This window comes from Hoplias malabaricus, chromosome 1, assembly GCF_029633855.1.
Source record: "Hoplias malabaricus isolate fHopMal1 chromosome 1, fHopMal1.hap1, whole genome shotgun sequence".
Lineage (NCBI taxonomy): Eukaryota > Metazoa > Chordata > Actinopteri > Characiformes > Erythrinidae > Hoplias > Hoplias malabaricus.
In genome coordinates, this window is record NC_089800.1 from 41,419,442 (window position 1) to 41,563,620 (window position 144,179).

At 39.3% G+C, this 144,179-nt stretch overlaps 6 protein-coding genes across 12 annotated transcripts; 5 read left to right on the forward strand and 1 right to left on the reverse strand.

The window, feature by feature from the left end:
- Window positions 1–3,509: 3,509 nt before the first annotated feature.
- Window positions 3,510–6,904, forward strand: pih1d2 (PIH1 domain containing 2). Of its 2 annotated transcripts, none has more exons than XM_066678101.1 (5): window positions 3,510–3,878; window positions 4,499–4,622; window positions 4,982–5,230; window positions 5,607–5,875; window positions 6,753–6,904. In XM_066678101.1, the coding sequence occupies exons 1-5, from the start codon at window positions 3,696–3,698 to the stop codon at window positions 6,885–6,887; spliced, it is 960 nt and encodes a 319-aa protein (XP_066534198.1). In that variant the 5' UTR covers window positions 3,510–3,695; the 3' UTR covers window positions 6,888–6,904. The 2 variants fall into 2 exon arrangements, with proteins under 2 accessions (XP_066534198.1, XP_066534199.1); XM_066678102.1 differs by having other exon boundaries at window positions 4,502–4,622.
- An 855-nt stretch (window positions 6,905–7,759) lies between these two features.
- Window positions 7,760–18,541, reverse strand: dixdc1a (DIX domain containing 1a). Its single transcript, XM_066678100.1, has 15 exons — window positions 17,976–18,541; window positions 13,895–14,007; window positions 13,638–13,792; window positions 12,192–12,278; window positions 12,024–12,077; window positions 11,883–11,933; window positions 11,338–11,442; window positions 10,366–10,419; window positions 10,168–10,260; window positions 9,496–9,567; window positions 9,028–9,189; window positions 8,863–8,929; window positions 8,662–8,770; window positions 8,471–8,579; window positions 7,760–7,892 (listed from the first exon to the last, which is right to left on the reverse strand). Exons 1-15 carry the CDS (start codon window positions 17,996–17,998, stop codon window positions 7,809–7,811), a joined length of 1,338 nt encoding a protein of 445 aa, XP_066534197.1. The 5' UTR covers window positions 17,999–18,541; the 3' UTR covers window positions 7,760–7,808.
- Window positions 18,542–21,021: 2,480 nt separating this feature from the next.
- On the forward strand, window positions 21,022–24,202 carry LOC136708199 (alpha-crystallin B chain-like). Of its 2 annotated transcripts, XM_066682559.1 has the most exons (4): window positions 21,022–22,003; window positions 22,172–22,294; window positions 22,717–22,749; window positions 23,120–24,202. In XM_066682559.1, the coding sequence occupies exons 1-4, from the start codon at window positions 21,623–21,625 to the stop codon at window positions 23,309–23,311; spliced, it is 729 nt and encodes a 242-aa protein (XP_066538656.1). In that variant the 5' UTR covers window positions 21,022–21,622; the 3' UTR covers window positions 23,312–24,202. The 2 variants fall into 2 exon arrangements, with proteins under 2 accessions (XP_066538656.1, XP_066538666.1); XM_066682569.1 differs by lacking the exon at window positions 22,717–22,749.
- Window positions 24,203–25,897: 1,695 nt separating this feature from the next.
- On the forward strand, window positions 25,898–32,941 carry arcn1b (archain 1b). The gene is made up of 10 exons (XM_066662610.1): window positions 25,898–26,291; window positions 27,832–28,095; window positions 28,201–28,380; window positions 28,483–28,688; window positions 28,784–28,948; window positions 29,088–29,253; window positions 29,534–29,681; window positions 29,777–29,885; window positions 29,969–30,173; window positions 31,631–32,941. The coding sequence occupies exons 1-10, from the start codon at window positions 26,289–26,291 to the stop codon at window positions 31,718–31,720; spliced, it is 1,536 nt and encodes a 511-aa protein (XP_066518707.1). The 5' UTR covers window positions 25,898–26,288; the 3' UTR covers window positions 31,721–32,941.
- A 1,993-nt stretch (window positions 32,942–34,934) lies between these two features.
- On the forward strand, window positions 34,935–56,266 carry gkup (glucuronokinase with putative uridyl pyrophosphorylase). 3 transcript variants are annotated; one of them, XM_066662664.1, is made up of 24 exons: window positions 34,935–35,057; window positions 36,078–36,184; window positions 36,552–36,596; window positions 37,765–37,918; window positions 38,289–38,360; window positions 38,844–38,932; window positions 46,683–46,839; window positions 47,014–47,091; window positions 47,845–47,936; window positions 48,070–48,175; window positions 48,376–48,455; window positions 48,555–48,623; window positions 49,194–49,254; window positions 49,380–49,396; window positions 50,235–50,292; window positions 50,374–50,466; window positions 50,619–50,679; window positions 51,745–51,858; window positions 51,941–51,998; window positions 53,014–53,082; window positions 53,181–53,244; window positions 53,390–53,461; window positions 54,002–54,079; window positions 56,195–56,266. In XM_066662664.1, the coding sequence occupies exons 1-24, from the start codon at window positions 35,001–35,003 to the stop codon at window positions 56,198–56,200; spliced, it is 1,857 nt and encodes a 618-aa protein (XP_066518761.1). In that variant the 5' UTR covers window positions 34,935–35,000; the 3' UTR covers window positions 56,201–56,266. The 3 variants fall into 3 exon arrangements, with proteins under 3 accessions (XP_066518761.1, XP_066518747.1, XP_066518755.1); XM_066662650.1 differs by lacking the exon at window positions 56,195–56,266 and having other exon boundaries at window positions 54,002–56,100; XM_066662658.1 differs by lacking the exon at window positions 56,195–56,266 and having other exon boundaries at window positions 37,765–37,915; window positions 54,002–56,100.
- Window positions 56,197–91,180, forward strand: ubash3bb (ubiquitin associated and SH3 domain containing Bb). Of its 3 annotated transcripts, XM_066662631.1 has the most exons (15): window positions 56,197–56,265; window positions 58,280–58,477; window positions 79,580–79,633; window positions 80,512–80,698; window positions 80,829–81,027; window positions 82,215–82,384; window positions 82,812–83,020; window positions 83,690–83,834; window positions 84,609–84,729; window positions 86,124–86,246; window positions 86,341–86,433; window positions 87,326–87,470; window positions 88,912–89,018; window positions 89,157–89,266; window positions 89,835–91,180. In XM_066662631.1, exons 2-15 carry the CDS (start codon window positions 58,344–58,346, stop codon window positions 89,967–89,969), a joined length of 1,932 nt encoding a protein of 643 aa, XP_066518728.1. In that variant the 5' UTR covers window positions 56,197–56,265; window positions 58,280–58,343; the 3' UTR covers window positions 89,970–91,180. The 3 variants fall into 3 exon arrangements, 2 of the variants coding, with proteins under 2 accessions (XP_066518728.1, XP_066518719.1); XM_066662622.1 differs by lacking the exon at window positions 56,197–56,265 and having other exon boundaries at window positions 58,221–58,477; XR_010801749.1 differs by lacking the exons at window positions 56,197–56,265; window positions 89,835–91,180 and having other exon boundaries at window positions 58,221–58,477; window positions 88,737–89,018; window positions 89,157–89,195.
- The last annotated feature ends 52,999 nt before the right edge of the window (window positions 91,181–144,179 follow it).

Below are 144,179 nucleotides of genomic sequence, written 5' to 3' on the forward strand. Positions count from 1 at the left end.
TGCTGTACATTTAAATAAGAACACTATGCAAATATATGCAATTTATTTAAATTCTTTATTATACTGAAAATAGTGCTAAGACAAAAAAAATTAAATTTCAGTCATGTTAAAAAACAGGGGCATCAAATGTCAATTGTGTTACAAAAAGACATGGGCATGTTTACCACAGTGTTCCACCACCTCTTCTTTTACCAACAGTAAAAGTGTTTGGGAGCTGAGAATACCAACTGCTGTAGTTTTAAAAATAAATATTTTCCCATTCTGGCTTGATAGCTTTGGGTTTCAAATGATGTGACTGTGAATACCTATTACTCATAAACACACAACCCAAACAACTATTGGTTTAATTTGGTGTTTAATAAGTTTGTTTTTTTCAGAAATATTAAGTTCTCATTTAAATGTTAAAATAAAAAAATACAATTTACCTGACTATTTATCGGTGTTGTTTGAAAACAGAGGCCTATTTCACCCTATAGTGTATATGGTGTAGGAAGGGATTTGAGATTCAGCCTCTGTTTCACTGTGGTGTGGAAATGTCACTGATCAATCTGTGTTTGTCTGTGTTGGAGAATGTAGGTGTGGATCAGCCACAGTCTTAATGCCTTAATACACTGAGCATCGGGGATATTTCTTTATTTGGGGCTTCTCTGAAGTTTAAATAAAGATAATAATTGAAAACATTATAAAAACATTTTTTTTTTCTTTTGTATTTGTTTTGTCCTTCAGGGATTGGAGAGTGAGTATAAGGTAACATTTGCAAAATGTAGTGTGATTTGGCTTATGTTTTACTACATTAAATGTATTTAATTTACAGATTTACAGGTCAACGTTTTTAGATTAAATTCACTTTATTAACACATACACACACTTTGCACTAGCTTTAGCTTTAATCTTCCTAGAACATTAGTTTCTCTTAAGGAGAGAGGGCCATGGATCATGTGAGCTGTTCCACACAGCCCTGCTTCCTTCCTGCTTGTGCCTGGTTCTAGCCACTTGCAAAATCTCCTAGCTACAGTAGCAATCACATTGTTTTATATGACTCACAACAGCAACTTGTTAAATTACACTGTGGTGTTTCGAAGAGGTTGAAGTGCTCCTTGGATCAGTGGCTAACGAAAAACTCCAGTGAGAGCCGAACAGAGCAACAGGGAATGGGAAAACTCTACTGATCTGTCTGAAGTGTTACGCAGAGCTGTGTTCCGTCCCAAACTATAACAACACAAATACACAATAATGTTAATATTACAGCCACCACTGTAACAGATATTGAATTAATAAAAGAATAAATGAATGTCAATGAGCTATAACTATTCAAGCACGTCTCTGGCCACAACAGGCAGCAATCCAATGGAGCTGGTATCAAGCTAGGCACTGAAGTGTATGTCCAAACTAATGCAGGTGAAGCACAGGTTTACTGACAGTCTAGTCTTACCACCACAAACTCCAGGAGGCAATATTTACTCCACGAGTGCCCTCCCTTCTTGCAAAGAAAGTAAAGAAGGCAATGTACCCTTGTCCACCTACAGCTCTACATGGTTCTTCTTCTTCTGCTTCTTCGGTCATGTAGCATGAAGCCCTTTGTGTTTGCATTCAAAAGAAACTAAATTTGATGAGCAATGGTGGAATTCTGCCTCTCTTCACTAAAAATGATTAGCCTAATTAACTGACAGTATACTACAAAAATACTGTTGATGCTGTGGTCCAATAGCAACAGCAAAGAAAATGTTTGTGTTGTTTATTGTTGTTATTTTTTGTTATCAATTCGCTTAGCTTATATTTTTGGTATATTCGGCCTGGCTGAATACATGTGTATATGACAGGATACACACAAATGCGTGTGCATGTGTCAGCAGATGTTGCAGATGTTCCTTGACTAGCTGGCAGAAAAACACAGCAAGCTCACTCCTGTGATAGCAGCACTCCAGTGGTGGTTTAGCCAATCTCGATGTCGAAGGAAATGCGACATAGAAAAATAGATCAGATGGGACTTTCAAAAAACTTTTTGTGACCCACATAGACATGTATTTCAGTTGCAATCTATTAAAATTGAAATTAAAATTGTTTCTACAAAGTGTACAGGCGGCATGAATTCCACTCCCTGAATTCTTCAGGGACACCATCCAGTATGAGTCTGAATATGCATATAACTCAAATAGTATATTTGAACAGATATAAATTATCAATAAAATATTATTAAATATCAGATCATATAACATATATTTGTTTATTATTACTTAAAGAGCTGGTACTGCTCTTCAATGTCTCCTTTCACAATAGATTTATCCAAATATTTAGGCATTTATAAAGAGGTTTTATGTGCAACTTGGTCCATCTGCTTCATGTTTGTAGATATGTATTATGAAAACTTCCTTTTTTAGCCACAGTTTCCCGTAAAATACAGAATCGTCCTGTATCTGGACACTAAAACATGCGTTCCGTTTTGAACCGCTACGGGATGTGTGTTGTTTTTTGAGGTCACACCGTTACAACGAGGTTTTCAGACAGAAACACACAGCTCTCTCTCAGCATGAGCAAGAGGAAGATTCTCCACGGCTCCTAAATAGAGAACGTGCTTTTCATTGGCCGTCACCTTTATTTAGCCAATCAGTGGCCAGAGTAATCAGTCTATCATTCGGTTCTGCAGCCATTGGAGTCACAGTCTCTCCCAGGGGGTTTCACCAGGTTAGTGCTGAAAAATTGAGAACAGCTCTGCTTTCAGACAGAACTAATAATGTTAGCACCAGGTCCTGGAGAAACTACATTTCATTGTCCCTTAACACATCACAGATGATTTTTTTTTAAATCAAAGTAAAAAATTATATATAAAAAATCACATTACATAATTTCATATAGATCAACAATTACATTAACAAACGATTGTTAGACTGTACAACAAATATTAGTCCTAAATAACATTCTGTAACATTTTGATTGGACATATGATAATGTAACGAGGACGAGACTGTCTTTTAGACCCATAAACCAGTAAGATTCTTTCACTTCAGATCTTATTGTGATTAATGAACCATTTAAAATAATACACGTATTTTTAAACTTGTTTTACAGTATGTGTTAAATACATGGACGTATTTTGCTTTGCCGTTGCTTTGCCGTCTGACAACAAACATGTTTTATCTGATTGACTACAGTCGAAAAGGATTTACCAGTATGTACTGGTTCATCGGGCCCTGCGTTTCAAATTTTGATTTCAGAAGGCAACCCTATGTGCGGCTGCAAACGAGAATCTCCCATTTTGTTAGTCTGTGTTTGACTCTGGAAATTATACGAGCTGTTTGTATGCAACTGAACCTCTGTGTCAATAAGAGAAGTGGAATTCATTCATTCATTATCAAGCACCTTTTGAAAATGCTTTCGCTAACAGACGGCGCAGAGCTCAGTTTTAAACAGAGATTTTTCATATCTGTGGGATATTTTGAAACTGCCTCCATCTTGTGGACAGTTTTAACCATTACATTTGTTTATGGACTCGTTTCTATAGTAACATGGTCTCGTGAATGGAGGTTTGTTGTGTTTGTGCGCGCTGTTTTAGTGTGAGAAACTGTATTTGTGCAAATTGCATACGTAAATTTAAATATATTTTTCGAGATTTATATTTAAACCTGTAAACGTTTATCTTTTAGCTCGGCGTTTTCCGCCACTGTTTAATTAAAAATAACGTTAAGTCTCTTGATAAAATGGTGACTCCTGTAAGTCAGAGGGACGTCCTACAGCGGGTCGACCAGTTCTGGTCTCTTTTAGATGAAATGTCACAGAATAGTCCTGGAGCTTATAAGACGTTTATAGAGCGGCAATTACAACAGGGAGTTGAGCATTTTTCACCGCCGAAACCACACTGCTGCCTACGCACCACTATACAGGTATGCTAAATACGTGCGAATATATTTAATAAACTTTAATAAATAATAAATTAAGGCGACTTGATAAAGCATGGTAGTGCCAACTTTTTGAAATGGTTTCGCACCCCTTAATTTGAATATGACGATGTATTATCAGCTGGGCTCCGTAGATCTGTATGGCTCAAATTCTTCCTTACACCCGATACAATGTGTAGTCTATTTATGGCCATAAATACGGTAGAATAATGATATTTACGGTTGTGTAAGTTTATGAGGGGTTATGGGAACCGTTAGTGATTTAGGGGCCTAGCAATCCAAATGAGCTCAGCGTCTGTGTTGTTACTTGATTCAGCCATTTCAGTCAAATTAAATTGCTTTTACAAAAAATACAAGAAATTATTTGAGTGGAAGTCCTTTATTTATTTGTTTAAAAAAATAGATATATATATTGCTTAGTTTTGCCTCCAGAGTCATTCTCCAGAGTGATTCCTCAGCTCCCAAACTTAAATTAGTACTATTTAAAGAGATATGGTATCAATGAAAAATAATCAGGAAAATGAAAATCCACAAGTTTTACTGCCAACCTTACATGATTTCGTTTTGTTTTTGTGCTTCATTAATATTTGTGCGGTCTTTTCCAGAAGCCAAATGAGGGATTATTGTATGTAAATGTTTGCGGATGGAAAAGAGTGCCAGCACCCACCTCTCACATAGAGCCTGTTCCTTTGTGTGGTGGAAGACTTGAAACAATTGATGAAAAAAACGGTACTTTACCTTTATCTTTACATTATCAGATTGAATAAGTCTGGATTTCATACAATAAATACACAATCACTTGATCACAATACATTTTCAGTAGCAGTTATATTTTGTTGCATGCTCAAAAAATGTGAACAGGATTTGTTTCTGTTTGTGGATGGAGGCTTATACAGTTAAATAAAAATGCAGGAACTATTTATTGAGACATTTTGTGTCTTAGACCACAGAAGTGAGAACTGTGATTTACTCTCAACACGTGTCTTTAGTTAGGAGCTTAGCTTAGTTGGGTCTTTAATAAAGAAACACAAAGGCTAATCATCCAGCTTGACCACTTAACTGTGACAAACAAATATTTTTTTCCCCAGAAAATTACTATATAGTGGACGTGGCCTTTAACCCTGAGGTTCTTCAGAGGGCAGAGGGGGACACACAGGAGAAGGAACAGATACATCTTCTGGCCCTGTGCTTCATACAGCAGCAGCACAGACTGAATCTGTCACAACACTTCACTATTCCTAAAGCCAAACTAAAGGGCAGTGAACTGGATATGAAATGTCGGTTGATGGCACTACACCAATCAAATTCTAGTAATCCTAAACCAAAACCAGAACCTGGTGAGTGACAGCAGTATGGAATTGGAACAGTATAGGATATGCAGATTGTTTACAGATAAAAAACATGTTGGCATTTCATAACAGGACGAAACTTGTCTCTGCAAACCTTTCACTTTATGGTAGAGAATAAATCTTTTTAGCTTTCAGTACAATTATTGAATACTCCTTATTGGTCCATTCACATTCATTTTTTTTATTGCAGTGTAAATTAAAGCTATTTTCAAAATTTGTATAAATGAATAAATGAATATATAAATAAATGCATAAAAATAAATACAAAAAAGGATATACATGCATTGTTCTCACAACAGTGAATATCCTAATGCAACTCCAATGTGGGAAATGTAACACTGAGTGCTTTTACTTACGTCAACAGCCCCCTCACTTCTTCAGCAGATCTCCTCACTGCGAATGGAAGAGACTAAAGAGGACTCCACTATTCAGCTGAGTGTGAGGCAGAAGGAAGCCAAGGCTAGACCTGGTCTGATTGAGGTGATCTCCTGCACAGAGTCAGCCCAACCCCAGCAACCCAAACACCACATCACGGTGTACTCAGATAGCACCGACACCAGCCGGAAATTAAAGCTGCGTGTGGAGCTGCCTGGAGTACAATCTGTCTCCCAGTGCAGGCTCAGCATCACCCAGGTCAGTGCCACTATTTATCTTTTACTGCAAGAGGGACATTTATAGTATGTAAAGTTTCAAAGAAGTTGTCCCAAGCTGTTTCAGCTCACACAGACATATTGCCACATAACTTCTAATTGATATAAAATATAAATCCCTAAATGATTAATTATATATGTGGAATAATAAATGTGATGTATATTTTTGGTTCTTCTGTCCTTTTGTGCACTCATATTAGATATATATTGACAAGAAATTTGTTCTAATCAATATGTCTAGTCAATTGTATGTTTAATTATAAACCCAAAGAAGTGTAGTTTTTAATAATTAAATAAATGTGGAAAAACACTACACATCATACGCTTCTTGACACATCTGTGAGTCCAATACAACACATTATTTGTGTAATGTTTAACATAAATATAATTTTATCTTATTTCAAATATCAGTATGAGCTTAAGAGTTCACTCTTTGACTTTTGGCTTCAGTTCGTTTTAGAAGACATATGTTTTTCAAATAAATATGCAGAGATTTCTATACATTTCTGTCTTAGACATTAAGGCATACTTCTCAAGGTTTAAGTGATCCATATACAGAATAAACTATGTAATGATAGTGATACATTTGGGATTTAATTTTTTTCTCTGAGGACAGAGCCATTACTCACTGGCTCCAAGACTGGCAGGGTGCAGTAGTTGTGTACAATAAACACTGGTAGATTTGATATTGTTCTTACTTTTGGAGATTTTTGTGTAATGTACTGTTAAATATAAATTTACTGCCTTTGTCCTAACTGTTTTCTGGGAGGTCTCTAAACTCTGCACAATACTGTATATTGGTTGAGATTGCTTTATATCTTCTTAGGAGATTCTGATGCAGTATATTTCTCTGTATATAGGATGACATTCTGCTGGAGGTGGAGGAAATGTATTATCTCCATCTTAGATTCCCAGAGGCTGTCAATGAGGAGACGTGTCATGCATTATACAACAAAAAGAAGCACTTGTTGACTGTAATAACATCGATACTGTAAATTCAACAAGACGAGAAATCAGCAAACCACTTTCAACTGCATATATTTCTCTTCAGTTCCATGGTAAACTCACAACATATGGCATCATCTAGGGAGTTAATTCAGCTAAAACTGGTCACCACATGTAAAGGTTATAGTTTTTGTAAGAATACATAACCTGCTTTGCTCATATTAATACATCAATAAATGAACAACGTCATGAAGACACAGAACGTGGTGGACTGATGTTGTTTGTTCATGGAACGGGTTTATTAAAAAAGTGGATGTATGTGATTTCGTCACAGTTACTTAACAGTATGAACACGCAGACAATACAGAAAAGTGCAGTATTCCCAACAAGTGCACTGTGTATCCAGATAAAACAAATTTTTAAAAAATATAGTGGTCCCATCTCTCCCAGCTTCTGATTTCAGATTATATAATTATTTCAGTGGGCTCACTTGCAACAGTTTTGGATGTAAAATCTGGCACCATAACCACAGTTATCAAGATAATCCAGCAAGACTTTGTGAGATATGACCTGAAACATACATGACCACACTTTGCGTGTGACATGTTCAACACATGTAGTTTGGAAACTAATATAATTTTATTTCTTAACTCTATACAACAGGTATCTATTATCACATTCTTAAATTTACAGTGTGAGTGGAGTTTTATTAAATTACTTGTTTTCTAAACAACATAAAGCTTTCTTAATGAAAGAAATGCAGATCATAGCACTAATACAGTCAATGAAAAGTCAATCAAGTTGTTCAAACAGACACAAAAATGAAACATATTATAAACTTGCTTTGAAATGATATGGCAATTTTACCTGGTGCAGAAAAAGGGGAGAGGTTCTGAGGTATAAACATGTACAAAATGGACATTCTGATTTAATTAGTCACCAAATCAACATAGTTGTACATCAGGCTTCAGTTACCTGCCCTCACCATTATCTTCTTCTACCCAGGCAACTATCTTCCCTTCCCATCCAGGTATAATAGCATCATCATGAAACACCTGAAAAACACAAGATTTTGAATGTTTACCATATGTGGACATGGTTTCAACATTGGCACATTTTACCCATATCACCCATTCCTCTTATATTTTACAATATCCACTTTATTAAAAACACCTTTGGACATTCTGTAATTTCCTTTGGGTTCAATAAAATGGTGTGCCGTACATTCTCCCACTGGATACTTACTGTGATTCATCTAACTTACACCTTCACTTAAATGTTGGACAGAGTACATTGAAATTAATTAATTAAGTAATTAATGCAAATTACTTATGCTATGTTTCACCATTTGAACAAAATATATATGGCTGCTTGACTGGCTGTTTGTGAGTTATATCTGGCCGTTAACAAAACATTTCCTAAATTGTAATTTTGTATGTTTTTTTATTGATTGTTGAAGTTCATAAGCACTGGGTGCACGCACACACATACACTTTTAAGTAATTATATTAATTCGGATGAAGGCATGCTTGTTTGTGACACTGAGAGTTCCATTGAGGTTCCTCAAATGGAACCCTGTTTGTTTCTAATAAAATTGCTAGTATATATCCAGTGTACGTAAAATTCAGCTTACCTCTTCTTTTACTGTTCCAAATTCTGGATCAAGAGATTTGAAATGATATCTGAAATTGCCATGTCTATCCACAGCTGCCTTGAAATCCTGAAGTGTGACCTCTCCGAGTCTGCCAAGAGATAAGTTATTCAGAAAAGTGCACAGAGTCTGTCCACTCATGTTTCTCAATAGAATGTGTCTCAAACTGATACCTTTTAGGGATGTTTACTAAGAAGGGTGTTAGAGAGCGGTCTGTGAAGTAAAGTACTTTGGTTGCAGCTGACGCGCTGAGCACAGGGCTGCTGTGAGAGTGGGCTATTTCTGAAAGGAAGAATACAATAAAAACATCTGCCTATAGTTCCCATGTATTCTCAATTTCTCCATCAGTATTTAATAAATTTAAATTAACTCACTGGACGTAGGTGGCCACGATTCTCGATCTGTGTGATCAGCTCGTCGCCCTGGAGATTTGGTTGAGCCCTGTGTTAAAACAAGACAAGATTTCGTAGCACACAAGTAAACACATCCTGTTTAAGCTGATTACAGAAAATAGTTAATATCAGAGTATTTTCACATGCCTTTATGTCCTGCCTCTTCTTTGAGTCAGTGGTGCAGAGGCGGTCCATCAGGCTGGCCACACCTTGCTCTAGTGTGTCCAGTGTGTGGTGCTGAGGGTCATGACCACTGAAGCTGTTCCTCAGACTGCGCAGAGCATCTCGAACAAGCTGCATTTCATCACTCTGACACACAAACATATACATGTATAGGGGTGGTATTTCTTTTTCCCAGAAGTGGACCTTTTAATTACAGTCACCAGATATTTAATTCACTTGGTGAAACTGATAAGATGGGTTGGCAAACAAATTTCTTTTCTCTTTTTTTCTTCTCTTTACAAGGACAGGTGAAATGACCATCCAGTCCCCCCGCTGGTTCTGCCCCTAATATAAAAAACCCATCAGGTTGACAAATTCCACTTCTGTGATGGAGCAGATTCAAAAACATTTAATTACAACTAGCTGTCAAAACCAGCAGAATTGTTCACTCACAATTCCATGTGGAAAAGGTGCAGAAGGTGTCTCCAACATGTGACTGTAGCCATTGTTCTCACAAGTAGACAGCTACAGCAGAAGAGATGAATGTTAAAAAGTGATTTTATATACTTATCAGAAAGTTTAGAGTTGTAGAGTGCTAATGAATATTAAACATATTTTACTGGTTTTACTATATGCTGCATGATTTGTTTAAAATAAAAATAGTTTCATTAAAATATTTAATTTTATTAATATAATTTAAGTCTGAATGTTCGTATTGCTCAGATGTATGTTTACGTTTTGTTTGCTAAATTCACCAGAAATCTGTGGAAGTATATCAGTCTAAAATTCTAATATAAATATATGTTTACAGATTTATGTAGACAGGGCACCTCAGTACTACACAAAATCAGTGTTTATCCGATATGTTTCCTTTAAAAAGTAATAAGCCTTAAACTGAGCTTTGTCACACATAGAAATCTAAGATCATATTTAAAAAAAGGCTATGATGCTTAAAAACTCTCATATTGCTTATAATTTCTGCTACCCCACAGAACAAAATACATGGTTAATAAATGACATCACAGACTGTACATGTGCACTATTTCAGGAATCCTGGTGGGTCTGTACACTAGTGAATCCCATGGGAATAAACAATAAATGTTGTTGATTTGCTGTGTGCTTTACCCTATTGTGGCTGCTTTCTCTCAGTTTGCGCTGTGCCTCATCCAGTTTAGCCTGCTGCTGTTGAAGTTGCCTGTCTTTCTGTGCTATTTCTTTCTGTGAGAGTAAAAATTTCATCAGCTTTGATAATTTGTTCTTTTTATTCTAAACAAGAATGTAACTTAATGTAATGGTATAAATCACAAAGATGGAATCACCTACTTTATATTCGCTCAGCAATTTATCTCGATCGCTCAGCTTCCTTTGCAGTTCCACCTGGAAACATAGTCTGCTTATATAATCTTTGCATACATTTGCATATTATTGCTTTGGGCTCGTATTTATGGAAGCTAGTTCCTGCTGCTTTTTTTTTCATTTTTTAAAAATAAATAAATATAACCACAGTATAAGTCATATATAGTCATTATAAGTTATTCTTTTTTATTATGACTTAGGATATTATAAAGATGACATAGCATCTAAAGCGGCACGGTGGTGCAGCAGGTAGTGTCGCAGTCACACAGCTCCAGGGGCCTGGAGGTTGTGGGTTCGATTCCCACTCCGGGTGACTGTCTGTGAGGAGTTGGTGTGTTCTCCCCGTGTCTGCGTGGGTTTCCTCCGGGTGCTCCGGTTTCCTCCCACAGTCCAAAAAACACACGTTGGTAGGTGGATTGGTGACTCCAAAGTGTGAATGTGTCTGTGTTGCCCTGTGAAGGACTGGCGTCCCCTCCAGGGTGTATTCCCGCCTTGCGCCCGATGATTCCAGGTAGGCTCTGGACCCCCCGCGACCCTGAACTGGATAAGCGGTTACAGATGATGGATGGATGGACATAGCATCTAATAATTTTGACTTAGCATCTCATAATAATGAGAAGAGATATGTAAGTGATTATTAAGGAATAGCCAGTAATAATGAGATGCTAAATTATTATTATGAAAAGTAAAGTCATTATTGCAGTATGTCAGCAATATCACAAAGATTTTTTTATTAATAAAAAATATATATTATTTTAATATTTTTTATATTCTCTAATAAGAATATATATATATATATATATATCTTAAATCTTAAATCTTATCTTAGAAACAGGCTTCTGTTAAAAAAAAGCTATGTAACAACATTAAGTTGAAAACTCCTATTAATGCATATAATTATCTAGGTGTATGATGCTCAATATAAAGGTATTTTCTTACATTCTGTCCTGCTAGCTCCTCCCTGGCCATACTTGACCGAAGCAACTCCTGTTTGAGCTGCAGCACTGAGTCCTCTTGTACAGACATGCGCTGCTGCAGGGAATCCTGAGTAGAAGTTGGATGGACATAAGGAAAAAGAGTGAGTTAAACTTTATCAGACTATACACCTGCTGTACTGCCAAGCTGCACTTTATTTATCCACCAGGGGCAGAACACACTGGGCTCATAGATATTAAAAAACAAAGGACAACAAATAAAGACAAAACATTAAGTACCATTAAAATTACTGATTGTTTGAGACGGCATAGTCTTTCAGACAGTACACTTAACATTCCCAGCTTAGGCAAACATGCCTAAAATGTGTTCTTGGGCAAAAATCCTAACAGTACATTCTTCTTTCTTATATAAGATGATTAATTTGTTACTCATTCTGGATAAGAGCTTCTGCTTTAAGTGCTGTAAGTATTTAATAAGTCCATGGTATTAGCATATAAGCATTCATGGATTTTGTCCAAAATAATGAGGTTTAATCTGGCCTGCCTTACCTTAACAGCCTGAAGGTTACGTGCTTCCTGCTTGTACCTGAGCAACTCTCTCTGAAAGACATTTCAAACCTCTTGATTTTAGTATTTTTTTCTGCAAATGAGCTGCTACCAAAAGCTAAGTATCTCTCTATTTACACTCACCTTCAGATCCAAAGACTCCTCCATGCTCTGGTCAAGGCGACTGCGGATTAATATCTGAAGTGGAAACAGGGTAAACCATCATGTTGAACAGGAATTTATATACAAACTATTTATTTATCATAGTTATGTCAAGCACACCAAATAAAATAAATGAAATGGGTGAATTACCAGTTGCTGTTCTGCACTGGCCGCATTGTCTCCAAACAGCGGTGTTACTTGCTCGTCTTCAGGCAAAGACCCATGAAGCAGCAAAGCCTAAAATATAAAGCAAAAGCCCGGGTTCCGTTGAAATTCAGTATGGCAGGGAGAGGCCAAAAGTCATGCTGTGCCCGTATGCTGTTGGACCAACATGGACGCCCTAACAGCAGCTATGATGTGATTATCCTTGGACTCGATTTGGAGATTAGGCTTATCTGCTTCCTTCCTTTAAGTCGTATATCCCATTTTTGACCCTATTATCTCCTTCATTAACATCTCTTCTAACACTCTTTCTTGCAGAGCAGATAAACTCTAAGAAATCTGTTTAGAAGTGTCACTCATTTTGATTTCAAATTCAAATGCTTCTAAAACTTGGCCCAATAAAATTGTGCACAATGTTTGCTGATCTTAAAATTATTATTTGTTACGCTGACATTGCTTTTATATTAGGAATCTCAAAAAGACCCAGAGACAGATAAATTAATATTCTAAACGTCTACACAAATCTCCTCTTAATTAAAGAAGCCCACAAATCACATATTTCTCTTTAGTGTTCATATAGTAGAAGCAATTGACCATGCTAGTTAATGTCACACCACGGCAATACATGACATACCACGCCACACCTATGGTTTTGCTGTGCTAAATCCAAAATATTTTGTATTACTTTAAATTATATTACTTAGTATGAAGGTTTTTGGGTTGATCTTCTAATTTTATGAAATAATATGTCCAAATTAAGTACTCAAGTATCCGTGAATCTATGACTTTTGAGCTTTTGAGAAATGTACGTAGGCATCATGAGTAGGTACTGCTAAGAAGGAAATGTGGTAGTAATTTGTCAGTAACTTATTACCGAGAGGTAATTACAGATAATGTAATTTCATAACAGTAACAGGTACAGTAGAAACAACACTATAGAAATAACAACACTATATAGAAATAAGCAATGCTTATTAATATAACATTTGACATGGAGCTGTTTAGTGCAACTCAGCAAAGTTCAGTCAGAATAGGACTAGTAGTGTCCCTACAGTAAGGAGATTCTTTGTAGGGTCTAACTGCAGTAGGAAGGAAAATATCTGTAACGTTGTACAACTTTTCTTGAATCCATGTTCTAACATCCAAGTTCTCAGAGGTTAATGTAGGTTTTTATCAGTTGTTATGACAAGCTTATGTATGTCAAATAGCATTATGAATACTGCCCTATAATAAGATATTATGATATTAGATATAAGGCACAATATGGAAATGGCTTTTAAACCACTCAGGTACATATTCACACATTCACCACTCAGCCACATTTGGTATCAGCTCTTCAAGTGGTTGCTATTCAGTGCTTCGTTTCAGAGACACTTTTTGTTCTTGTGATTTTGGCTAGCTTTCCGGTATTTGAACCCTGATGACCAAGCTTACCTGAAGTCTAGAAACCATTTTCCTGGTCTCCTGCATCTCCTTCTCCAGCTGCTCCTGCTGAGCACACAGCTGCTCCTCCCAGGAGCTTCCGTCCCCCGTCCCAGCATGTTCTGGGCCTGGAGTCGGCTCATTTACTGAGGACTTCACTGCATCCTCTGGAACGATAGTGAGAGAAATGGGCCATGCAGCAGGAGTGGATGAAACAGGCCAGCAGCAGAACCAAGGTTATTAATCATCTACCCTCATATTTATTTTACCTTTGATGCTCTGTGGTTGCTCTGTGTGGTTTCTTACAGTCTCTGCCTGCTCTTCACACTGGGCTATGATGTACTCCTCTTTGGGCGTGTGTGTGGGGCTGGATGAGCTCAGACTGAAGAGGAATCAGAGTAAGGAGATTCAACCAATTCCTGATTTAGCTGGAGACGGTTATGTCATATATTCATAAGTTAATCATGAGTTAATGAGTGTATTGATTAGTATTAGTATTAGAATTCAGCTACTAAAGTCAGTTATGCAAGTTGTATAAATATCCATAGATAAACATTTATAAAACAGTATGGCCTGGGGCAAGTGGACATGAGTGTAAGTTCTTGAAAGATTGGTATAAAGCCCACCAACACTAGGCTGTGGAATGGAGCACTAGGAACTGGAGCGGGGTTTGTGCTGTAGAACTATGCATCTAACATTAGAATTGGACCTCACTGATGTTCTTGTGGCTAAGTGAAATCAAATTCTCATAGCAGTGCCCTAACATAGCGTAAAGACAAAGTGTTGCTAGGGCAATGTATGTGCAAAAAAATACATTGTAATATAATTAATTTCCACTATTGGGCCATACATTGTATGTTATGATGTACTCAATATTGTGTTGCTCTATGCTTTCTCAGCATTAATAAGTCTGTAACCAGTGCTCTTACAAAACATGAACTCTATTCCCATGCGGGTTTTGTCTTTCAAACCACAGTGGTATGTGCTGCCAAAGCATTCCACAGAAATATCCACTCATAAGCTTTCAATAGAGGTGAAATCGGAGGACCCTTCAAACACCCCTAAAACACCTCATGCTAAGACTTGGTAATGTGATCTTATGAGACCACATTGTCAAAATGACTTTTATATTAACACACAAGCACACTGTGGTTTGGAGAATTGGAGAGAAATGGTAAATCATCATAAATCTTGTCACCAGAATTCTAATAGTCAGTATATATGTAAACTTATAAGGAAGTTTAGAATGGATTGTATAACAGCAAAAGCGCTGATATTACACTGATTGTTATGGCAAATAGTTTACGGACACATGTTCATCCAGGGCGGCACGGTGGCGCAGCAGGTAGTGTCGCAGTCACACAGCTCCAGGGGCCTGGAGGTTGGGGGTTCGATTCCCGCTCCGGGTGACTGTCTGTGAGGAGTTGGTGTGTTCTCCCCGTGTCCGCGTGGGTTTCCTCCGGGTGCTCCGGTTTCCTCCCACAGTCCAAAAACACACGTTGCAGGTGGATTGGCGACTCGAAAGTGTCCGTAGGTATGAGTGTGTGAGTGAATGTGTGTGTGTCTGTGTTGCCCTGTGAAGGACTGGCGTCCCCTCCAGGGTGTATTCCCGCCTTGCGCCCAATGATTCCAGGTAGGCTCTGGACCCCCCGCGACCCTAAATTGGATAAGCGGTACGGATAATGGATGGATGGATGTTCATCCAAAAGTTCTTCTGTAATTAAGGTTATTAATAGGTAGGTAGTTTTCTCCCTTTTGCAGCATCGACAGCTTGAGGGTTTGATATGACAGGTAATGATGTAGAAACTGCAGGTACTGATGTTGGATAATTAGTTTTAGTTTTACGAACCCCACTCCAACTCATTCCAAACATAATTAAATGATGGTGCACTATGCACATACACCTTTCCTAACCCTAGCCCACATTGCTAGGAGGCTTTGTTGCACTCTAACAAACACTTAGCACGTGACATGTTGTTATGCTCGTATACAGCTGCTCCAGATCATCACATTTCATTTCATGGTTTTCTTTAGAGATTTTCCAAGCTCTCTGCTAACAACCGTGGTTAAACTTTAAAGTAGCTGAATTCTGTAATTATGAGGGATATATACAACCCTTGGAACATATAGAATCTATTTCCATACATATAGTGAATTACTACTATAGGAAGTACCAGATCATATGACTGAACTTCTTCTTATTAGAAAGGACATTACCAGAGCATGTAAGGTAATGTCATCCTACATAAGAGATAGATAGATTTCAGGAAAACATATTTTCCTGAAAAGCTTTGTATTCTCTGAATAATTCTGAAATACTTTATATGAGCGTTGAAGTCATCTACGTCTTTATCATTGTTGCTAAGAAACACTGACATCTGGCCTGACATCATGAGATCACAGAAGTAGACAAGCTGCAAATAGACAGCATGCTCACTTATTGTCAGCTGACATGACTAACAGTGGCAAGCTTGCTATCAAAACAAACTAGGTTAACCCTACACAATCCCTGGGATTATTTGGACATCCTAATTTAACCATTGGTAAAATTAGCTTAATGTTCTTGAGGTTTATTAATAAACCTGGACAAAATATAATTTCTTTCAAAGAAAAGCACTTTTAGCTTAACATCAAAGTGATTGTCAGATTGTGTGGTGAAAACATTGTATAAACAATTTTTAAAAAATAATAAAACATTAATTAATTTCCTTTAATAAAACTTTCAACACATACATAACACAAGAGACCAAAAAAACACAACAAAAATCAGTGCCTGCACTGACTGGGGCAGTAGCCAATTACCAGTGGTCCAGGTCATCAACAAAATGAACTTTATTAAAATATGAGAGGTCTTACCCAGAAACTGTTCCCAATTATCACAGAAGAAATGTATTTTAGAAAGTTAGAAAGGGCAATAGTGCCTTTTTTTCTAATACTGAAAGTGTCAGAGAACTTACTGAAAATGTGAAGTTAAAGAATAAGCTCAGATCTGAGAATGTGAATTTTGTCATTTCAAATGCTAAGGTAAACCACGTTATCATTAATGCATAAAAAAGACACTGTCTGTGGTTAATTGATTAAACTCGGTGGATAAATGTTTAAACTTCTTAACAAATATGTGCTGAAGCAGAGCTTAATGTCAACTGATGGGGAAGACAAAGTAAGGTCGGTATCTGGCAAGATGTGAGGTTTAGCAGTGTAGATAGATGATGGTTCACTAATTGGCAAATATCTGGTTACTGTCGCCCTTTCTGTCTGTGTTAAATTACTATTAGTGCATTAACAACATATTTAATAACCATTGATAAACAGATTTAAAATCACTTTTTAGCCTATACAAGTGTAGTCTTATTCTACAAATATTTCATTCTCTCACAGAATGTATCAGGATTTGGAACACTGAGCAAAAAGCATAATGGATTCACCCTAAAACGTATGAATTTTTTAAGAATATTTAATTTGCTTTATTTTAACACCATACATTTTTAAGTATGGCACAAATCTCCCAATTATCTTTGAGACTTTGAGAATTTTTTTATTAATTTACATTGAAACTAATGATTGAAATAAAGGCCTGGCTCATAGACCATGTTCCAGGGATGAGCTCTGTCAAAGCTTGTCATGTCCACATTAGTGTAATTCTATGTTTTGAGACAAGTCCAAGTTGCCAGCAGCCGGTGGCCTATTTTATCAGGCAACTAATGTATCTGCTGTCAGAATCGTTTGGATGATAAAAAGGAATGTTCTTCCTCTGCGCTTCATGGACACGTGAAGAAAATGAATCACATGACCTGTCAATGCAGTCTACCCTTCACCAATTATGAGCTGCTCACATGGAGCACTGTACTGGAAAGTAGTAGTCGTGTCACTCAAGTGTCATTTTTCAATCATACCTACAGTATTTATGACCACTGGGTTTGAGATTTGACACCTAATTCAAAAACAAAAACAGATGGATGGGTAGCACTGACCATTCTAGATACAATGGTTAGCAGTTGCTAGGCAATTTTACTTGGGCAGAAACACCCACCGCCCTCATAGAGGCTGAATCTGAAGCACACAGCCCATCCTTATGTACGATCTTAAGCCTGTTTCACACCTGACAAAGCCTAGCATGGCCAATGGATTAACACAATGCCCCAAACCCCAAAGTGGACAGCAATATTGCCATAAGGTTTGCAGATGAAGAATGGGCACTACACAATGGGGACTGGAGTCTGTTTGCTGTATTGTCTGGAACAGAACCTGAGGAGTGAAGATGGGAGCCACAGAGAGAAAGAAAGAGAAAACAAGAGAAGCATATGAAGTGTTAATAATTCAAGAAGCAAAAGTGAGGAATGTCATTCATACCATTTCATTTGTTTGGCTCCCATACTGCTAGCTGCTCTTCTAACCTCCCATGCTGTTCCTCCTCTCCAGTTTGTGGCGTATACCGGAGCAATGGGGCTGGACCATCGCAAAGACAGCGGCCACGTTCAAAAGGGCGTGCACACAACAACAAAAGCAACCTGCACGGGGCAATCAGCTCTGGTCCAGTGGTGATGGGAAACCAACCCTTGGCTTTAGCATCTCAATCATCTAAAATCCAAATCCAAATCTCTGCTTGGTTGGCAAGTTCTCCCAGCCACTGGCGCCTAAAGACCCCAGCTAAATCCTCTTTAGCATGTCCAGGCACAGATAGAGTCCAAAACCCTGGTCAGTGGTTGCATGTGTGTCCCAGGATAAGAAGCATGAATCAATCCCATTTTCACTTCCAAGCCATAACATCAGAGAAGAGAGTAACAGGGTGGTATGTCTTCTGTTCTTCAAGAACCCTGTCTGCAGAACTGTATAACTCAAGTGCCTCTAGCAAATTTGTTTTTCTCTGAGGTTAGTCAGAGATATTATTTTTCTCAAAACCTCCCCGTGTCTCTCCCTCTCCCGCTTTCTCCCTCCTTGGTCATCCCCCTCCCTTGTTGCTGTTTGAGCACAGACAGCTCAGCTCTGGTGTGTTTACCCTCCCCCCTCCCGCCTCCGTCTCCTCTTTCTCACCCCTCCCTCACCCGCCAAGCAGCTCCCAATGAGGGGCAGAGGAGGGGGTTGTGAGAGGGTGGAGCGGCGGCAAAAGCTCCACCATGCTGGAGGGCTGGGTGTAAGCACTGAACAGCTCCTGTTCCTTTAAAACAGTTGAAAACATCCTGAATTATCTGTAGGAGATTAAGTGAATCAGTGAAGTGATGCACAGATTAATCATTGTATTTGAAAATGTATACTTGGAAGAAGAAAAAGTGAATATAGGGGTAAATATAGCAAACAACATTAGTTTTAGAAAGGAATGAAATCAGGAAGACAGTCAAATAAAAAATAGACCTGACGTTCACACAGAAGGAATAACACAGATTAATAGAATATGACAGAGCTCCATTCTGTAGACCCTCAAAGAGCAATGACTGTACTAGCTACTAGCAGATTGGCTAACTATATTGAAGTACTTTCAAGGGCCAACATTAAATGTGTATTTTTACTCTTAAAGCAACAGCACAGTATGTAAAATAATACAAGAATGGGCTGTTGTATCCTCTCTCTGCTTCTATTCATACAGTTGAGTCTCTGGTTCCCCTTGGCACCTTTTACACCGAGCATTGTTGTTTCCCCCTGGGCAGAGGGTCTCTGAATGCACCTCGTAATGCCACATGCATTTTGAGGAAACTTTACCACTCCCATACCACATTACTAAGCCGTTGTCAGTGATGTTATATGTAGCGATTGCTAGTTCATTATACAGAAAAATAGCAGTGTGAGGAACTGTGCAGTGATAAATGGGCTATTATAAACCTACAATTATTTAAATACTAGCACAAAATTAAGAACAAACAATTAACTGTGGTTGTATATCTGTCTGGGTGTTTAAATAGATCTTCAGCTGATCAATACTACATTAATTTTATTCTTCTAAACAAGATATGAATATCAGCAACAATGTTATATCCAGAACTAAGGCATAAGGTGTCCATATATTTCCATAATGATGGAAATACCCAGTTGCATTTCCTTGTTCCTTTACCGCAAGAGCTTGTTTCATTTCACAGTAACATACTTAAGGAAATATTATATAGTGTTTTTACTGGCACAGGCAACACCTATTGCCAGGATAAATATGTCTATATCGATGTTACAGTAAGTTTGCTGTGGAAAATTTGAATGTCGCATTTTTATTCACTGAATTTCCCTGACAGAAATTTAATGAATGAATGACCTTATTTGTGGATACAGCAGAAATTGTCCTCATATAGTGCTTCAACCAAGAACATGACAGAACTGTAAAAAATGTTGGAGCGAACCCTCGCTTTCTATGCAGAGGAGATCAGCTTGCTCTCTTGAATACTTTCTCGTTTTACACATCACTCTCACTCAGCCGGTACAAAGTCAGGTTTGTTTCCATGGTAACCCTGGAAGATAAATGGTTTGCTGGAATTACAGAGGAAATGCACCATTTTTTACTATTTTCAGCCTTTTCCATACCTCCACCTATGCTGTACGCATACACTTCTGAGCACATTGCTCCAAACAATACTTTAATTTAAAAAAAGAGCCATTAAGTACAGTGTCAGAAAAAATGGTACTATACATTTAGTACACTAAACCTGAAAAAAGTTTAAATGCACCCTCAAAGGTACAACAGTCGTCTAAAGGACCAGTTGTGTTCACTAAAGTTAAATTGCATTCTCACAGAAGGAAAAGTTAATATTTTTCATAAACAAATATCTTAAAAAGAAAAACTAAATAAAATATTGGAGTTACATTAAAATATACAATACAAATTTTAAACAAATCAGAATTTTGTTATTTTGTTCTCTAATTACAGGTATTAAGTGTTTCTGAGAATGTACAGGCTTTCACAAGTTATCCCTACTCCATCTTCAGGAAAATGTTTAAAATGTTTATTTAACAAAACAATTAAACAGAAGCCTCACTATATATAATTTCACATTTTCAACATTTATTCATTTTGTTAGCAAATTTTCATAGAAATGTATAGGAAATTTTTTCCATGTCTTCAGAACTGAGTCTTCATTTGGAGATGCTGCATCTTCTGCTTCACATAAGTCAACTCAAATCAACACACATTTAATGCTGAGGAGAGGTGGGCTGTCTGGTGACCAGTTTAATGTTTTGAGAACAACAGCATCTTCTTTGTTGGACCCTTTCAGGCCTTTATTGTTGCATATTTAAAACGGAGTCTTCTCACAGTGGAAAAATTAACAAATGTTGGTGGATTTAGTTACATGAATATACAATTTTGGTGATATATGGTTTTTAGAAGTATTATTTTGTTTCTTTTTCAATAACATTTTGATCTCTAAGTTTGAATTCTTACCTAATTTTCTCCAAAATTAATTCATATATTCATTGTCTGTGATCGCTTATCCAGTTCAGAGTCGTGGTGGATCCGGAGCCTACACAGAATCACTAGGCACAAGGTGGGAACACACCCTATAGAGGGCTTTTTCCAAAATGTCTTAATACTGGAAATGACCACAGTGAGGTGTGGCCTTCTACTGTATATGTTTGTTTAGACCTTCCACAGCCTGTGGATACTGGTGGGTAGGATGGGTGTGCTACTGCCAGCCTGGAAGGCCTTTTTATCCTGGCTGATTCAGAGTGGATCACACATCTTGCTGAGGGCTGCAGTCCCACCCATTTTTGGGGGCTGCATATTATCTTTCTGCCTGAGTTCTCCATTGATGTAGGGCCGAGTGGAAGCATATTGCATCCGGCTGTGTCCTGGGCCATTGCATGGGGTCTGGAATCCCCTGGCACGCTCCTCCGCTGGGGCTCCAGCCAAGTTCACGGAAGGCTTCGGCCGAAAGCGGACCAAATGTGGCCAGACAAAAATCTTTGCAAGCTTGTGAGCAGAGGGGCATCAGCAGTATTCAAATCCCTAAAAGTAATCCGGGGTTCTGTGTGTGAATGACCTCAGGGTAGCTACGTCCCCATGGGGTGATGCATGAGTTTGCATGAGGGCAAGTCTGGGGGACAGAGGGAAAAAGAGCAGCACAAACATTTTACCTCATCATTGGATGCAGATCAGCAGGTGGGTGTGTAGTTGGCATGAGCTGGGTGATCCGGGCATAAATATGTGCCTGTCCAGGGGCACGAGCTTCACATCCCCAAGAGCAATCAACGTAAGTCCACTGGGAGGAGATATAATGGACATAGCAATCCAGAACCCCTGGTTCCGTCGGCCTTTCTTTCCAGGTTTTTTCCCATTCCGGATTTTTGACCAGCACTTTGGGGATCAGTGGGACAGTGAATTTTTTGCACCATTCTACACCATGTTCTACTATCGGCCTTATTTCTGGCGCTATCCAAACTGGTGGGAAAGTGGCATATCAGAGGTAAGACCTGTGTAGTAGCATTTTACCAGGTGAGATCTAATGCGTTTAGAATTTTCATTCTCATTCTCAATGTAAATTACTCTTAAAGGTATGTATAGATTTAAATCTGCTTGATTGTTTACTATTTTATTGTACAATATGCTGGGGATTTTATTATATTACATGCAGATTAGAATGGATAAGGACCGCTTTGTAATCAACCTGGATGTGAAGCACTTCTCTCCTGAAGAACTATCCGTCAAAGTCAATGATGAGTATGTCGAGATTCACGGCAAACATGAGGAACGACAGGTAATAAACCATACAGAAGACACGACCTAATACCCAGCATAAGTATGTCCTAATACAGCCATGAAATGTACATTCTATTCAGTTGACTTAGATGCCTATTAAAAGCAGAAAAGACAAAGAAAAAACAAACAGACTGGTCATTGGTACTCAAGAGTACACTGCCAGTTATTGGAGTGTCAGGAATAACAGAGAGGTAGTTTTACCTGTCTGTCCCTGAAATGTTGAGAGATAATGTTTTGACTTTTTCTGTAAGTCTGCATGTTAAAACTAAACCAGAAAAACTATTGTTGATGGATATGTTATGGATATATTTGTTGAGATTAAGTATAACGTATGACATGTCATAACTTCTTCTCAATTCTTCTCAAACCTCTATCTACCTCCACTAATTGATCTTTCTTTTCCTTGCATGGTCTTTTCAGTGTGTTCAACTGTCCTTTGGCTCGTCATCAATGGTCAGTTTTTGACCACAGGACCACTGTGGGCTGGATATTTGTGTTTGAATCTTTATTTAATATAGAATACATTTTTCATATTTCAGAAATATGTTATTGTTTTTTATTAGGACTTTTAATGGACTACACAGCATTCAGATTAGAAATTTTCATTGAAAGGACAATGTATTCCAAGACTAGACCTAATCCCTGATCCTTAAGGTCAGTTTCCCAGACAGTAATTAAGCCTATTCCGGGACTAAATCTCTGAATGGACAATCCCTGATTGGGAAACCGAACTTTAGGGCTTGGGAGGATAAAAAAAAATATTGCCAGTGAAACTGATCCTGCCATCTGCCTAAAATTATATTCCCCACCATTCTTTAAACAGGATGAGCATGGCTATGTGGCAAGGGAGTTCTTTAGGAAGTATAAGGTGCCATCCGGAGTGGACCCTGGGGCCTTCACCTCCTGCCTGTCCTTCGACGGTGTGTTGAGTGTCTCAGCTCCCCGTAACCAGCAGGACATCCCTGAACGCAGCATCCCCATTACCTGCGAGGACAAGGCCACTGCACCAAAGTAACATGACCATGTGACCCGTGTGAAAGCTGCACCCCTCCTTGCCTCCACCCTCACATCTCCTTAACCCATCTCCCTATAGTATCAAGCTACTGCCTCTGAGACCATGAGTTACGGAAAGGGCACTGACCGTAGTTTCATTACAGTGGTCTTTAAATATGAAATGTAATTGAGTCGAAACAAAACAACATTTAAAACTGTGTGCACTTTAGATTAATGTAATGTCCTGCAGCTTTAATATTTATACTCTTCAACCTGAGGCTGCCTTTATGTGGTCAATGTAGTAGTGGATGGTCATAACTGTGGCCTGGAGAGAAGGCTGTAAATGAAAAGGGGAAACCACAGAGCATTTGAAGCTGTCTGTAATTGCTGATGTCACAAAGTTGATAAACTGTGCAATAAGATCATCTTTGGCAAGTTCCCTGTTCTATTTGACTGTACAAGACATATTTTCCTCTATTTTTTTCTAAACATGAATGGGGTGCTTGGGACCTAATATATGTACATTCTGTCATTTACTGTACTGACATAAGTAGTGTGGAATACTATACGAGATAATATTCAGTCATTTGTAATGTTTAAGTTCATCTTAAACTTACATCTGTAAGTTGTGTTCTAAAACTAATCCAGATAAATAATGGTCAGGGCTACAAGTAACTCTCCAATACGAGCTAGGTCTTCAGAAGAGGCAAAACAGTAGATCATTTAACACCAATATATCTATGGGCTTGATGGGTTTGGACTATTAGAAGGCAAGGGAGTGGCCATCTATTTTTTTCCTCCACTGTCATACATGATCTGTATTCTCTAAATACTTTATATTCTTTATTTTCCTTACCTGTCATTAGCATCAGTGGCAGTGGCTAACCATAGCATGTCTGTTATTAAAGGAACTGAAAGCTGCAAATGTCTGTTTTGCTCACATACTACACCCTCTTATGTTTTGTAACTTTTGCAGTGTAACTTTGTTCTCTGGAGTGATGAAGCTCCATCCAATACCTTTGGAAAGAACTTTGGACCAGAAGCAATCGTCATCATCTTTGTCAGAGTTGGAATATGGCTACATTCCATTAAAACATTGTTCCAACGTCTATTAAGGACAATAGGACAGAAATTGAGTAATTGTAGGGCCAGTTGCAGAACCCACAGAAGGGCTGTTGTGGGAGCTAAGACAGCTAAAAGCATTAAATCTGTCTCAGCCCTCATTCTGTGCTTGTGCTGACCAAATATTTTGTTTTAAGATAGCAAAACCTGTCTCCAACAAATCCACAGCTTGATTTTGCAATGCAAATCAGTCGGACAACTTGCAGTAAGGATAACAGACTACACATTGTTATAAATCATTTGTATTTTATAAATATTTAAGCTAGTTGACTGTTACCCTTCATTGATCAAGAATTGATAAGCAGGTTTGAACAAAACTAGAATTATCAATAATTTACGACGGACCACGGCGTTGAAAAAAAATACACCGTTTCAACCAGCAGAGGGCCTTTTACATTTATTTACTCTTCTCATGTCTGTTCAGTTCATTGCACCTGGAAAAGTCTATTGCTAGAAACATTTGAATCCTGAGTTTTATTAAATTACAAATTTATCTTATCCCTATAAATATACCTCTGCTTCAGCTTCAGCTACTTCTGTGACTTCTGGAAAGGGACATTTATGACTTCCAGAGGAAATGTAAAGGCACAACTTTAAAATAAGCCTATACTTATAAAGGTCATTATCATTTTTACTCATTTCATGTGCCAAGGAACACCACATTATAATATATGTCTAAAAAGACATTCTGTCGGAGGTTAATTGATTAAACATGCTTGTTGAAGGGTTAAAATGATTAACAAAAAATGTTGACTGGTGAAGGAGATAAAGCAAAGTAAGTATCAAGAAATCTGAGATCTAACAGTGTAGATGGAGGTGGGTTCACTATTTGGCAAACAGCAGGTCACTTGCACTTTCTATCTGTGTTATAAATGATTATTAATTACATTAAATGCATTTACAATAGAATTATTAACAATTAACTAACAGATTACAAACAATGTATACACCTTTATAAGTGTATTTTTATTTTAAAGTTGTATAGTGTAAGGTGCGCTACTATAAAAGTAAAAGGGAAAAAAAGCATCATTATAGAAGAGTTAAATCAGTTATCAGCAAAGCAAAGGACTTCTGTTTGGAAATCTAAATTCTACCTCTCCTTGTAAGAACTTCACATATCAAAGGAACATTAAAAAGAACATTAAATCAATGTTGGGGACTGGGACAACACACCAAATTCTTCTCAGACAGTCATCCGGAGCAGGGCTCAAACCCACAAACCCAGGACCCTGGAGCTGTATTTATATAGGCCGCATAAGACTGAAGATAAGAAAACCGGCTGAAATACTATTATAATCCATATATTGATTATTTCCTCTAATGATACCCTAATCATTCCAATGTGTTGATATCAATGATTTATCTCTGGACATACTTGATATGAACTCAACATTTTCTACATTCACTGTTCCATTTTTCAGCTCTACTGACCACACGGGTTTATAGTTCTCGAGTTAGACTGAAGTCTCTGTATATTTATCGGCCAACTTTCTCCCTGAGAGTTGAGCTGGCCTGTTTCTGTTATACTGAGAGGAGTTCGGTTGAGATGAACTGTGTTGTATTCTATTGAGTTTGGGGGACAGATTAGTTGTGTTGAACTGAGCTATGCTCTGACTTTAACTGTAAAGAGGCGTGTTGTGTTGAACTGAGCTGTGCTGAACTGAAGTGCAGTGAAAGGTGTCAAGTGTGTGGCGCTGTGTATGTTTGAACTTTTTCCGGTTGGAGACGTGGCTCTGCTCTTTTTTTTTCACTCAGCTCTCTCTAACTCCTCCTGTATGCGTCCCACATTGAAAACATCTCCATTCTGGCGTTGTCTCTGTCTGTAAACGGCGATACGAGCGCGGCTGTGGATTTGGGCTCATTGGGACGGAGAGAAAATGGTAGAGTCACATTTATCTGAGCTATAAATCGACTCAGTTAGCCAGTTGCTAACTCGCTAATGTAGCTGTAAGTTACGAAGCTAACGGTTAGCTCGGTTAGCTAAAGGAATATAGTGAATGACAGTAGAAAGTGTGTGTAACATTAGTTAACTAAATTTCTGTCAGAAACGGAAGAGGTCTCCGAAAAGCATTTGTTCGACATGTGTTGTTCACCAATATTACGGGGAGTTATCGCAGCTAAGTCTGCTAGCCAACTGTTAGCGTTACGTGGCTTAGCTGTAAGTGGATAAAAGTGTAGCAACCTACCTACGGAGCTTAATCAGCGCTATGTCTCAGCTCAGTTCTTGATTTGGTATAAACTGTTTTTTTTTCTTATCCGTGACTGGAGTGTAACTTGTATCGCTAACGTTATCATATGTTCTGACTCTTGATTAATTGTGTCTTAGCTGGACAGGTAACACAATAAAACCTGTCACTAGCTTTCATAACGCGTAACAGCTGTAACGTAGCTATCACTAGCCTAACTGTCCTTTTCTGAAAGTCCTTTTCTGAAAGTTAGATGTGCAGAGTAGCAGTCCATTTAATAGAATACGTATGAAAGTCCTAGGTCTAAATGTATTATCATAAATATCATAAATGTTAATGGGCTCCTTGCCTGCCACTCCAATTAAATACTTCATTTTTTTGGTTCTCAGTACTTTTTTCGAGTACCGTTTTTTTTTCAAAACATTTTAAGGAGCGGATGATTAATTCAGACACTCTTCAGTATCATCATATTTGCTTACAAATATTGTAATTGAAAATACTTTAAGCTTTAACCAGCATTTAAAACTTATATTTAGCCTAATGTTGTATTTCAGAAGAGCTGAATGTTGAGGCAAATCCTGCCGAATTTTGGTAGTTAACCATATAAAATTAAAAAGTTTATTTTTTTAAAGGAACACTATGCTTATTTTTCTTTAAAACTACAGCCTCAAAATAATTAAGCTCTGCAGAAACTGCACTATGTAACTTTTGGAGGAGCAAACAAAAAACATTTTGTTCCTTTAAATCAAATTCAACTTTATCTAGACTTGGTTTCTACATTTTATACATTTTTATATATCAGCATTTGTATTGGCAGTTGTAGATATGTGCATGAGAAAAATCAGATATTGGCATCCGCCAACAATTATTATATCAGGGCATGTCTAGTTTTGTGGTGTACCTGAATGGTCTAATGATTGATCTACCTGATTCTACAAATCAGTTGTGAATGGAGGGTCAAAGAAATGTTCAGTGGCCTATAATTTTGAAACAGAAAAGTAGTTCATGAGGGATACTGACTAGATTAACAGATTGGCCATATTTTTGTAAAATTTCACCACCACTCTTTCAAATATCTGAACAATTACTGTTATGTAAGGACCTACAGATGAGAAAAAGTCATATCACCCTGTGATTCCTGTATCTCTGACTAAAATTTGATTCTCTCTTAGCAGGAAGAAGCTGGAAAATTTGTTTGGCTGTTTGTTTATGTCATTTTCAAAATCTTGTTTAGGTGCTCTTGGCTGCAGCAGTGTGCACCAAGGCTGGAAAAGCCATAGTGTCACGGCAGTTTGTAGAGATGACACGCACTCGAATTGAGGGTCTCCTGGCTGCCTTCCCTAAATTGATGAGTACTGGGAAGCAGCACACTTTTGTTGAGACAGACAGCGTACGCTATGTCTACCAACCCTTAGAGAAACTCTACATGGTTCTGGTCACTACAAAGAACAGCAACATTCTGGAGGACTTGGAGACATTAAGGCTCTTTTCCCGTGTGGTAAATCTTTTGTTCTTGTTTACTTTGCATATATAAATATCTCAGTTCGTCTCTTTCAGTGTATAAAGCAGCCTTAGTAATGAATGTATTTGTGTCACTTTCCAGATTCCTGAATATTGCCGTGTATTGGAGGAAGGGGAGATCTCAGAGCACTGTTTTGATCTCATATTTGCCTTTGATGAAATAGTTGCACTGGGCTATAGGGAAAATGTCAATCTGGCCCAGATCCGTACATTTACTGAGATGGACTCACATGAGGAGAAGGTCTTCCGTGCCGTCAGAGAGGTGAAGTAAAAATTTCTTCTTGCTGAAATGTCTAAGTGACAAACATCCTCTGTAAAACTGTTGAGTTTTCATAAATAATTTATTTGTTGTTCACTTTGCCAGACCCAAGAGCGAGAGGCAAATGCAGAGATGAGACGGAAGGCCAAGGAGTTGCAGCAGGCAAGACGGGATGCTGAGCGTGCAGGGAAAAAAGCACCAGGCTTTGGAGGCTTTGGAAGTTCAGGAATGAGTGGTGTCAGTCCAGCCACCCTCATCACAGACTCCATGGTGGAACCAGAGAAGCCAAAAATGGCTCCAGCCCCTGTTAGGTGTGTCCCCCACTGATAGAGTACATAGCAGTGCATTTTGAATGGCTTGTCCCTATATATAAGCAGAAACTAATGCAAAGCTCTGTGTTCTGCAGGCCAAGTGGTTCCAATAAAGCTCTAAAACTGGGTGTTAAAGGTAAAGAAGTTGATAACTTTGTAGACAAACTGAAGTCTGAGGGCGAGAATATCATCATGCCCAGTGCAGGAAAGAAAGCATCAGAAGTGTCTAAAGTTCTTCAGCCTCCAGTCAACACCGAAAGGTATTTTAACTGTTTTATTGTTGACCTGTCTACATGTAATTTGATCAGAAGTGTTGTGGAAATAACATATATTTTAGCTCTGAAACATACTGTCCATTCCACTACAATCTGTGCTTCATCTGCTATTCCTATGGCTCAGTGTGCATCTGAGGATAGAGGAGAAGATATCACTCACCTGTGGGCGGGATGGTGGACTACAAAACATGGAGCTCTTGGGCATTATAACACTGAGGGTGTCTGATGACAAAAATGGCCGTATCCGTTTGCACATAAACAACAACGATAAAAGAGGAGTGCAGCTGCAGGTGCTTTGGTTTCCTAGTATTTTGAGATTGCATGATCTGAATAATGTACAGTTAAATGATAGTATAGGCAGTTTTATTGAACTTGGCGTAACAGATAGGGCTTGGATATTGTAATTTCATTATTATTATTTTTTTAATCCCAGAAATTACAAAAAGGAAGTATGATATGCTCTGCACATTTTAGCCTAGGCCTCTTGTGATATTTGCTGCGATATCCATCAAGTCAAATTATACCCATAAATCTGAAATGCCACAGTAAATGTTTCATTTTTTCCTGTAGACCCATCCCAATGTAGATAAGAAGATGTTCACTTCAGAGTCCTTGATTGGTCTTAAAAACCCAGAGAAGTCTTTTCCCCTGAACAGTGATGTGGGTGTACTGAAGTGGCGGGTACAAAGCACAGATGAATCACTCATCCCTTTAACCAGTACGTTAGAGCTGCACCCTAAAAATATTTACTATTTCCGTGTAAACGGCATTAACTTATTTCATATAAACTTTTATATATTTTTTGATCTGTAGTAAACTGCTGGCCCTCAGAAAGTGGTAGTAGCTGTGATGTCAACATTGAATATGAGCTCCAGGAGGAAGGTCTTGAACTCAATGATGTTACCATTATCATCCCTGTGCCGTAAGTACTTAATGAATCAAATCTGTCCAGAAGGCAGCTTTGAATTTGATGCTTGTGGTTCAGTTAAGCTTTCTGCTTTACAGGTCTGGAGTTGGTGCCCCTGTCATTGGAGATCTTGATGGGGAATATCGCCATGACAGCAGAAAAAACATCCTTGAATGGAGCCTGCCTGTCATAGATGAAAATAACAAAAGTGGAAGTCTGGAGTTCAGCATAGCTGGGAAACCTAACGACTTCTTCCCAGTAAACGTCTCCTTTGTGTCCAGACGCAATTACTGTGACATTCAGGTCAGTTGAATTAGATTTCTAGGTTTCAATATATTTATAAAAAAAAAAAAAAAAAAAAATCCACACTACTTGTTCCAACTAAATTTTAAGAGGTGGTTTCTCAAACTGGGATTAAGCCTAGTCCTGGACTACACAGTGCTTGAACTGTTTTTTTTTTTTTTTTTTTTTTTTTTAATGATTTATTTATTTATTTTTATTAATTTAATTTTTTAAAAAGATTAAATGTTTTTTCTCCCATTGAAAGGAGAATATAGTCCAGGATTGTCTTAATCCCTGTCTGGGAAAGCAGCCATAAAATGTATTAAATGTTATGCTGTGAATATATATTTAAGGAATGAAAATGATTTATGAATCTGGGACAGGCACATGTGAAGGTGGCACAAGCATTTATCCGGCACAGAATGATGCTATTACAAAAAGAGGTCGGTTTAGTCTGAATACATGTTCAATAGGTGTGGTAAGGTGTGCCACTTCAATATCCTAATGGGTAAACTGCTCAAATTTATTTATTTATTTTTTTAAACCAAATGTCAGTGACAGTGCAGGAGCAGCACCCAAATTGTATATATTAATAGTCATGTAAATATTACTTTTATTCTTGTGAAAGAGAATAATAATAATAATTTGTGGTATATATTAACGTGTTTAATAACATGTTAACTGGTAACATTTTAATATGTTCATTTTTAAACTCAACGCATTGTAGTAGTTACTCACGGTGAAACATGCATGGAGCTAAAATGTAGTAAGAGTATAGAACCAAAAGAGCACAAAATACTGTGTTAAATTATGTAGTAATGTGTAAACTTGAGTGGTACATAATTGAAAGATTTTTTGTGTCTTTTCTCAGATATTATCCTGTTACAATGAACTGTAACTGGACTAAATTGTCTTTAAATCATTTAGTTTTGTTTCACACTTCTTGGGTAGAAAGTAACAGTAACTCGTGTTACTGTAATTTAATATTAATATTTAAATTGTAATATAACTATTTAAACACATTGATATAATAGTAGTATAATAATAATCCCTACTTTAATAATAATTTGTAATAATTATAAAATAAATTAACAAAGTTAATTGGTGTGAATACAATTTATGTACATAATTGTGATATAAGTAATTATTGAAATTATAGGGCTTTAATGTCCCGGCGTTAAGGAAAAAAAAAATCCAAAAATTCTGAAATACAAGGTGACTGGATAAAAATATTAGTAATTAATCAGAAGAGAAGGGGATGTTACCACAAATAGTACTTTGACTGATGTGGTTTCTAAATATCTTCTTATTTATTTGTTTGTTTGTTTTGCTGTACATTTTGTTTTTTTATTAATAGAATGGACCCCCTTGCCTAAATTTTCATGTATGTTCTTGGAAATTCAGTCTCCTGCGAATGTTTAAACTACTAATCTGAGCAATTATTAACAACGTGTCCTCCTCTGCCTTGTTACCCACAGGTTGTTAAAGTGACCCAGGTAGAAGGAGACAGCCCAGTGAAATTCTCCACTGAATCTTCATTTGTCGTTGACAAGTATGAGATTCTCTAAAGACTTTCTGAAAGAAATATTTTTCTAGCCTGCCTGCCTACTTGTGTAACAGTTTGGAAACAGTACACCAGACTTTCAAAATCCAGTCCAGTGGCTTGCAGTATTGGTGTATTTATATGTTTGTATGGCAAAAGAAAGTATATATGTTTATACGAAACTGGGAGGTAAAAGAGCAGCATCTGTCACGAAGGCAGATGGGCCTGGAGCTTTATGACTTGAGCCGCTGAGAAATCATCCTGCAGTATTCTCGGAGACCTGGATTTGTTATAGTCTTTATGACACTTCAAATAAATGAGGAGACTGACAGTTGCCTGTTGTGAAATGTATTACATTTTTTCAGAGTTTGTAATTGAAGAGAGCCAGTAATTCTCGTGTATTATATTTAAATTCAGATGTTTATCTAAAATTGATGAAATACGAACATTCATGTTTTGATTTTGCCTTCAATCATTAAGGAAGTAATTCTGAGGCTGCCATTGGGCTATAAATAGCTGTTGCTTGTCGTTAACCAGAAACTGTGTTTTTTGTTTGGCAATAAGAAATGTAATAACCTGTGCTGGAAGCATACTGCTTTGATACAAAATTACACCTCAGAGCGGCAAGTTTTTTTATTTTACTTGTAAACATAACAGGTTTTTCCACATTAATGCATCAATCACATCAGTGCATATCAATCAAAGATTATGGAAACATTCCAGAGGTATTTGCTTCTTCATTACCTGCCCTTTACATCTGTTATGAATTGCTAGACAAGAGTACTGTCAAGGTCTACAACATACTCAGAGGAGAACACTAATTTTTTAAACCACATAATAATATGCCCATAAGAGAGAGATGCCCTTCTTAAAGAGAGGCTGGCTGTGTTCTCAGCTGTGACTTTCAGCCACGCTCTGTATGGAATTATAAACTCATAAGGCTCCTTGCTAATCCTGCCATCGGCTTTCACGTCTGTGCTGTCATTTAATCCAAGCAGTTGTAAATCATGCTTAAATATTTCTATTTTATTAATAATAGAAGACACAAGCATTCACAAATATCTAATGTACTTTGCTCAGCTTTATTTGAAAATACTATCACAATGGATTGCTTTTTTTTCCTTTCTCTTTTTTGTGCATTTCCCAAATCTAGCTGGACAATAACCTACATTTTCAGGAGTTGTTTAAATAATCAACAAAGATGTGGAAATATCTACATTCCAGCTTATAATAACAGTTTTGATATTAAAGCATATTGCTTGAATTTGAATGAAAAATGTGTGTTTCATGACTCACCCTTTCCTCATATGGGCATCTAGCTTTAACTCCTGCACTATTAAGCATTAAGTTTTATTGCAAAAACTACAAACTTTGAATTAAAATAAATGAAAGGTTGGGGGGCTACACTTTTAACAAAAAATATGAAAGAAAAAATTCTGTAAATTATGCAAATGGATATAATAATATATAGTGAGAGAAAGAGAATATATAGTGTATGTGCTTTATTTTCAGCAATATAAAACACATGTTTGGTGGATGAGGTGTGTCACATTTGTAAATGTGTGTGCGCAATACCCTGTGATGGTCTGGCACCCTATCCAGGGTGTTTTCTGCCCTGTTCTGGGCCCTTGTGGGCTTCTGACCCACCACAGCTCTGGTCCAGATGAAACATTTACCAAATATGGATAAATAAATGAATATGAGCTGAACTGATGAATGGTCAACACATGATACTTTCATATTACTCTTAGAGTATCTAATGTATAATACAACCCATTAACACAGGAAACACTCAAACTGTGAACGGGTGTAAGTGTGATAAAATGTAAGGTGTGGATGCCGATGGTTGCCACATAACAAATGCTGAGCACTTCAGGTAAGTTCCAGTTCATATATATTATTGTTCATATGCAGAAAATGAAAGGGAGAAATAACAAAAACAGGGCTGTACCCTGGTAGGCGTGGGACAAAATTTCAATACAGCAATATGTTCTGTTGCTTTCTTTTACAAAACGTGATCGATACACTGGTGCCAAATATCTATATTCTTATTGAAAAACGCAGACACTCTAAACAGACTCCACTTCCAATATGACTTACCAGAGTCTCTACATTATGACTCCACATGGTAACGATAATCAAATGAATAGGGTAAACCTGTGCTGAAGGAAAGAAACAGGCAGACACTGTCCTCTTCCAAGTCAGAATTCTGGGGCACTTTGGCTTTTATAAGAATAAAAGCACAAACAAAACGTACAAAGATAATGTTATTTGCAAGAACTGTTTTGTTTAAATGACCTATACAGGCAACACAACTGTTATGCTTTCTGGCAGTTGGTTATTTTACATTGGAATAGTGACCCACATAAACATGGACAAATTGCAAGAATGCAACAGTATCATGATATCATTATCATGGGCAATATATCATGACAGTATATTGTGGGCTGTGACCAATGATTCCCATCGCTTTTGACTGGTTCTAGTCAATCAGTCAATAAGTTTTTTTTCTGACTTTAAAAATAAATTCTGCAGCCATGAGTCAATCTGCATCATGTAAGTCAGGACCCCATACAGGCCTCCCACCTGTCCATTCTAATGTCCCACTTTTAAACGTATAGATTTTTCTCTCCCACAGGCTCAACATCGGACTACACCCACCCACCCCTTTAGTTAAGCGAGGGTCCTTCGGCTACTATAAAAAAGAGAAGCTTGTTGAACTGCCATTCCTAAAGAAACACAACCAGTGGAGAAAGCAGTAAATATGTAAGAAAATAGTAGTAAAAAGTAGTAAGAAAAGCAGTAAATATGTAGGAAAATAGTCAACCAATTTGTCCACTATTTTATCTTAAGTTGGGTGGGTGAGGGGGAGCTTTTCGTTGGTGGTGAACACTGTAAATACGTCCCGGCCCAGTAGGGGGTGCTCACTCCTTTAAAAACTTCACAAACTTTAAAATTTTCACAATTTTCAGCGACACCTATATTTAAAGTTCTCTCTCTCTCTCTCTCTCTCTCTCTCTGCATATGCTCTCCTGTAGCTGAAAAAAAGTTAAATGGTGGTTGGTGGTTTTAATGTTAACATGATTACAATTTAATGCGGTTGCTATATTAATTTAAAACATAGATTAAACTAAGTTTTAAACATAGATACCTAAGTGTTGGCGATTACTGTGTGTGTGTGTGTGTGTGTGTGTGTGTCTTTAAGGACTGAAGACACGCCCACATCCCTGCTTGGGTCTGAACTGTGGACCCTGTGTTTAAAGTAGTTCTGTAGACACTGAGCGAAACTGAGCAGAGATTTAATAATGATTTGTATTCTTCTGGTCGCGGGTCACGGCACTGTTCTGGAGACGCAGATAAAGGTACATACCTACGGTTCTAGTTTAATCTCGAGCCTGTGTTGTGCTGAATGTATTCTATCTAATCCACATTTCTGATGATACTCTGACTGTAAATCACTGAGTTGTACGGGGGCTGACCTCAGATCAGAATTTGGATGCTCAGTTTATAATGTGGACTTGTCACAAAACTGACTCTAGTCCTGCTCGTAGTGGTTTAAGGAAACAGCCCAAGACAACAGGCGCGTCTCAAATCTCTCCTTATTCACTTCATAGTGCACTACACAAGTCTTCAAACTGTGGCTTATTTGTTTCCAATTTTACACTGATTTCACAAAAATCAGTCGTATTATTGAATATAAACACACAATATAATGCAGTATTTGGGTGTATAAAAGTCGTTATTTACAAACGTATGTAGAGCAATAGGGAGCAGGGACTCATTTGAGATTCAGCCACAGTGAACGTTAAAGCAGAAAGGAGTCAGAACAGAACTCATTAGCACACATTTAACGGTTAAATCCACCGTTGAACAGCCATTAAGCCCTTATTACTCTTCAAATTTAAACGTTACTTTTGATTAACATTTAACATCTAATTAGACGGCTTATTTCCTGACATTAGTTTCACTGAGGAACACTGCTTAGAAAAAAATGCCTTATCTTCTGGAGTGTAACCTCCTTGTCAGAGTTTTCATGACCAAATAGCATATTTGTAGTTCTGTCCTGACAGAGTCACAGTGCCATTGGCTCTCCCAGCACACAAGACACTTTCCTTTTTACTGTAGAATTTCTTTTTAAGTGCAGAATTATAAAGTGCACCTATATATTCAATGGAGCTGATTAGTGAGTGTAGAAACAGAAGTCTTTTTATTGTTTTGGTTGATTTGGTTGTTGTATTGGTTTGGTCTGGCCAGACAAACATAATCTGTAAAGTATAGTGTGATATGTAAAAGATGCACGTGATGAGAATGGTATATGTAAGCATTTTATACTGTAATGCATTATTGAATGTCACGGATATTTGCTTTGTCCTTTCTGGAAGAATGATGTTACAGGTTTGTATGCTCATCTGGCTGGAGTGCCCAAAGCCTTACTCCCTGGTGTTGGGGGTAAGAAAATACTTGACTTCTGGTGGGAAACAGTCAACACGTGAGTTACAGTTTAATGTTCATAGTATATTGGAACATTTTTTCACTGTCCAAATTAAAACATGTATCTCAAAAGTAGTAACTGCATAAGAGAACGGAAAACAGGGAGAAGGTAAAAACCTTATTAACTTTCAGTGAAAGTCAGTGTAGCAAGAATTTCTTCCAAGTAATTTACGAGCATTTCTATTGGATTAATTATCCAATAGAATCATGATATTTGCACATAACGTGAAGCACAGCTGCTGTGTTCACATGATGTATTAATCTAAAACTGCACAGAATTGGAGATGCATGTTTTGCTTTGGAAAGCAATGACATTTTTGATCAGACCCACTTCATTTAATCCTCTTTTATCTTATGTTCCACAGTCGGCAACTATTCAGTGAAGTCTATCTGGTCACTAATGCAGATAAGTGAGTTGTGATTTATTAACAATATTTATCATGCACTGTAAAATTTTTGAGGTATTTTAACTCCATAAAATAAGCTTACAGGAATGTTGTTTGTTGTCAAATTTGATTAAATCATTAATTAATTCATTCATTCATTATCTGTAATCGCTTATCCAGTTCAGGGTCGCGGTATCCTGGAATCATTGGGCGCAAGGCGGGAATACACCCTGGAGGGGGCGCCAGTCCTTCACAGGGCAACACACACTCACACACACATTCACTCACACCTACGAACAATTTTGAGTCGCCAATCCACCTACCAACGTGTGTTTTTGGACTGTGGGAGGAAACCGGAGCACCCGGAGGAAACCCACGCGGACACGGGGAGAACACACCAACTCCTCACAGACAGTCACCCGGAGCAGGAATGGAACCCACAACCTCCAGGCCCCAGGAGCTGTGTGACTGCGACACCACCGTGCCGCCCTTGATTAAATCAGTTTACAATAAATTATAAAAGGGTTGCCCTCTTTATATACCTAAAATGCATTTATGCAGTGAATTATTAGTCATCTCCAGTTCCACCCCATATGATATTAGCTTATCAAAACTCACCATGTCACCAGTAAAGGGAGGGTAAATACATGCTTTCTCCAAGACACACATCAGCCCATTGCACTGGAGGAGAGCACTGACTGCCCAAGTCTGTCATACTAAAATTAATATCAGGCGATATTAAATGCGATGTTCATGATAAAAAAAAAAATTACCTTTTTATAACATTCAGAGGATGTTTCTCCCAATATTTGCTGCTCTCCAGTCTGTTTGCCTGTTTGAAACTTGTTTATGAAGTTTTACGACCAAGGGTCTGTTTAAGGGGGGGGGGGGGGGGAGCTAGGTTTTCTCTCAGTGCTCACAGCACTGTAACAGCGAAGAGCTCTGCAAAGTTTGAAAACCATGAAAAAAAGTGGATTGCTCTATTCCTTCTACATATGACATAATCTAACGAGAGAACAGCAGTTCCCCAGAATTGTCAACGTTCCCTTTAACTTCAACTCTAAGCGTCTGTTAAGAGTCAGTGTTTCAGCAGAAGATCCTAAATCATTAGATCATCTGTAATTAATTGAGACAATCCAAATAAATGATATCTATTTATATATGAGGACATTAAGTGTGGTAATCTTTGTAGATACAAACATTATGAGAGGTGGGCAACTGCTAATGACTTCCCTGTGGAGAATGTGGTGAATGATGGCAGCACTACTCTGGATGACCGCCTTGGAGCTGTGGCTGACCTAGAGCTGGCCATCCGAAGCCGTCAACTTCAAGACGACATCATGGTGGTAAAGCAGAATGCGCTATATTGTCTAATGTTTGTAGACATTTCCTCATTCAGAATTTCTTTTGAGTTACAGATAATTCCTAGGGTGTTTGTTCCACCTTGATGGAGTAATAGTGCTGTGGAGATTTGATTGAATTTAGCCACAAGCCCAAGTGAGGTGTTGAATGTTTAAGCCACTCCATTCCATTTCTATTACAATACGTTTCTATGGAGATTAAACAAGCTGTATGTGCATGCAAGAAAACTTGTGTTATCAATGGATGAAGTGTCCATGTGCATTTGAAAATCATTACACAAATTTTGACTTTTACTTTGGGTGACCTCTGTTAAACAGTTATTACAAATAATGTGTTCTTCTACCATTCCTGTAGATTGCAGGAGACATGCTTTGTTCTGATCAGAACTTCGACATAGCTCAAGTTATTCGCTTCTTCAGGTCCAAGGTAAGACCAATTCCTAAGTGAGTTTAAAGGCTTTCATGCTGAAATAACACTATTCATAACACATAGGTTCATCTTATTCACAAGCAGCTTCAACCTAAGACTGAAAAATCAATACAGAATCAATTAGCCTTTATCATTTTCTGATTAATGGCAATGTTATAAGCCTACATTGTTACTGGAGCGTTCTGTCTGACATTCAGCTATATTACAGTGATCAAGTAGCATAATAAATGAAGAAATAAACCAAAAAAATATATTGTATCATAACTCCACAATCAAAGTAAAAATTATCTCAGACTGTTCTTTGTTAATGATAGAAATCCCCTCAGCCAGCAAGGACAGATTAAAACAGCAAACAAATACATGATTCAGTGGAATATAAAATGATAAAAGAAAATTCTTACCATACACACACACACACACACACACACACACACACACACACAAACATGTTAATTACACTTAGTGTGTTTTGTTCTTCAGTCTGGAGAGCTGGCTATATATTATGAGCTGGAGGAAGGAGAGAAGTGCTGTTCCAGAGGAATAGTGGAAGTGTGTCCAGAATCTCATAGGTAAGGGTGCATTTGTAAAAAAATAAAATAAAAAAAGTTGTAACAGTTGTAAGTTCTGAAACAAATTCAGAGACATTTTCCTCATGTTTACTATTGTATTTATATTGTGACGCTCTAAACGGTGGCGAGGGACCACAGGAGAACATAAGTCAGAGTTCAGCACTCAGCCATTACTTTTAATGCTCACAACATAAAGGGTTAACGAAAATCTCAGGCGTTCAAAAGGAACCACGTGCAACGAGCGTCGGCGCCAGTCAATACGCCCGGGCTTCTCCTTCTCTAGGACAGCGGGGCGGCGTCCAGGGCGGCGGCCGGCTGCGCGTCCGCGCCAGATCAGTCTGCTCCAGAGAAGAGAAAACAGAATAACAACAGGTGGGAAGAGGGAGAAAGACCAGAGCGAAATGATTAGTCGAATCAGCAAAAAGTCAGTTTCGCGTGTCGACCAGCGATTACCCCCTTTCTCTCTCTCCCCCCCGGAGATCCCTCGGCGGTCTTTTATGTCGTCGCTTCCTCCCTGGGAAGTAGGAGGAGCTGGGCCCCGTAACTGCCAGGCGCGGGTGGTTTCTCACCCCGCCCTGAGGGGCCGATGGCTGGCGTGGCATGGAGCTGCTGGATTGGTGAGACGGCCCCCGGCCACATTCACCCCCCTTAGAGACACGTCAGAAAGAGGGCCTCTGGACGCCCAGCAGACCGGCAGGCGGGAGAGGGCATCTGCGTTGCCGTGTAGGACCCCTGCCCTATGCTGTACCCGGAACGAGAAGTCCTGTAAGGAGAGGAACCAACGGGTGACCCGAGGGTTGGAATCCTTGGCCCGGGCCAGCCACTGCAGAGGGGCATGGTCCGTGACTAGAATAAAGGGTCTACCCGTAAGGTAAAACCGGAGCTCCTCTATTGCCCACTTGATGGCCAGGGCCTCTCGCTCCAGGGCAGCATAGCGTTGCTCGGGGGGAGTTAACTTACGGCTTATGTACAACACAGGATGCTCCTCTCCGTTGAAATCCTGCACCAGGACCGCCCCGAGCCCCCGCTCCGAAGCGTCTGTCTGGACCCGGAATGGTCGGTTGAAATCCGGGCTCCTTAGGACGGGTTCGGAGGTTAGGCATGCCTTCAGTTGCTCAAAGGCGGCCTCGGCCTCGGGCGTCCACTTAACAGTCTCCGGCTGGCCCTTCCTAGTAAGGTCAGAAAGAGGGGAGGCAATAGAGGAGAAGTTAGATATGAACCGCCGGTAGTAGCCAGCCAACCCCAAAAAGGCACGTACCTGTTTCTTGGACCGGGGTTTTGGGCAGTTAAGGATGGCCTCAACCTTCCTTACCTGGGGCCTCAGTAGCCCTCGACCAATCCGATAACCGAGGTAGTGGGCCTCTGTGAGCCCCAGGTGGCACTTTCGGGGGTTGGCGGTGAGTCCAGCCTCACGGAGTCGACTCAATACCCTCCTCAGGTGGTCGACATGTTCAGACCAAGTCTCAGAGTGGATGATGACGTCGTCCAGATAGGCTGCCGCAAAAGGCAAAAGTGGCCTTAGGACCACATCCATGAGACGCTGGAAGGTGGCTGGGGCCCCATGGAGGCCGAACGGGAGAACGCGATACTGCCAGTGGCCTGCAGGGGTGGAAAAGGCCGTCTTGGGACGGGCCTCTGGAGTGAGAGCCACCTGCCAGTATCCCTTGGTGAGGTCTAAGGTGGAAATGAAACGGGCCTTACCTAGCCGATCGATCAAGTCATCCACCCTGGGAAGAGGGTAGGAGTCGAACTGCGAGACTTCATTTAGTTTCCTGAAGTCGTTGCAGAATCTCCATGAACCGTCCGGTTTGGGAACCAGGACAATGGGGCTGGACCATGGACTGTTAGACGGCTCGATGATACCGGCGGACAACATACGCTCAACTTCCTCCTCTATGGCTGTCCGGCGGGCCTCGGGGACACGGTAAGGCCGCTGTCGAACTGTCACCCCGACAGGGGTTCGGATATCATGTTGAACAACCTGGGTCCGCCCCGGGGTGACAGAGAATACGTCCCGGAACCGCTCCACCAACTCTACAAGCTCCTGGCGTTGGGCGGGGCTGAGGTCGTCGCCCCACTGAATCTCCGCCCGAGCTGAACTCTCAGTGGAGGCAAACCCAGAGACCTGAGGGATCGGCTCCACCCACTTTTTAAGCAGGTTCACATGATAAACCTGCTGGGTTTTTCTCCGACCAGGCTGGTTAAGGCGATAATTCACGGGGCCGACTCTTTCATGGATGGTGTAGGGTCCCTGCCAAGTAGCCAGGAACTTGCAGGTGGTCGTGGGGACTAAAACCAGGACACGGTCCCCCACCTGGAACTCTCTGGGCTGGGCAGGGCGGTTGTAGATGCGCTGTTGGGCCCGCTGGGCTTCCTCCATATGCTCCTGTACGATCGGAGCTACCGCATCCACCCGCTGTTGCATTTCCTGCACATATTCAATGATGGAACGGTACGGAGACGGCTGCTGCTCCCACGCTTCCCTCACCACATCGAGAAGTCCTCTGGGCCTACGAGAGTACAATAACTCAAAGGGGGAAAAGCCTGTCGAAGCCTGGGGGACCTCCCGGACTGCAAAGAGAACATAGGGCACCAACAGGTCCCAGTCCCGTCCGTCTTGAGCAACCACTTTTTTTAGCATCCGCTTCAGAGTTTGATTGAACCGTTCCACTAACCCGTCTGTCTGGGGGTGGTAGACCGAGGTGGGGAGGTGTTTTATCCTCAGGAGCTTACAGAGGTCAGCCACCAGCCGGGATACGAAGGGGGTGCCCTGGTCAGTAATAATGTCTTTGGGAATCCCCACTCGGGAGCATAGCAGGAACAATTCCTGGGCAATCGCCTTGGAGGTGGCCTTCCGGAGGGGGACAGCCTCCGGATACCTAGTGGCATAATCTACCATCACCAGGATGTACTCATGACCGCGGCCAGACTTCGGCAATGGCCCGACGATGTCCATCCCGATCCGCTCAAAAGGAACTCCGATGATTGGGAGCGGGATGAGAGGGGCTGGCGGTGGTTTCTTGGGTGAAGTTAATTGGCACCTCGCACAACGCTGGCAGTAGTTCTTGACTTCTGCCTGGATGGAAGGCCAGTAGAAACGGGGCAGGATACGGGCCAAGGTATTTTGCCAGGCTAGATGTCCCCCCAGCGGGTGGTGGTGAGCCAGATGCATAACCGCGTCAATGCGGGACCTGGGGAGGACGAGAGCCTCCTGAGGCCCCTCTGGGAGTTGGCGTACCCGGTAGAGGAGATTTTTATGGACAGCGAAATGTGGGTCAGGAAGCGGACCCGTAACGTGGGGAACCCCATCCAGAACCGCCACGTTCTCCCAGGCCCGCTTCAACCGATCATCCTCCCTCTGCTCTCGGGCGAACCCTCCCTCTGCTTGTATCTGCTGACAAAGAGAGGAGAGAGGATTAATGGTACCCTGGCACTCACCTTCACCGCTGGCTTCTGCGCTATCCCCCTGGGGCCGGGCCAACAAAGCCGACCGGGCCCTGGACCGGCACTTGCGATGGTGACGTCGTTGCCGAGAGGGGAACTGGTTGTGGCCTTGGGCGAACCCAGGAAAATCCCGTCCCACGAGCAAAGGGACAGGGAGATCGGGAACAAGGCCCACGGTGAGGGGCCATTGACGTCCTTGCTCGCCCAACAGGACGCGGGCAGTGGGGAACTGCCGCACCTCCCCATGCACGCAGGTGACGGGTAGGGTTTCGAGGGAGGCCTGGAGCCAGGGAAATTCAGCCGGGCGGAGGAGGGTGACGGTACTCCCCGAGTCCATGAACGCCCGGACGGGCCGGCCATCTACATGCAGCAGGCGGTGGGAGCCGTCCTTCTGAAAATTCCCATGCACACCACACCCAGCAAGCCAGGTCTTCGCCGGCCGCGGAAGAGGGCCTAACTCGGGCTCTGTAGGCATCGGCTCCTCGTGCGGATTTGGAGGAGTGGGGAGGCGCGAGGGCCGAGGCCCTCGAGCCCCTTCTAGTTCCTTCGGTGGAGTCCGTCGTATGAGGAACCGATCGCGGCGCGCTAGAGAAGCTGCTTCCGGCCTATCAGCCCGCATGAGCCCGAGCATGCGCTCGGCTGCCTCCGTGGCCTCCACCATGGCCCGGGGATTGACTGAATCCCGCATGGCAACCGCCCTACGCAGGTCCGTTGGTAAGGTCCTCAGGAACCGCTCCATGGCTACATGCTCTGCCACCTCTTCTGAGCTCCGGAGCTCAGGGCGTAGCCAGCGGCGGGTGGTCCGTAGTAGCTGCAGCATCTGTTGCCGGGGGGTTTGGCCAGGCTGATAGGTCCACCGGTGGTATTCCATAGCGGCGGCCGCCGGGCTAAGACCCACTCGTGCGAGGATCTCCCGCTTTAGCTGGTCGTAGTCGTGGGCATGATCTGGTGCTAGAGAATAATACGCAAGCTGAGCCTCACCCGACAGAAAAGGTGCAAGTATTTCGACCCAGAGCTCTCTATCCCAAACTTCCCGTTCGGCCACTATCTCAAACGTATGAAGGTAAGCCTCCACATCATCTTCCGGTGCTAGTTTCATGAGGAGGTGGTGTGCAGCTTGTTTGGGGCTAGGCAGTGTAGGGACGGGAGGGGCCAGGCGGGTCGCAAGCAGGTCCTCGGCGAGAGCTCGTACGCCCCTCGCGAGCTCCTGTGTGGCTGCCTGGTGTTGAAGGCTGGCCTCCAAGAGGTGTTGGATAACTGGATCCATGTCGTAGATTGGGTTAAGAGAAGGAAAAAGAAAACAAATGAGGAAAAAAAAACCTTTTTTTTTTTTTTTTTTTTTTTTTTTTTCGTGATCCCTTAGGCGACCGCAGATGCCCGCATTCTCCACCACTGTGACGCTCTAAACGGTGGCGAGGGACCACAGGAGAACATAAGTCAGAGTTCAGCACTCAGCCATTACTTTTAATGCTCACAACATAAAGGGTTAACGAAAATCTCAGGCGTTCAAAAGGAACCACGTGCAACGAGCGTCGGCGCCAGTCAATACGCCCGGGCTTCTCCTTCTCTAGGACAGCGGGGCGGCGTCCAGGGCGGCGGCCGGCTGCGCGTCCGCGCCAGATCAGTCTGCTCCAGAGAAGAGAAAACAGAATAACAACAGGTGGGAAGAGGGAGAAAGACCAGAGCGAAATGATTAGTCGAATCAGCAAAAAGTCAGTTTCGCGTGTCGACCAGCGATTACCCCCTTTCTCTCTCTCCCCCCCGGAGATCCCTCGGCGGTCTTTTATGTCGTCGCTTCCTCCCTGGGAAGTAGGAGGAGCTGGGCCCCGTAACTGCCAGGCGCGGGTGGTTTCTCACCCCGCCCTGAGGGGCCGATGGCTGGCGTGGCATGGAGCTGCTGGATTGGTGAGACGGCCCCCGGCCACAATATTTTTTAACATAAGCAGTTGGCTACAAAATTTGCAAGCACCCCTTGTGTAGGTCAGCTAAAGTTAGCCACTTAAAGGAACACTAGGTAAGATATGGATTTTTTGCTCCTGGAGCTCCACCTAGTGTAATTACTTTTGATAGGACTGTACTGAAATCAGTGGGAAGGGGTGGTTTTCTACCCTACTCCAAAAGTTACATAGTGCTGAGTACATCTCATCTCATGGCGGCACTGTGGCTTAGTGGTTAGTGGTTGGCTTAGTGGTGGCTTAGCACGTTCGCCTCCCAGCGCTGGGATCTTGGGTTCAAGTCCCATCTGGGTGGAGTTTCCATGTTCTCCCCGTGTCTGCGTGGGTTTCCTCCGGGGGCTCCGGTTTCCTCCCACAGTCCAAAAACATGGAGGGTAGGTGAATTGGCTTCTCTAATAACTGTCCTGGTGTGTGAATGAATGTCTGTATGTGTGAGCCCAGATATGGATTGGCGCTCTATCCTGGGTTAAACCCTAGTGCCCGATGCAGTCCTCCAGGTGGACGGTCGTTCCTGGTTGAGAGTACGCTGTGCGCGTTTAGCTGCCGCTTCTCACCAGTGTGTGTGGATTGAGCGTTCTGAGCAGTGTGGATTGTAAAGCGTCCTTGGGTGTCTAGAAAGGCGCTATATAAGTGTAAAGATACATACATACATACATACATCTGCAGTGCTGAGCCCATAGTAGCGACAACAGAAGCACTATTCTCTATATTACAGATCAGTGAGTGGTCACAGTGATTTTGAAGATGTACATTTTATATATAAATATTATGCAGTGTTTCTTTAAGGTGTACCCCTTAACGTCAACTTTGCTAATACTTGTTTATCGCACTCCAACTGGAAAGCAATTTGTGTTAGTATTCTTCTTAACAAAATGGTAGTTTAATGTAATATGTTATAGATTATTAGAATTCAAAATGTAGACGTCCCTTGTAATTAGTGAATTTAGTTACTTTATTTGTTTGCACAATTTATAAAAAATATGAATTGTGTAATATTGTAAAATAAGAACATAAATATTAAACCTAAATTTAAAAGGAAACGTATTTATGTCTACCCCTTGCCTGCCAAAAGCTACAGTAATTTATTTGCATATGTGTGGTGTGATGCTGGGGATACCTAGGTGCCCTGGAGGCATAAGTCTTAGATTAAAATGGCTTTAACTTTTTGAAAAATATACATTAACTCAGGTGTGTCCAAATAAGTATCTCAAACGTGTATACACATTCACTCCCATGTGAAATAATAGATCAAGCCCAAGATGGTAAACCTTGTGTTGTTAATGGTATAAAAAACATAAATAAAAGGACATAACAGAGATTCTTGCATTCAACTATTAAAAGCAGTAACCAGATAATGGTCACTAAGAGTATTGAGAATCATCAGGCTTTGGATTAGTCCGGGTCAGATTCCAAATGCAGATTTAGAGAATATTTGGTCCAACATTATCACAAACCCGCTTGGAAATGTTTTTAATGACTCAACTGTTAGATTTTTTTTCTTAAGGATTTAAAGAAATCAAAGGAAGCCTTTTTTAAACGAAGCTACTATATACATCACTGTGCAAAAGTTTTAGGCAGCCTATTTTTTGAGTACAAATTCTGTTATAGATAATTATTTTTTGAGTTCTGCATTATTGAGTCAGTACAAAAACATTTTAAATTAATTTTACCAATACTACTAATAATAATGTTACAAAACTGATAATCATATGTATGTAAAGAAATCATTCATTCATTCATTCATTCATTATCTGTAAGCGCTTATCCAGTTCAGAGTCGTGGTGGGTCCAGAGCCTACCTAGAATCATTGGGCGCAAGGCGGGAATACACCCTGGAGGGGGCGCTAGTCCTTGTAAAGAAAGCAACTTATTAAAAAGAGGTTATGTTAAAAAATAAATAAATAAACATAATGAAGGCTCCTGAGTTTTTACATGAAAAAAAGAAGTGTGACAATCCAACTTCTCAAAAGAGCTGTGGCAGATTCTCCAAGACATTCAGTAAAACCGCCATCTAATTTCTTTATAAAACTGTATGAACTGTACATTGGACTAATATTTAAGGGGAAAAAAAGCAAATGGTCATCACTTATAATACTGACTTTCTTTCATTTATTAATGTTTACTGCACATTGTTGTCTTTTTATTTCAAGCAATAAATAATTAATTATATTATTTTTGAAGTCATCTTTACTTTCCAACATTTTTTGCATGTGCCTAAATCTTTTGCACAGTACTGTATGCGTTTAATATTTACACTTTCTTGCTTATTAAATGCTTAACGCTTTTCATTTTCAGCTCTGCAAGATTGTATGTGCTTTGACGATTGGAAAAAAATTCTCTGCTGTGTTTTAGGATCACACGTTTCCTTGAGAAGCCACAGGAGGGAGTTACTGCATCTCGTCTGGCCAGTGTGGTTTTCTACTGCCTCCGCAAAGAGACGCTATCTTACCTTTCAGACTTCCTGCTCCAGCAGCCAAATGTAGAGGACAAGACGTTTGGCAGATTCTGGGTCAGTGCTCTGCCTGTTTCCGCTCCTTCTTAACAAACAGTACTGAGAACCAGAGTAATCTGATGTTTGCGAAAGTGGATTGGTTATTATTCTAAATGGTCCCTGACTATTGGAGGTTTTAGCTCCTCAGCCTTTAGGTGATCTTTGTTGTTCTGTTTATGCATCCCTTCCTAGGAATGGCTCATAAATAAAGAAAAGTTGCCAGTTCATGGTATGAAGCTGCCCACAGGGTTCCAACTTATTGGACAAGTGGTAGGTACCTGGAATACAAGTAAAGCAATGACATTAGTTTATACTTCATGATCCTAGTTCTTACACGCTTACAATGAATAAATTGAGGGATATTAAATTGCACCCATGATGGTCAAATTATTCATCTGTGCACTAAGGTTTTGTATAGTCTCATTCAAAAACATTGGCAAATACAAATGAGAGGTTCTGGAAAAGTTTTACTTGAACACAAACACCTTTTTTAAACACCTTTTGGATGAGCTGAGGTAGTGTTTGTGATTCAGAACACATCATTCAACAACTGTGCTTGACCTCATTATTGCTCTTGTTGCTGAATGTCAGTAAATGTTCAATGCAATATTCCAACATCCAACAGTTTTTTCCGCAAATGAGTAACAAACTCCATATTAAACTCCTTTAATTTCAAACAAAATGTTGGATGAGCATGAACGTTTGAATGAATGTCTGAATTCTGCTTCTTTATATTTGCCCTGATTTGACAAGTTAAATTTTATTGTAAGAGCAATGGCAATAGGAATCTTGACTAGTGTTGTATAACTTACAAGCTATGGAAAGTTTACGATTTAGCTTTGTGGAAAGCATCTTAATCATCACACACTAGCCTCAGACCACACTGAGTAATCATAAAGAAATATGCTTATATGGTTTCTAGAACATGTTATTTATAAAAATACACAAACTATGTTAAATGGTTTAAAAACTGTAGGAGCAGCCATCTTGAAGCCTGTGTTTTGTCTTACTGCACTATTCTAGGGTCTGTCTGACTACACAAAATGGCTTGCACATTACTCAACCAAGCAGCAAGAAGCTCCAGCCAAACCCATCACGTGTCGTTCATATGCCAGGTGAGGAACTAGCGCATTACCCACCCACCAACATAACTGATATTCAGTTGTATTCATTTTGTGGCTTTTTTTTTTTCTTTTCTCTTTTTCTCTCTGTCTCTGTCTGCCCCCCGCTCTCTTGGCCCGTCTGCAGGGTGGGACTGATGGGGAATCCTTCAGATGGCTTTAATGGGAAAACCATTGCAATGACCATTTCTAACTTCTGGGCTGAAGTGACATTAGTGGAGAGCCAGACACTGGTACATAATATCAGCCAACATAATTACATTATGTTGTAATTAGTGTATAATAAATCTCTCTCTCTCTCTCTCTCTCTCTCTATATATATATATATATATATATATATATATATATATATATATATAATTTTATTTTCTTTTATTTTTTATTTATTTATTTATTTATTTTTTATTATTATTATATTCCTCTCTGTGTTCAGGTCCTGCTGCCACATCCTCTTAATGACCCCACGGAGTTTGGCAGTCTGCAGGATCTGTTTCGCATCAGTCGCAAAGAGGGGTTTGTTCTTTTTCTCAGCAATACTTCCTGTCTCTTTGTGCAAAGAGTGTTGCATATGATATTACTGTGAAATAGCACTTCTTGTTTTTTACTTCTCAGGTATTTGGGAGGTCTGAGGCTGCTACAGGCCACCTGTAAGAAGTTTTACCAATTCTGCTCAAAGCAAGGGTCAGTCATTGTACAATCCATAATCAAATGATCGTACTATATTTAATATTTTGTTACAACTCAAGTTTATTTCCAAATCCACCTCCTCAAGCCATTCAGCTCAAATTTCTAACGTGTACTTGTATTAAAAACTGACTTCATATAAAATCTCACTTACACTAGATTTAGTCAAAGGAAGATATATTGAAACATATCTACAAACTAAATTTAAGCTTAAAATGAGCAACTAATGATGAATTTTCACTGCATGAATAGATCACAATATGTCATGCAGTGTCATAAGCCATAGAAATGCATTTAAGATTACTCAGTATTTCATCATGGTTTGAGACAAGCGAGTGATTGTTTAGGTATGCAGTTTGCATGATGCCTCATAAGCTTCCAGTTAGTACGTGTGAGATAAGATAAAAGTTGCATACATTTCATTTGTCGTTGAAGTCTCTTCTTTTAAAGCTTTAGTGAAAATCTGGCCCAAAACTCTAATAAATAAAATATAAAATATTGACATATAGGTTTGTTTTTGTATCATTATGCACTACTCAATACAGTGGGCTCCCTTTGTATCAGCAGCATTGCTCTCACAAAGCAGAACTTCACTCTGAAGTATGACACTAACATTCCACGGCAGGTGGTAAGTTTAATTAGCCCCGAGATGTTCTCTGCTGTTATTTCAGCACTTGAATTAGGCTACAGATTTGTTATATAAAGATTACATTGCTGTACATTTATGCAGTTTATTTCTCTGGTCATTTTTAGGGCCTAGCCGGCAGTAGGTGAGTGTTACTGAATAAACATATTAGCAGTACATTAGTTTTTGTACACTGGTTCAGCAAACAATTTCTGAGATCATATAAATGTGAGATCACTGTAAATGTACTTCTGTAAAATATTGAAGATAAAATAATTATAAAGAAATAAAGCACATAATCTATTTGGAGTGTTTTGTAATAAACCCATAACTAAATGTTATGGCAAACAGTTAAAACTTTAAAATGTAAAATTTTTGTATACGTTTTAAAATAATTTTAAAATAATATTTTATTATTATTATTATTATTATTATTATATAATTATATGATATTTATAAAATGTATACATTCATTAACATTAAAGGGTACATTTAAAATGATATTTGCCAAGATGTGATATTTTGTAACACAGCATTGTGTCTCTCAGCCTTTATTCTTGTGTTTTTTCATCTCAGTATTCTTTAACTACTGTAACCAGCATACATTTCACTAATACATCATACAACAATTGCCATTCCCCTCAACAGTGGCAAAAATGCTTTGATGTAGAGCCTAAATAAAGACTATTGAATATTGAACTTATTAATGGAAACATTTGCTATCTGCCTTCCGTTTTTACCTCAAAGCTCCTGAATCACCCTCATATATCTACATCAAAGCACTAGCAGGTTTTTCTTTGTTAACATTTCCTTCCATCTTCACATTACAGTAGAGTTTTTCCAAGTCTATAAACAAAAAAAATCTGTAGAAAGGGAGAAATCATATTTATGTCAAATAAAGATGTTTTTGATTCCCCTATGATATTTCAAAAATGAGTATTTGTTAGATCACATTTGTTGTTGACATTGTGTTTCATGTGAAGTGCAATCGTGTCTGCTACCCTGAAGTGCCTCATGAAGTTTTACAACCTCACAGAAGATGTATGTTTAATCTTCTTTTTTTAAACACAAGATTTGAAACAACCATTCATTGATGAAACTGAAGTTTGATATTTTTGTCAGGACCTTCCTAAGCCAATCAGAGCAAACTTTATCTTGAATGTAGAGACGGATGAGCTCTTCATCACGGCTGGTTTACAAGACAGAGTGGTGCAGGTCAGCATGATTCAGCACATTCCATTAGTGGTACTTAGTCTTCAGTGACTTGGCAGATTCTCTGAGGCCTGAACATGATGTTTTCTACCTTTCCATGATATTTTATTTTGATTTTGGTTTTTTTTTTTGTTTTGTTTTTTATGCTTTTGCAGGTCTATGAGGGTTTGGTTTACATGGACTTCAGTAAGCAGCTAATGGACCAGCAAGGTTATGGTACTGGTTTTAAAATCTACTTTTTATTACTATAACATTTATATTGTTAATACATAGTTTGTTACCTCTGTGTATTATTGAGTGGCTTGCTGTGACTTTGCTGCTGTATCACTGTACTTCCCCGTTGTGGGACTGTGGGGAAAGAATATCTTATCTTTAAATTCATTTTCCATTGATTCACTCACTTTGATGCACATGGGTGGGAGATCACACAAGACAGTGCAGTAAATTAGGTCTGTGAAGTGTTTCGTAATTAGTTTTGCTTACTGGGGAAAAAAAAATCATACACAGCACTGTATAGAATTCAGTGGATACCCAGTCACCCCAGTCCAGCCCAGTCAAAATGAATGTCTCATTAATATGAAGTATCAATAGTTCTAATAGTCACTTTTTGAGAATCAGTAAGGGGAGCATTTGTAAATAATGTGTTATAACATTGTAGATAAAAGTAGCTCTGTGTTTTTAAAATGTGGGTTGCAGGGTGAGTCGAGTGAGCCACAAAAATCTGCATCAACTGCGTCATTGAGTATATGCTTATTTTTTTCTTCAAAATCAGCTCTAAATAAATCACATATCAGCATTTTGCATCTGTTGTGGAAACCACACTGTGTCTCTGGTTATGTGCCTTTAATATACATTTACAGAGTACAGAAATGTCTTCTTTTGCCTTTAAATGCGGTGACCCCAAACGATTACTGCTTTTTCTGAGATCATATTTCATGGAAAGAATTTAATCTGAAATATAGGCAGAAACACAATAAAACATACTATGCATATATTGTGTGTATATCGTGTAATATATGGGTTCGATACTTTTTTTGTGTGGAAAAAAACAAAAATGTAGTGTTTGACAATATTTTCCTTTCAATTCTTCATCTTAGACATGAGTTTTTGTCTCTGTATGTGTGATGTTACTGACAATTCTTGCACATTCTGACAGTTATGTTACAAGATGCGGTGATGCAGTGAAGCAGTGTGTGTGTGTGTTTTGTTCATGGTCCCCACAAGTGTAACGTGTGTTTATGTGAATAGCTATACATTAATGCTTTCTTTCTGGTTGTTTAGGTGAGTATATCCCCCTGGATATGAGCAGTCTGCCCATATTTTGGTTGGCGTATCTGGGGGATCCCAGTGATTCTGGGCGCATTCACAGCAATGTGAGACAGCGCTGGTTAAACGGTACACAGTAAGAATACACCTTGTTTTTCTAATTAAACTGCTTTTCTGTCTCATCTCTAATGAGCATACTGTACTTCTCCAGGTGATGCGGATGTGGTTGAAGCCATGAAACGTTTTGCTGAACTCACAGACCAGGCCAGGTTTGTTCAAGACACAGCACATTTCTTATCTACACTCTTCTGCAAATATAGGTCAAGGCCAAAATATCAAAACACAGAGCTAGAGCTTTTAATTTGATTAATTAGAAACAAACAGGTTAAAGAGTGTAGTATGAGATACATTTTCCTTCAGGTTCTTTCATTTTTGAAGCATTGCTGAAAGAAGAGTCAAATATGTTTCACTCTGCATTAATGGCTTCTGACTGTTGATGAGTTACAAAAACATTTCCATGAAAGTTTATCCTTAATGTGAGAACAGATCTGAATCACAACAAAATCTGAGACTGAAAGACTTCTCAAAACACTTTTTGGTGGTCTATGCAATGTGTTGTTGAAAAATTACGGCAGATCGTTACTTTTCAGGAAACAGCTTTTTAATGAGAGGTATCAAGAAATTCTGCAATATTCTCCTGTGCTCTAAAGCCTAACTGCAATATTCTACTCGGATTTATTGTTAATGACATAAAAATGCTTAATGCTTAATGTTTTACCATGTTTCCTGGCATGAAAATGGTCAGATACAATCAAGTAACTATCACTGACTCTTGTAATAAGTGTGCTTTCGGTCAACATATTTTTTCGTGAGAAATTTTAAGCAGCATAAAGTGGTGAGAGTTGAAAATATATATTTAAGTGACATACACTGTGTTTACTTTGTTCATTTAACCTAAATTAACCATATGAAAATAAGGTGAGCAGAAACCAGAATATGAGTTTGTGTATCAGAGATATGTCTATAAACCTTTAAAGACACCCTCTTGTCATTGATTAAACCCCTAAGAAGCCATCTCTGTTCATCAAATTTATATATGAAGAATTTATTTCCAGGAAAAGCAAAAGCCCCCAATGCCTTATCACTTTCTCTGGAATCTGATGAGCTTATTGTTGTTGATATAAGAACATAGGAAGGTAGCTATTACATAATTAAAGTCCCTTTTATTTACTAGTGAGGGAACTAACTGCTGTGATTCAAGTCGTTTTTGCTTTCTTAATGTAGGGCTGCCTTCCAGTCTAAAGACTGGCCCAGACTAGCTCAGCTCATGGATGAAAATTTTGAGCTGAGACGGTAAGATCCCTTGCAGTTCTGTCTACATTTTCTAACTGATGATGCATTGATGTCTGTCAGGAAATGCATAGTTTATCAAACCTTCCTTTGTCCTCCAGGTCTGTTTACACTGATGAAAGTTTGGGCCCAGGAAATCTCAGAATGGTGCAGCTGGCGAGACAGGTAAATAATAGATAAAGAGAAAGAGAGAGAGAGACACATCAAGAATGATAGTGAATGAGTTTTCATCATTACAGTGATTTCCTATTGGCTTTGGATCTCCAGCAAAATCTCTTAACATTATTGCTGTTTTTGTATGTGCACACAGTTTGGTTCTGCTGTGAAATTGCCTGGCAGCGGCGGTGCTGTTGTGGGCTTGTGTATGGATTCTGACAGACTGGTAAAACAGATTTGGTCATATATATATCATGTATGCAAATGTATGCAGACACCTGTCCTGATGATTGATTTTAGATCCTTTAAAGTGTACACACTACGGACACAGATGTTCAACTTGCATGCACAGCTTGTATATGCTATAAATGACAAGGGAGGCTCTTGAGAGGCACATGAGATTAAGGTCACCATGCCCAATAGCGCTGAGCTGTGGAGCAGTGGAACTGTGTTTTGTTTTGTTTTTTTTGTTTTTTTTGGAGGGATGAACCTCCATACAATACCTTTGGGATGAGTTGGAGTGGCTTCTGTGGTCCAAAACTGACCCAACATCAGTACCTGACCTCACTAATGGCTGTATAGAGGCAGTTTCTGCAGCAATGGGGGATAAACTCCCTATTATTATCCTTCATTTGAGAACTGTTGCATGAGCAGGTGTCACAAACCTTTGGCCATACAGCTCAATGGGCAATAGCACTTTGATAATATTAAATGTAATGTTATTTATTAGTATATTTTATTAATTGGTTGCTTGTTGTCCCACTAGATGGAGATGAAGAGAGCCTACCAGGAAGCTGGCTGCGTGTTCTGCCTTATTGTGCCTTACATGCCGTCTGACTCTGGGGTACAAAGCTCAAAATAATGTTTTCATTGACAGCGCATAATAAATTAGGTGACATCATCTATGCTTACAAAAGATGATGCTCCCTAGGCTTGGCATTTCAACTTTTGTTGTCATGGAGCACAAAAGGTCATTATTACTGGCCACTTTGTTGATCCTGACATGTGCTACAGTGTATTTGTAGGAGTGGACGCAGATGTGAATCACTGAAGCTCTGTTGCTGTGTGTCTCAAGCAGCAGAAACAATTGACCAGTTAAAGTGCTATCAATGCCAGCATTGTACACCCTTCCTGTCCCTGTGTTTCAAGACAATAATAGCACTAGACTAAGAACCGGAATGTTTATTAGAATGGGTGTGATTTATTCTAAAATAGTCTTGTGCATTTTAGAAAAGGATTTAGGGGGAGAAACACTACAGTGTAGTTATATATGTTAAGTTGTAATCTTTTATAGTACTTATATGAATTCATATCAACGTATGCCATCTACAATATACAGGGTAAGTCAAAAATTGCAGGACACCCTTTTATTTCAGTAACTAAAGGGAAAATTACATATCTGAATACTCCGGCAGTAATGGGTGAGGGGTCCTATCTTTTAGGCCAGGGATAATTAATTAAAATTTACTATGATCCTGTTAGAGAAAAGTTTCTTAAGCCAATGTCAGGAACATAATGTATAACCTGATTTATGATCAGTGCCATATCCTGCATTGAAGTAGCCTCTTGCTAACATTTTATGTAGTTAACAATGGAATTTCATATCAAATTACCCTTTAAATTACATTTCAATATATTTCATCAAGACGTATATCTATTATACATAACAAGTACTCTAAATAAAATTTAATCTTTTGTCATTTCAAGTAAAATGTACAAATAAAACAATGATCTTGAAAAAAACAATGCATATGTAAATAAAGTCCCTAATGACTTGTCGTTTGCAGTTGACTTCTATACATAACCAGCAATCTGATTGGTTCTTATTGCTGGAGAGCATGACTTTATCCGTTAGTTGCAAGCTGATTGGCTCTTTATGCTGAAGGACGGGAACCCATGTTCAGTGTTATGAGAATTTCAACCTGTAAAGTTTCTAGTTTAAACTCACACAACACTGTTGTCCTGAAAGTGTCGCAAAAGAGCTTTTAGCTCGTCCTTTGGATTATTTTTACTGGCCCCAGGACAGTGGTGTCTGGAGCCCTGCCCTGTGTGTGTCATGTGTGATATGCAGAAAAGCATGTGATTAGTCTGGTCATTTTCTGGAGCACTTAACCTGGAACACAATTTAAAACACTGTTACAAATTAAATAGCTCTTAAAAGTTTATCAGTTACAGGTCCAGGTCACCCTCTGGGTCTGGACCTAGTTGTGACCCCTGTTTTAGGCTATGTCTGGAAGAAGGCCAGCCATTTTGAATAAACCATATTCGATCAGGGGCAAGTTTTTCCAAGATGGTCATGATGCATATCAAAGAAGCCCATAATTGTCAGAAATCAATTGCTGCAATCAGATTTGCAATATATTTTGTGGTTCAAATTTATCAACACAGAAATTGTAATACTATTGTTATTGGTTACAGGTTTGTTACAGGCTCGTTACAGGCTTGACCAGGCCCTAATTGCTCTGCGCTACCTGACAATGCTACAAGAAACAGTGTTCCTGTCGAGCCTGTACCAAACAACAAAATGTTGCTGATTGCAGCAATTAATTTCTTAGACAATTCTGGTCTTCTTTAATATGCTTAATGGCCACCTTCCCACTGGAAAACTAGATCCCTTGATTCAAGGTGGCAGCCATGTTCCAGACATAGCCTAAAAGATAGGACCCCTCACCCATTACTTGCTGGGTTCTTTAGATATGTAATTTTCCCTTTCATTTCTGAAATAAAATAGTGTCCTGTGACATTTGACTCACCCTGTATACCTCAAACATTCTATACAGTGTCATATGAAATGTTTCTGATTTTCACTTTCTGTTGTGGCATCTACAAAGTGAAAAACTATCAAAATGATGAAAATAAAGGTTTCCAGACGTTTTCCGAAAATTATGAGAAATATTGCATTTTGTATTTTTTTGGCCTGGGCATGTGCATGTGTGTGGATGTGTGAATGGGTATATAGGTGTGAATTAGGGTGTCCCTATATTCTGAGAACCTAGAGGCCAAAAGGACCGAACAGATACAACTAAAGAAGTAGGTATATTTAATGTTAATTTTCACATTTCAATACAATATTATTTTTAATGATTTTTATAAAATTGTGTTTAAATATCAGTAAAGAAACTACACATACCAGCCCCATTTCCAGTAAAGTTGGGATGCTCTACAAAATGTGAATGAATCAAAATACAATGATGTGCAATTTTTTCAAACTTATATATAAATAAAAAAAACCCTACATTAAGTAAATTCAGTAACATGACTTTAAGAAGAGCAGAAAGGCTGGGTTTTTAAAAGTAACAATGGGGAGGGATTCATCATTCTGTGAAAGACTGCAAAGGCAAATAGTGAAACAATTCACAAATCACATTTCAAAATAGAAAAGAACTTGGAGATTTCATAATCTACAGCACATAATATCATTAATAGATTCAGGGCATCCACACCTCTATGTTGGCTGGCTGCAGTTCATTGCCGTATCCACAAATGCACAATGCAATGAAGAAGTCACATAAACTTAACACAAAAAGTAAGGAAATTTGGGTTGAGTAGATTATTTTCCATGGCCACAACACACGTAATCAGTTCTACTGCTGATCCCACAAATGCTTGCTCCTTACAAATGTGGCACCATTTAAAAGGGAAATTAACTGGCTTTCCAACACACACACATATATATATATATATGTGTGTGTGTGTGTGCGTGTGTGTGCGCATTACAACAGCATGGCTTCTTAGTAAAACACCCAGGAGCTAAACTTGTCCAGATCTGTCACCACTGAAAATAATTAGTGCATTATTATTAGACAAACACTATAATGGAGATCCTAAAATGTGGAGCTACTGAAATTCTTTGAGAAATAAGAATCAAAACAGTTCACTTTCAAAATTACAGCACTTGGTCTTCTCACCCCAAAATGTACAAGGTGCAGCATAGTGGCAAATGTCCTTCTGTCCTGATTTTTATGGAACATGCTCCATAAAATATAGCTTAAATGATTTGCGCATCAATGCATTTTGTTTTTAATTACACAATAAGTTGCCCAGAACCACAATGAGCAAACTGTCTTCCATTCTAAGCCCATACTTCCATTAACATTGTGTTTCATGTCTGAGCAGAACAATAAGGTCCCCATATTCCAGGATGGCAGCTGTAGAGTGTTTGTAAAAAAAGACCCCAAGTAAAAGAACAGCACTGTAGAAACTTCAGGTGCTGTGCTGATAGCTGCTGAACATATACAAAGAAGTTCCACTACAGTTGTCAGTTGCTCTGTGCTTAGGAAGCACTTAATTACTTAAAAAAAGTAATTTGATTAAATGTTTACTCTAGTGACAATATTTTAAATGAAGTATGGAAACAGGATGCTCTACCCACCACTGATCATTTGTATCATTTGTATGTACAAATGACCCAGTAGTTTATATGATTGATACAAGTAGATCAGACACATCAGTCGAGTCTGAGTTTTTAAACATCCTAGTGTCACAGGACTTAAAATAGTCCACCAACCTAAAATGTCCAGCCAAACTGTGTTTGAATACTCCAGCAGCACTGCTCTGTCTGATCCACATGGAGTGCTGTGACTGACAAAGCCGTCAATCAAATAATACCTGCTCAGAGGTGTTCCTGAAAACTGAGGAACGGTGTGAAATGTATGCAGAGCAACAGATGGGCTAAAGCCTGTAGTTGTAGATGTACAAGGTGCACGTATATTGTCAAAAGAGGTAATAAATGGACAGAATATATAAATATTTTGGCGGATTACACAGTTTAGATGTGTGTATACTGTATAGTAATATTGTTTCAGTGCTATGTGAGTTCCCTCTCTCTCTCTCTCTCTCTCTCTCTCTCACACACACACACACACACACACACACACACACAAACAATCCTTTCCTGTGTGTGTAGCGCTGTCATTGTAGCGGTTTGTGTCAAGAGGAGGAGGAGAGATGTGTTCTTGGTCACATGCAGCTGAAACACTCTGATACCTCTCATGTCTGTGTGTGTATGTGTGTGTGTGTGTGCGCGCGCGTTTCTCACCGAGAGGACGGTAGGCTGTGTGTTCAGTTCTGGGAGAAGCTGAGTTATACTGACTCATTTTTTAAGTTAAATGGCCGCGAAGGAGGAGATCTACTCGCGGATTCTTCCCCGCAGACTCCGGCTGAACCGCGGCGGCAACGGCGCGGAGAAACACGGCTCCAGCCTGGACGTGCTGCTGTCCATGGGCTTCCCTCACAACCGAGCGTGAGTACACACAGACACGCAGGGACTGACCTTACAGAGTCGGACACACGCGGTCTGTACTGAGGGACAGACTAAAAAATACTGGCCTGGGAAACATGACTTCACAACTTAACAACAATAATACCTCCACTCCCATTACATCCATTTAACAATCAAGACCAAAACTGCACTTAGCCAAATGTTTAGCCGCGGACTCAACTCACTTCAACTGAAGTTCAGCATCTTCTGTGCTTTGTAAAATATTTTTTTAAAACCTCCAGTCAGATTATTACTATATTTGAAAGTTATTTGTAGTTTCCCCACCATTCACTACGCAGGCAGGCAGGATTTTTTTTTTCAGTTTATGACATCAGAAACCCTGGATGTCTGATGTCTTTGGAACGCTGCATTTTCAAAGTGGGAATGTTGAGTGGTGACAGTCTGTTTCACACATAATTTGTCTTCTAGCATATGAACAACAAGATAAATACTCAGTTTCATGCAGTTCATTGGTTAAGCTATAACTAGGGATAGTGTCTTTGTTAACTATGTTTATGTCTTACATCTTACCTGGGATGAGTTTTCTCCTATTGCTCTTATATTATTCAAACCATAACGTTTTATCTACTCAGAGTAGATAAAACGTTATGGTTTGAATAATATAAGAGCAATAGGAGAAAACTCATATTTTCAGGAGAAAAACATATATATATATGAAATATTAATAAATGCTGAGGTTCTTAACAGCTGTATTTGAAAAAGAGGAATGGGCGATTTTGACTTATGGCTTTTGTTGATGCAGCGGATGCAGAGGAAAACTCGGTCACAATTCCTCTTTGTTAAGAGTGAAATGAAAAGGAATTGTTTGTATTTTTATTATTATTGTAAAGATCATTTACTGAGATATTTTAAACATCCTATCAAAAAGTCTGGTGTGGAATCAGTAAAAGTTATTCACTGCGGTGTTGATAGGAAACAGACATCAAAACATTTAATGCTTCTAAATGTGTTCCCAAAGAGAAACCTTGCTCAAAATAGTTGCAAGTGCACAACAAAAATTTTGAGATCACATTCAGGACTAAAATATATCCATTCAGTGTGGAGAGGAACATGCAGGGTGGGCATTGTAGGGTAAAATTATTCCCAAAGAAAACCTACTGGATTTAGCACTGTTTAACAATTATGAACATCACAAACACAGAAGACAAATATGGGCTGCTCATTGTTTTGGAGAGTAAATAAAATGGCTATATTTGTGACAATATAAACAAATCCATGTACATTTCCTAGCAGACTGCTCCAAATTTCCTTTTTAATGTGCCTCATACTCTACTCTACACTACCCTGCTGTTACATGCCCCAGACTAGAGGTTTTTACCTGCTGAATTGGTTGTCTCACCCAGTCTGGATTAGTCTGACCTCTGAGTGCCCTTAGGCCCTTACTCCAAAGAAGCGGAATATGGCCTCATTGCTCTGGGAGAAGCTACAAACTGTTTTGTGTTAGACGGCCTGTGGCGTCTGAGTGTTAACACAGAGTTTTATTAATTCCCTTTTACACAGTGTGACTCTCAGTAGTATTGACCCATTTTATTTTTTACACTGATTGAAAGGGAAATGCCCTGATTTCCCTTTTCGGGAAAGGGTCCTTTTCAGAGCTATGTTGCTTACTCAGATCTGAGACAAATAAGATAACCCTTCAGTGTGATGAAAGACACCCAGAGGAACGTCATTGACTCTGTTTAATCTGGAATCCATGCTGTATTAAGGAAATGGACCCATAGTAGATGGTGAAACAGAAAGACAGAGACAGAGAGCATCTGTACTCATCACAGCGTGACTGATCTGCAAGTCACAAGGTGCTGTCTTTCATTCTCCTTTTGGTTCAGGAACGTTTGCCGTGGGAGGGAACCTAAGGCTGTGCAGCTGGTTTTAAAATGCATCACATCCAGGTTCCCTTTGTTTTAGGCAGAAGGGACCGTGCCTCGAGGGTGAAGACACTATTTATTTATTTGTTTTTATATTTGTGGTTGAACCTGCCAGCAGAAGTTCAATGTAAAAGGGAGATACAAAGCTGCCTTTATGATTCAGCAGCATAGTTACTGCTTTGGTGTAGTTCTTGCTTTGTAAATGCTGTAGTTCAAAAGCTTTAATGCCGTGAGGCCGTGAAACTTGGTAAAGATGAAAGATTTTGGTGGGATGGAGAGGTCCTGTTATTTTACAGCATTGGTTGCTGACACTTGGTAGCGGTGAATGAAAATGATTCAGAAGTTGTTTTGTGGTATGTCAGGTTTTGTGGTAAAAATTGTGATTAAAAGAAAAAACCCAAGACAAAATTTTCCAAAAGAGAAAATTTGCACTCACTCTAGCTTTGCTTATATAATTTGTTAAAGAATAATAGTTAATAATAAAGTAATATAACTATAGAATAAGGGCGGCACGGTGGTGCAGCAGGTAGTGTCACACAGCTCCAGGGGCCTGGAGGTTGTGGGTTCGATTCCCGCTCTGGGTGACTGTCTGTGTGGAGTTGGTATGTTCTCCCCTATCCGTGTGGGTTTCCTCTGGTTTCCTCCCACGGTCCAAAAACACACGTTGCAGGTGGATTGGTGACTCCAAAGTGTCTGTAGATGTGAGTGTATGAGTGAATGTGTGTGTGTCTCTGTTGCCCTGTGAGGGACTGGCGCCCCCTCCAGGGTGTATCCCCTGCCTTGCGCCCAGTGATTCTGGGTGGGCTCTGGACCCACCGCAACCCTGAATTGGATAAGTGGTTACAGTTAATTAATGAATGAAATATATAATAGTCAAACTTTACCTTTATTGTAATATAGGCCCACTTATTTGCCATTTAAATAGGTACACTGCTTTTTGTCCTTCAGACAGGACCTAAGGTATTTCAGCAATGAAACCTTGTTATTCATAACAGACACTAAATGCAAGCTTTATAAGTGTAGCAATGCAGTAATGTCTGCCCATGATGCAGGAAAACTGACATGGGAAATGGCCTTAATTCGTAAAGGGCAGAGGTTGTAAATATGTTTTGTTTGTTTTTTTGTTTTTTCTGTAGTTGACATTGCCCAAGTTGTACATCCCATGTCCTAATTGATTTCATCAACATGATATTTGAGTAAAAGTTAAGTGCATGTCAGGTCTGAATCACTCACTCAACTCCCCATTTCTGGTAGTTGTAGTAATGTTATTCTACTACTATTATTACTAATAGATCTGTAAAATGTTGACCGGGATGGAACACTTTTACATCCCTAGGTCTCAGTACTGCATGAGGTAACATCGATCAGTTAGGGGACAACACACATTGTGCAGCTTCAACATCCAGAAATCAAGAGATTTGCAAATTTTCAAGTGTACGGATAGGTTTTAAAGCATTTTTATGCAATGAATAATCATTATTAAAAATTCAAACATTTCCTGGTAAATGTCAATTGTCATTTAAAAAAACAAAAAAGTTTTTCACGGAAACATTATATTCAGTACCGCTAACATCAAAATCACCATTTTTAATTTGTCTAAACCAAAACTCACTCTTTCCCAAGAACAGAACCAATTGATGCACATGCTTTTGCCTTGACGTAGCTTGTAACTAATGCAGTCTTTTGCCTTTTTCAAAACTACTTCATTCATTCATTGATTGTCTGTAAACCTGGAGGGTGCACCAGTCCTTTACGAAGACACAGGGAGAACACACCAAACTCCTCACAGTCACCCGGAACATGACTCGAACCCACAGCCTCCAGGTCCCTGGAGCTGTGTAGCTGCGACACTACCTGCTGCGCCATCGTGCTGCTCCTTCAAACTAGTTAACTTTTAGGGTTTTTTTTTTGTTGTTGTTGTTTTTAATAAAATGACCATTGTTATACTACACAAGAAAAAAATGATGTCCTGTTATGGAATGGAGTCCCATTCAGTGTGTGCTCCCAGTGATGAAGCAGTTAAAGAAAATGAATGAATGAATGTCACTTCAAGGTGAAGAGTTTTTTGTTTATATGACTCTGATTACTCTGTTTAGAGATATTTAGCTGAATGAGTGTTGAATTGCATACAAATAGCTCACAATGGCCTCCACATGGAACGGTTTCTGTTTCATTTTACTTGGATCAATATAATGTCAATAAAACCCAGTGCTTGTTACTTATATATAATGCCTCAACAGCTGACTGCCATAAGATACAGTTTTGTAGTTTTGAAAATGGACCGGCATTGCAATAATGCTGTTTCATTGTGGTTTTGCACAGTGGTGTTTGGTAAATGTTACTGGCTTCCTTCATGAAATGAGACATGCACACCACTTTAGCTGGCCTGCTGTACACTGGACTTGTGTTACACTGAGAGACCAGTCTATTGATGTCTTTCTCAGGCTCCAAGGGTTTTAGAGCCCTTTCGAATGTTCCTTTCTGGGCCCATGAACGTTCATTGCTTCTTGTTTTCAGATGGCTGTAGGTTTGCCCCAGTTGCTGTTGTACTTGCAGGTGGTGTGTTGTGTGGTTTCAGATGGACAGCTGTGCACCTCCTGTCCCCTTGGTCAATCCCTGATTCAGACCCATGTGTGTCAGACACAGCAGCTGTTGTTTTGAGGGCTGCACTTGAGCCCGTGGAGACACGCAGACTTTGTGAGTGCACTTATACTACTCCCTCTGAGTACCATAGAGAGCCACTGCCGCGCTTCAAAAGCATTTACTATTAGAAAGCCACAGGGACAGGATGCAGCACTCTGCTCTGGCTCTGTGGGCTTTTTCCACACTTCCTATTATTAACTGAACTCTGTATTATTAATGTTCCGTGTAAGAGTGGGGATATGACATTGCGATATTATCAGGTAAATTTACTCACAGTAGTAGGTTTTACTTTGCATTGGTATGAATATCTTCAGTACACCAAGCAGTATTGTTTGATATGTTTAGATAAGACACATAGTTCATTAAGCACTGATTTTACAGAAATTTTCAGAAATTGTGGAACTGAATAAGGGTTCGGCCAGTGTTTAGAGGATGATTAGTTAAAAAAAACCTGTGATGTCAGGAGTCTATAAGAACAAAACTGGAATTGTGAATGACATGTCACTCTCCAAAACTCCATGCATTTCTATTAGTCCATTCATCTTGAAATTTTCACACAGTGTGTAGTGCAACTACTGACCTCAAATAATGTCGTAAATTCAAATCAACAAAAATAAAGATATGTGTTTTTATATATAAGCATATACAAACATTTTATTTAATTTCACTATCCCACTGACCTGTAGAATATTTTTTGTAAATGAGAGTGAAGAAACATGTTAAAGAGCTCCACAGAAATGTTTTCCAAGATCCATATGTTCAAGCCAAGAATAATTTAGCAACCTTTATTTGTATGTAGTGTGCTCAGTGTTATTTGCTTTGTTAAACTAGCACCAAGCATATTGCTAGCCGAGTCTCTCTCTGCAATGATGAACAACACACTCATGATACATCATCAAGCCTCCGCTCTGCTAAAAGCATCCAGCCTGGCCTTTCTTCCCTGAGCTCCTCCACCATCAGAGTGGAGCTTCTATCAGTGTGTGGTGGTGTGTGCATTGGAGAGTTTGTGTGTGCATTCTCTCAGTAGTGAGTCCACCATCTGTGTCTATTGTGCCCTTGCCAGATCGCGAGCCAGTCATCCAAGTGAGAGTGTCCTTCCAGCCCGCTGCTGCTGCATTGCCTCAGACTGGAGCTGTGGGAGACGCAGCGGGACGCAGCTCCGCACTCCAGCCAACCTGCTGGACAGTGTTTTGGAATAAGCGTTAGGGCTTGTGGACTTTTAATTATGGCTCCTATGTAGTTTTATGTTGACAACACATTAGCGATGTTGTTGATTTTTAACTGAACGGCTAATAATGTTGCCTGACAGTAGAGCAGATTGTATTCCTTCCTGTCATCAGCAGAGGTGTTGTTTTTTCATTCTGTAAGAAGGCATGTGGCCTATTTGGTTTCTGTTGTTCTTGATCTCCTTCCCCATTATAAGTCCTTTTAGCTTTCCAGGATTATTTAACATTAACTAAATTCCCCACCCTTATTTACATTGGCATGCCAATTTATTTGAAACACCTACCTAATATCTACACTGACCAGCCATTATGTCAGAAACACCTACCATGTAGGAGTACTTTGCATATTTACCAGAATGTTTACTGGACTGTAGCCCATTTGTTGCCGTCTCCAAATGTGGAAAGGGAATGAGATTAAATGAACAAACCATTATTAGAGCAAAAATATTGTTGCTGCAAATGTATCAGTATATACCAACCAATGGTTGCTGCATCTCCCTATATTCAAATCCAGAATGCCCTAGTAATTATCTAATACCAGAAAACTTACCATAGAACTGATAAATGAATTTAAAAAGCTAAACAACTGTTAAAAATTATTGTTTATTTGTAAATGTCAGATGGTTTTTTTTTTCATTAATTCTCCTGTGCAATCTTTAGACCTCTCTTAGTTATTGCAACACATCCTTATTCGGGTTACCGTTTGGATCCAACATACACAAAAAACATAATAGTACTGAAAGTGAAGCTGATCCAAGCTTACAGTTCCTCTCACAGGGGCCGATATGGAGGAAGCCCCATAGGCACAATTTGGCTTTTGTTTGCTCTTGATGGAACTGTTCAGCCACAGAATCTCCAGCATAATAACGGCTGTGTTCAGGGATGGAAGCGAGGGAGCTCCCGGTTTTGAAAATCTCACTCTGCTCTAATGGCCAAATGTAATTAGTGCAGAGAGACACTTTTGTTCGTACTTCACCATTCAGGATGCACAGTTAATTTAGCAAAATATCTACCACTTGAACTAGGTTCTGAGAGAATCATTGTGATGGACTCAGAGCACAGTGAGGAGATTGTGTCTAAAACAAAGTTCTAGAGTAACCTGAAAGAAAATAAGTTTATTCAAAAATCTACCATCTTAACAAGAAGTATATTGATGTCACACTGCAATATCAATTCTACCTTTACCATGGATAAATATTTTTAGTCAGTTTCTTTTAAATATTGTAACACTGTACAATAGTTTTCAGTTGAAAGAGGAAAAATTATCTAAAATATATCACATATTAGGTAAACTTGAATAATGGTTTCTTCCCTTCATTCCTTTTACTTCTTTAAATACTGTGGGAGTGGCAGAGTGGTGCAACAGGTAGTGTCATGGCCAGAAACTTCGTCAGGTTACTGCCTATGAGGTGTTTGGTGTGCTCACCCCATGTCTGTGTGGGTTTTCTCTAGGATACTCTGCCCCCCACAGTCCAAAACCGATCAGCTGTGTGAAACTCTGACTGGCACATTGTCCGTGTGTTTCTGTCTTGTGCCCAATGATTCAAGGTAAGCTCCGGGACCCCCAAGGCAACCCTGAACAATACGAAAATGAGTGAATGAATGATACAGCATTTGTATCCGTATTACACAGAACTACCCTGCTATAAATGAAAAACCAGACCGTTCTTAACCCTATTCCTATTCATTAACCTTCAGAGTATAGAATGAGTTTTATCGGACAGGCCACTGTACAGAAATTACTTGTGATGCCTCACCAGACTGCAAACGGCCATTCTTTCAAACTACATCAAAAGCCCTCAAAGTAATGTGTGCAGCAAAGGCTGTATGAAAATCCTCTGAAGTCAGCAGAATATCTCTACTGGAAGGCAGCATCGTTCCTTCTTTTCTCCTGGCGAAAGAGCATGAAAAAACCTTGACAGAAGCAAGATTATATCTTTCATTATACAGTTGCTTTCCCGCCTGCATGAAATACTACATATATATAAATGCATGACTGGTGTTTTGAAATGCATATTATTTTCCTATATATGTAAGTGTGATATACATAACAGGAGCAATGTGGTCACAGTGTGATTATAAATATCACTGCTGTTATTCTTTCATTTATCGCAGAGCAACACAGAGGCTCGGTCTGTAAACAGGAAGCATAAGGATGCAGGGGTGGAAGCCAAGGGATTTCCCTGAAGTGCAGCAGGGAGAAGGTGTGTGTGTAGACAGCTGTGAGGGGGTGGAGAGACAGGAACGGAGGGCGATGGTCAGTCATCTCTAATGGGACACTGGTCATGTACAAAGACAATGGATTAGAAGTGCTTCATCTTAAAGGGATAGTTCAAGCAGATACTAACAGGTCATGATGTATATGTTTATATCGTTAAGTATCTTCTTTTGGTTTGTTGAATTATTTCTCACTTGTAGAACTTTGATGTAAACAAATGTCTGTTAAAACTATTGAGTCCTCAGATCACAATATAAAATATTTCAAAGTGATTTTTAAGCTTATTCTCAATTTTTCAATATACATCATTTACAGGATAAAAATTTTGTTAAAAATATTTAAAATTTTGTTATAAAATATTAACATTCACAAAGCCAAGAGGTTTAAGTTTGATTGAGATGTCATGCTTTTTGTTTGTTCTTGGCAGTTGTTTTTATATTGCTCATATCACTAACAGAATTATGTCATATCAACCAGAATTAATAAATATATTGTGATATTAATTTTGGCCATATCATCCAGCTCTAAGCAAGAGTAAAAAATAGGGCTGTGCCATATCGTATCGTATGCAATAATATCGCAAACCTTTTTAAATTAATCTGACTTATTTATGTAATGACGTCATGCAGTTAATATGCCATACATTCATTACATGAGTCATTTAGACAATGTAATGTTTACAAAATAAGCAAATGCTGACACATTTATTTGTTGTTTCTTCTGAATGTTTGAAATGGTTAGATTTTACTAAAATAAAATGTAATTAAATACAATTTGAAAAAGTAATTAGATATATTATTAATTTAATATAATTAATATTAATATAACATTTATTTTGTTTCAATAATGTGTTCTTGAAATTAATTTCAAATATTGTGATATTATTTTAGGGCCATATCACACACCTCTAGTACAAAGAACTATTACTATGATCTGGAGCTGATGAAAATATATTAATATATGTTTCAAAAATAAAACAATAGCCTGTCTCTGTTTTACTTAATATTATTTTAGTTTTTAAGCTTGACTTTAACACTAATAAATCAAAACTTTTGATTCAGAATTCCCAAAATGTTGAGGTAAATACTGTTAATATACAGTATTATACTGTACAGCATTTTACAGTCATTCACTGTAGGTGGCGTTACAGTAATGTACAGTGACCTCTATCAGAGACTGAGATCCAGTTCACAGCAGCAACACAGACCCAGCTTCAGCATCACTCTGTACTAATTGTAGTTATAGCTCCACCCACCCATTATAACAACCACCTATTCCAATGGCTATACACCATCGGAGACACATTTATCTACTACACCCTGAAGCTCCTGTAGATAGTAACTCCAACCATTACTCCAACCTGCTGACTCACAGACTCCATTTCTTATATTAACACCATCAGAGACACACTTATCTACTTGACTCTATAAGTACTGCAACTGTAGCGTCACATAAAACAACTATGTACTGACATAAAAAGGTTTATGTGGCTGATTGCCATCAAATCCTCTGTTGCTGCAGCAAAGTGGGGGCATTTTTTTCTTTTCTTTACATCCCTCTATAGATAATGTAACTGAAGTTCCACTCACAAAAAAAACCTACTCCAGTTCTCATATAAACCATCAGAGACATTGTTCTGCTTCACTGTATAGATACTGTATTTATAGCTCCACCCACAACAACAATGTTCTGATAAGTTTGTAAAATCCTAACAGAAATGCCCATTTGTCCATTCTGATTTCCATATTTTAAGTCACATTTAGTGACCAGTCATCTATAGGCATTATGGCAAAATATATGGTTTAAATAGATAAGGTTACAGATGCATTAAACAATCAGAATTTACTTATTTTTTTGACTTAATTTGAAAGACACAGGCAGCAATTACATAAACACAGCCACTGCATTATGGGTGATTTATAGTCTAAAGGACGTAGGCATATGGAGATAAATAGTCTTGCTACATGTTAGAACAGCATGTTGTCCATCTGTATAGTGAGGTAATAATGAGGCTTGCATGTGGAGGCAAATCGTCTTGATGGACACAGAGTGGGCCTCCATCTGTACACTCTGGCAATCCTGGAATACCCCCTTTTCTACTCAGCTCTCCATATAAACCTGCCCACATATAAGCAACGTGTAAAGTGTGATGAAGACATGTTTTGGTACATTCATAAGGACCAAGATCATCCATTCGCCTGTCATGTCACAGCCATGCAAGGCCAGGAGTTTGACAGAATATAATTATCCTTGCTCTATCTGGGTGGATAGGATGTAAGATACTAGCCAAGCATCTGTTATCTAACATAAGTCAATAGCACAGTTAGTGTCCTCCTCCAAGTGTGTTAAGCTGTCCGGAGGCACTTTGAAAATATGTGTTGGTTGGTTTCACATGTCTTGCAGGAAGCATGTGCAGGCCCTCACCTGTCTAGAGCCACTTTACACTGACAATTTGTCTTGGTCAGTTGCCGTGGTCTTAAAATATTTTCATGTCTCCCATAGCCAACATATCAGTACTGAATGGTCTAAAATATGCAAGACCTTGGCATGTGCCTACGTCGTAATATTTCTGGTTTATTGCTCTATGTTGGCATATCATCAGTGATACAGTTTGTATAGAACAGGCAGCAGGGTCTGGTAAGAGATAAGGCCACACTGTATTAGATTAATGTATTATGGCTTCACACTTCCTGTTGGCAAAACCATGCTGCACAAGTTTTCTCAAACCAAGCTCTACTGAACATGCTTTAATTTGAAGTGATGGTTTTACATGTATTTGTGACCGTTCTGCTCTACAGTATTGTAGGATGTTTAATGCATTTTCCATGCAATACATACTTTTAATGTATATGACTATTTTTTCGTAAATTTATCCTGGTGGTCCTATTAATCTAGCTCACCTGATCAATCAGAATGTCCTTCTTATATGAATACAGTCCAGCTCATTCATCTTTATGAAGTCCTGGGACTTTGAATGCACTGCTATTTATGAACATTAGTCTGAGTGCAGGCTTTAAGTCATTTCCAGGCTTCCATTTGGGACAACTTGCAGGAGTTTTTGTGGAAAAGTTTTATCCAGGTTCTCTAGAGAGACATTCAAGCATTGGCTTGAATTGACTTGATATCAGAATATCAGTCCAGTGCCTTTAAGGAATAGTCCCTTTTTCATCTTTTGTTGGCATCTTTTAACAGACATTGAATAAAACAGCCAAATTACTTTTAGAAACTCTGAAATGCCCCTAATGAGGTGAAGGATTACTCTTAGGAATGTATGGTATTATTTGTACTGCATACCTATTTGAATATATTGAGTAGTGATCACTTGGTTTTAGCTAACACGATTGAAAAGGAAATTACTATTTCTGATAATTACGCTATATATAATTAACAATAAATATAATAAATAATAATTCCTAATTCACACAAATGGCCAGAGATATGACTGCAGTGAGCTTTTTTAAGCTTCTCTTTGCAGTTTCAGAACCTGATTTTGAGCTAACATGATGTAGACCTAAACCAAAAAGAAAGATGTGCCATAACAATGACAAAGATTGGAATCGGTGTTTCAACATTTTAAAAACCAATCTAATTGAGGACTACTGAAGAAGACTATTCAAATATATTAATTCTGCCTGTCTTTTTATGAAGAAGCCAGAATAATGAACAGAGCTGTAGAAGATTCTGTAATAACAGAGGAAGCTCTATAGCACTTAAAATAATGTTACAATAAAAATAAGTGTCAAATAAAGTCTCAAGCTGGATAACCTGACAGAAATAGAATGTAAAAAGTTTACTATGCTATTTATGACTTGAGAACTTGAGTTAGGAATTTGAAAACAGTGACAAAATTGTAACAGGAACAAACAAATGTTAAGGCTCCAATTTTCACTAGCCCTCTACAGGGTGTGTTATTGCTTTGCACCCACTGATTCCGGGTAGGCTCTGGACCCACCACGACCCTGAACCAGATAAGCGGTTACAGACAGTGAATGAATGAATGAATTAAACCTGATTTTAATGAATAAAATAAAATTCAAACTGATCACTTTCCTTTTCCGCTCTGTTTTTCATTCTTCTTCATTCTCGGCTTAAAAGCTATTTCTTCAGAATAGCCTCAGAAGTCTCAGAGTAGTGGAAACAAAATTCTGGGAAGGATTTTTACTTCCTGGACCAGAGTTGGTCACCACTGCATTTGATGTGTGACTGTATCTGAAACCGTGAGTGATGGTGACTGATGTGTGAACTGATGTTGCATTACACTTGTTGAAGTATTGAAGAGCCTCTTAGAGCATTATCTGTAATGACAGAAAGTAAAGTCCTGTTTCAGTGGAGGGTAAATATGGAATGTAGTTTTAATTGGGTGTGTTGTTCTTCATAACGTCTAGAAGCTTCTACCTTCATTTGTAAATAAAATTGTGGCATGTGACTCATCAGTCCAATGTCATGTTTTATTCCATATTAGTAGACAGAAATAATTTTTATTTTTAGGAGAGACGTTGATGATCAAAGCTTTTCTTAATGTCAGTAATACATCGGAAATTCATAGTTTGATCGTAAGCTGTTTGTGGCTTCACCTCTCCGCTCTAACCTCAGAAGCCCACATTTATGGAAAATGTTTAGTTGAAGGTAAGAGTGAAATTTGCTTCAGTATAATGAAAGATATTTTGTTCAGATATGGCAAACTATCTGAGCAAACTTACTGCAAAAGACCCCATTTCCCTTTTCTTATCTTTAATGCACAGCTGGCTGAAAAGTTTATTTCTTGAGGTTTAGGCGTTTTTAAAATAAAAGCCTTCTTTTCCCTCTTTGTAATTTTTCAAGGCACCCTTATAATATCTTATATTAAGCTGCTTAATGGTGCACCCATCACGGACCATTTAAATTTATGAAATTAAAATGGGTACTCTGGACAAGCTGCATATGAAGCCAAGGTCACTGTGCCCAATGCCAAATATGAGCTAGAAAGGTATAAATCTCCAAGCATTGGGCTGTGAAGCAGTGTTACTGTGGTCTCTGGTGTGATGGAGTTCCATTCAGTACTTTTAAAATGAGTTGTAGTAGATTTTATGATCCAACATTGGGACATATAGTCTATCAGCAGCCTGCAGGAGAAACATCAGCACTTGTGAGCCTGCCCAGTTACAGTCCTAAAAATAAAAGTGTCAGGAAGTTTTTTTCCTCCTATTTTCTTCTTTTTTCTTTTTCTTTTTTTTGTTGGGTGTGTGTGTGTGTGTGTGTGTGTGGGGGGGGGGGGGGGGGGGGGTTGGGGGTGATTGACCCACACAATTAAAATAAAAAAATAAATTATAAAATATATAAAGAAAATTAATAAATACAAAAATAGTCCATAACTGCAAAAACACTGTTTTTCATGTTTTCAAAAACATGCACTTATCCCTTAACCTAAGCTGTATTGTAAACATGAAACTCTATTGTATTGCAATAGGCACACTAGGGTTAAACTGACCATTTAGCACTTAGCAGCATTCAGCATTGTGATGGCTGATGGCTGGTTCCTTAATCTGTTAGCTTTAGTCTGCATGGATCTGAAATGTCTGCCAGAAGGCAGGCGTTCAAACAGTACAGGTCCTGGGTGTGATGGGTCCTGAAGAACAGGAACTGTGCAGTTCTTCTAGTGAGGGGAGAGGACAGCCAACTATCTGCTGGGTGACCTTAATGACCCTGTGGAGCTCTTTCTTCTGAGCTACTGTGCAGCTGGAGAACCATGCACAGAGACAGAAGACCAGGATACTCTCTACTGTGCAGCGGTAGGACACCCGCAATTTCTCAGGGATGTTGTTATTCCTGAGAACCCTAAGGAAGTAGAGTCGCTTTTGGAGCTTCTTCACTACCTCTGCACACTTACTAATTCTAATTCTAAATAGTATTTGAGTATGTTGTATGAAGTATAGATGTTAGTGTCAAAGTCAAGTATACTAAGAAACTCACAATGCATACTTAGTACCTGTCGGTTTTTGAGTATTATAATAATGGACATTATAGTCCCATAATCCAATGAGCTCCTCCTGTCTGGAAAATTTTGATTCTGTCCCAAATAATGCTCTACTCCCTAAATAGGGCACTTCACAGATTATTGATTTAAAACTTCTACATCCAGAGAGTGCACTGAATGTTAAATGGGGAATGTGAAGCTTATATTCATTCATTATCTGTAACCACTTATCCAATTCAGGGTCACGCTGGGTCCAGAGCCTACCTGGAATCATTGGGCGCAAGGCAGGAAAACACCCTGGAGGGGGCACCAGTCCTTCACAGGGCAACACAGACACACATTCACTCACGCCTACGGACACTTTTTGAGTCGCCAATCCACCTGCAACGTGTGTTTTTGGACTGTGGGAGGAAACCGGAGCACCCGGAGGAAACCCATGCGGACACGGGGAGGACACACCAACTCCTCACAGACAGTCACCCAGAGCGGGAATCCAACCCACAACCTCCAGGCCCCTGGAGCTGTGTGACTGCGACACTACCTGCTGCGCCACCGTGCCACCCTGTGAAGCTTATAGCCCAATGCAAATTATTTTATTATCCAACATTCAGGGCATTACATTTAGTGCAGAAAGCCTTATTTTATGACCTAGGCTGTGCATTATGCCGTGTGGAGGGATACATTTGAATTTCAACCTTTTGGAAAATAATTTATACAGCCTCAAACATAATTATTTTGTAATAGAATAGTTTTAAATAATTGAAAAATATTCCATTGTATTTTATAAGGTTTAGTTTGAATTGCCTGGTTTGGTGTCAGATTAGTTTCTCTGTTTAACCTTTCTTTATGTTCTCAGGGTTAACAGGAAAGGGTGGTCTCTGTGTCACTGTCCTATGGTCAGGTCAGCACTGTGGTGTATTTATTTATAGAAAGAGGAAATAACTCATATATAGATCTCAGAATGATGAAAGTGAATGTCTTGACTAAGGGCAATAACCTGACTTTTTGGTACATACGTATGCACCGACTAGTTAGGTTACTATTTCCCTTATTTACTTCTTAGTACACTGCTGAGTTTGAACTCAGAACTTCAGATGGGGAACTGATGATTCAGAGTTCATCTTCGCAGTTATTTTGCTTATTTCGCTTGTTTAATCCAGATCCTCATGAACCGTGCTTCCAGCTGTGAACACATCCCATATCAACTCATATCTGGCTCTCTTCACTGTGGAAGACTTGGACGTTTTCCAAGCTGTTATGTCAAAATCTCTTAATTTCTACATTTCCTCAAGAGTCATTTGAGAAACTAATCTCAGACTTTGTTAGATATTTTTGAATGATGTATGAATTTGTTGCTATCTGAACCAAAACTTTCTGTGAGGAGTTTGGTGTGTTCTCCCCATGTATGTGTGGGTTTCCTCCGGGTGCTCTGGTTTACTCCCACAGTCCAAAAACACACGTTGGCAGGTTAATTGGCGACTCAGAAAGTGTCTGTGAGTGTGTGCCGCCTTGTGAAGGACTGGTGCCTTGCACCCTGTGACTCCAGGTAGGCTCCAGACCCACCAATACCCTGAACTGGAAACGTTTACAGACAATGAATGAATGAATTAATGAATAAACAAAACCTTATATCTCAGAAATGTAACTTTACAGGACCATTATTAAGAATTGTCCTAAAATTAAATGACCTTTAAGCTCATCATCAGCATTATGTGCTGTTGCATGAATCACTTTTTCCTATTGTATAAGTGAAATGGAGAATTCTGATTCAAAGTCGCCTCTGATCTGACTGTTGCTTGTAGAGGAACCAAAAAACTTTAGTTCAGGCCTTTGATTCAGAGATATTAGTAGAGTTGAGAGGGAAGTCCTAGTAAACTCTGGAGTTTCACTTCACCAGTATTGGTTAATAAATGCGCTGTGAATGAGACCTGCCACCTCTGAAAACTGCATCCTTAATGCACTGACACCACAGTTTAAACTGAAACACTTAAAGGTCAGATGTAACTTGCTTCCGGTGTATTTTAGATAATAGTTTGCCATTCTATACTAGACACCATTGCATAGGCACCAATAACCATAAAACATAATTTACATAGTTGTTTCTTTAAACCCAAAACTCAAAGTATTTTTGTGCCTGAAGTTTGCTTTGAATGTTACTTTTACACTGGAGTTAAGTAAAGTAACAAGACTCAAAGTAATTATTATAATATATGCTTAAATCATCACCCACTGATACAATGCAGGGGTGGACAAACTATTTCTGGTTGGAAACTATCTGAAGTGTGTGTGTGTGTGTGTGTGTGTGTGTGTTGGGTTGTAATAGCCCAGTTTGTCATTACAACACGAGCCTGTTTCTTCCTGGTTCTTTAAAAAGTATTTCATTTTCATGGAAGTCATCACCATTTTTGCCATTAATGCCAATGTACTATTTTTGTCATTTACTTAATTAGAAATATAGATACAATTTTTGGAGTTTTGTTTCAAAACTAAAGAGCGCTTGCATGACTTTAGATTTTGGTTCCATGTGTTTGGGAGTAGGCCGTACACATTTAAAACAAATATTGCTTGATTAGGATATCACCTTTTCTAGAAATATAATTCTGCTTTACATACATGCTTCTGTTACTTTATCACCTCTATATTCAAATGTACTGCAAATTTTGGAGTAAAACTCTTAATTTCCAGTTTTTGGAAATGATTGCAGTTGTACACCTCAGTAAAGTAAATCAAGTTAGACATGCTTATGTGGACATTGTTTAATATATTGTAATCTCTAAATATCTAACCATAGATATGCCTAAAAATTGTGGGAACCTGCATGTTCATGTGAAGGGTTGGTTTTCCTTTGATCTACTGTTCTGGGAAAGCTTTGTACTAAATACTGGACCATTGCTGAAAACATCTGATTGCATTCAGTTACGTAAATATTATTAAGGTCAGACACAGATGTTGGATGATTAGTCTTTGATCATAAATACCACTTCAGCTCATCCCAAAAGAATTGGGTGGAGCTCCATCACTTCAGAGCATATAGTGCTGCAGCCATAGAACCACTTCATTATACCCCTTCAACCCACACTTGGCATTAAACATGTTGACCAATTAAATTCAATTAATTCATTGTCTGAAACCGCTTATCCAGTTCAGCGTCGTGGTCCAGGATTCACTCACACCTATGAACGCTTTTGAGTCGCCAATCCACCTACCAACTTGTGTTTTTGGACTGTGGGAGGAAACCGGAGCACCCGGAGGAAACCCACGCAGACACGGGGAGAACACACCAAACTCCTCACAGACAGTCACCCGGAGCGGGACAACCTCCAGGTCCCCACCCCTTGACCGATTCATATGGTCACTGCTAGTTTGATTCACAACAAGCTTGGTATGTTAGCTACACAACCCTTACAGCTCCATTGCAAAACTATTAAAACAAATGACACAGAACATGATGGAAAATATGTAAATGCAATTTATAATACTATTTCTTACTATACTACTTTAAATACGAAGAAAGGTCTTCTATGAACAGTGTAAAGTTCCTCTCTGTTTGTTCACTGTGGACTATGGAGCTGAACCACTTTCTGGTGACTCTAATCATGCTTTGCTGATTATCTCATTATTAAGTGCGCACCAGGCCAGAGGCCATGAACCAGCTCCACAACATCTAGCACCAGAGGCAAAGCTCTTCAAGCAGCAGCACTGCAACACTGCACTAATTAAGGAGCAGGTGATTAAGGGCTGAGAAGAGGATGCTGTTTAGATGAAAGGCACAGAAACATTTGGAAATCTCTGCTGACCCAGGTTCTCCTGGTGCGTGGCAGCAATCTGCTTTTCTTTTCTTTCTTCTTTTTTTAAATCTGTGATCTTTCCCTTACACTAAACAAGCTCCTCTGGGAGGGCAGGCAGTACAGGCAGATGGAAGAGAGGCGGGAGAGGAACGCACACAAAGCCTCATCATATACACCATGGAGCTAACAAATCATGCTTGTGGTCGGTGGTGTGCTTCAGTTAAGGTTCATTTTTGTGTGGGTAAGCAGGGCTGGGCAACTTACATGGTGTGGTATTAAAATGATGATAAATCATGTCTACACAATAACAAGTGGCCCATTAGGAAATCATCTGATTTTAATACATTTTTTGATTACAGCTAATGCATAATGGGTAGTGTCGCTGTCACACAATTCCAGGGTCCATTCCCAGCCCCCCCCCCACTCCTTCCCTGCCTTGGGTCACTGTCTGTGAGGAATGTGGTGTGCTCTCCTTGTGTCTGTGTGGGTGTCCTCCAGGTGCTCTGGTTTCATTCTATAATCCAAAAACACATGTTAGTAGGTGGATTGTTTCTGTGACATTGCCCACATGTGTGAGTCTGTGAGATGCCCTGCGATTCGCTGGCACCCTGTCCGAAGTGTGTTCCTGCCTTGTGTTTAATGTTTCTGTGTAGGCTCTGGACCCACTGAGACCCTGAACAGGATGAATTGGTTACAGAAAATAAATCAACTGAGCCTACCTGGAATCATCGGGTGCAAGGCAGGATCACATGCTGGACAGGGCACCAAACACACATACAATCACTCACGCACACTTGTGAACAATTTCACAAAGCCAATCCACCTACCAAAATGTGAGGTTTTGTAATGTGGGAGGAAACAGAGCACCCAGAGGAAACAATGCAGACACAGGCAGAGCACAACAGACTCCTGACACACTGTGTCCTGGATTGAACTCAAGACCTTAGGAGCTGGGTTCAACCGTGACACCTCTGTCTGCTCTTTTAAAGTTTTTATTGTTTGAAAAGTTTTCAGACAAAGCTTCGAGGACATTATTCTTTTTGTTGTTTACCCAACCATCTTCAGCAAATTTGGGATGCTGTGCAAAATGTAAAGAAAAATAGAATGCAATGATGTACAAATAATTGAAACCTTATATTTAATGAAATATAGTAAAATGTTGAAACAGACATGTTATTTTTTTGGGGGAAAAATAATTGTATTTGATACCAGCAAAATATTCCAGAAATTTATTTGGGCAGGAACAAATAACTGGTGAATTATGTAACGCTACATGAAAACAAATTAGGTTAAATAGCAACAGGTAAGTTATATGATTGGATTTAAAAAGAGCATCTCAAAGATGGGTAGGGGGTCATGAAAATCTGCACAGACAAAGAGTGAAACAATTCAATTTAGAAAGGGTAAAGAATCTGAGGGTTTCTTCATCTACAGCACAAAATGTCATTAAAGATTCAGAAAATACAGAGAAATCTCCTTTTCATTTGTTTCATAACAACCCCCGAGCAGTGGAGCAGAGGCAAACCTGTATCAAGCAAGAATAGAAAAATGTTGAACTTCCAAAACAATTGCAATGTGTCTCCCCAGTTCCCAAAGATTTACTTTGTTGTTAAAAGAAAAGTGATGCAACACAGTGGTAAACATAAATATAACGCTACCTATATATATATATTTTGGAAATGGTGTTGGTATCGGTGCAGTGGCGCAGCAGGTAATGTTGCTGTCACACAGCTCCAGGGATCTGGGGTTGGGGTTTTGAGTCCTGCACATTGATAGGTGGATTGGCGGGTTTGTTTCTGCCTTGCACCCAGTGATTCGGGGTAGGCTCCGGACCCAACTGGATAAGAGGTTACAGACAATGAATGAATGAATGAAAACAAGATTGGAACTTAATTTTCTCTTATCAAGTGCAGTATATCTGATGATGACAGTTTTGTTGGTCTTCTAGGTCTTGCATGGATACTGCTTGCGAGAAAGTGAACTTCTCCTTGAATAGGGCCATATTATATTGGACTGATGGAAGAGTTAAAGTGCCAAGAGGATGCACAAATGTAAAAAATGGACAAATTAAACACTGACATACACTGGTAAATTAAGTTGTGGAGGCTTTATGTAAAGCTCTATTGAAGTTGTTTCATATGCATATCTTGTGATGCTGGAAATCAAAATGGATTATATTTGGTGGCTGCTTTGAATGGAAATTAAATAAGCAAATAGGTTTTCTCTGACTCTTGCACAGCAGTGTACATTTTTTACTGTGTCACCCACTCTTAATATCTACTTCTTTTCACTGTTCAGCTGAAGGAGTGAACACTAGGGCATGTGATGGAATAGCATATTATTTTTTCATTGCTTCTATGAAAAGCTTTCGCTTCGGTTTCAGCATTGTAACCTTATGTAAGCTCCCTTTACCATGCATGAATGTTAAAAGATTGAACGTTTGAAACTTTTCAACAGTCAGTTTTATTTACAATGCAGATGGGTTAACTGAATCAGATGAGAGTGATTGAGAGGGGAAGGAAGAGCCCCCTGTGATTCTCCTCTTTTTTTAAACCACTCCTATAATAATAGACGATGCGAGAGAACAGTGTGATGAACTCGTCTCCCACACAGCTTAAGCGTCTCCACAGGCTCTTGTCAGAGAGTTGTTATATCAATCACATGGCCCTCTCTCTCTCTCAAATGTTCTCCGGTTTGTCAGTGACCACGTTGAGGCACAGTGCACAAATGCCAATAAGTCATTTCTTTGATTTTGAGGTGCATCATGGAACATACAGTAACACTTCTTGGCTCTTTAGCTTCATGTCCACCCACTCGCTTTTAGTCAGCTCTAGCAGGAGCCCTTCCCATGATAAAAAACCATGTGCAACATGAATCTGTAAATCTATAACCAGTAACTAAATAATATAGTGATTATCTTGATGATTCGGTGAGTAATGAGAGTTTGTAATAAAGGGGAAACAGTACAAATGAATTGACCTAACCATGCATAGCTATTAAAAAAACAAGCCATAAATAGAAAAGCTTTAGAAAAACATTGCACAGCAAATCAATCTTAATATATAAAACCCTACAGGTCAGAATGTGCATGAAAACTAAGTGCTTCATTATGTGTGGATTAAATTTAAGATATACATGCTGGCTGGTGCATAGGAAATATAATGACTATATTTGAATTATAGACAGTCCCCTGATTCGTATTACATCAGCTGAATATTCCGATTTACCTTAAAGTGCTCAGAATGAATTAGTTTACATATCAACTGAGTGATGCAGCAATTTGAAAAACTTGGTGGAGCTCTCCTTTGAAGCTGATTAACAATGTTTTTAATGCTAATATTCGAGGCTGCATCTTCTGTTCTGTTTGCAGGATGAAGGCGCTGGTCTCTACGGGAGGCAGGGGTGTGCAGCTTGCATGTGACTGGTGAGACTACTTTTATAATTTTTTATCAACACTCCCAGTAGTCATAGTCAAACACCTATAAACATTTCCTCCATATGACTGTTCTCTTTCTATGGTGTTTTGCTGCCTCCCACTGGTGTATAACATGCTGTACATTGTGCTTCAGAGTTACACCACTATATATATATATATATATTGGTAGTGCTTTTCTTTAAAAAATTATAAACACTCCTTTATGTTCTTGTAGTAATGAGTGCAGCTTAATGGGGACACATTATACACCTTTTCCACAAGTTTACACACTTCTCTGGTGCATTAATGAAACATCTAAAGGATCAAACAACACAGCACTTTTCTCCCACTATATAAACAGCTATGTTCAGATCGGTCGCTCTGTTCCTTTAAATAAGAATGAGTCACAGTTCCTTTCAGTGTGAGAACCCAGGGGTTAGGAGAGAGGAGCAGATCATTTGGATTTTAGCAATTTTTCAGTTTGCTCTTTTTATTCTCCATTCTGGCTTTCACTGTATATTGTCAGTACACTTATTTCTCAATGCTGTTTGTGTTTGTTTTGCTCCATTTAATATTGTCTTTACACTCTCACATAAAAACAGGCCCAGCACTGTGATTGTTCAGACACTAGAGGAGGCAGCAAATTTCTATAGTCTGCGCTTTACATAAGATGTGGCACAAAATCAAAATAACACGTTATTTTATTTCACAGTTTTTGGGTTTGTAGGAGCTCCAGATCCTCAAATTTATGTGCGCATCTTGTTTTTTCAAAGTATGTCCCCTTTACAATTTAGTAGAGGTGTATACAAACTAGGGCATGTTGTGCATGTTACACAGTAAAAGACAGTAACTTATAAAAAATGAGTCTGGCATCCTCCTCTCCTCAGGCTTTTCTCCCATGTGGATGATCCCTTCCTAGACGACCCCTTACCCAGAGAGTTTGTGCTGTACCTGCGGCCCAGTGGCCCACTTCAGAACCAGCTCAACCACTTCTGGCAGCAGTCCCGCCTCACCTGTGGCAAGAACAAAGCCCACAACATATTCCCACACATCACACTCTGTCAGTTTTTTATGGTGAGTGGTAGAACCATGACACGTTTTAATGCATAGATGGCTCTTTGCATGGTAAATAGATCAGCAGGTAAATTCCAAACTTTAGAACAGTACTGTATGGAGGTGACTGTGGTCTTTTCCTCTGGTCCAGTGTGCAGACAGTAAAGTGGAAGCTCTGTGTGGAGCTCTGCAGTCCACTGTGAGCCGGTGGAGAGGCCGCTTCCCCAGCCCTCTGCCCCTTGAGCTGTACACGTCTGCCAACTTTATTGGCCTTTTTGTGGAGGAGCAGGTGGCAGAAACATTAAAGAAATTTGCTGCCGAATTTGCTGCAGAAGCTGCCACAAAAGCAGGTAAAACAGCATGAAAACTGCCCCTCAACATTCTGATTTGGCTTTAATTAATTTATTCATGTCTAAAAATGGCAAATTTACAAATCATTGTGACGAATGGTTGAGTTTGAAGACTGATGTTTGCTTTAGTTTTTTTTTTTTTTTTTTTTTTTTTTTTTTTTTTACTGGAGCTACATGACTGCTTATTGTAAGCTTATGCTAAGGGGTTCATACCTGTTTAACACATACACCAATCATCCATAACATTATGACTTCCTCCTTGTTTCAACACTCACTGTTCATTCTCCCAGCTCCATTGTCCTTAGGAGCTCTTTGTAGTTCTACAATTATAGACTGGAGTCAGTCCATTTTTTGCTCTGTATACATTGCTTGCTCCCTTTCTCCCTGTTCTTCAATGGACCACCCACAGGACCACCACAGAGCAGGTATGGTTGGTGAGGTGGATCATTCTCAGTGCTGCAGTGTGTATTGTGCTGTTCAGAGTGGATCAGACACAGCAGTGCTGCTGGAGTTTTTAAAGCCCTCAGTGTCACTGCTGGACTGAGAATAGTCCACCAAACAAAAATATCCAGCTGACAGCGTCCTGTAGGTGGTGTCCTGTGTCCACTGATGAAGGACTAGAGGATGACCAACACAAACTGTGCAGCAACATATGAGCCACTCTCTCTGATTTACATCTACAAGTTGGATCAACAAGGTAGGTATGATTAAGAGGGTGGATAGTGAGTGGATACAGGGTTTAAAAACTCCAGCAGCAATGCTGTGTTTGATCCACTTATACCAGCACAACACACACTTACACACTTTGGCATTGGGCCTGGTGACTTAAAAAAATGTCCTGGTGTTCCAGGGTATTCCGTTTCAATGTATGCTTTTCTATGGAGGTTATATGAAGAGCATATAAAGAACTGAACATCAGTTCAAATGGTTGCACCTTAAAGTTAAATAATTATAAGGGGTCTTATTAATAGACTACAATCTTTAACATATAAGGTGCTTGCTTTTGTAGTTTCTGACACAAAGAAATATTGTTGTCAATACAACTGGGCAAAAGTATATCTCTAAAGACAGTAATGGTGATCTTGAAACCTATCTTGAAATTTTTGTTTGTTTTGCATATTTTGCAGGTGACAAAAAATTATACACTATGAGAATCTACATAATCAAACTCTTTGTTTTTTTCACAGATGTCCATGTGGAGCCTCATAAGAAGCAGCTGCATGTGACTCTAGCCTACCACTTTCCAAGCAGTCATCTGGCCTCTTTGGAAAAGCTGGCAAGAGGAATTGAGGTCAAGCTCGGCTGTGACTGGCTCGCTGTTCTTTTCTCGAGGGACATTAGGTTTGCTAATCATGAGGTAGGCGTTTTATCTGATGGCTTATCATCTCATTGTGTTGTAGTTTCTGAATGTCAAATAGTGTTCTCACCAGCAATGATATAATGGTGTCTACTCAGTCTGGGCTAGCTTCGCACACCAGACATCAGAAGTGAGAGCCTGTTTTCACCTGGTCTTTTCATGAGACTAATATGTGGATTTCATCCTGATTTTAACCACACTGAAGTTACACCAAAAGCATCTCTGTGTAGTCACTTTTAAATCTGACTGCCAATCAGCTCCTACTATCATTTGGAGACCACATGCCTCATTGAGATCAAGGATGATGTGCGTTGTGTAATGTATTTGGCGGGTTTTTGTTGTCCAATGTGATACAAAATGACCAGGTATAAACAGTCTCTCTGACAAGGCCTAATCTATCTGTCTGCTCTCTCTATTTTATGTCCAGACTCTGAGGGTGATGTACCCTTATGGTCCTCAGAATGAGGATGAGCTGGAGCTGGTCCCAGGGGATTTTATCTTCACATCTCCAGTGGAGCAGATGAGCACCAGCGAGGGCTGGGTCTATGGCACCTCTCTGAGCACAGGGATTTCGGGACTGTTGCCTGAAAATTACGTTAGCCGAGCCGATGAATGTGACACCTGGGTCTTCCATGCGTGAGGCTTAGATTTTTTTTATATTTAAAGAGGAATATTACTGCATAATTGTAAAAAAGAAATTCAAAAAAGTCTCATCATGATAAAACTCATCCAATTGAAGTGATTATTGACTATTATTTTTGCTTTAAATGTAATTAACGACCATCATATTTATTTTAAAAAATTATTGCACATATATGCGCTGATGCATGAAACATTGTTTATGATGATCTTTTTGTATTCATTTTTTTATTTGTCTGTTCAAGGTGGAAAGTGGGTGCTGTAGGGCAAAATAGTTCTCTATCAACATTAAATCAAGCATTAAATTAAAGTTTCACTGTAATACACATACACAGCATTTAAAATATCCATCATGTTCATATTTGGCCCAATTTATTCCTTGCCTGAAAAACTCAAGGTCTAAACATTCAATTTCACCTGTGATTGGTCATGATGCTTACAGCTCACAGTAAAAGCATTGTTATTAGTTAAAATGGGGATAATATTAACTATATCAGAAGTAGGATGTGCATGGCAAATGGTACCTTATTGTACTTAAACAAAACTGAGAGGAAGTTTCAAAAAGGCATAAATAAACAAAGAGCTTGTTTAAGTTATAAAAGCTTTTGGCTGTAGCTGGATTATTATCATATGTGAAGGCTGTGTTCTCTGATTCATCATTCACAGGTCACACTCGTTCTTCAGTTCCTCACCTTCAGAAAAAAGCAACAAAGAGAGCAGAACACTGGACGGGCTGCTCAGCATTCAGTGCCTGGATAACTCCAGACCAGGGGATTCTTCCATTCTCAGTGTGGTCTGCCAACCTATGCAGGTGTATATATAATGCAGTCTGTATGGTGTATATTACACTTAGTTACACCTTGTTATTATTAGCTTGTAATTCCATGAAATCACCATCAATATCACATTATTAATAATGTTGCACTGTGCTCACAGTTTGTAAAAATCTCCACAAAAACATTGGTAATAGACAAATATGTTCTGAACCAGCTGCACATGAACCTAAACTCAACCATGCACATGAAATGTGCAAGTGTGGCCTAGAGAAGTAAAGCCTCCTACTGCACTGTGCTTCAGAGTTCCATGGAGTGTAGGTCCAATACCTTTGTGATGATAGAGTAGTGGTTCCCAAACATTTTCTTAAGTAAATCCATCCTACCAGAAACAGCTTTAACTTTTTCAGCAATTTGTGCTAGAGTAGCTCCTCTGTGGCATCAGACCAGATGGGCTAGTCTTCACTCGCCACATGCGTCAGGAAACCTTGGGTGCCAGTTCATCAGTTGTCCTTCTTGGACCCCTTTTGTAGACACTAATTGGGAACATTCCGCAAGACCTGCCACTTTTGGAGATGCTGTTACCCAAGCATTAAACCATCAGAATGTGGCCCTTGTTGGAGTTGCTCACATTTTGTTGCTGTGGATTTAATGTTGTGGTTGATCAGTGAATAGTTTTTTATAACCCGTAAGTGAATTCTCCAAAGAACTTAAATGTGTAGTGCTTATGGAAAATCTGTGTTTGCCTCTTTTACATTGAGACACTGTAGGAAAATACAGTTTTATTAAATATAGATTTGTTGCTGATGCAGGTCCTCAGACTCAACAGTCACTGTCGGCCTCTTAAGAGGACACTTTTTGTGTGCCGGCATGGAGAGAGGATGGATGTGGTGTTTGGGAAACACTGGCTCTCGCAGTGCTCTGATGCCAAAGGTAACCAGCCAATCAGCCAGTTCCCAGGTGGCATGAAAACCCTTATATCATGCACATACACAAAATATAATATTAGAATGTGGTTTCATACATGTGCCATACATATATCATAGATCTGTACGCATATTTGAAGAGCTCAGGCAAAATTACATATTGATATTTTATATGAAAAGAGGTGCATAGAACCTTTGCAAAAACTGTTCTAGAAAATTAAATATTGCAACTATTAAATGATTCATTAGATCTGGTTTGGCAGGTTAAAAATTGTCACCATTTGTACAGAATTACTCAAGGAAACCTTAACTGAAATAACCAAGCATTTTTAAACATAATAAACTATTTGTGATTGAACCTTTGATCTAATCATGGCCCCTGTGAACTTTCAAATTATAGAACAATTTCAAACTTCTTATTACAGCAAAGATATAAAAATATGAAAAATTTCAGTAAGGATTTTGGTCTCATCACAGCTCAGAGACAGCACTGTTGAAAATGTTTGATTTATTTGTTGTAACAATGCTTCTTGGCAATAAATCTTATAAAGTTGGAAAGCCTGTTAATTTTCCTTTTAAATTGTGCCTTATTTGTAAGTAACATGCAATTAAGGGATGAGTAGTAGAGCTGAGTATGTAGGTTACGCCCATGAAAAATTTGCCAAATCCTCTCTGCCAATGCCAAACAGATTATTCTGACATTGACTCATTTGGTGTTTGGTGGACTGAATGATAGAAGTTTGAAGAAACAAGACATATTGGCAATTGAATAATTTATTCATTTAACAAACAGGAGCTTCAGTAGTTTGTGGAAGAACCATACACAGCCACAACAGAACAGCCTGGCACCTCTGGCTCATGCTGGTCACCAGCATGGTCACACACTGCTGTGGGATGTCTCTGACAAAACCCGCTCTGTGTGGGTGAGTGTTTTCATCTTAGAGGATAGAGTTTGATCTCAAACTGTGGAGATATGGGATTGCCACTGGTTGCAGAATTTCATCTCGATATCTCTCTGCATTGAAATTGCCTCCCATGATGATAAGCCTTATTTTTCCAGTGAGGGAGATGCCGCCCCACACCATCACACATGGCCACAACCCACATACTCAGCTCTACTGCTCATCCCACAAATGCCTTACAAATGTTCCTTACAAATGTGGCACCATTTAAAAGGGAAATTAACAGGCTTTCCAAAGGTATCAGATTTATTGCCAAGAAGCATTGTTACAACAAAGAAATAATCTACCAAAACTAATCTCCTTACTTTTTGTGCTATGTTTAGTAAACTCAATCTTATCCTCTAAGCCAGGCTAAAACATGAGTGTATCTTACCTTAAAATGAAAATAAAGAACATGGTTTTTATTTGTCATTGTTTTTATATTCCCATCTTTCTATAGGCAGATATGTGCGGAGTAATCTGAACATGCCTCCTTTCCTGCCTGCATGGGGTGGAGGGCACAGAGATTATGACATGGATGCTCCCATCACTGTATTTGGAGCCACACAGTCCAGGACAGTGGGTATGTGCCATTTTTTGAACACTCACTGTCTTACGGACTACGCTCATCATCTAAGAACAGATTCAGTAGGGAAGTGTTTGGCTATGTGTTACAGGTGAGGCGTTACTGGAGAGTAATACATCCATCGACTTTGTGTACTCTTCACCCAGCCTTCGCTGTGTCCAGACCGCCCATGAGATTCTCAAAGGTATGTACATTTTAAATGTTGGTGTTACTACCTGGAGGCTTTCACTACTGTAATGAAGCAGAGATTACATTAATATATACAGGTACTTTCATTGGCCATTTTATCAGAAACACCTGCCATTGGTGGATTTGTTGGCTACTAATTGTAGCACAGTAAATCAGTCTCCTGCACCCTTTTACCTGCATCATTTTACAAGCATCTGCCTGATCCATGATATTTACATTTAGCCTGATCATACGTTATTAAACCAATGACTATTCAGAATATAAAACGTTCATTTATACACTGCAGTCAGAATAGTGTAAAAAATTGAAGCTGGCTAGGATTACATTTCTGTTTAGCTGAAAAATCTATCTGATTATATTTCCAATTAGTAATGTATTGAACATTCTGTCTTAATGTATGTTATCCGCAAGCCCAATAATCCACCATTAAATTACTCAAAACCATAAATAACTGCTGTGTTATGAAACTCCTTTGCTTCCACTTTAAACTCCTCAAGCACTACTTTCTCCTACCAGTGTTAACTATGCACTTTCATTTAGAGCTCTCATGTCATTGCCACTGGGACTGGCTTTCAGCTGAAATGATTGCAGAATATTGCAGGAAATAATGGCTTCCTCTCAGCTCTTCAATAAGTAAATCTGAAGAGCGTTTCTGAGCCTGCCATCATTCGAGAGTAATTAACGTTACAAGTGTATTGACTGACGATTTAGCTAACATGCTATTGTCACACTCTGGCTGGACTCTCATGTGCTTCTCATTGTTAGGGTAACATTTACACAAAATGGCACAAAATGGAAATTCCCCTTTGTTTCCTTATAAGCCTGTAGTAACAAAGCTGTTCTATGACTACACACACATCTGTTCACGAATCTTGCTCTTATGGCAGGTATGCAGCTGGAAGGGAAGTTGAGGATACGAGTGGAGCCAGGTTTGTTTGAATGGACCAAATGGGTGTCTGGATCCTCTCTACCTGCATGGATACCTCCCACAGACCTCGCTGCAGCCAACCTAAGTGTCGACACAACATACAGGTACACACAGCCAAACACAGCACATTATATTTAATGTTGCCTTCTTACACTTGAAGTCAGTTTTCTGTGCTTTTTCTTTTTTGTTTTTAATTCAGAAATACAGAAATAGTTGTTCATCCTGTGAATTAACAACAACAAAAATAATTTTAATGTAATTTATGGCCTAATAAAATAACATTTTTTAAATCTTTGCAAAAAAGGGGTTTAAAAAATTTTTGTTAAAATTTGTTAAAGGGGTTTGTTAAAAATTTTTGTGTCATGTGAACAAAAAATCCCTCATATCCCTTGTAACACACACACAAAAAAAATCACCAGAGACAATCAACACAGCCTTGACTATACCTGGAATGAGGAGGGGAGAATGCTTTAAAAAGAATGCTGACACTTTTTTCAGCAATTTTTCAGAGAGAAAAAAGAGATACAGAGATACTGAATGGAAAACCTAATGGTTCACATAACATTTCTGATGGAAAATATTAAATAAACAGAATGCCATTATCAGTAGGGTATGAGGAAGTCAGAAACACCAAAGTTCATAAGTTTCAACATGACTTTGAAAATGGATACCTGTCAAACACAACGTGTTTTTATCAATAAACCAGAACTTATGCTACAGCAGTTGTTTGCAGTGAGGTGTCATTACAGGAATAATTTCTATTGCCAAAAATCAGTATGATTTACTAATGATCTTTAAAAACAGTAAAATAATTGTATTACTTTTAGCCAATGAATGTAGAAAGTAGATGTGCGCAAGGCAGGAACACACCCTGGAAGGAGGCGCGAGTCTTTCACAGGGCAACACACACGGACACTTTTGAGTCGGGAGGAAACTGGAGCACCCAGAGGAAACACACAGGAAGAACACACCAAACTTCTCACTGACAGTCCCCAGGAGCAGGACTTAAACCAACAACCTCCAGGTCCCTGGAGCTGTGAGACTGTGACACTGCGTGCTGCGCCACCGTGCCACCAGGAAAATTATTTGTCACAGGGTAAACTCTCCTTAGAAATATCACATGGAAACTCTATCTCTAAAATTTATATACACAGTCATACAGATGCAGTATGATACAGACCAGACCTACCATGTCTGTGATTACCGTGATGAATGTAAATGTGATGAAACAATCTAAAAAAAAAAAGGATTACAATAACAGCTTTCAGTAACATAACCTAGCACCATTTGATCTAGAGAGTTCTAGCAGATGTGAGTTCATTCTGACTAAACTGAGTGAACAAAGATTTTCACTGTAATTCCGTTTACAGAAATGAACTGCTGTTTAACAGTTATCAGTCTTGCTGCTGTTTCTTTGGTCACTGATTTTACAGGTTTGTGGAGAGCCTATTGGTTTGATATTATTTGGATACATTTCACATATGTTTCTATGTTTGTGCCCTACATTCACCACAATAATGACATGACTTATTTTCTACTTCACAGACCTCATATAGCCATTAGTAAATTAAATGTGTCTGAGTCATATGATGCCTACATGAGCCGCAGCTACAAAGTGACCAAAGACATCCTGGCAGACTGTAAGAATAAAGGTGAGGACCCAAATATAAACCTGTTTTACAGAATAATTCTAACTAATTTCCTTTAAGATGGGTTCTAGATAATCTCCTTTAAAGAAGAGTTATAGTAAATCTCAGGTATAAGTACTGAGAGTGTTTTCTCTGGTTTAGAAGGGAACATACTAATGGTGGGACATGCATCTTCTCTGGAGGCCTGCACTCGACAGCTCCGGGGCCAAACCCCACGCAACTCCAAGGAGTTTGTCCAAGTAGTTAGGAAGGTGGGTTGGTTCTTTGTCTTTTTTCATTCTCTATTACTTTCTCTCTTTCTTTGTTTCTTTCTATCAGTTCTTTTAGTTATAGTACTTTTTGTCTTGCTTTCAGTTTGAATTAATATCTTTACTTTTTTTGATTGTTTACTTCATTTTCAATACTTTAAATATTGTGCCTTTGTTCTCTATTATCCTTTTTACCATTTGCTTTGTTCTTTTTATAATTTATTCCTCTTATTCATTATTTCTTGCTTTTTCTCATTTAGTTCTGTTCCTTCTGCTTTCTTTTCTCTATTTTCCTTTTCTTTCTTTCTGTACTTTTTTATTGTGAGGGTTTTATTTCTTTATTTCACCCTTTCTTTATTTCACCATTCTTTCTTTCATGTTTGTCTTTTTGGGATGTCTTCTCTGTCTTTCATTTCTAGGATTTATTAATTTTCTCTAAATCCTTTCTTCTCTCCTTCCTTTCTTTTATCCATCCTTCCACTACCTTCCATACTTCCATACTTTACTGCATACCTCTGGTTATATTACATTAATATATGTATGATGTATGAATAAATGTCTTACCTTCCAGATTCCATACGTCGGAGTGTGTGCGTGTGAGGAGCAGGACTCAGGTGTGTGGCAGCTGGTGGACCCTCCGATACTACCCCTCACACATGGACCCAACCACAGCTTCAGCTGGAGAGAGACCCTACAGCAGGAATGACCCTCACTGCGCTGGCCGTCAGTGGCTCTGGGTGGCGGCCATCTTGTTCGCACTGGAGGCACACAGCTCATGTGTTGGCCATTCTGCAAAATGGACCCAAGCTGTCCCCACCACCTTTGAGTTAATGGGCTTGAACACTGATGGTGGACTTTTTAACTGTTTTTTTTTTTATGTGGGATTTTATGTTTACATGCGGAACGAGGACAGTGTTTTGATGGATTGAACTCTTCGATGAGTGACGTGGTTGAGCTGATGGAACCACACTGCAGGGTAAACTCAGGGCATTGGCAATCACTTGTAACGGGTGAAGCACAGATCTAATAGCACAATCACCATGAATAAGTTGGTGAATAACACAAATAGTAACATAAATCAGTTTAGTGCAGTTTGTCCCTTCATCTACTCTTGAAAACAATGTTGGCAGGGTAATATCTGTAATCTACATAGCAGCTGATGTACGTCCAGTAGCCATGATTATTAACTTTGTTGGACTATTATATTGTCTTAAGACACAGCTTTAATATTTACTCAGAACACCTGTTAGCAAATAAAGACACTTTACTCCCTTTAAAGTCTGAAAGACATAGTTTTTTAAGAACGTATGACAGAGTGACAAAAGAAGGTGGCAGCAGGTGACTGGACAACTTGACATTTTAAAAAGTCTCAGTGACTAAAATATGGCATATTTTCCTCTGAAGGCCTATTTGAAAGTTATCAGGACATGGCCATGGACAGAGTCCATGAAGAAGTGTGTGTGTATTTGTGTATGTATGTGTATATACACATGCCCATCAGCTATAAAATTAACACCACCTCCTTGTTTCTGCACTCACTGTCTTTTCTCTCAGCTCCACTGACCATATAGTAGCACTTTGTAGTTCTACAATTACTGAACGTAGTCCATCTGTTAATCTGCATGTTTCTTTGCCTCCTTTCACACAGTGTTTTAATGGTCAAGACCAGGGGTGTTCTAGACTATTTGTTTTACTAGGGCATACACTGTATTAACAGGGGCACAGCCCTTGTGATCTTTCCCAATCAGCCATAGGGGGACAAAAGGTCATAGAGTAAAAAAGCCTGTTAAAGATGAATTTATTTAAAACTATAGTTGATATTACTCTGCCATGGATGCAAAATTAATAACAAATTAACACAAAAATTTTTTATCACATTCATTTTTTTGTGTGACTTTTTGTAATAATAACAATAACAACAACAACAATAATAATAAATAAATAATAATAATAATAATAATAATAATAATAATGATAATTGGTGGTGCTACAGGTAGTGCAGGGCCCTGGGGTTGTGGGGGGTTCGAGCCCTGCTCCGGGTGACTGTCTGTGAGGAGTTTGGTGTCTTCTCCCTGTGTCCCGGGTGCACTTATGTTATATATGTTACACATACATATCACCTTTCACATACTCAAGGATGCATCTTCAAGAAATAAACAAACAATACAAATCTACTTAATTTTTGAGCTTGTGTAATCAATGCCCCTTTATTGAGCATATACAAAGCCCATAAAGCTGGCTTTGACTGAAAGTGTTAGCAGCTCAAGCTTCTGAAAAAGTGCTGTTGCATTATGGGAAGCATAAGTCCTATAGTGAATTTGTGTGGGGTGCCTTGTAGTTCTCAGCAATACAAAATACAATTGGCTCTAGTGATGCACTTTGTCAGCACCCCAAGTGGATCAGACCCAGCAGTGCTGCTGGAGTATTTAAACCCCTCAGCATCAGTGTTGGACTGAGAATAGTCCACCAACCAAAATATCCTGCCAACAGCATCATGTGAGCACTGTTGAAGGACTAGACAACCACCAACACAAAATGTGCATTAGATTTCTCTGACTTTACTACAAGATGGATCAACATGGTAGGCAAATCAAAAGTGTCAATAGGTGTGTGTGTTAAAAAACTCCAGCAACACTGCAGCGCAACACACCCTAAAACACCACCACCGCTTACATACAACACACCAGTCTTAGTGTCACCACAGCACTGAGAATGTTTCACCACCCAAATCATACCTGCTCTGTGGTGGTCTTGCAAGTCCTGACCATTAAAGAACGGTAAAGGGGCTAACAAAGTATGCAGAGTAGTGGAGCTCAGAGTTGTGACCCAAGGGAAGGATCAAACCCGGGTTCCTGGAGCTGTGGAGAAGTGGCACTAACAGGTACCACCGTGTCACTCCTATTTTAGATGTTGAGTTAATTCAGTAATTTTTACTAGGTCAGCATTTTTAAAACTAAGGAATTATTTTTGATTTACTCCATTAATATCTTGAGAAAATAAATCCATATTCTAAGAAAGTATAGGGACTTGGAGGTTGTGGGTTCGATTCCCACTCCAGGTGACTGTCTGTGAGGAGTTTGGTGTGTTCTCCCTGTGTCCGTGTGGGTATCCTTTGGTTGCTCCGGTTTCCTCCCACAGTCCAAAAACACACGTTGGTAGGTGGATTGGCGACTCAAAAGTGTCCATAGGTGTGAGTGTATGTGTGTTACCCTGCGAAGGACTGGCGTCCCCTCCAGGGTGTATTCCCACCTCGCGCCCAATGATTCCAGGTAGGCTCTGGACTCACCTTGACCCTGAACTGGATAAGCGGTTACAGATAATGAATGAATAATTTCAACGTACACGTCTTTGCAACATCACGTGGGCATTGGGAGCAGTGCCTCTGGACTGGCAGACTGGGGTGGTGGATCCCCTTTTTAAGAAGGGAGACTGGAGTGTGTGTTCCAACTATAGGGGGATCACACTCATCAGCCTCCCCGGTAAGGTCTATGCGGGGGTACTGGAGAAGAGAGTCCGACTGATAGTTGAACCTCGGATCCAGGAGGAGCAATGCAGTTTCCGCCCCAGTCATGGAACACAGGACCAGCTCCTTACCCTCGCTAGGATCCTGCATGGGAGTTTGCTCAACCAGTCTACATGTGTTTTGTGGATCTGGAGAAGGCATTTGACCGTGTCCCTTGGGATATTCTGTGGGGGGTGCTCTGGGAGTATGGGGTACTGGGCTCTTTGCTACGAGCCATCCAGTCCATGTATAAACAGAGCAGGAGTCTGGTTTGTATGGTTGGCAGTAATTCTGACAGGTTTCCAGTTAGAGTTGGACTATGTCAGGGCTGCGCGTTGACACCGGTTCTGTTCATATTTTTTATGGACAGAATTTCTCTGTGTAGCCAAGTGGTGTCCGGTCTGCTTTTTGCAGATGATGTGGTCTTGTTGGCTTCATCGAGCCGGGACCTCCAGCTCTTGCTGGACCAGTTTGCGGCCAAGTGTGAAGCGGTAGGGATGAGGATCAGCACCTCCAACTCCGAGTCCATGGTACTCAGTCGAAAATGGGTGGAGTGCTCTTTCCAGGTTGGAAGTGAGATCCTGCCTCAAGTGGAGTTTAAATACCTTGGGGTCTTGTTCATGAGTGAGGGAAAGATGGAGCGAGAGATTGACAGGCGGATCAGTGCAGCGTCAGCAGTAATGCGGGCTCTGTACCGGTCCATTGTGGTGAAGAGAGAGCTGAGCCAAAAAACAAAGCTCTCGATTTATAGTTCAATCTACATCCCAACCCTCACCTATGGTCATGAGCCTTGGGTAGTGACTGAAAGAACGAGATTGCAGGTACAAGAGGCTGAGATGGCTTTCGTCTGCAGGGTGTCTGGACTCTCCCTTAAAGACAGGGTCAGGAGCCTGGACATCCGGGAGAGACTCGGAGTGGAGCCGCTGCTCCTCCATGTCGAGAGGAGCCAGTTGAGGTGGTTCGGGCATCTGGTTTGGATGCCTCCTGGACGCCTTCCTGGTGAGGTGTTCCGGGCATGTCTAACGAGGAGGAGGCCCCGAGGCAGACCAAGAACACGCTGGAGAGACTACATACCCCTGGAGCAGCTGGAAGCAGTGGCTGGGGAGAGGGAGGTCTGGGTTTCTTTACTCTGACTGCTTCCCTCGTGACCCGGACCCGGATAAGCTGTGGAAAATGGATGGATGGCTATATATATATATATTATTGTTTTTGTTTTTATTGTATTAATTTGATTATTTATTGATTTATTCATTTCTGTTTTCTTACATTTATTTATATTTATTTATTGTTGATTTAAAAATATGGCTGCACACTAACTATAAAACAATATAACTGATAAAACAGAAGTTTTATTAGGCCAAATCACCACTTTCCCATGTTTCATGTTTCTCTGTTGACATTGATGGTGCAGCTATCAAGCCAGTCCAGACTGTTAAAAACCTTAGCTGTCTTGTAGATTCCACACTCACCTTTGAGTCTCATATCAAGTCTGTCACTAACACTGCATTTTTCCATTTGGGTAACTTTGCACGATGACTCCACATGCCTAGTGATACTGACTCTAAAATGTTGGTTTATTTTCTTTTTAATTTCTCTTATTTCTTCGATTACTGTAACTCCCTTTTCTATGGCCTTTCTGTCAAATTAATTAACTGTCTACAGTACATCAAAAACTCTGCAGCTAGAGTTCGTACATCTACCAAGCGCACTTCACATATTACACCTGTCCTCCAGGAACTGCATTGGCTCCCTGTCATTTCTCGGATAAAATATCAGATTCTCCCTTGCTGTCTCTCTCACACACTTAGATCTACTAGTACAGGACTTCTTACTGTCCCTTATACCAGACACTCAACCATGGGTGGCAGATCCTTTAGTGCAGCTGCTCCCAGTCTTCAGAACACTTTGCCTCAATCTCTCCATCTCTGCTCATCACTGACTTTAAATCTCAGCTTAAAATTTTATGACATTTGCGCTCTTGGACATTTCTATTGCCCCTTCCAGGGTGTATTCCCGCCTTGCGCCCAATGATTCCAGGTAGGCTCCGGACCCACCGCGACCCTGAACTGGATAAGCGGTTACAGATAATGATAATGACACTTCTATTAGAATCAAGTGCTCTGTTCTGGACTTGATTGCTAAGCATGAACATGAAAAACACACCCCCTTTATTAGCATATATTGAGGAGGAAATACCAAAATAAATGAGTGAATAAATGAAAAATAAATAAATAAATAAATAAAACAAACAACATTAAAAATATAAATACAGAAAACAATAATAAAAAATAATTAATATAGGAAAGAATAAAAATAGTAAATAATACTGAAATAAATATACTAAGTAATAAATAAATGCACAAAATTAAAAAAACATACAGAAATATACACATTTATTTATTATTTTTTGTTTTATGTTTATTTACACATTTTTTTTATTGTTTATTTGGCAGGTTTGGGCCTCCATAGTCGTGACGTCACAAAATCAAAAGTTGGCGACGGGGAGAGTTGAGGGACGGGATTAACCGCGCACTCAGGTGTGTTTTCTGAATGACACGAACAAACAAGCAAACCCCGCTCAGTCACTAAACGTCGAGGAGTGTGGCTTAGCGGAAATCTAGAAAAAAACGAATGCAAGCATTACAAAGCGCTTTTGTTCTACTTTTTAATTTTGCGGTCAACCGTTAGCGAACAACTTTGGCGCTCTTACTACACTATTTTTAGCCCGACGTAGTGTTTAAATATTACATTCTTGTGTTTTTTATACTACACTTGGTTTCTCTGTTGTATCTAAAGTTAAACTGTGACAATAATCAACCAGTTAAGATATAGGTTTACGTTTTAATAAGGAACTTTGGATTGAGTGTTGTCTCACCGTAAACCGAGCAGCCATACCATTAAACCACTGAAAAGTGAGCAACACATCTAGATTATCTCATTAAAATGGGTTGGGATACATTAGGCAGGGGGTGAAAAGTCAGTTTTTGTAGTAGATGTGTTGTAAGCAAGAAAAGCATGCAAAAAGTTGAGAGGTATTTTGTCAGAATTGTCTAAATTGTGACGTTTATAATATTTTGGTGAGGACACCCCACAGTGATATGACGACAGGGGTTACCTTCTACTAGAGAACCACCAGAATTTCGGAAATGATTTGTATCTACACTCTCAGGAAAAAATGGTACGTTATTGGTTACCAACGTACAAAATGTGCAAATGTACCTTTAAATGTACAACAGTAGATTTAAAGTCCAGTGGTGTTCCCTACATTCTCTTCTCCAGAATGAGAGATTTCATTATAGAACTGTGTAAAACAAAAGTATATAAGTCCTGGAGATGAAATGGGGCATATGAAATCAACACAATTTTAAAATCCACAATTAGAATAAGATACAACTGTACCTGTAACTGATGGTGGCAAGTGACAAGTTTTCAAACAGTGTATATCCAGTTCACAAAGCCTTTTTAGTAAAAATCTTCTTTCTTATTTTTCTCTACACACACCTTGAAGTAGATTTTTACAATCACACATTGAGGTTCCAGGGAGGCCCACAGAGCAGAGAGGACACTAGCTACATTTGAAGCTTAGTTGAAATGTGAGAGTAATTATCATGCCATACACGGTGCTCTGTGAAGATATATTCCATCTCTACCTCTTCACTGCTGTGGTTTCTGGAGTTGCAATTTCAGACTGTCTCAGCAAAATAAAGGCCTAATGAGCAGCGGTGAGGCCAGGGCAGCAGGTTTTTCAAGGCCAGGGCTATATCATTTCCGACCTAATGTCCTCATCTAACCTGAGCTCTTTTACTCCCTGTGGCTCCCGTCTACCTATTAGGTATGTGATTTGTGGTCTGATTCGATAATTTGGAGATATTTGTTTTCCTGTTTAATGTAGCCTGCTTTGTAGCATCCTCAAATTAGATTGGAGGAATGGGAGGTTCATGCATCCACCTAGTTACGGCAGGGCGGCCAGCTAAGGTCAACCTGTAGGGTTTTACCGTACATTAGTGAAGTATGCGGATGAATGAATGATGTGACATAGGTAACTGGACTCTGGAAGATTATGGGGTTTGTTCTGCAGCAGTATGTTTCTAAGTGGTGTTTGCAGCTGTCAATGGTGTTGTTTTATGGACGTTAATGTTCAGGAAAGTAATATATCTTTAATGATGTTTCACACAAATGAATAAAAAAGTGCTGTTTGCAATGAAACAAGCTGTGCGCCCCCTCCAGGGTGTATTCCTGCCTTGCGCCCAATGATTCCAGGTTGGCTCTGGACCCACCGCGACCCTGAACTGGATAAGCGCTTACAGATAATGAATGAATGAATGAGTTGTTGTGATTCTTTGCTTATACCTTTGCACACACCTGCCTATAATGTCACATTTAAAGTTATACATCTTCTTAGCAAGTAGCAAGCCATATAATTTAATAAAAATGATTATTGTCCAGTAGTGCTTGGCAATATGATCTGTCATGATTTATCATAATTAATGTAACATTTTACCTTGATTATGATTAATGAATGATCGAGGCTTGTAATGTAAGTGTGGTCAAGCTGGGATATTTTATTTAATAATTTTGCTGTGAGCTTGTCTCTATTGTGAGCCATTGCGAGTTCATGATTGGTAACGCGATTGTGTTGAAACAGATTGGTGGTATTAACTTTAGTAGTTGTCAGTTTTTTTTTCTTCAGTGTCATCTTCATTAAGTCAAAACACATCCAAACAGCACTTTCTTTCAATCATACATTCATTGTCTGTAACCGCTTATCCAGTTCAGGGTCATGATGAGAGACAGTTTTTTAAATTTAATATTTTAATTCAAAATATTTTTAAAAATAAGTAGCAAGAGTTACTCGGTTGGCCTCAGTGTTTAGACCCTCTCGTCCATATTGCTTCCATGTGACAGGATGGATGGAGCAGAATCACATGACTATATATATAGTATGGTTTCAATGTACATAGCCACTGGGGAACATGTAAAAAAAACATGAACAGAATCAATTGAATAGATATAGGCAAGCTTATTTTAATTAAAAATTCTGAATGTCGATTTTGATTAATTTTTCAATCAATTGCTCAACCTTACTGTCCAGTCTGTATTTAGGCAAATAGACCTTTTGATAGTCCTTTTGATCCATTTTAAACTAATATTGTCATGCTAGTAAAGGGTATTACGTCAGTTTTTTTCATTTTTGCTTTAGCTTTGTAAGCAATAGATGTCACTTACTAGGCCTGTAAGCACAGTGTTCTAATAGTCGTAAAGGTTTCAAATATCTGTAGTTCTTGAACTGCAATAATCACGCCGTAATGAACCCAATGCATGTTGTTAAAATCCTTACAGACTAATTACACAAGCTGTAAGAAGCTCTTTTTCCCCCACTGCCTCCCATCTGGCATATGTAATCTTTCAGTCTCAGGCCAGTTTGATTTTCCCCTGATTTATGGGGGTGATTGGCAAAAGGAGAGGCTGATAAACAGCCGCCACGTTTCATTCCTCTAAAAATCCGAGTCGTTATTGGAGAGCTCTGAATCCCTGCAATCTAATAATGCTCTCAGTGTTCTTTTCGAGCTTTTAAACTAATTCGTGATTGATCGCTAATTATCGGTGACGGAGCCTCTCGAGACAGCACTTTCCCATCCTGAGCGCTCGCTCCTATCTTTAAACTGTTTGAAAGGAGCTATAACTTTCAAACGGTCGACTCTGCTCCCCCCGGTGGAGAGTCAATAGGCAGCCGCCAGACATTTGAGTGATCATTGATGTCCTTTGCCAATAGTGCAGATTGCTTCTCAACAAAAATAAACCACCTGGCACGTAAACGTCTAGCCTGGTTTTGATAGTACTGTAGTCGCCACTCAACATGGTTATTGCTGTTATTGAACCGTGTACTGGGTATTTGTTTAATAACCACCCCCACCCCCCTCCCCATGCACTTTGGTTGACAAATCCACATTCCTTAATTGCGTGAACATTGATTTCAGTTCCAGTCAAAGAAGAGAGAGAAAGCAGGAGAGAAAATGCCTACTTAGAGACTGGACATATATTAGTCTTATTAGAGCAACAAAAGCAACACACTGTGAGTGAAAAGACACTGAACCTCTGGGACTCTCGTGGGGAGGCACCCAGACGCTCTTCCTGCAGTTCTAACACTTTCTTTATATTAACTATATGTTGTTTTTTTGTTTTGCTTTGTTTTTTTCCCCCCAGGAGTGCGTGATCAGTATTGACTGCTTAGAGATTTTAACGCTTAGTAATGCTGCCTGCTTTTACGTTTGTTTGTCACAGGACTGGAATGTCGTATCTTTAGGAATGAGGTGTTTGCAATGCCGTCCCAAGTAGAAGCTCTGCTTGAGGAGCAGATTAAAATGCTGTTACCGACACGAGTCGGCTCATGGCACCGGCTGTTTTGAGGTGAGTGATCTGAATTATAAATTTAGTTATTTTCATTATATAGGTGTTATATCATTTTAAAAGTAATTTGGACCAAAGCTGATGATATCCTGAAAAGCACATACATGTCTTACAGAATATTAATCTTCCATTATCTTAGTCTTGGATTGGAAGGTATTATGTTGTGCATTTTCTTAAAATGTAAAGGGTAAATTGTATTTCAGTTATCTTGTCTCCCTTTTATATTACTTCCGGCATTCATATAATTGTATTTCAGATTTATGTTCAATTATGAACTTATCTGGTGTATGAATTGTTTCTCTAGTTTTGACATGGAGTTACGAGATTAAAGGGAAATAGAACATTTTCTTCACAAATCATGGATCTATAATATAATATCATAACTGAAATCAGTTGTCATTTTGAGGTTTAAATTCTGTCTACTCATTTGTCCATTTTGTGTCAACTTGATGTTTCACTTGGCTTTTTTTAAATTGTGTAAACCCTCCTGGGAAGACATTTGGTAGGACGCTTGATGTTCAGTTAAGTGCCAGCAGGAGGCAGTAGAGCTTTACACTAACCTGTCAGACCACGCCGTCTTTTCTTGCTTTGAGGCAGAATGAAAGATGAAAGTAACTTGCTTCCTGCTCTTTACCCACATTTTAGTTTAGCAGTTTAATATTTCTACTGGTAAATTTTACATTTTGAGATGTGAGCATTGTTCAAATGTTTTTTCTTCAAACAATGTAGACCTCTATTGCAAGTGTGTCACCAAAATGTATTTGGTGACACCAATTTTCTTACCAAATAGGGAAGTCTTTAAGGTGTGAATATTAATGAATGTGAAGCAAGGACTGCAAATCCAAACATAAAGCTGTCTTAAAGTGTTACGTGTTTTAGTCAGTTGCTGTATTGTTGTGATGCTTTTCAGTCACAACTCTTTTTTCAGTGCTGTAATACTGCCATCTACCTGATTTTGAAGCTTCTTCAGCATTAGTATTTTCTGCAGGCTATGACAAATTATGTGTAATAATAAAAAAATATATGTAATGTTTTAAAGAGTTAGGGTTTAGAATGAATAAAATTAATTTACCAAATTATATAGTATTGTTTCCCCTTTTCATATTTATGGGGACATGGTATAATATTTTATTCTCAAGTTCCTGTCTTTACTGGATTGCTGTGAAGCCGCTTTGTGACAACATCAGTTGTAAAAAGCGCTATGGGTTCTTACTCAAACAGATGAGATCTGCTTTGTTCAGAATAACAGATGGATTTAACAACACAGCATTTGCCATCTAAACAGACCTGTTCAGAATGACCAGTTTCAGCCACTGTTCAGAACAAGCCTCTGTTTAAACCAATCAGCCCAAATCACAGGAGGTAATCTATATCCTTAAATTAATGTGCTAATACACTGAATTGGTGACCTCCCCCCCACAATATATTCCCTTTAACTTGTAGCTATTTGTCATGGTGGCGCAGCAGGTAGTGTCGCTATTACACAGCTCCAAGCTGGAGGTTGTGGGTTCTAGTCCCGAGTGTTCTCCCCGTGTCTGCGCAGGTATACGCCCACGGTCCAAAAACACACCTTGGTAGGTGGATTGGCGGCTCAAGTGCCCAAGGTTGTGAGTGTGTGTCAATTCCATATCATTACATTTCTTAGTTATAGGGACTATAAGGAATAGTTAAAATAATGAATGTAAGACTGTGTTAATATTCAGCTTCATTATTTTTTCCAAATATTATAAGATAAATGTGAAAAGATGCTTGTTCATGTTGGTAAAGTTATATTAACTCTGCTTTCCAAAGATATGTGATAATATACTAATATATACTAAGCTTGCTTTTAGTTGTCTTTCTTATTTAGTTCTCTTTAAATTACAAAAATAACCTTAGATACAGCTTTAAAATGTGAAGGTTTCTGTTGTAAGGTATATGTTCTATGTAGAATAAAATAAAAACATAAAATTATTTTCAGCAAAGGAAAAATTATACACAATTCAAATGTGCCTACAGTGTAGCAGCAAAAAGGGATTCTGCTGTTGAAACAAATTTCAGTTTTGTTTAAAAACAAAAAAAATCAACAAACTATCAATAGTATAGTGTTCCCTGTATTACACAAACTTAATTTTTTATATCGCCCACTTTCAGTTTTAACCCCGATTCTTTTTTTATTTTTTTATTATTATTATTTGTTTTTGCCCTTGCATGTTTTTTTGTTTTGTCTATTTTATTTTAAAGGGCGACTCGGGTCACTGAAAGTTGTTGTGACTTATTGAGCAACACTATCCTTCTAAACTAAGGCCTGACCTGTGTAAGGCAGTAAATTTCCCAGCTTTGTTGTACTTGTAGTTCTTGTGTACAGACAATGCCAACTGTTTGTCTGCCTGGAGTAGCCATTAAAAGTGGCTAATATGGCAGGGGGCTAAGAGTGCTGGTTCATCTCATGCTGGGGTCTCTTAAGACTTTTAATAGGCTTTATATTTAGGCTTTGAAGTGTCTTGAGCTTAATGCTTTTATTTTGGTCACCTTGTTGACAAGCCTCCACCCCCCACTTCACCTCTGTAGATAGTTTTGTTCTTGTGCAGTCAGGGCACCACCTTCACTTCAGTGCAAGTGCTCTCGGCTGCCTTTGTTTCCCATGGCCTTTGACCTTTTGGACAGATCCCCAGACCAAGCAAGGCCTCTCTGCTCTTTAGTCCTTTTGCCTTCAGCCACTCACTGGTCAAAATAGGCTGCGAACTTAAGGCACAACTAAAAGTTTTCATTTTATGTTAGAGAACTGAGCTCTTTATAATGTTAAACTGGATTATATTTCGGTATGTACCAAACAGAATTGTGGGCGTTTTGTACTCAGCCATTTTTCTTTTGCTTCTGAATGGATCTAATCTTAAGCATGCACTTAAGCTGATATCTGCTCTGCTTGGGTTGGGTCTGAGGAGCTGCCCAGATTTCTTTTAGAATTTGAGAAGTGCTCACTCTTGGCACAGATCCAGCAGGGGGTTCAGGTACAATTGGGAGATAATGTAATTTTGCAAAATCACTTATCAACTGCAGAATTATTGCAGTATATGATACTAATGAATTATATATTTAACTTTAATAATGAAGTATTTTCTCTTACACAGCTGTACACAATAGCTTGATATATTTTTGGGGAATGATTAATTTTGCTAGAGAACTTTGGGAATGAAAACACTGATTATAGCTGTGTCTTTTTTGGCTGAAACTTTAACCTTTCAACCTTAAACCCTGCTCTTATGTCCACTTAACTTTATCGCAATGGATAAAACCCAGAGATGTTTATTGACAGCTAGATCTGTATAAACATGCATCACCACTTGTAAGTGGTCAAATGAGTTTTATGTAGAAATCAATTGAGCATAGATTTTAAATTAAAGTTGTATAAAATAAGTTGTATGAGGAAACACAGGCTTTTTCTACCTGCTTAACTACTGGCTAAATTGAAAAAAAAAAGTGTACAATGTGTCCTTCATAATATACCTGTATTCATATAAAAGACTTTTTTTCATATAAAAGCTTTTTGGTGTGTGTCATGGAAATTTTAAACTTTGTAGTTGATGAGAAAAAGAAGCTTTAAAAAAATCAAACTGGAGCTTTATTTTTGTGAATAAAGTCAGATGGGACAGGAGGATTTGTTCAAACCTGTGAAGCTTTATATGTTAAATCGCATTTATACTGGTGATATTTGGTCTAAAATTGCTTGTTTATTGTGATATACAGCAATTTAAAAATTTGTCTTAATTCTATTCTATTATCAAGTCAGTACTTGCAACCTTTAGTTTTGAGTAGGGAAGTGCTGGCACTGCAGAGAATGGTGGCATGGCAGGAAATGTTGCAATCACATGGCTCCAGGGTCCTGGGGTTGTGGGTTCAAACCCCACCTTAGGTAACTGTCTATATGGGTTTCCTCTGGGTGCTCCAGTTTCCTGGACAGTTCAAAAACATATGTTGGTTGGTGGATCGGTGTGTGAAATTCTCCACAGGTGTGTGTGTGTTTGTGTGTGTGTGTGTGAGAGAGAGAGAGAGATGCCCTTTGATGGACTTGTGCTCTGTCCAGTCCAGGTATGCTTCAGACCCACATCATATCCCTGTGTTTGGTATATTTAGTCATGAATGTGTAATATTCAAGGAAAATAAAAGAAAGGCTAATAAAATTTGACAGTAAAAAGGAATCAGCCATTTAAGGTGAAATATTTTTTCAGTGTATTAGCACATAAATTTGGATTTCTGGGTCATCTACCCACTCATAAACTGTCAAACAAAACAAACCAGTAAGTGAGAAAACACAGAATTCAACAAGCTTTACTGATTGTGCTTGTGAATGTGAGGAGTACAAAGGTGGGGTTAAACCACTTAAAAAATAAAAAGAGAGAGGAGAGTTAAGAAAACCTGTATTTAAAAAAAAAAAAAAAAAAAAAAAAGAGAGAGAGAGAAGGAAGAAATAGGAGAGATTTTCAAAAGCCATGAAAGTGAGAGACACTGTGCATGACTTCTCATTGCTGCTCTGGGCTGTGGGGAACCGAGTGTGGCTCATTTTCATTTAAAGGAACAGGAGCTGAAACCAGCTGCTCCGTACAGGGCTGTTAAGACAGGAGAGAATGTAGCTGTTATGCTTAATCCTTTTGGTATTTTGAAGAAACCATTTCACCAATAACCTAGGTTACTGTGTTAACTTGTGGGAAAATGGTAAATAATATGTCACTTTTTAACATTAATTATTAATGCAGCCCTTGTGGTATTAATGTATTCAGTATTTAAAGTTTCAGTGTCCTTAACATACAAGAGAATGCGATTTTGAGTAGTGTCTTATTGTATATAACTATTAATTATTTGAAAAAATTAAAGATTTCATGCTTCACAGGGAATATAACTCTAGGCATACGTGCAAATGCTGCATATGTATGTAAAAAAAAAAAGTATAGTGTTAAATTGAGGGAGTGTTATTTGAGACAGTGGTGTCACTAATGAGCAGCTGTGAACTGATGAACTGAGGAGATGATGGAAGGTAGGCTGGAAGAGCACACATTTCTTAAAAGGCTGATGTCCTCGTTGTGCAACCTGTGTTGAATGCAGACGGCTTTCCTGAAAGTGGGTTAACAAAATGGATTGTAAGATGCAGAACCACAATCACAAACAGACTTGAAATGACTCAGGTTATTGTATACCTCTAACACTGATTCAATGTTATCATTTCAAATAAATATGCAATAGATTTCAAATCCTTTGCCGACTGTCATAATCTCTAACTGTAAACCATTATTAAAAATGGAGAATAGATTCGGAAAGCTAAAGCCACTTCTGTCTCCACATGAAAGTGTGAGGAATTTAAGCGCTAATATTGAATCCCTATAAAACACTGAAGGACGCATGATTGCAGGCAGTTATTCCCTTAGACAATTTACAAGAGTTGTGAACTCTAGGTGCAACAGTCTGTGAAATAAAGAACAGCATTTTATAGCTCCAAAAGCTCTTTTTTTATTTTTATCGTTTGTAAACAGTAAAAAAAACCCTCCCATTTTGGTTGACTGTGGGGAGCAATAGTCGTACTTGGCAAATGGGACATCTATCTTAAAGAATCAATGCTGGTTATATACTACAAATTCACTGTCAACGTAAACAGTTTTACAGTCCTTGCTTTGGGTTCTAAATGCTTTAGTGAGTCTGGGCCTTTGTATTTCCTCAGGGCCTAATGGTATTTTATTCTGATGTTTGCTTTTGAGAGTGCCTCCATGACTTAATTTGAAATAGGGGATGCCTGTAAAAACAGGTGAAGGTTAAGTGCAGAAAACTCAAAGTGGTAATGAACCATAGAGCTCTAGCGTCAGCTGGAATGATGATAGTAGAATTTCCATAAATGTACATTGCATGCTTTAGAACTATGTTCTTGTACTGATGTCAGATCATGACTGGTCATATATAAAAATAATTTAAAACTCTGATTGGAATGAACACATACAATAACATTATCAGCCATAACATTAAAATAATCTCGTCTCTTGGTCTGTTATATTAGCTGCACTGAACCTGTATGTGCACTTTATATTACTACAGTTACCGACTGTAGTCTATGTGTTGCTCTGCATCCTTTATTAGCCGTTTTGCACCCAGGCCTTAAAGGGCTCCCACAAGACCACCACAAAGCAGCGGCTATATTTTCTGGTGAATCATTCTCAGTGCTGCAGTGACACTAATGTGGTGGTAGTGGTGCTGTATTAGTGTGTTGTGCCATTACGAGTGGATCAGACACAGTATTGCTGCTGATTTTTTATTTTTTTTGAGGTATGAACATATGGACTAAAAGCTGTAATTGTAGAACTACAAAGTGGACACAAGGTCAGCTGCTAAACCTGACAAACAGTACAAATTTTAGTTAAACTTTACTTATAAGTGAGGCAGGTAGTGATACAGTCATACAGATCCAGGGACCTGGAGGTTGTGGGTTCGAGTCCCTCTCCGAGTGACTGTCTGTGAGGAGTTGGTGTGTTCTCCCTGTGTCCGCGTGGGTTTCCTCCGGGTGCTCCGGTTTCCTCCCACAGTCCAAATGCACACGTTGGTAGGTGGCTTGGCAACTCAGGTGTCCGTAGGTGTGACTGTGTAAGAGTGTGTGTGTGTGTTACCCTGTGAAGGACTGGCGCCCCCTCCAGGGTGTATTCCTGCCTTGTGCCCAGTGATTCCAGGTAGGCTCTTGAGTTCACCTCTGAGTTCATTGCTGTTGCCTATACAGTTACATTTGTGCACTTTAAAGGTAATTTGAAAATACTTGTTTTACGTGATGATCTCCCAGGTTTTTATAGATGAACCATATGATGTTTGCACACAAACACACAATTTTTTTGTTTGTCAGTTGATACCAATGTAAATATGAGCAGTCAGCATTCTGCCATTGTCTGTAAGCAGTTGACATAAACAGATTTTATATATATATATATGAGTATGTGTTGGCCGATGCCAATGAAAATTGGGAATACATCTAAATAGATTTTTTTACTAAACCAGCCTAGAAGAGGCATTTTCTCTGAATGTTGAAACGCGTATGCGAAAAATTAGTTCCCAGTTGGAATCAAGGAAGAGTATGTTCTTCACCGTGAACCGTGGCTTCGTCCTTGGGTGTGCTGGGGTTCAGTAACTCAAGAAAGAGCTCAGTGCCTCAAATACAGCATTATCACACAGTGGAGCTGGACGTAGTCATTTACAAAATTTCATATAAATAAATAATAGAAAATAAGACAAGAACACTCTCCATTTGTTTGTGTTTCTGGAGCTGTGTTTGGCGCTGACACCATGTGCGTCGTCCAGAGCCGCAGCTTGGTATTGGTTACGTCTCTCCACTGTTCAGCAGGCCGGCTCGGCAACGTTTACATGTGTATTATATCATACGGAGAGCAGAGAACTGCTGAATTTGTCTTATTTCACATGAGTGTGTGTCTTTGCCTGAATATTGTAAAGGGAAGTGGTGGGGAGACATTTTGTGGTGTTGGTATGTTTATACCCACATAGCTGCGCATAGCCACGTTCTTTACTCTACACCACGTGCTTTACTCTAACCCATTAACATTGAATAAATAAGTAATTGTAATTCTAAAAATCAACAAAATGTTCTTGGTCTTCTTTGTTCTTTGGTGGTAGATCATCTAGTATTTATTTTTAAATAAAATGAACAAGAAAAACACTGATGCTGGTGCCATATATTATAAAAAAAACTCCTTTTTTTCATTTCTGCATTTATTTGTCCGGCCCTCCATGTTTTCTGTAAAACACAATCACATAACAAAAACCACATGTAAACAAAGACATTGACACGAAGCACCAAAGCTTCTCCAGACCTTCCAATGGTATGTATTTTGGGCTTTCCTTTTGGGTTTTTAAAATGCCAGAAACACTTCTGTGACAATGGCTATAAGGCTAATGGCGGTCTGACAAATCTAGGCTTGCCTAGTCTTGTTTAAGTAAGCGTCTGCCAATACTGATACAATTATAGCTTGAGCATCTATATTAAGCACATAGGAATAGACTAGCTGAAGATTACAGATGCACAATTACCATACATAGTGGAAATGCCATTGTCAGTCTGCATTTGTCCACCAGCTGTCTAAAAGCTGCATCATAAATTAATTTTTGCTTATCTTAATTGGTCTTGTCTTTGACATTGTGGTGCAAATGTTCAGTTTGATAGACTTTCTCTTGTTGTGTAATACTGCGGTCTTATGTAATTTAACATTTCTCATACAGGGAGTTCATGCTTCGTCTCCTTAATTAAAACTGCTATGGAGAAATGTTCTTTATGGACATGTTCAGGTCTTCATTTATCAACAATACAATGTTTTTTTTAATGATATAGACAAAATAATACTTTGCATATAATACAAACTCTGATGAATATTATTTAAGAGCGTATTTGCTTCAACCCACGTAATTTCCGTTTTTTGGGCAGCATGAATGCCTTGACTTACCAAACACCTACGAACGCACTCATCTGGAACATTATTCAGTGGCTACATTTTTTAGTGCAATAAGATGGCTTATTTGCATATATGTGTAAGTATCAGTATTAAAGACCAGTACTCCTGTAGCGGTTATGGATAAAATACATTGTGCAGCCCTTCTTGTTATTTTCCGTTGACATCTTGTGGTAAAACAACATTCAGATTTTATAGTCTCGTGCTGAATGTTAAAGGGGACATATTATACCCTTTTTGTCTACAAGTTTAAACAGTTCTCTGGGGTCTTATTAAAACATTTGTGACCAGGATTAAATAGCTGTGTTCAGAATGGCTGCTGTCAGCGCCTTTTCCTTTAAATGAGAATGAGCCTCTGTTTACTCCACATGCCAGAGAGCTCAGGAGTGAGGTTTGAGGAATAGAAAGGCTGGTTTTTAGTCATTTTTGCTTTGTTCTGTTTCTTCTCCCTTCTCATTTTCTTTGAATTTAATCAGCACTCCTATTTCTCTGCATTGGTTGTGTTTGTTTGTTTCTGTTTAAACTCATCTATGCACTGTCAATTAAATGCAGGTTCAACACTGATTAGAGATCCTCAAACAAGGAGGCAGGACAGTTTGGAAGTTCACGTCATCTACTTAAGACACATCACAAATTAAGAATAATTCATTTTATCCAGTGTTTCAGACTTCAGGCAGGTTCTCCAGATCTCCAAATATACTTGTTAATGTACTGAAATTATTTTCCTTCTTATTTAATTTTTGTATTATTTTCACAATATGTCCCCTTATAGGCCTTAGAGACATATGCCTGGTATATAAAAACGAGTATCTCATGTAACCTTTTAGAGAAGCATTGTCAGATATTGGCATAGAGCAGATGCAATGATGTATCTCAAACAACAACAACATTATATTCCATATTACATTATTTACAATTTTACAGAATTTTAGGAAATGACAGAATTTCACATTTGCATGTATTTTCTGCTTACATAAATAGTGTGATTCTGTAAGTTCTTAAACTAGGCCATCCCTGAGACTTTCTGGCTTTCTCTGAAGCTTAACATTTTTTTCTTCTCAAATTAGGATTTTGCGTTTTCCTGTGCAGTGACTCTCCCCTTAGTGCCAGACAGTTCCATCACTCTGGGAATGACAGTCTCTCTATGCCTCCTCCAGTGTGCACGAAGCCTGTCAAAGCATCATTTCAGGCTACCCACAATGCAAGAATACCCACTGGCAAGAGCCTCTGTGCACACACAAGACGACTAAGCTCTTGACAATGTACATGCTGCAGCTCTTGGGGAGAGAGGGACGTTGCTGTCCCTAATTTGAACCTAGTCAATTCCATCCCTGGGGACTCCTGAGCAATATTTTGGTGCCTGCTCAATAAAAGCTTGCATTTGCCTGTTTAATCACATTTGTAGAGAGATTCTGTGTGACAGCATACTTTATCAAGGCACACTGTTTGGAAGAGAAGTCGTGAGAACATGAGGTATCACCCAACGGCCATGGTTTTTGTATGAGTACTGTATTTTATACTGATGAGGATGTTGCAAGTGTGTATACACACAAGAGCATGTCTGTTTGTATCACTGTGCTTGGCAAGCTGAAGTCTCATCAGGAAGATCAGTCGAATGGCAAATAGAGCCATGCGTATGCCAAGACAAGGCGCTTATCAGAGGAGCCCAGACGGGGACTCAGATTGAGGACAGAATGCAGAGCAGGCTGCAACATGAGTACACACACACACACACACACACACACACACACACACAGTCATACACGTATACTACTGGGTTGGTTTGCACGATATACATTTGCAAACATCTTTTTTTGTGGAATTTAACTTAAGTGTTGTGAAAGCCATGTAAACCACTTTCAGATATTAACATGGAAATGCATTAAATATGAAGTTTTGGAGGAGATTATTACAAAATCTTAGAAACAAATATAGATTTAATTAACTTATGCATAATTGCTTGCCCCTGTATAATATAGTCACATTGTTGTGCACAGCATCCAGTCCCAGAATGTCAGCAAATATTAGCTTGTTTATTGAAAAATATTCCAATAATAAAACACATGCAGATACAAATTAGTGCCCTTCATAAGTGGGCTTTTCAGATTTTCTGCTTTCCTAAAATTGAAACCTACATTAATTAATTAATGAATTGATCAATCAGAGGCCATGCACATTAATCAACATTTCAGTTTCCACATCTTTATAACTGTGCCAGACTTGGCTAATAAGATTATCATCATCTGTAGTCCCTGGGCAGGTGACTACAAACCAAAAATGTTTTTCATTCATTTGAAGCTAAATTGACTTATATATTTCAGTGATAAATGAATTTTGTAAGGCAAATGGATGATTTAATATATGATAATCAAATCAAATTAACATTATATATTATGTTTCATATATATATATATCTCCACACATAACATTTCAATAAGTCACTAGTATGTCCTCTTATTTCCTGCAGTGCATTTGTGATGGTTACCATCAGGAAGTGGTAGGGAGCAAACTGGTTGCTTAGGCAGTTGGATGGTTATTGATCCGATGGGCACTCTCTCGTTGACTAGGACGTGCAGAGGCTTAACTTCAGCTTGAGCCGCATTCCTGTTTGACTGAGAAGCACGAGGAAGGCTGGAGTGAGGGAGGGACAGAGAGACGGAGGGGGCGGAGGAGAGGTGGGACCCTAAGGCTGGAAAAGGAAGTCATGTGCGAATGAAAAGTGTGTCTTTCACTTCAGATCATGCTCGCTGAGGCTTGCATTGCTCCCCTGAAAAACCCAGCCTCTAAAATTGAGCTGAAGGGAGGTGAAGTTTCTCCTGTAGAATTGTTTTTTTTCCCTTTTCTTCAGCCACTCTCTCATTGCATCCTGCTGGAGGGGAGGAGGGATGGACAGTTAACTTTAAAAAAGGGACAAAAATGAAAGAGAAGGGGAAAAAACCCACAAGTTCCTGAAGATTTTTTCTTTTTTTTTTCCATCCCCCCCGCGCAGCCTCTGCCTCTGAGAGTCGGGAGAGAAACTTCAGACCAGAAGGTGTGAAATTTGAGGAAGAAGGCGAGTCCATAGTCTGCAGTTTGGTCAGTATTTTTGCATGGTGAGTTTAAGGGGAACAGGAACAACTTAATGTTCTTTTTGAGTTTGTCACCGGACATGTGAAACCTTTTGTAGAGATTTAACTGCTTTTTACATGCTGGGGTGAGGGGGGGTGGGGGAATGGGGGGTTAATAGGTTGGAATTGTGTAATGGTGTGGGCGGACACGTGGACACCCTGAGAACCCTTGCATAGAGACTCAGGATTCTGCATTTCACTTAAGTGCTCCAGCTGTTGTATTGCTCTGACCTATGGCTCTGGCTCATAACTTTATGGATGTGGCAGTGAAGAGAAATAGCTTATCCACAACGTAAAGGAAAAGGCCATGATGATTGGACATGTGTCAGGGTTCATGCATGTGAAAAGGCGGATTTCTGAAGCACTGCGTTAAGGCATGTGACAGAACCGTTGTAATGTAATTTCATATATTCATATATTTTTTATCATTGTTGGCGCTGTTGTGGTTTGTGTTATTATTGGTTTGAAGCATTGCATGGTTGGATTTTTGGAATGCAACATTTTAGTGTCTAATTTTGCATGAAACTCAAAGGTTATTTACTGAGACATTAAGAAAAATATTATAAAAAAAATAAAAAAACAACAAAAAAAAAAACAAAAGGAAATTTCCATGAAATGATTCAGCAGATCTTTAATGTGTAAGTTTCAATGTGCAGTTCTGTTTGCAACTTCTTCATTTAAAGTAACTTCTAAAATAGGCTGATGGGTTTTTATCTCAGTCTCATGATCATTCAATGTATGTTTCCCATACAGAACTGGATCTATATGCCTTTCAAAGCCTGCTAAGACCTCAGGTGACCCACAGCAACACGGAGCTGGTCCTATTATATACTATACGTAACTATAGATTGATTTTGTTTTGGCCTGCAGTCTTTCTTTATTTCTCATACCAAGAAGTGGAGTGTTGAGTTACATCATACGAGATCAGAATCTGTCTCACTGGTGAATTGCCAGAGGTGGATATTATTGTTTCATCAGTGTGTATTAGAACTATGGAACATAATCTAACATGTATTGAGAAGTACATAGTGAGGTCTAGGGCAGAACCAAAAGTCATCTTTAGTCATTTGAAGATGGTCTGGAGCCAGTAGGAGTTGATACAATAGGTTAGGTTATGCTATGCTAAGCTAGGATTCCATTTTTGGAGGGATAATGTCTAAACTATGCTTTAGTGTCGTTTTATAATGTTTCTCCAGTCTAGCTGGTGATGCTTGTGTTGTTCAGCTACTTTTCTGTCCAGCAGGGGTAGTTTGTTTAAACGTTGTTGTCTATTCACTTCTAATGCGGTTTTTGTTTGGTCACTGTAACATACCGAACATAGCTCACACTCCTTTCTGCCCCCATGTTTTTATATTGAATGAGACGGCTGAGAGACTGCACTTAAAAGGGAAACCTCTAGACAAGTCAGATGAGTTTCTCTCCTGACCCCCCCCCCAAACATATTTTGTCATAAATTATGTGATAATTGAATCATTGAATATAGCTGTAATTTATTTAAGGTGTTGTTCTTGGCTCGGTTAATATCTTTAAAAGCTGCTAAGCCATGTATCTTGTGTATGGCCTGATGGGGTTATTGTATGCGTTTGGTGAGGTAGAAAGCTGTTGAAATTATCTACAGTCTCCTTAGATGACAGTTGTCTAATTCAAAAGCTGAGTTGAATTAATGAGTCTGTCTACCGAAGCTTGTGAAAGCCCCACTAACCAGCTGCATGGGACATTTTGGAAATACAGTAATGTATAGAAGCTCCCTGCCTATTTTCTGCTCATTCTTGAGTAGATAATAGATGTGAGGGGTTTGAGGAGGTCAGCTTCTTTTGGTATTGCCCCGCTGTCCCTACCCCCCATTGACGGAGCATACATCACGCTGTATGCGGTCCTGTTTCCTAAGAGCCATGAACTTGTCAACTCCCCCAGGCTCCTCCTGTCAGAGTGTCAAAGACAAACACATTTTCACATTGTGTCCCAGGGCAAGGAGCATTCAGCTGCCCAAGTAATTGCTATTGGCCTCCGTTGAATAAGGCAGCATTCTCCACAATGGCTGGAATAGACGCATCAATCTCATAGCTCCTTGTTTTTGCCATGGTCCCCAGAGGGAGACACAAAAAGCAGCAAGGAGTAGATCTGTGATCAATGACCCAAATAGAACCACCTACTTCTACGAAGATCTCACGATGACAGTAGAGCAGGGTCGCAGACGAGCTAAACTTGTCTCTAGCTTCTTATTTTAAGAACTTATACGAGATATATTTCACATTCTACATGTGCCCTAAGTTACCCACACATGCTTTAGGTGATTCAGTTTTCAAGTAACATGGTACTGTAGATTTAAAGTCAGTAATAAATGAGATCCTGATGCAGAAAGGCAAAAATAGCTCTTTGTTGGAAAAACGTACTGTGTTCAGGCACTACAGAAGTTGTACTCATAGATCAGCTCAACTGTGATCTGCAGCAGTATAGCGGCTAAACAGTGTCTTTGTATACAGAGCAGCAGAGCGCACCTCCAGTATATCAGTGTGAAAAACAGTTGTATTTATGAAAATTCAGTGTATAATGTAGGCGTTTATCTTTATTGTGACCCAAAGCTTGAGATCAGCTAATCCAAAGGCATGGAGATCAGTCAACATTTATTTTTTCAGTTATAATTTTGGCTTTGAAGGATTATGAAAACAAGACAATCGAGATAAAACTGTTATAGTGCTGCATTCCATTTTGCAGTGACGCTCTTGTGTCTTCTTTTTATAAATTATAAAATGACAGTAGACGAGCTTTTTATTTTTTTTCCTTAGATGGAGTTACTGACTGGAATATGTTGAATATAGTTGTCCAAATATTTTAATATATGTTTAGTAGATTTCAGTATGTTGTTGCAGTGTACTCCAACATCTTGCCCTATTGTGTTTTTATCAAAATGATTTATAATCTCCTTAACTGTTTTATTTTTTTATTTTTTTTTTATTTGAGGAAATCCAAATAAAAAAAGTTATTTCTATATTGACAAAAATAACTTTGATTATTATTTCTGCCCTAATGGAGCAGCCCTAACACACGCACACACGCGCACACAATTTTGCATTGAAACATAGCCTCTTTTCAGTCAACGTATGTATTATAATTCTTAGTGGTTTTGAATTGAGTTGCAAAATCAAATAATTCATTGTGTTAATTTTGTTCATTTTTAATGCATGTATTAATCTAATTTAAAAACAGAGAATTGTCAATTGAATTGATTCACTTTCAGCTCACTGCTTCACACACCCTAGCATAGAAGATTTACGTCATTAAAAGGCGTTTTGTTTGTTGTTCTTGTTTATTGGAACAGATTCAGTGGCGTCTGCAGGGTTCAGCTGTGTTGATTCTGCAGGTCCCTCTCGGTCTATTGAAGAACTAGCTTACCAGTAGTTTGTGAAGATTAAGGTCTGAAGCTGATTTAATCAAATATCTATCTAAATAAATATTAAATATCAAAAATCCAAGGCGCTTTAATACAAATCGTTGTTTGTGATGTCTTGCAGTCCCTCATATTTCAGTTTGGTATAGTAAAAATAATTTCACCCCAGGGAGGTTGTATTGGTTCAGGAACATTTTGGTGATGTCAGTTCATTCCCTTTTGGGGCAAAATATGTCAAGAGGGTCAGGTCTTTTGTTTGGTCTAGCAGACCAGCGTCACTGCTTACACATAGTTATCTCACTGACATCAGCCTGGTGTTTTGAATATGAGGTGACGGAGTTCAGTTGTTGTTAGACTGACGCGAAAAGCATACAATGTAAGGGCACAGAGCCCTGTAGGAAGAAAGTGCTTTCCTACTGTAAAGAATGTGTCTAGTATTAGGCCCAGAAAGAAGCTTCCTTTCTCACACTAGTAGAATGATGTGCTTATAATAAAAAGCAATATTCATGTTTGCCTCTTTGTTCCTTTCCTGCTTCCAACTGTCCCGATGATGGATTTGAAGCCTAAGCATAGAATAGCCAGATGAAAAAATAAATTTTAAAAAATGTGAACACTCTATTATAGTTCATTTTAAGTTTAAAAAGCACTTGTGTGTCAATTAAAAACTGAAAAATGTTTAACAGATATGTTTTGTTAGGTTTGGGTATTATAATTAAAATATTATATCACAAGCTTTTTGCCTCTAAATAATGTATACCTCACTATTTATGCATAAACTCTGAAATTTCAAGTAATTTACATCCATGATGTAAAGTAAGCCTTAGTTATCTATTAGGTTAGCAAATGTGACAGTATCAATACCAATCTAATATAACATCATTACTACACTAAGAATAAAAGATCAGTTAAAATGATGTTAAAACAAACCATTTAATAGGTGTGCAATGAGTAATCAATGCATTTGACTTAATTCAAAGACCAAATCAGTTGGCAACAAATGCAGTCGTTAATAAGGTGTTGACATTATCGCGTGTTTTTCAGACAGTGGTAATACCTTCATGACCAAAAACCTTTAAAGTGTGGGAGCAATTTACTCTCTGCTCAGCCAGCAGGAATGCAGACTGCAACATATACTGATCAGCCATAACATTATGACCGCCTTCTTGTTTCTGCACTCACTGTTCATTGCTCAGCTCCACTGACCAAAATAGGAGCATTTTGAAGTTCTAGAATTAGTGACTGTAGTCCATCTGTTGCTATGCATACGTTATTTACACCCTTTTCACTGTTCTACAATGAATGTGACAGCAATACAGCAGGTATGATTTGCAATGCTGCAGTGACACGGACATGGTGGTTGGGTGTTAGTGTGCGTTCTGCTGGTATGAGTGGCTCAGACACAACAGCGCTGCTGGAGTTTATAAACACAGTGTCCACCTACCTCATTGGTAGTTGTAAAGTTAGAGACTGTTGCTAATCTTTTGCTGTACAGTTTGCGGTGGTCATCTTCTAGTCCTTTATCAGTGGACACAGTACACCGCCCAATGGATGCTGTTGGCTGGACAGTTTTGGTTAGTGGGCTATTCCAAGTCCAGTAGTGACATTAAGGGCATTCAGAAGTCCAGGAGTACTGCTGTGTTCGATCCACTCATACCAGCACAACACACACTAACACGCCACCATATCAGGGTCACTGAGACACTGAGAATGACCCACTGTCAAAATCATACCTGCTCAACAGGTCCCCCAACAGAGGGATTACAGTAATTGCAGAAGAACAAAGTTCTCCTTTATGGTCAGTGGAGCTGAAAGAATGGACAGTGAGTGTAGTAGTTTACATTGATTGCTGCTACTTTGCTTATAATTCATTTGTCTTGGATTTCTCCTTTATCTTTTGTGTTAACAGGAGAGTTCTTTAAAATACTTTATTTTAATATAGCATTATGCTTTGTGTTATGAGTTTTAAAATGATGCCACCATTGTCTGTGTGCAGGATGGGGGTGTTATCTGGCTGCTTTATGTGTTGCTTTACAGAGGTTTCTATTTTGTTAATGAGGCTTATCACACTCCTACCTGCAAGACAAGGAGGAGTTGCGTGACTTCACAGCCTTCAGGAAATATGTGCATTAAACTCACCATGATATTCATAATCTTGCTAAATCTGTTAAAACTTGTTGTGAATGAATAATGTAATTGAAACAGTCCAACTTTATTATACGATTCCTTAAAGCATACTTTTCTTATGCTTAGTGGTTAACCTTCTCTTATACAAGCCAAGTTGCTATGACAAAAACATGCCCTTAAGGTGCTTTAGATGCCACTATATTCCTTCAGCTTCTACAAACAATTAGCACCAGTATTTTCAACCATTGCTGTGGGATTTATTTATTTACTTATTTAGTGCATGACTTTTTTATTAATAATTCTCACACTTTTTGTTTTTGTTAATTTACACTTTAAATATATTTGATTTTTCACATAACTGCTGAGAAGTCAAAAAGTCAACAGCCCTATCTAATCTGTCCGGAAGTTCATTGAGAACCATCAGGAGAAAGTGAAATTGAATTAGAAGTTTTTTTCCTCTTCCACTAGTTTATGAACCCAAGTGCACTCTGCAGCACCTCTAGCATTATGATCTTGTTACTGCACAAGTTAGGACATTACACTGTAAGATGGAATGTGCTTTTGATTTCTCTTTGATTATTTAGATGCCATTGCGCCATAAAGCAGTAGCCTACATCAGCTGTATTGGTGGACTGCATTTTGAGTTTTTAAAAACTGTACTAGGGTCTATTCTCACATTTACTGTTAGCCTTAGGGTGTTTTCAAAACTGAACGTCCAGACCAAGGTTTGTGTTTTGTCTACATTGCAATTAAGCGAATGCACTAAATAGCTATGACACTACTTACCTGCAGCACAAACCTCAAGCGCCAGTTTCAATAACACATATATTACTTATGTAGAACTTGTTTACTAGCTCCTTATTCACATATTCAGTTCCACCTTGAACACATTGCCGTGGCTTATTAATGCTGTGTCCTAATTCACACCCAAATAAACTTTTCCTTCTATACTACTGAATGTCCTTTTAATAATTATGCCTATATAGTGTGATACTGTGTCGTTTTTGATAAATCAGAATTATTTTAGATTTGATTTGTGTTTACTACAGTAACATAGGCTTAACAGTAAGATATATATATAAACAAGATAATGGGTGTGTGAGACTAGAGAGAAGTGTTATGCAGTATTCTCTTTCATGCACAACTCTATGTTAAAACACACAGTTAAATCAAAGATTTTTACACGTTTTGTGTGTGAAGGTGGTGAGTAAATTGCCTGGTCAACTTCCTGTAATTATGCCAAAACCATTCCAAAAAAGTGTTTTCACACTGCACACAAAGCAAACCTTGGCTCAATTTGATCCAGGCCAAGACCACCTCTTTAGGTCGGGTTAAATTTTTGTCCTTTGGACCAAACTGCGGTCTGAAGCACCTTTCACACCTGCTATTTTGGTTCGCACCAAACAGAAAAGCCTGAAGGTCCAGATCAGACAAGGTAGGTGTGAAAGAACCCTTAATTAAGAGTCTGTGAATGCATTCTGTTGAAAAGGTAGTAAAATCCTACTGAAAAGATTTAAAGTGAAAAGTAATTTGAAGACTTGCACCTCTTGTACTGCTGGATGAGGCCAAATTCACGCTACATGGCACCTGTAAGCACAGTGCATTTTCTCAGCAAGGTGAAGTACTTAAGCTTGGGCTCATCTTACGTTTAAAGTAGTGTCTTTGAACACATTATATCTAATTAAGTTTCACCTTGCGGGTGTCTGAATGTCTTTTCAACAGAATGCACTCAGCGGGCAGTTAGTTGCCTTTCAATTATATCTTGATGACCGGTTAAACTTGATGGGAGCTACAGTAATCATTGCCAACTCAAGTTCCCACCAGGCTTCAGCTCAGACATATGGGTGGAATTGCTATTAGTCTGTGTAATAGCGCCTGTGGCTGTCCTCGCTGTCTCTCTATGGGGTGGAGAGAGTGGCTGATATTCGCAGGTTGCCTCTTTATGGGGTAACACTGCTGGAGGAGGAGATTTATGGCAATGATAAAAGCTGTGCAGGGCAATAATGGTGGAGGTGGATGCTGTGAGCCATACTCCCATCTCACAGTGCTGCCTCCCCAATGCACTGCAGTGAGAGAGAGAGAAAAATAAAGGAGCAGGGACAGAAAGGAGGCTCCTTAAATTATGGTCTGTAGTTTCTGTAGATGTGTAGTGCTTCTCCATGTTAGTGTCAAGAATGACCACTTTCTGAGTGATTACTAAAGGCACATACACTCATATAAGCTTGTTTTGGTCCCTCACAGTGATGTCCCTTGTCTGTAAGAGCCATTCTCTTCTCTCTGTGCCACTGATAACATCAGCCATTCATCACTGTAGTATAAGGGAGTGAAACCAGCTGTAATTCTGGCCTGACAAGCTGGAGGAAAAGAAGGAGAGGGTAATGGCAGAAGAGCACAATAATGGCCTGACAAAGCAGAGATTGATGCAGCTTTTTGTGCTATATCCTAACAGACTAACAATGATAAAAAGTGGAGATATACGATATGATTTTTATTTTTTTCCATAGTCGCAGACCTGTTTGCCCGGAGAGTCTTGTTCACAATGACCAAATAAACAGAAAATGTACCAGAAAGTGCACAATAGCTTTTGGGCCATCAGTGTAGATATTACCCATTTTATTTGCTACTAAACACAATCTCCTGTATTTTTGTGACACAATAAATTCAGTAGTATTTCACTGCTACATAAAATTGATATGATTATGTCTTAAACACATCATGCCATATGCTTTACTGATATCTATGATGACATATGCCATTATATTTGATGTTATGGGCTATGTTCACATTACAAGCCTCATTCATCCATTCTGATTTTTTGCTCAGATTGTATTTGGTGGTCTTGAAAATTAATTCATAATTTGAGTGGCCTGTATCTGTTTTAATTTGAAAGAATCTGTCACATGCGCTTATTGATACGTATCTGCATGTCGCCTCCATCACCAACAACAAAACCTTGTATTTTTCAAGTCGACTCATTGTTTTAAAACTAGAAAAATGGAAACATTAGTAGCTCATCAAACAGCATGTCTACTCTATATTATTAGTACTAAAAGGCTAAAAAAGAATACCTGCCAGATTTTACTGTGGAACCAAGAGATAGCTTTTATCCTGAATTGTCACCCTACACCTTTTGTAGTGCACAGGCTAGGTTATAAAATAATGGCTTCTGCACTCATACATTGTGTTGTTTTTCTAATTACAAAGCCATTTATCCTTGGCTATTAGCTTCACTCCTTCATTTAAGCTATTGCCAGTTCTGTAGAAGATTTTATAAACTGTGCAGTATAGTGAGCATTTACATTCATATCGCATGTCCATGAGCCATTGTGATCATTGTGAGGGGTCAGCCTTCCCAGTAGCTTGGTTTCTTGGGATTTTTTTGGTGACAATTAACAGTAATGACAACATGACACTGTTCTGAATGTGGACACACTCTGTTTTACAATACAAGACAACCTAAGACCTTATTTTCAGTGCATACATCAATTAAAATTATGTACCAAATATTCCAATCAGCTAATGTAGTCGATTAAGAACACGTAGAGTATTATCAAGAAATCACACATGTATCTTTGACTGTACTTGTATCATTCCAGTTTTTATACAACTGCCAGGTCAATTTGTTGTATGCTACTTCTCATGTTCTGACTTAATGACAAGTGCTATCCCTCTGTGCACAGCTGGAGCTGAATTGCGAGATCAGAAGACCTTTTGAATGTGCTGAGAGAGAGAGGAGTCAGGTCAGTGCAACTGTATTCATTTCTCTACCCCCAGTTTTCTCAATTCACAGCAACAGGCCAGTCAGCCCCACACATCGACCTCTGATGAATGGGGTCAATCTGGGGGCTGCCTGTAGATTATCCAGTGAGTCAGACAATAAATGCTCTAATACAAGCAGAAAGCCTAATCTCTTTCAGAGAACAAGCCCTTGTAGTAACTAGAATCCACATACAAATGACAGTATTTTCTCCTAAAGATGTTTTTCAAATCACTCAGGGAAATGTAGTTGGAGTGGTAAGTTTTATTGTCTTTAAAGTTTCTCTTAAAATAAGCTATGTTTCAGTTTTATTACTAAGTTTATTTTAAATTTAAATGTTGCTGATTAATGCTCAAATCTTATTTAGGTCTTTAATATTGTCACTTAGTTGGACTATGACAAAGTATTTAAAGTTGCAAGCATTGTAAAATGCTGCCAAACTTCACCAATATTGCCTATGAATAATTCCTCCGCTTATGTCCTCTTTAAAAAAAAGAAAAAAGCATGAACAAATTTCAATCAGAAGTGGGAAATCCTGTCTGAGATTAGAAGTTGGTGGCAGGCACGCTTTGCTTTTTCTCTCATTTTGCGCACATCCCTCTTTCTGTTCCATCATTTTTTCACGGCTATTCATATGTAGATGGGGGTCAGGAGATGAGGTGGTTCTCACGTTCAACTTGAAACCCTGGCCTTTGTGCGGCTGGAGCCCAGGCTACAGCACTGAAGCCAGAAGTGAAATTAAAATCTGCTGAATGCCCCAGCGGGGAGGGGAGAAGTGGGGAGAAGTGGTGCAGGAGAGGCGAGGGGAGGGCGCGCAGCTGCTGATGTTGGATAAATGTGAGATGCCCACTGTGGCATTCCATGCCCTCCTGAGGGACCAGCCAAATGAGGCATTGCTCAGTCTCCCTTTCATCTTAATACCGACCCATTCCTCCATTAACCGTCAATGCCCACTGCATAGGCCTCTCCTGTACACCCTCATTTAACACATAGCTTTGGCCCGTTTTTCACAGCCCACATTTCAATGGCTTAATTTAATTACTTTGGAACTTAGTGGACCTCTCATTTTATCCTGCCTTCCACATGGGGGACTTCATAGTGTTCATAGTGAGAGTCTAACTGACCACCTCGTTTGTCCGTGTAATGCTGTGCCTTTATTTGTGATTATATGACATGTTTACTCATATGGATTACTTTATAAAAATTCTAAATACACGTGTTTAGGTTTGGCTGGATGAGTTAGCATTAGCATGGTCTTTTTAACGCTATGCTCTGTCTTTTTTTTTCCCCCCTAGATTTATCCCAGGGTTGTTCGCAACCCCTGTGGAAATGTATTGCTACACATTTGTACAATACATGTCCCTGTGTAATTGGAACCTGTGGCAATAATTTCAGCTGTTAGGATTTTTTTAACTGCATATGCTGTGGCTTACAAAAGCACAGCAGTGTGTTTAGTGCCATAGTAGTTGACAATTACGGGCAGTTTAGAGCAAATGTGTCATAATTGCACAGTGCTTAGACATGTTTGTTATTCCTTTCTCCTATGGCTGAAGTAGACAAATTATAGGTAAAAGCTGACATTTCTCCATCCGGTCAGTGGAACTGCATGAAGAAGGAATTGAGTACATGATCTACTTTTCCCTTTACATTGAGCATTTGAAGATTTTCCCTGTAGGGCAGTGTGTTACACCCTTTTTGTTTTCTCATTCTGTCTTGGTGTTTGCCTCAACTGTCTGAACACTGATAACAGCGCACAGTGTCTGTGACAGACAGCTTGCGTGTGTAAAATTTTGAAAAATGAAGAGTTTAAAATATACATTCCTAACTTTCCTGAACATACTTTGGAACAAAAGTGTTTTTGCCTTGTTAATCATCACCTACATAACTCTGGAATGTTTTTAGAACCTCTAAAGCTCCCAGTTTTAGCACATGCAACAAAGCCCTTAATGTATAGCTTTAGTGGTGTTACAATAGCACAGATAAACTCCAGAAACACCAGTCTGTATTTTCACTGCCATGGGCTGTGGTTTAGAGGGGTATAGATAACAACTTCAAGGATCACTATGTAAACTTTTTACCTTACAACTACAGCTTCAAAATCATTGTGATGATCCACTTTCCTGTAATAGGCAGAATAGAACTTATGTCATTGCTAGATAGCACTGCAGAAACTGCCCTATGTAACTTGTGGAGGAGGGTAGGAACACACACCCCATTTATTTCAATACAGTGCCATAAAATTGAATTACACCAGGGAGAGTCCCAGGAGCAAATAAAATGAGCAAACAAACAAACAAACAAACAGTGTCTCAGTGCTATCTAGTGTTCCTTTAAAAGTCAGCAAATAGTTTATATTTTCACAATTAATTACTTTTATTTATTAATTAATTACTTTTAATTGCTAGACATGCAAATATGGTCAAATTGTGGGCTGTTGTCATAGTCACTGTTTTATTCCCAAGCTAATAGAGGTTGCACTGACATTGAAATTAATTATTTTTCATATACTTATTCTTGTACTTATTCCCGTACTTTTCATATACATAAGACACAAACAAATAGACAATCTCTGTATTAGAATAGCAAGTCTGTGTGAGGTTAAAAATGCATAGAAGCAATTAAAAGGCAGACATTTTGGCCAAGTATCGCAACACCACCTAATGTTTCAAGCAAATATTTGCAAATGCTGAAATACTTCTAACATAACCATGTATCCATAAGATGTAGTATGTAGGAAATACAGAAAAATAAAAGCGTATCTTGTGTAGGATAAAGGTAACGTCTTACATCAAAGAGGTTTTTCATGCCCAGTTTGTTCTAAGCATATGAACCACACATATTCCTTAACCACAAAAACTGACAAAATATTGAGCTTAATTCTCAGAACCTGTGAGTTTTTAAGAAAACTAAAATGATTTTTAGAAACTAATTTATGTAAGATCTGCTTGACTACATTTGACAGTCAAGTCAAAACAACAATTGATATATTATAAATTTACGTATTTACTAAAGTTAAACATTAGCCAACTTTAAAAAGTGTCAACAAATGTAATCTTAAAAATGGAAGTCTTGAATAGCAGAGATGAAGCTAGTTGTCACTGGCTCTTTTCTAAACTGTTTTATTCATGACCTACCAACACTTACTTTATCTGCACTTGTGCTGCAAAATACCTGTAAAGCCATCAGCCTCAAGTATGACTAAGATGCGTCCCCCACTAAATTATCTCCCACTTGCGCGCCACAGATTCGTAGACAGATGTGGCACACTTGACAAGTCCTTAATAGCTCTCTTCTGTGCTTGGTGATAGTGTGGATGCCAGGTTGCAGCGACTGGCCTGCACCCACGGGATAAATATGGAAGTCATTATATAGCTGCACATAGCGCACGTGTGCAAAGAGGACAAGTACACACCGTGCTTCAGTAGAACCTCCCTCTCCTCTCCTCATACAGTGCGATGGGCCAGAGGGCCATTGCTGCTACATTTGAGACAGTAATTTTATTTGCCAGCACAGGCCAGGAGGGTCTACAGCTCTCAGAGCGCTAATAGCTTCTGGGCAGGATGACGAGGCCTGATGGAGGAAGATTTATTTACACCCCCCCCCCCCCCCCCAACCCAAACCCCCTAAATCTGGCCATGCTCCAATCATCACAGATCTTGTTTGTTTTGTCACGGGGCGTGATGGCTGAATGTGTCTCAAAGGGAGTTGAGGAATGACTGCAGCCCTCCCTCAGGCCAGGCCTCTTCACAGCTGCTCTCAACGCCACCCCAAACCACACCTCAGTTCTGTTTCAGCTCCACATGCTGGCCTGCCACAACCTCCCTGACAGGCTCTTACAGAAGTATACTTTTTTTATAATAAAAATAAGATTTATTGATCCCCTTGGGGAAATTAACTAATTAAATCAGCAAAAAGAGTCTAGGGGGAAAAGAATGAGAAGAAATTAAGTAAAAAAAAAAAAGGAGCTATCAGTATACACACAGTGCAACAGTTCCATATTTATGTATGACAAGCATAGTGACAAGATGAGTAAAAGATAAATTGAATAATAATCATTACATACACAATCGGAGGTGCACAATTCCAGACAACTCATTATGTCATCATGAATTTGGCCTCATTGCTGATTCAGCCCCCAATGAATTTTCAGGATTTTGTAGTTTAATAGGAATAGAAATCAGTTTATTAAATTCATACAGTTTTTGATAACATCATATGCCAAATAACTCAAATAATATAATTTAGGGTTTACTTACTTTTAAACATTGATCTCTATTTGGTTTGTTTATTACTGTCTTGTGTCCTTGTTTCTTAAATACCTGTTTTATTTTTTATTCAGATTTCTCAATTTTATTCAAATGCTTCCTTAGTTTTATAAGAAATTTTAAAATAAAATAACAGTGACTCAAACAAGAGAGAATAAGCACTGTCTTTTTAATTAAAAACTACAGAAGTAACATTTTAGCTGTTAGAAAAGTTGTTATCATAAAACTCTTAATTTTGAATATTTAATCCACATTTACTTCCGTATTTGTACAGTTTGTACTCTGCAAATGGGTTCTGTTAGCACTCAAGACATTTAATTCAAAGAGGGCATTTTTACATGAACCCACACCAAGCACATCTCATATTTTTAGTTGATTCTAGTTAGATCGCTTGATGGCGTATGTTTATTGAAAAAGGGAAATATATATTAAAACGACTGCAGTGCAAGCTTGTGCATGGCCCAGGATCAGCTGGGCATGGTGAGACACTAATGTCATTTTACCACAGTATTCAGAATTGAAAACATCAGTCTTCACTCTCTACTCTCAGGTTTAGATTAGCATTAGCAGCAGATGCTAAAATATCTTGGATGACTATTAAGGGTTTTTTGATGTTTGTTTAAACCAGCAGGTGTAGCTCCAAACAAATAATTGGTTTGAGCTTCTCTTGCCTAAATCAAATATCAAAGGAAACTACAATATCCATATTATCTAATAACCAGGCTTGTGCTGTGTTTCAGTCATACAGATGTGCATACAGATTTCTAAGGGACATGCTGCTCGTGAAGTATATTGTCTAGTATATGTGTTGATGTGTGCTAGTGTCTGAAGCTGTCAGTCTATATCAGGGGCAAGATTTGATATTCCTCTGTTTCTTTGTGTCTCGTCCTGTTGATCTCATTATCAGCTTGTGCAGTGGTTTTCCAAAGTGGCAAGTTTGACAGTGTCAAGCTGAAAGAGTGAAGGAGAAAGGGAAGACAGAGCGACAGAGAGGGGGCCATTATTCTTCCTGGGCTATTTTATTTCACTGGGCAATACCCATACTATCACTAGTGTGACAGGTAATTATTTTAGTCTGAGTGCTGCTACCTTTCCTCTGCCAACCTGTTCTTCCCCTCTCTCGCTCACCCCAACCCTCCACCCCCACACTCCTGCTCTGTATCAGTGTACATCTCTCTCAGGACCCCCTTGCCAAATGACTTTCTGCTCAGCCGCCCCAGATAAGTGAGAGGAATGTGGGCCAGCTCTTTTAGCCGCTGGGCCATCTGAGTGCCTTTCTCGCTCCTCCTCTTCCTCTCTGTCTGCTCCACTGCCTGGCCAATGCTGCAAACACTTGAGCACGGTGTTTTATGACATTATTTGGACTTTTGTTTGGCAGGACAGTGGCTTGTTTCAGGGTTATTGCAATGTGCAGAGGAATAAATCAATGCACAATTTTATATGCCATTCATTTCCTGCCATCCTAATTCCTGCCATCCTGATTTGTTGTTATAATGTACAGTTAGGTATTATCTCTCCTCCATAGATGGCACGAAAACTGACCCATTAGGCACTTCATCCAGAAGACTTTACTACTACTTCATCCCCCATTTCCTTTTTGTTGTTGTCCCTGTCCTGCTCCTAAGATTGTGGAGTAATAGCAGAGGGGAAATGAGCAGGGCTAATGGAGAGGACTAGCAGAAATGGGAGAAACTGGACAGCGTACCCGTCTCAGTGTCATCAAATCTATGCCTGTCACAATGTTTGTCTGAAAACAAACCCCCGACATTCCTGTGGCCAACCACTTCTATTGCACAGAGACAGCATAAAGTAAATCTGGTTTTGGTAGGAATTGCTATGACGCTGATTAATTTGAAATACTGTAGTACAGTCATCTTATTTTTAGTTTAGTACAACTATCTCATTTGTGGTGTAGTACAATCGTTTCATATTTGGTTTAGTGCAGTCTAGAGATGTATAATGGTAATATCTTATACCACGGTATTTAAAAATGTGGACAGTATCTCAAAATAAGGACAGTATTTAAAAATTATGACTTTTCTGTTTTTTTGTAGACCTGTCACAATATCCTTTTTTTTGTGTGACAAATTTTTGTGATCGATATATTTTCCCAGAAATAATTGTGATTATTATTGTCATTTTAAGACATTTTATTCCACTGATATGATGATAATAATATGAGGACAATAATATAATTTTACCCCTTTAAACAGCAATGAACCTTGAGCAAAAACTTATTAATTCTAATCAGAATGTTCAGACATTGGAATTGTAATATAACAGGTGTTCAAATATCCAAAATATATAAATAAAACCACAATTTTTAAAAAATTGACCATAACGGCTCCAAAATAGAGAGACCAGAGAAAACCAGAGAACAGAAGACAGCGAATGACATTCAGTCTTATGTAAACAAATAAGAGTGATATTGAGGTCAGCAAAAATGTTTAGGAAATGTCAGTGACAGGTCTAGTTCTGTATTTCTATTAAATACTAGGTAAAATAGATTTGTGAGTGTGTGAGTGAATGTGTGTCTGTGTTGCCCTGTGAAGGACTGGTGCCCCCTCCAAGGTGTATTCCTTCCTTGCGCTTTAATAGTGTGTGTTAGTTCACTGTCTGTTGATGGCACAATATGAAAACAGGTGGGCAAAGAAAACACAAGCCCAGTAGCCCAACGTAGTTCTAATTTATGCTAAAAAGGAAGCTTAAAACAGACAAAACAATCAGCAGACCCTTCATTCAACATGACAGATATGAGGCTTTGTCCTGTAAAAGTGTGTAATTTGAGCCTCAGTTTGCTGGAACAGGGTCTGTGCTGTGGGGTTTTTGTTTACTTACTTATATGCTTACTTATATAAGACTAGCTGGCCAGCTTCAGTTCTAAGACAGTGCAGTCTTATTTATTAGTCTGTGCTGACCTGAACTGCAGATGCTCAGCTCAGCCCACCCCCAGGTGATACCGTATACTGTAAATGTATGATAAACACTGAACTAATGTTTATTTGTATTCAATTTTGAGGGGGATAACTACTCACACAACCACAATGTAAACACCATAGTTATACACGCAGTTCATTCAGATTTGAACTAGGGCTGAGCATTCATTCATTCATTGTCTGTAACCGCTTATCCAATTCAGGGTTGTGGTGGGTCCGGAGCCTACCCGGAATCACTGGGTGCAAGGCAGGAACACACCCTGGAGGGTGCACCAGTCCTTCACAGGGTGACACACACATACACATTCACTCACTCACCCACACCTACAAAAAACTTTTTTGAGTCGCTAATCCACCTACCAACATGTGTTTTTAGACCGTGGGAGGAAACCCATGTGGACACGGGGAGAGTACACCAAACCCTTCACAAGCAGTCACCCAAAGCGGGACTTTAACCCACACAACCAGTTCCAGTGCCTTTTATTTTACATACAGTTGTCCAAACAACAGAATTACAAGGTGATAACTATTACTGGGATACACAGAAAACTGCAAATCTAGTATAAAAGAAAGTTCTTCTGAGCACACTAAGGCTGTGGTCAGCTTTGAGTTTTGCTTTCTGCTAAGGATTTTAATTTCTCTGCATCACTAATCCGTACAGTGTTACAGGGTTATTGGTAATATGCTGTGTACTGGTGGTTGCTTTGTTATAGAGATGTACATCAGGGAGTGTGGGCTGAGTCCACTCCCCAGAGGCCCACTCCTGCCACTGAGTGATGAGCTCTGAAAGCTGAATCAACAGGCCACTATTTACGGAAGACAGAGCTGCGCCCTTAGATCTGAGAGTCTCCTCGTGTTTTGCGGATAGAATTTCCTCGACACCGCAAAGCCAGGCTTGGAGAGCTTAAGTGGGGACAGGTGTGCTGTACAGATGTTTTCTGACCACCAAGGACACAGGCATCGGCTTCACTGAGGTAGAATCCTGGGATGGGCTGGTGGCTTACTGGCAGGCTGCTGTTGGCTACACTCACCCTTTTCTGACTCCTAGCACTTGTGTCTTTGTTTTGAGCTTGGCACTTCTCTCCCAGCACTCCCCATCCCCCAAACATGGCAGGACTCCAAACCGTGGTGCATCAGGAAGGACACGCTTGTCAAATCTTTCAGGGCGGAAAAGGAGCTGTCCTAGCAAAGGAGACAACATTGTCTCTTTCTCTTGCTTTTTCTCTCTGTCTCTCTCTCTGAGGCACTGGAGGACAGCTTATGTGGGGCACTTTCTGCGGAGATTGGCTGTCAGCCAGAGATTAGTGCGGAAACCAGGTGTGCAGCGAGTCCAGGCTGGTGCCGGAATACAGTGGAATCTGCCCAGATTAAAATGTGTCAGGCTGGACTCTTCAGTGATAATGACACTTCACCCAAGGCTGAAGAAATGCTGCTCCCTCCCTGTCGCTGCCTGTTTAAAAAATGCTAAGTGAAGTGGATGGTGGTGATGCAAGCTATGTCTGTATATAAATCCAGATTTTTCTTTCCTCTCCCTCAAATCCAGAGGAGCTGTATATCATTAAATGGTCCCTGACATTTCCTAACATGTTTATTTCCTCGTGCCCCCTCTTGCTTGGTTGAGTGCACTTCCTTACACCCAGCTTTTCACAAAGCAAAATATTTTACTTGACACCACTGTGACCTGTCAAGGACTTGAAATTTAGGAGAGCACATCTTAAATCGATTCTACAATATGCTACTCTGGGGAAAAATGACATGACAAGGAAAGGAGGAGAGCGACCACAATATGAACAGTGCCGTGCTGATTATGTTTGCTTTGCTCAAGAGCTTCCTTTGTAGTCTAGGGTTATTGAAAAATTAGGTGGATACAGAATGTTGGGTTTCTGCCTACCTCGATTAAACTAAGTGTATTCAGGGCTCAGAGAGGTATTCAGATGGTTTCCTTGGGTGCTGTGTGCAACTATGAGATGACCAGGGTCAATTTGGAGTAGTGAAAGATTTGTCATTGATGGATTGAGAATGTTTTGACAGCAGCATCTGCCTGTGCACCCACACATTTGTACTCTTGCATTCATATGCATACATCCGCCACACACACACACACACACACACACATAAATAAGCTTACATAAACACCAATCTTTTGTGCAAGCCTGGTCTAGCCAGCTAATTAATAAGTGCAGAAATGCAACGTAAAGAGCATTCCACTCTCGTTTTCATTGATCTCATTGCGGTGACATTAAGATTGTGACTGTTGAGTGGGTGTGTGTGTGTGTGTGTGTGTGTCTCCCAGTTGCCAGTTGTTTGTGTTTTTGTGTGTTTGGAGGTTTGTATTTATTTATTTATTTATTTATCACATTTATGAATTGTAAACCAGCAGCAAAACTGCAGTGCCCACTGTCCAAAATAATTGGTCATATAGTGTCAAAGATTTTAATATATCAACTCAAACAACAGGAATCAAGAGTCATAATCTTATATCATTAAGTTTAATTTGTGAAGAATAACCATAGAACCAGTGTACAAATGTATGACTAAAAATGACTAGATCCAGATTGTTACATTAAAAAGTATGTGAACATTTGGGACTTTAATTCCATTTGCAATGAAGGATTTAGAAACCAATTTAGAAAACAATGGTACCGCTGAACTGAACTTGGGAAAACAGTCAGTATTTGCTAAGGTTGGTAAAATTTGTTTATTTTACCCAAGTATACAAAATATATAGTCCCAAATATTAGCCATAGTAATCAGAATGTATTTTGTCTTCAGAAGACACAAAAAACAGTGAAGCCACTCAGAATCTTAGTATTACTGTACTATATTAATCCCAGACCACAAACCCCTAATAGGCAAAGTAAGGCTTCATACTTGTGGGGCAAAAATTTTAAATAAACAGAAAAATGTTAATCATGTGTTTTCCACTCAGCTAACTTTACTTTCTAAATTGCATCATGTTCCACCTTATATTTTTGGCTTTAAAGAGCAAGTTGGTGAAGAGTTAATATTCTGCTAAATTGACTAAATGATGTTAAAGTTTCACTTAATGTTATTAGTATTAGTGCTAGGGGTATTTGGTTTAGGGAATAAGTTATGTTTAGGAGAGACTAATTTGCATCTCAAAAATACCAATTTACTATTCAAATCATAATAGCTACACAAAAAATGAGACCATTCTGCATAATCTCTAGCAGGTTTTTGTTAATTTTTAAATAATTAAATGCATTGTATAAGTAGAGTTAAAAGGCAACGTTCATGATTTTAGGGAAAATATTTTTTATTTATTTATTTTTTTTATATAAAGTTCTGAAGATGTTTCCTCAAAGATCTCCAGTCTGTTTGCATGCCCGAAAGCATTCTAGTGTGTTTTTATGACGCGCAAGTGTCTGTAAACTTTTAACAAAACAAAGGTGCTCGGCCCAATATGCCTGGCTTTCTTTCTTTCTCTCTCTCTCTCTGCTCACAGCAGGAAAAAAGGTGTCTGGAGTAGTTAAGACAAGAATAGACCTCCAACTGTTGAAAAGCACGAGCCAAGAGGAGTATATTGCTCTATTCATGCTCTAGAGATGGGTTATTTTGATTTATTTTGCTGTTTTGAATCACTTAAGATGGAATGGTCTTCAGGAGACAGCTAACTGCATGAAAGTAAACTGTATGTAGCAAAATTGAGAAAAAATGAGATTGTGGTAGTTTAAACTCACAGACAAATTAAACTTCACATTTTCTAAGCTTCAGCTATGTCACTGATACTGAGTTTCTGAGCGTAAAACAAACCAGAGAGCACAGCAGTTCCAAAGAATTGTTGATGTTGCTTATGTAATTTCTGTGAGACAGAAACATCCCTGATAGTATATAACTGCCCTGTGAGTTTTCATGCAGCCCGGATTATCCCAGTTTGTTAACAAACCTCAGGATACATATGAAGCAACATTTTCACATAATGGTGTGTTTTATGTATGATGTGAAAAAATAATTTTCACATCAGTAGGTGTGTTTATTTGCATCATGACTGAGTTTTTAGCATGTGTCTGTTTTCCTGACCATGTACAGGAGGCCATATTATGAGACAGATGCATGCATCCCCCCCCCCAAACACACACACACACACAAACAAAGTGCTATCCATCCATCCATCATCTGTAACTGCTTATCCAATTTAGGGTCGCGGGGGGTCCAGAGCCTACCTGGAATCATTGGGCAGAAGGCGGGAATACACCCTGGAGGGGACGCCAGTCCCTCACAGGGCAACACAGACACATTCACTCACACCTACGGACACTTTCGAGTCGCCAATCCACCTGCAACGTGTGTTTTTGGACTGTGGGAGGAAACCAGAGCACCCGGAGGAAACCCACGCGGACACGGGGAGAACACACCAACTCCTCACAGACAGTCACCCGGAGCGGGAATCGAACCCACAACCTCCAGGCCCCTGGAGCTGTGTGACTGCGACACTACCTGCTGCGCCACCGTGCCACCCTAACAAAGTGCTAGAGAAAGCAAAAAGGTGTAATGCAAATGATACCTGTCCCAGCTCTCCTGGCAGCTCTGTAGCACTGCTTATAGACAGCAGCCGCTGAGGTCTGAGTAATTGTGCTTGCCAGGTGAAGGGCGTTCCAGCCTTTTGGTCACTCTCAGTTCTTCCAAGCTATTGTTGTCATGCTAATTACTGCAGTTATTTTGACACCATTAGTGAAGGACTGCAGAGTCATGGTAACAGTGATCTGTTGTCTTCCAGACAGCTGCTGATCACTTTTCCAGCACACCAACTTGTTTGGACTCATTTCAGCCTTTGCCCCTCTCTTAATCGCATCCCTCCATTTAGTCTAGACGTGGGGGAGACTCGATATTTGTAGGGAAAGTGGGTAAGCCTAAGGGTTAGGGCTATATAAGCCTTGAAACTGAGAATTTTCAGAGGCACACTGCAAAAAGAGTGTTATTAAATGCATTATGAATCACAGATAAGATGGTTGTACACAAAGAATCCTACCTTTAAAAACTCTGATAATTGTTCTGTTAGGTCAGTGTATTGTAGTTTAAATTTATTATGACTAATCTCTTCACAAAAAGAATAAATCATCATTGTTAACTCATCAATTTCCAGTTCTATATTAAATTGTGAATAAAAATAAATTTTAGCTCCTGTGGCTCTTAAAATTAAAGGTGATACAAAGGGTTATGCCATAGAACAGGGGTCAGCAACCTTTACCACTCAAAGAGCCATTTGGACCCGTTTCACACAGTAAAGAAAACACTGGGAGCCACAAAATCCTTTTGAAATTTTGCATGAAATAACACTGCGCATAACAGGGTTTTTTTTTTGCCTTTGAGCTATGTATAAACAAACTATACTGTGTTACATTTATGAAATTAATGAACTACTGCAGAAAAAAGAAATAACATTTCTACATGCAACAAAACATTTTTAACTCCAAAAAAAGACGTTGTGTTGACGGTTAAGTAAAATACTCAGTGTATTTGAGTCCTTTTAGTAATGAAAAAAAACGCCGAACTTAAATTATCCACTGGCAGCAAACAAAAATGCTGTCCTCTCTCTGCGTGCCGTCATCCTTTTTAAGGGATGTGTGCATATCTGTGTGTGTGTGTGTGTGTGAAGAACATTTTAAAAGTTTAAAACAACAATTGAAGTTATGTAATAACGTAATTTTGGGAGTGGGACCACGCCTGAACTCCTCCTCTCTGCCCTATATATACCCCGCAAATTCACGTCATTTCCGTGTCAGACAAGCTTGCTTCATTTAGTTCAGGAGACGAATCCCGAATCGATTGCTTCACTACGTCAGCTCGCTCCTCCGCGCTGGATTATTCCCACTGATCCCTATATTCGGAGCCGTGTTCGGCCATTATCAAACCCACCGAGCCTCCTGTTTTAAAACTCGTGCCCACTTCCACCCCGTCTCCACCCTTTTCTCATATTCATTTATCCAACGGGGGGGGGGGGGGGGGTTGGGGGGAGGTCCGGCTTCATACGCATTCATAAGCCACTCTGAACTCCTTCCCAAATACTTTTGAGTTCACCTGCCCGTTTCAGCCTCTACGGGCATGGTCCGTACTAGCTAATGTAAAGGTTATTAGCAAAAGTGAGAACTCCAATAGTTGAAAAGAACTAACTGAGATGAGGATATTGCTCTGTTGCTGTTCCATAGGTTGTGATATTATTACTTATTTTGCTGTTTCGGATTACTTAAGATGGAAATGTCTTGAAATTAAGGAGATGGCTAACTGCATTACCAGAACTAAACAACTCAAGTTACAAATATGTTTCTGTGTTAATTCAAACAGTGAATAAAGCTTTAGCCAAAACAAGTGTGTCATACAATCATACTGTTCCATGATAAAAGACAGAGAATTTCTGAATGTAAGCAAAACACAGAGAATTGCATTTCCCCACAATCGTTGACACCCCTTTTAAGGTGGACCTTGAAGGTTCTAACAAAAAGCTACTGAATTAGAAGCTGATTTCAGCTGCATGTCACAGAAAAGTTTGGATTGCCTGACAATATATATAAGTTCAGCAGCACTCATCTAATAGCACTGGCAGAACCGCTGAGCACTGCTAGTAGCCTGGTAATGAAGCAGTGTATTCTGATGATGTATCAGCCCTTGAATGGTCATCCTGTTTCATAGGGGACAATTTAAGTACTATACTTTGTAACTCAGTTTTAAGGGGTAAAAATATTAAATGTGATTCACCCATGATTTCCAGTTTTACCCTTTATTATGCATAATATTTCAAATGATGGTGTATTCGTGCTTTGATGCCAGATCCCTTGGACTGCTCATGTGAACTTATGTTTTAACAGAGACACCATATTTCTCCCAACTCCCAAATTGTCTAGTTCACACCACGAGAGGATAACTGCCTCTATATTCTGATAGAAAATACTTTTTTCCCTTGCAGACATTATGGCTGACAGGTCCAAAAGTAGCAGGCTGACGCACAGAATACTACATAACACAGTAGTTCATAACAAAAAATGACAGTTTGCCCCATAGCTGAAGTGTGACAGCCAGAATTCTTCATTAATATTAAGATCAAGTTTCTCCACCAGTCTCTCTGTATGCACAATCTGTATGTGGGTTCAGCTGATATTCACTTGTCCCTGCATTGTTGGAGTGGGTGGGAGAAGTTTTTCTCAAATTTGACTTGTAAGACTTTCTAGATTAGAACTTCACATTACATAAAAACAGCTTACATTTAATGAAGAAGTTGAGTGAGTGAGTGCGAGTGAGGTATTTTGTTGAAATGTGCGTGTTCAAGGAGGGTAGAGTGGTGGGAAGGTAATCAGACAAGGGTTAGCTTGCAGAGCAGGCACAGTGAGTTTCATAATAAATATTTAGGGATGCATTTACATAGCCGACTAACAGTAACTAGAAATACACCATATTTTGACCAAGTTTATCAAGTAAGAACAAAAACAAGGTAGTTTGTGAATGTTTGGGTTTATCATTCAGGCTGAGGAGCATTTTTGAATCGGGTTCCAGGGAACCTACAGACCTACAAGATTATGAAATGCAGAGCTGAAAACACAGACACTGAGATAAAACAACTATATCATTTGTGTTCTTTAAGAGAAAATGTGATGCCTGACGGTGTCAGGAACATTTCACCTGGGTGTGCAAAAGCCACAGAGAAGGATGGGATGAAGAGCAGTAGCTTTCAGGAACTACTGATGTATGTACTTAGAGCCAAGATAATTCCAGTCATTTCTTTTAATTAATATATGTATATTAGTTTGTGTTTATTTCAGGTAGTGTAATGAATGTTAAATGCAACTTTGTGGAGCTCATCACACATCTCATTAAGTGTTGTCAACTTTACTTTTTGGAATAATATTTTGGAGTATTATAGTCAGCCCTTCAGATTAAACAAAACCCATGTACTACATATTCACTGCGATTTTGAACATAGATCAGCCAACCAGCTTTTAGGCTTGCCAGTTTAGTAATATCATTTATAAATAGGGCTGCATCTTTTGAATTAGGCTTGTTGTTTAAACTAGACAGAATATTCAGATTATACAGATAAATTCGGCCATTATTAAAGATGAAATTCAATATGTTTAGTTAAACGGTGCTTTACTTGCTGCTGAGATTGTGAATCAACTGATGAATCCATGGAATGAATTGGCAAAACAATGTCTCAGTCATGCCCCAGAGTGGATGAATGATATAAAAGCCATACTGTTGACGAGAGCTTTGAATTAGCGATATTGCCTGTTAATGAGTAGGCTGCTTTGTGGGTGCCACGTTGAAGACCTAAATCAGAAATACAACTCAATTTGCCAGTGAGACAGCTGCTGAGGGAAGTATAAATAATACAACTATTACAAGCGAAAGCTTGAGCTGTGCTATTCCTGTGGGGATGTGCTTCAGACACCTCATTTCTTACTGCACCCACTCCGTTTGAAATTTTCTTTACTAAGATTTCCTTGCTTTACGTTTTGTAGTACACACACACATTGTAAAACACACACCCAATTTGTGACGGCAGACAGTAAGAGAAAAGAGCTAATCCAATTTCTCTGTTGATGCTGCAGGCTGAGAGACAAATTCTCATTATAGAAATCATTAATCATTCTTAAATGATTATCATTTACATAACTCTGAGCTACTTGCTAATGATACGTTTGTAGGGAATGCTTAGCCTAAAACAAAATTATTGATTTTAAGCTGCAGTTTTGCTCTGCTGCTTTTCCTTTTTCCTAGAGGCTAGAAGGATTTTTGGCTTACTCTGATCTTTATTAACGTATCATATTATTCCAACACACAATAGCATTGTTACACTGCTAGTTTCCCCAGCCCTGCAACACATGATGTTTCTTTTTGTCATTGTGCAGTGAGTGTTTTTTTTTCCTTTCCTCTCCAGTCCTAACTGGTGCTGTACAATGCACTTCCTCCTGGCTTCCTCTCTCACCTCAGCCGTTAAAATCAGGCAGCTGTCCTTTTCTCCTCTCTCTGCTGGCACACAGAGGTAAGAGACAGGGATTGAAAGGGTGAGTCACTAGCACAGAGGCACAAATAACGGACCAATGACTGGTTTAGAAAAGCTTTGTATTTTTTTTCTTTCTTTCTTTTGGTTTGTCCCACCCATCTCTCGCTCTCTTTCTCGTCCTGCTGCTGTACTCCGTCTGTCTCAAATTGTCTGGTATGAGAACCGTTAATGAGCAACAGCTTTAGCTGGGAATGCACATTTGGCTAATTCTTTTGATAACTGACTGTCATTAATTGAAAATTAACTGTTAACAAAGATAAATAATGTGACTCATCAAAATATAAAACTCAAATCTTACTGATTTAACTTCTTTTATATAACTATTGTAAAATGCATGATTTAATCAAACTTATGACTGGACGTGTTTACTAAACTTTTTATTAACACGATGAGATGTTATACAATTGTTCTTGTCATTCAATATTGCGCTACATACATGCACAGGCATATGATATATAAGGTAAACAACCTTAAACTTATATATGAAACCTACTCCATATTATAGTCAAATTTGTTTAAACAGTAACGCTTAATATATATTTATGATTATATGACCAAAACGGAAAAGTAAAAAAAAAATAAAATATGTAAACATAAATACATAAATAGTACCACTGGAGGTAGATGTGGCTCAGTTTACTTCAGTGGCTGTGGAAAAATGTGGCTATCCACTAGCATGTACTCCTCTCTAAACTTTTACATACATGGGTATGATTTTCTGACAATGTCACACTCAATGAGTTATTTTTGGTAAGCAGCCTTGGTTGGACAGTGTTGTTGGTTAACAGTTAAGTGCTTATGCGTATGATTAACCTATAGGTGGCATATTAGCTCTATGTCTAACTTACCTAATGAGCATATAATATGATCCAGCCAACAGAAAGCTTCTGTAATATCAACATAAACATTTATTGAGTCAGTGACTAACAGAGTTGTAGTGTTTTTAATATTTTACCTCAGAGAAGGGTTTGGGCGTAAGATAGCTGCAACATTAGTGAAAGTATGAAGGCTGAATGCATGGGTGTTTTAATGTGACTGAAGAGCAGGACACTGCAGGGTGTATTTTTAAGTAGGCCTGTCTATTGAAACTCTTCACAATTTGTGCCCTCATACATGCAATCAAAATATGTTTATTCACATAGAAACTGTTAAAAGTTAAATTAATATATTTTTTTAATTTCCTACCAACAGCATTGCTTAAGCAGTATTGTATTGCCAGCAGGTGTTTGGTTAATCATTTACCTTTATCTCTGAAAGCCAGAAAGTACCCACACTGAATAGTGTCTCCTTTCATACACAAATTCACTGTCTGTCCCCACTCCAGAGGAAACGGATGAATGTGAGGAAGCAGAGTACAGTATGTGAGTATACACACTTATTAATGGATTGGAAAGCATGAAATATGCACATAAACCTGCTCCTGAACATGTTGCCCCTTTATACCCTCATCCACGAACGCACACACACAGCCACTACCACTGCCACTTCTTATACTTACTCCTGTACTTGCAAGTGCTAGAAGAGGAAAGGAGGGGGAGCGAGGTGGGGGGGGGGGGGGGTGCTTAGAAAGTCCTCATGCTGCAACTGTGTACAGAAGCAGGAGGGATTCATAAAGCCCAGCAGAAACAACAACAAAAAAGCCCCAGCAGCAGCTGCTACTACCTCTACGCCAATCTGCTTCCCTCTGTCGGCACGGCCAGACTGGATCTGAACAAATGGATAGCATCACTGGAGAAGCGCGAGGGAGCTGTCCGAAACTGAGACACCAGCCCAGAGAAAGAGCGGTAAAAAAAAAAAAGCACTGTAGATTCTCCCTGTTTTAAGGTGCCTGCTCTCTCTTTCTCTAACTCTCTCTCTCTCAATCTCTCTCTCTCTCGCTCTCACTCACTTTCACTGTTTTGCTATGTCTCTCACTCAAACTTTATGGATTACTATAAAAAAAGAATGCAAAAACTGGGAAATGAATCAGACATAGCAAAAAATACAGAGATGGGACAAAAGGTGAGCGCGGTTGGCCATCCTCACGAACGCCCCCCCCCCTTCTTTTTTTTCCCATTCATCCTCTTTTCCCCCTTTCGCCATCGCTTTCGCTCGCCTGCCCGTTCGCCTTTCTTCTTTTCTGTCGCTGTCCTTCTGCACTTGCTTTTGTCTGTCTGTCTGTCTGGCTGAATGCGGGTGTCATGGTGAGCGAGCCCCAGATCTCAAGACGTTAAGCTTGGGGCAGGGGGGTGGGAGGAAAGAGCAGGACCTGCATTGTCAAAGCCATGGTCAGCTATTGTGCGCTGTGTCCAGCCTGCTGTCCCCCAGTACGGGCCTCCTCAGAACCACAGAGCGGAGGCTCCGGCAGCTGCTGACCGCTCCTGCACATCGCATCCTGTGTCTGGTTGCGGCGATCCAGCCTGGCAGAGTGACGCTGTCCTGCAGAGGCTCTCCCTCGGTTCGTCACGCCGCTCTACAGCTTCCTTTATCCCCGTTCGTACATCTTCATCTCTACACTCCGCACTGATTTATTCAGTGCTGTGGGCTGAGGGTGGATTAGCTTTAGCTCATATTTCAAGAGCATCTCATTTGTTAGCTGTTCCTAGATTCCCCCCTCAGGTTGAAAGTCTGCAGGTGGAGGCAGTAGGAGGTAAAACAAAAAAGGGGTCAGTGTATGTGTGTGTGTGTTTATGTGTATGCAAAAACACTTGTTATTTGTAAGCATTTAAAATGTTGAGTAAATGGTTCAAAACGTTGGTAATGGCTCGAAATCCATCAGAATAAACTTTTACATGAAAAGGTTACATTAATCTTAAAAGACATGTGCTGTTTAATTATTCATTTTCAGATTTATTAGTAACTGTTTGAAATTAATGCCACTGCTATGTTAATATGTGATGTTATTGGAGAGGTATGTTAAGCATTTCAGAATAAAAACAGTATCAGTATGTTAAATATTTGGGCCTATATACAACATAACAACGGCAGAAAGTTTAACATATATAATATTCAAATTAATAAGCATATTAGCCGTTAATATTTTATTATAGTATTAACCATAATCTTTCAAAAAGTTCACTGTATCCTCTTAGGGAAGAGTAAAGGTGCAAACAGTTGAACCTTTGCCAGTCCATTCTCTTTGATAAATTGGTTAAGTGCCAAAAAAATATTGGAGGGAAAAAAAAAATAGGAGAAATCCTGAGTGGACTTCCTCCCCCCTGGCCCCCACTTCCTGTCTGTGGCTGGACTTCAGTGCAGTACACTCAAGCACCTTCAGGGACACACAGCAGACCCACAATGACAGACACCTCTGGCTTTTGGCAGCTGAGGTGAACCCACTGACTCCTATAAAGAGCGTGCTGGCTGAAACTTGTGGGAACTGTCGTCATTAGAGCAACAGAACATTTTTTTCTCTCTCATTGGCTGTGTCTTCCTGCTGATCCTGAAAGACTTTTCTGTGGAGAAGTAAAGGAGACACCAGTTTATTTGCGTAACAGACCCTACAGCAATCAATACCTCTTCATCTCCAGTGCTCTGAAGAGAAGGCACGGGAAGAGGTGGGTTTGGGTGTTAGGACCATTTTGTGAGTCCAAACCAGTAACTTATTTGGATGACTGAGTGAGATTCTTCTTTCAGTTCTCAACAGTGCTTTAGGATCAAATGAATGATATAAATAACCAAGACGGCATATCATAATTTTGAATAAATCACCTGAAACCCACTCATCACTGAACGTTCGGTATATAGCTTGCTTTGAACCCTAAAAAATGAAGGTGTTAAGAAGATTCTTTGGAATGGTGCCACATTCGGTTCCCAGGAGAAATTTTCTAGGGTTGGTTTATTTATTTATTAAAATTGTCCTTATTTCCTTAGATAAACGAAAGTATTTCTCATAGCACTCCTGAGAACGTTTTTCCATCTTTATTTTATTTTGTTTTTGTATTCATACCGTTATGAAGACAAATGGGTTGTTTTCCCTTTATCATTGATCGAAGCGTTGTGGCTTTTCCGCACCTCAGATACATCTGAGTTTTGATCACATCACAGTGCATCAGCAGGCATGGAAAAATGATGCTAGTAAGCAGTAGCATTAACCTCCCAGGAGACGTTTTCTAGAGCTTACTGTAAACTAAAGCTTACTGTTCTAAAAATTTTTGTAACAGCAAGTTTAAAACAAGTAACAGCTGGTGTGCAACACACACTGTGTTCAAATGAAGTAGTAAACAAGAAACTTAGTAAATAGAAATTTATTTTCTATTATTTATTTATTTTTATTAAGAACATCATCTTATTTACAGTGGCAACAACAAAACTGAAATGGCATCAGTGTACATCAGTCTCACAGTCAACAGTTGCATCAGTATATACATGATTTTCTTTGGACAACATGCGACGATAAACCAACAGCTAAATTATAAATGTATACATGGTCAGAGCTCAACATTTACACAGACATTGTATTATTTCATAGCATTTGTGCTTGTGCATTGCACAGAAATGTAGAGAAATCAGAACTGAGAGTTTGTCTGCTGGGCACACTGTACCTATTTTGTAATGTGGACGACCTCTCAGTTTTAAGAAGGCATTGTGCAGTTTTCAGTTTTGGCCAGGAGAGGGGGTAAACTGTTCGTCTTTGTTCACATCTCACTTTGGCTCGGCTGTACAAAAAAGTGCCCCTCTGCTCCTGACATAAGGATTATGAAGATACTGTCTGATACCTAGCATTGCATAATTGAGAAATATAGTCATTGTAATGCTCAGAGATCCTTACTGCCTTTTTTTTTAAGTTTCTTTCCGATTTGTCAGTGATATTGTCAAAAAAAATTTGTTTTGCTTTTTAAATCTGTAAAATCTCCTTTCAGTTAGACTCCAAAACTGATTTCCTTTGTGTGCTCTAACCCTCACATAAAGATAAATATAAGATCTTTTTTTGTTTTCTATAATATGATTGAACATTTTTTTTCTGTAAAATATTATCACTAGTATTACCTTATTAACCTTTTGCTTATCTATAATCCTTTTGCTCACCAAAAATAAGCATTTATTATAGGAATAATTTTAAGAATTTGAATAGCTAAAAAGAAGGGCTTTTTTGCGATAAAGGGTTTTATCTGGCACCTTCTGTATTTATTTGTGTCTTCATTTATCTTATCTTGTAGGATGCAGAGCCTGGGGCAGGAGTCTGGATCTTTATCGACTGCCCTTTTTTTCCTCTTTTACATCTCCCCCTCATTTTTAACACCACAACGGAAAGAGTGTGTATGGTAAATCACATTAGGTTTGCATATTATTCCTAATGTTATAGAGATAAACAATCTAATCTAGAAAAACATCTCCCAGATTAACTTTGAGCCTGGAAATATTAAGCTACATTTTTAGAAACAATTTTTAGGAGAAAAAAAAAATAATTATACAAGTGTTAGCACCATGTTTTGTGTCTTTTTACAGATTCTTTTATAGATAATTCAGATTCAGATTCGGCATATTAATTTGTCCCTGAATCAAGGACATACAAATTGATCCTTTTTCACAAGTAGAGCTACATCGTCTTAACATTTTTGTATTGAATCAGTGTGTGTGTGTGTGTGTGTAATGGAAATAAAGTAAATGTCGGAATGAGCTATATCAGTTCGGACCAGGCGGGTGCTAGTGGCCGCTGGGTTGTGATATACCATAGGCAGTGCGCTAACGGTGATTGAGTAAAGCGGTGAGGTCCAGCGACAGCACTGCGTGCGGCCCGGTCGGCCACAGCTCATCCAGTGTGGCTGGGAGCTGATTTGTTTCCCTTCCTGTAAGCCCCTCACGCACCCCCCTGCCCAGCCCCCTTTCTCCGAGCAGTGTAAACACACAGCTCCAGTGGAATGTTGGACTCTCTGACCTCACGGCAAACACTCTGCTGCAGTTCACTCAGTTCAGCCTGGCCGCGCTGTGCTCCGAGAAAGGGAGAGAGAGCGCGCAAGAGGGAGAAAGTGAGAGAATGACAGAGGGAGAGAGAGAGAGCGCATCCAGCTCTGCCACATTTCTTCTTGCAGCTTCTGCAGCCTTTGCTATCGTCGCCATTGTGTTTCTCTCTGTCTGCCTCTGTCTTTCTCTATCCCTCTGTCTACCATGACCTCATTCACCCAATTCCCTCTCTCTCTGTCTCTGTCCCTCACTCATTCTCTCCCACTCATCCATCTTTCTATCAGTCTTTTGCTGTCACTATATCTCTTCTCTCTCACATTTTCTATTTTGCTTAAAGTATCAATGTCAACCACATCACTAATCTCTCTACCTCTTTCACTCCCTCCCTCCCTCTGTCTCCTACCCCTGCCACTATCATCCAAGCTGCAGCTCATGTAGTCCTAGCAGGAATATTCTTAATTCTTTACAGTATTACTGTTTACCACAATGTCCTGCAATTAGACTCGGTGGAGCCGAATAGAGTAAATGCCCCCCCATCCCCCCCGCTTCTATTTCTCAGTGCTAAAGGCGTACTGTACGTGCGATGTTGCGGGGCGCAGAACACGCAGAATCTCTAAGCAGCTTTCCGGACAGTGGCCCGCAGATAGGAGTGGATCCGCTAAAGATAGATCAAAGCAGACAGCATCTGTCAGTGTGTGTAAAGACAGTGTAAAATGAATGTTTGACCTCCTCCCTCCCGCTCTGGTCTGAGCTCTGCCATTTTTAGCAGACACAGCAGACACACACACACACACACACACACACACATATATATATATATATATGCAATATGCATATGAACCCCCCCAACTCCTCGTTCTCTCCAAACTCTTTCTGGAGAACAGGAGCTGCTGTTCGTCTCAGTGGGGATGAGACATGTCACTCTTTCACCTCACACGCACTCAGTCACATGCATGAATGTGACAGTACCCAAAATTGCCACAGAGCAGCGCAGTGTCTCTTTGTACTTCAGCCTGCATTCGCAATCAGCTGTGCAGCTGCACAGTATAACTGACCTGGAGCCATATTTCAGTGCTCTTTCTCTGATGCATTCCTGAACTCAGCACTGCACTGCTTCGCATGTGTATGAGAGAGAGAGAGAGAGAGAGAGAGAGAGAGAGAGAGAATGGGGTGGGGGGGGGGGGGTGAGAGAGAGAGAGGTCTGCGGTTCCACCTTTGCCTTTCCTAGGGCTTGTGTTTGTCTTGCTCTTCTAGTCCCTCCTATGTGGGGAATAATTTGGAGAGGGGGCGCTGCTCCAGGAGCGCTAATTAAAGCAAAGATAGCACAGGAATTTCACCTGAACAAAGACGCCGCTTGTGTTGGCCCTCCACCAAGGGCTTGATCTATGCGCGGCTGTAATTTTGGCCAGAAAAAAAAGGGTTGGGGGGCACTGTTTGGACTCTGAGCGTTCTCATCATTCACATCATGAGTCCTCTCCACTGCAAAAAAGAGGTCTGGCTCTACCCTCTTTTGTCTAAACAGCAGAGTGGAGACGCTAACGCCAGCCCTGTTTGTTTGCTCTGGTTTCTCCATGCTCTGTCCTCATTATTGAAATGTGCATAATTATGGCTTGTCTCGGCGGAGTTATTACCAGAAAAGACATATTATTTTCATCAAGTATCTAGTGTAATCAAATAGTGGACCAGTCTGGAGTGGTTTATATTAAACACAGTTAAATAAAGCCTTGAGACCCAGAGAGGGTGGTCAGAGCAAGTGGGACTCTGCCTCTCCCTCTGCTGGCCATTGGACGCTAGGACAGGGATTTAGCTTGTTAATGCATACAGGCCGTATTTAACACCAATTTCACACCTCTCTGTCATACAAAGGACGTTTTGGGGGTTTCACGTCCTGCTCAGCAGGATACCCTTACAAGTTAATGCCTTCTGAAATGCAGCCATTGTCATATTACAGATTAAATCATAAAAGCAGTGCATTGTGTGGTAGAATGGAAAATCAATGCTGTAAATTCTTAACCGTTCTGCTTTGCTTAAGGATGAAAAAACAGTTTAGATCTACATATGTCAATTT

What these genes read in the sequence shown, in the direction of transcription:
- pih1d2 (XM_066678101.1), top strand. Translation starts at nt 3,696, where the DNA reads ATGGTGACTCCTGTAAGTCAGAGGGACGTCCTACAGCGGGTCGACCAG. An exon ending in AACAATTGATGAAAAAAACG is followed by an intron (nt 4,623 to 4,981) that starts GTACTTTACCTT and finishes TTTTTTCCCCAG; the next exon opens with AAAATTACTATATAGTGGAC. An exon ending in GCAGGCTCAGCATCACCCAG is followed by an intron (nt 5,876 to 6,752) that starts GTCAGTGCCACT and finishes CTCTGTATATAG; the next exon opens with GATGACATTCTGCTGGAGGT.
- dixdc1a (XM_066678100.1), bottom strand. Translation starts at nt 17,998, where the DNA reads ATGGGAGCCAAACAAATGAAATG. An exon ending in CACCTTTTCCACATGGAATT is followed by an intron (nt 9,190 to 9,495) that starts GTGAGTGAACAA and finishes TTTGTGTGTCAG; the next exon opens with AGTGATGAAATGCAGCTTGT. An exon ending in ATCGTGGCCACCTACGTCCA is followed by an intron (nt 8,771 to 8,862) that starts GTGAGTTAATTT and finishes TCTTCCTTTCAG; the next exon opens with AAATAGCCCACTCTCACAGC.
- LOC136708199 (XM_066682559.1), top strand. Translation starts at nt 21,623, where the DNA reads ATGAGGGCAAGTCTGGGGGACAGAGGGAAAAAGAGCAGCACAAACATT. An exon ending in GGGAAAGTGGCATATCAGAG is followed by an intron (nt 22,004 to 22,171) that starts GTAAGACCTGTG and finishes TATTACATGCAG; the next exon opens with ATTAGAATGGATAAGGACCG. An exon ending in GCAAACATGAGGAACGACAG is followed by an intron (nt 22,295 to 22,716) that starts GTAATAAACCAT and finishes TGGTCTTTTCAG; the next exon opens with TGTGTTCAACTGTCCTTTGG.
- arcn1b (XM_066662610.1), top strand. An exon ending in CCTCCAGTCAACACCGAAAG is followed by an intron (nt 28,949 to 29,087) that starts GTATTTTAACTG and finishes CCTATGGCTCAG; the next exon opens with TGTGCATCTGAGGATAGAGG. An exon ending in ACCATTATCATCCCTGTGCC is followed by an intron (nt 29,886 to 29,968) that starts GTAAGTACTTAA and finishes TCTGCTTTACAG; the next exon opens with GTCTGGAGTTGGTGCCCCTG.
- gkup (XM_066662650.1), top strand. Translation starts at nt 35,001, where the DNA reads ATGATTTGTATTCTTCTGGTCGCGGGTCACGGCACTGTTCTGGAGACG. An exon ending in TTCAAGACGACATCATGGTG is followed by an intron (nt 37,919 to 38,288) that starts GTAAAGCAGAAT and finishes CCATTCCTGTAG; the next exon opens with ATTGCAGGAGACATGCTTTG. An exon ending in GAGACAGCGCTGGTTAAACG is followed by an intron (nt 51,859 to 51,940) that starts GTACACAGTAAG and finishes GTACTTCTCCAG; the next exon opens with GTGATGCGGATGTGGTTGAA.
- ubash3bb (XM_066662631.1), top strand. Translation starts at nt 58,344, where the DNA reads ATGGCCGCGAAGGAGGAGATCTACTCGCGGATTCTTCCCCGCAGACTC. An exon ending in GGCAGACTGTAAGAATAAAG is followed by an intron (nt 89,019 to 89,156) that starts GTGAGGACCCAA and finishes TCTCTGGTTTAG; the next exon opens with AAGGGAACATACTAATGGTG. An exon ending in TTGTCCAAGTAGTTAGGAAG is followed by an intron (nt 89,267 to 89,834) that starts GTGGGTTGGTTC and finishes CTTACCTTCCAG; the next exon opens with ATTCCATACGTCGGAGTGTG.